Source organism: Delphinapterus leucas, chromosome 9 (genome assembly GCF_059928025.1).
Source record: "Delphinapterus leucas isolate spDelLeu-1000000601 "Yukka" chromosome 9, BTC_Dleu_Yukka2, whole genome shotgun sequence".
In the NCBI taxonomy this organism is placed as follows: domain Eukaryota; kingdom Metazoa; phylum Chordata; class Mammalia; order Artiodactyla; family Monodontidae; genus Delphinapterus; species Delphinapterus leucas.
Window position 1 is genome coordinate 99,154,255 of NC_143137.1, and position 114,200 is coordinate 99,268,454.

Consider the following 114,200-nt stretch of genomic DNA (forward strand, 5'->3'; position numbering starts at 1 on the left):
AGAAGATTACAAGGCTCAAGACCTCATAGTCCCTTGCACTAATCCTTGTAACACCCCCATTTTACTGGCAAGAAAATCTAAGGACCATGGGTGGAGGTCTGTCCAGGACCCCCAAGCAATAAACAACTTAAAAAAATTTATTTATATTTGGCTGTGTTGGGTCTTTGTTGCTGCACGCGGGCTTTCTCTAGTTGCCGCGAGCAGGGGCTACTCTTCCTTGCGGTGCACAGGCTTCTCATTGCGGTGGCTCCTCTTATTGTGGAGCATGGGCTCTAGGCGTGGGGGCTTCAGTAGTTGTGGCACGTGGGCTCAGTAGTTGTGGCTCATGGGCTCTAGAGCGCAGGCTCAGTAGTTGTGGCGAACGGGCTTAGTTAGTCTGTGGCACGTGGGATCTTCCCCGACCAGGGCTCGGTTCCCTATCCCCTGCGTCGGCAAGCGGATTCTTAACCACTGCGCCACCAGGGAAGCCCTAAACAACTTATTTTTTAACACCTTGTTGTTCCTAATCCTCAGATGTTACTAACATCCATTCCCACCAGAAGCCAATTCTTTACTGTAATTGGTTTATGCTGTGCATTCTTTACAAGCTGATCATCTACCCTGCGACCCCACCCCTACCCCCTCTTGGCCTTTAAAAATGCTTTGCCGAAACCCTTCGGGGAGCTCAAGGCTTTTCAGGGAATGAGTCACCTCATCTCCTTTCATGGCCTTGCAATAAACCTTTCCCTGTTCCAAACTCCGACGTTTTAGTTTGTTTGGCCTCACTGTGCTTTGGGCACACAAACTTGTGTTAAGGATCCCAAATAAACCCATCTTTGCCGTAGAAATAACTGGCCGTCTTATTTGTTTCAGGTCAACAACCCATTAATGAGGGAACCAGAGGATGACAAGGCTGCTTCAAAGGAGAATGCAGGCAACTGACTATGTGTACATAGCCAGTGAAAAAGAGGAGAAAAGGAAACTCTTGGGATGAGATCCATAAATCAAGCAGAAACCTGGTTAATGTTCTGAGCTGGCAGAGGTCATTTGCATTTTTACCAGATAAAATCATTTACATCACCACTGGAGGAAAAAATTTGCATCTCTATTACACAACAAAGCTTGTGTTTGGTTTTCTACAAGTTAACTTCTACCCTTAAAAGAGTAATAAAATGCCCTCATTTAAAATAGTAAGTCAGGGCTTCCCTGGTGGCGCAGTGGTTGAGAGTCCGCCTGTCGATGCAGGGGACACGGGTTCGTGCCCCGGTCCGGGAGGGTCCCACATGCCGCGGAACGGCTGGGCCATGGCCGCTGAGCCTGCGCGTCCGGGGCCTGTGCTCTGAAACAGGAGAAGCCACAACAGTGAGAGGCCCGCGTACCGCAAAAAAATATATAAATAAATAAATAAAATAAAATAGTAAGTCAAAGTTACTAAAATCCCAGGCAGGACCCTTGGTGGTCTTGTCTGATACTGTATTACCATGACAATGAAGGCCACCAAGCATCTTTTCTGCTTGACTTGCAAGTTCTGGTTCCAACAGGTGTGGTCTGGTGGTGCATGTTTTAGAGTCATCAGATGAGTAAATATGTTGAAGTCTGGAAAGCGTTTGGGACATGCGTTAGGTAACATCTATTTCCCTGACCCCTCCCTTCACCTCCAGTCACCGGTAGGTTCATGTCCTTTATTATCCTGTACCTCCTGGTGTGTGCACCCAGCACTTTGCATCCTATTCGTGTAAGTGACTATCTCTCCCTTTAGACACCAGGCAGAGTTTTCTTGCCCCCCTCTATGTACTGGCTCTCCAGCTCAGGGTCTGGTACAACTTACAAGTTCAATAAATGCTTGTTGAATAACTGTATAAATGAGATGGAATCTGAGCCATGTTGTGAAAAAACCATGGTATGTACGAGGTAGTGGGGGGAAGAAAGTCAGTTCAGCAGAGGCAAGGACATCGCAAACTTACTAGCGGGAGGGTGGGCTTCAATGTGGGCCAATTGTGTGGGGAGTACAGGCAGGGCCAGCACAGGAGGATGCGGGCATGAAAGCACCACATCTAAGCGAGAGGTGAAGCGCAGGGATTCTTCCATTCTCCGTCTGCCTCATCCTTTGGCCGTCCTTGCCGTCACACGTCGGGAGGGTGCACCGCCCCACGGTGTGCAGGGATGGGAGGGACGGTGTAGAACCTGGAGGCACACAACGGGTTCATGTATCTCACTCTGGAACGAACCTCACTCCGCGGAGACTTTGCTTCTTTTTAAAACCTTAACCAGGTCTATTCAGGGGTGACTGGGCGGTCTCCTAGGAGGGAGGAAACAGCTGGCCCCTCCCCTCCCATTCGCCAGCCTCCGCGACTCATCTCCCAGCTCCTGGCGCGCGCACTCCGGCGGGGCTGACCCTGACACCCTGTAGCTGAGCCGGGGGCGCGCGAGCCGGGGGCGCGCGCGACGAGGGCTTCGCGGCTCAGCCCGGCTCCTCGCCCGCCAGCCCGAGCCCCTGTGACTCCGGGCCAGGATCCCGCCCGCCAGCCGGCTGGCCCCCTCGTAGGGGACGTGCTGCTGACCCGCGCCTGCGACCAGGAGGACGCGCAGCCATGGGCCGCCTGGCCGGGAGTGCGGCGGCGCTGCTGCTCGGGCTGCTCGTGGAGGTAGGGCCGGGCCGGGCGGGGCTGAGCGGGAGCGGCACCGAGGCGCCCGGGAGACCGTGTGCGGGAGCCCTGAAGGCTGAGGGCCGAGAGCCACGGCCTCACGGACCCGCACGAGCCCCCGTACGGAAGGCGTCCTCGCCCTGGTGACGGGGTCGTCCCAGCCCTCCTCGCTCCTCCGACGGCCCTCAGTCCCCCCGCCCCGCGTTACCGATTCTCGCGCGTGGGGAGGACCCGGGAGAACCCTTTGCGCGCTGTGCGCCCGACCCCTCCCCTCCCCCGGGGGCCCGGGTCTGGTGGGGCTGGCGGGCGGGTGGTCCCTGAAGCGGCGCAGGCGCAGAGTCAGGGCGACCAGCGGTTTGGGGCTGGGGAGGGGGCGCCGCCGGGTCGGGGCGCGACCGCGCGGAGACGTGGATGAGGGAGGTGTCACGGGTCCCCGAGTGAGATGGCGGGACTGAGCAGGAGGAAATGTCCCCGCCGGTGAGGATGAAGCGCCGTCTTCCGAAGCGAGAGAAAACCCCCGAAGAGCCGGGGTGGGTGTGGTCTTTTGGAGCCGAGACAGGGGACTTGTTGAAGCGACGGCGGAGGAATTGCTGGTGACCGCAACCTCGTGGGGACCTCGGCTGCCCCCGGCCGGAAAGTTGCGCCCTCGGATGGCGGCCACCCCCTTCTTGCTAAAGCGGGTTCTTTAAAATGGGAGCTAGTGGGGCCCTAGGGTGCAGCCTGGATTAAGGTTTGTTCTATTCCCTGCTCACTTCCATTATTTTGAATGAAATTTTATTAAAGTAATGAAGTCAAAGTAAATGAGTGATGAGGTTCTTACGTTTTCTCTTTTAGGTAGTAGAACTCTGGAAACGACTCCTTGGTTTTCTTCATGTATAAGGAAATCAATGTTACAAAATGGGAGGGAGAGCCTGAGCTCTCCTGAAAAGAAGGTTGATGGAAAAGTTTCTTGGCCCCGGCCCCGCCATAGCAAAGACTTACTCTTTTTGTTCTTCTGTCTCCCTGGCTGAGTGGTTTATGTTTTTGTGGAGTGCCCTCCACTTGCGTCCTTTTTGTTGATTCATAATTTTATGACCTTAGGTATCACATCTCCTGGGTGATCACCAGACAGATAATGGAGAAGTGAATCTGAGGCCACTATTCACATAAAAACGCATGCATCTGTACCTACACATGCGATCCCCCCACTTTTAAATCAGCACTTGGTGAAATTATCTAGCATTTCGTTGGTTCTGCCTCCTGCACGTCTTTAGTGTGTGTGGTGCTGTGCCCTGTATGTAGCCTAGACTGCTTCAAGGACTCAGTTCTTTTCAAAATACTTAAGCCTGGGACCCAGCCTCTCAGATCACTCGGAGGGACTGCCCTGAAGGGTTAAGGGAGGAGCCAGGATACAGAGGAGGTTTTTTTTAATATAAAATTATTTATTTATTTTTGGCTGCGTTGGGTCTTTGTTGCTGCCCGTGGGGTTTCTCTAGTTGTGGTGAGTGGGGGCTGCTCTTCGTTGCGGTGCACGGCTTCTCATTGCAGTGGTTTCTCTTGTTGCGGAGCATGGGCTCTAGGCACACGGGCTTCAGTAGTTATGGTGCGCAGGCTCAGTAGTTGTGGCTCGCGGGCTCTAGAGCTCAGGCTCAGTAGTTGTGGCTCGCGGGCTCTAGAGCTCAGGCTCAGTAGTTGTGGCGCACGGGCTTAGTAGTTCCGCAGCATGTGGAATCTTCCCAGACCAGGGCTCGAACTTGTGTTCCCTGCGTTGGCAGGGGAATTCTTAACCACTGTGCCACCAGGGAAGCCCCCTACAGAGGAGTTTTTGCCAAACAAAAACCAAAACCAAACAAAAAAACCCCAGGTAGTTGGAACATCAAAAGATTACTATTAAAGAAAACCAGACATCTCAGGTTAATGAATTTAGCACTTTTCTATGTATGGGAAGTTGCAAGAGTTTGAGCATATTGAAATCATTCCTTTGATATGTACCTCAGCTATCTGGGGCCAGTATCCTGTTTTTCTTCATCCTGAATCCCCTCTGGGTGCACAGTCTGGGAGACGCGACGTTCTTCAGGAATTTATCATCTTAAGAGAGAGTTCAAATCAGGCCTGAAAGGTTCAAATGATATTAAGCAGAACTGTGACAACACTAAAATTTTTTTTTTTTTTTTTTTTGGTACACGGGCCTCTCACTGCTGTGGCCTCTCCCGTTGCGGAGCACAGGCTCCAGACGCGCAGGCTCAGCGGCCATGGCTCACGGGCCCAGCCGCTCCGCGGCATGTGGGATCCTCCCGGACCGGGGCACGAACCCGTGTCCCCTGCATCGGCAGGCGGACTCCCAACCACTGTGCCGCCAGGGAAGCCCAGACACTAAAATTTAAAGGAGTAAATTGATGCTTTCACAAAGTCAGATATCTAGATGATTGGTAATTTTTGTTTTCATGGGATGGTGTGGTGTAGCCCACTTTTGCACGACTGTCCCAAGCACCTATTCTGTTTGTAGTAGAGAGGTGTCTCTCTGAGGAATTAAGGAGATTTCTTTCTAATGTATCACATGGAATCTTACACGTGAGTTATATATCTGAGATCTTTTCATCTTGAGTGGGTTGCTCTGAATTTCATCTAATATTGGTTGTTATCAGTACGCCTCTGATGCTTTTGAGGTCCTGAATCACATACATAAATGTGCTATTTCCGTTGCCGAGTATGTGATGAGGCAAAGAGCTCTCTTCAATTTGAGGGCCTAAGACAACTGGGGGAGATGTTTGAAGGCTTCTGACAGCCAGCTGCAACCTGGAATACTTGTCTTTGTTCTGCTCGAGCTGGTTTCACTGTGGCTGTCGTGTAGTTGACCATAAACCACCTGGCAGCCTTTATGCCGCCCTGGCCCTCTGGCATCCTGTTCCTAGGCAGCACCGCTCAGGGTTGTGCAGGGCGGGCTTGGGGTGGGCGCGGTGTGCTCGGGAGAAGTCCTTGAGCATGGAGGGTGTCTAAAAGTTGTTTAAGAAGGGCTTTCCTCCCCTGCCTCACATCCTCCTATAGAAGTTCACCTACCTGTTAGACAGCTAGACTGCGTATTGGTTTTTCACTTAGCGGACAGAGTGCTTCCCCTATGTCCTAAGCACTTTACAAATATTAACTCGTTAACCTTCTTAGCAATCACTTTTAGTCCCATTTTTGTGTCAAATGGGGATGTTAAAGAGCTTGTCCACAGTCTCACTGCTGTGACGTGTGAGGGCCTGAGATGCTAACCCAGGCAGAGGGGCTCTGACCGCCGCGTCCTGTGCTTCAGCCTCTCCCGCTGCTGGACACAGAGACATGGAGAGAATCTGTACCCGGTCTGTCCCGAGGCCAGTGGTAGACCTGGACGGGTATGGTCCCACGAAACCCAGCAAAATTCCCTCTAGGAACTCAGCTCCATTTAGGGGACCATATAATTTAGCATGCAAACTATGACACTGGAGAGTGACGCTGGGGACTGTTAACAGTCGTGCCCGCACAGCACGCATCAGTAGGACTGTCCTGGAAGCCCCGGCGTGTGCTCACCCCAAAGCCCAGGCAGAGCTGTAAGTAGGAACAGGCTGGGGGGCAGCATTATCCCTTCCCCAGGGAGGCTTCTGGGGAGCTCATCACTGAAGTGACCTTTCCTTTCTGTTAACCTGGACTTGCCTGTGAATCGCATCGGAAGCCGGCGAGGACCCTTATTTCATCTTCCCTCCTCCCCAGTCGCTCCGTGCCAGCTGGGTAGATATCCCAGGCACGTGGGCCATGGGGTGGCCACAGAATAGGGGAATCCCGCGGCTCTTCTTGGGTCATGAAATTCTAAAGTTGTGTGTTGTCCTCCTGTCCACTGGTCTGTGTGAGGCCCTGTGAACAGTGGCTGCAGGAACAGTGACGGTGCTGAGCCGTCTCCCAGTACCCCGGTGAACTAGTCTGCTAGTGCGCTGGGTGGCAGCCGCAGCATAGAAACTGAAGAAGAAAAGCGGTTCCAAGCCTGAGTATGGCTTAGTACAACCTGGGGAGCCATTAGGTGCTGAGCATATGCGCCCCCCGTGGGCTTTTGTCAGAATACGTGGCTTTCTGGATATTGTCACAGCGGTCTCTTTCTAGAGGTCAGGTTGTTGACACTTCTGTAATATACTGAGCAGTATTTGTTACGCGTTCTGTCCTTACTGAAATGAGCCCAGAAATGTGTAGTGTACTATTTAAATTCCCCCTGTGCCAGGGTTGGGGGTTCTGCTGCATCCATCCGTGGGGGAAAGAACTCTACTAGTTTATTTTATTCAAGAGACCAGCATCAGTATCTTTCTGTTCCTCCCCTGGAACCCAAAGCTGGAAACCTTTAAGTGAGGCCGCCATGTGTTTCAAACTTATTCCGGCCAAAGAACATCCCTTCTTGGGCTAGAAAAAGGAGTGGTCTTCTCTTCGAGAGAGAGGGTTGGAAAGGGAACATTGTCTTTTGAAACTAGGGAAATTCACAGGATTACTGAGTATTTTTCTAAAGTCCTTTGTATTTTGATGCCCAGGAGTCTTGAAATTAGAACCAAGTCATGTTTAAGGGTGTTTTTTGTCTCATGCCAAATGTTTTTTGTACCCTGGAATTGCGATGAATGTGGCAGCCCTTGGACGCCAATTTTCTGAAATAAACTACTGCCACCTTCCCACTCTTTAGAGTTTTTAGAATCTGAGCAACATGCAGTTTGAGTGAAAGAGAAGACTGTGGGGGAGTTTGTTATCTATGGAAGCTCCACGGAGGCTGGGTGCTGAGGACGAGGGGTGGCAGTGATACGTGAGCCTGGTGGCGAGGGCTCCACTCTGAACTGGGGGAAACTGGCTCCGGGTGTGTGAGGAGGGCCTGGGGCTCTGGGCCCTGACTTGGGGCCCTCCTTGGCCCTTGCTTTCCTGTGGCTTGTGCAAACCTATAAAGACCAACGAGGGGGCCGTGACTCTAGAAGCACATGGATTAGGCTATTGGCCACTGGATTATCTAGCCATGGGATGGCAAGTCCTTTTCTTAGAACGTACATTTATCCGCTCAGTGAGGCCTCACATGTCACCCTTTTGATGAGGCCTACCTTGACCACCCTATATAAAATTCCAACCCAATTCTCCTCCCAGCACTCTGGCTCTGACCAATTCTCTCCTTTCTCTGTATCTCTTACCTTCAAAACATGATGGAATTTACCTTCCACAATCTACACATTGTCGGAGCAAAGGTTTTGATCCATTTTGTTAACTGAAATATCCCCAGCTCCTGGAACAGTGCCTGGCACACAGTAAGGACTCAGTAAATATTTGAATGAGTACAAAGAACCGTGGTAATGACCCTGCGGGAGGGAGCTGACTAGGTCTACAGTAGGAGAGGGGAAGGTAGCTAATTAGCTGTGACTCTGAAGGGGGCCTTGTGTGTTAGGACTTAGAGCTAATCATTATTTGAACGCCCGTAGTGATGGAAACTCACTATCTCAAAGCAAGGCATCAACTTTTTGGACAATTTTAGTTGTTAAAGTTTTCTGTTACACTGAGTAGAAATGTCTGCATTGTTTCTACCTGGTTCTACTTTTGTACCCCTTGGGCTTTTCAGAATAAATATGATCACAGTGACAGTCCCTCAGTTGAACACAGCTGTGCTGGTCTCCGTGCACCCCCTGTTCCCCGCCCCGTGTTCTTCTCCAGGCATCATTTCCTTCTGTTATTTCTCTCACAAGATGTGGTTTTGAATCATCTCACCGTCCTCACAGCTGCCCTCTGAAAACTGCCAAACTGGGTGAACAGTGGTCAGGAAATGATCACTGTCTGAGAAAAATGGTCCTAGAAAAAGGCCGTTCAAAGTGAATCCACTTAAAACAGGGGTCAAAATTTCATAGTTAATAGTGAGGAAAACGTTTCAGCTTCATTTGGAAAAACAAAGCCCAGATAATAAAACTAAGATAATTCCATCCCAAGTACCCATTTTTAGATTGAATCGGTTTGGGCGGGGGGGGGGGGGAGATTAATTTCTCTGATAAAAGTCTGTGGTGCATAATAGCATAGCCTTCACTTGACCTTGAAAGTTAGTGGCATGATCATAGTAAGGGACTTCTCTTTTTTTCCCAGAATTATTTGCTCGAGTGATCAGACCCCGCCGTACGTCCACCTCTAGCTTCTCTTGGTCTTTTTTATTCATATCATTCTGTTTTGGGCATCTGTTGGGTCATTATTAACGGGTACCTGCCAGAGCCTTTTGCCTCTTCCATAGACTTCACGTATCTTTGCGAGATCTGCAGGGTCACTTTGCTGTCCATCTGTGTGGTATTCGTGTTGTGCTTGCCTGTGATCCTGACACCGGAGGCTGATTGTGGAGCTGCTTGTGTTAAGTGGGCTGTGGTGTTGGTACGCTGTTTTAGAAGGAATGAGTTCAGTGTTGGGTGCATTTTGTCATGCAGCCTTTGGCTTGCCTCCCATCTCTTCCCCATTGGGACTTGTTTGAACAATAAGGACACTCTGTTCTGTAGATGTGGCCTCACTGGTACTGTCACAGCCCTTGTTTGGACCTTTGCATTATGCAGATAAGCCAAGAGATTTACACTCGGTTTGCAGTGACACAAATGTTTTTACCATCTATTGGTGGTAACCCACGAATCCTCATAACAGTTATAGAGCGTTGAGCATAATGTATAAAACCTAAACTGAGGACTATATATTAATTCTATTTGACATTACTTCCTTCATCTCACCTTCTTAAGCCTGTCAACCTCTGTGTGAATACCATATTTTAAAATCCAGTACCCTTTATGGTTTTGTGCCATATACAGATTTGGTTATCGTACCATTGTCGGCTTTGCCCAATGGAGTAAAAAAAAAAAAGTTAAATCGAGCCAAGTCAAAGATGGAGACTTACATCTGGGTTGAAGTAGATTTTTTTTAAGTTAATTAATTAATTAATCTTTGGCTGCGTTCGGTCTTCGTTGCTGTGCACAGGCTTTCTCTAGTTGCGGCAAGCGGGGGCTACTCTTCATTGTGGTACGCGGGCTTCTCCTTGCGGCGGCTTCTCTTTGTTGTGGAGCATGCCCTCTAGGCGCACGGGCTCAGTAGTTGTGGCTTGCGGGCTCAGTAGTTGTGGCTCACAGGCTCTAGAGCGCAGGTTCAGTAGTTGTGGCTCACAGGCTTAGCTGCTCCGTGGCGCGTGGGATCTTCCCAGACAAGGGCTCGACCCCGTGTCCCCTGCATTGGCAGATGGATTCTTAACCACCGTGCCACCAGGAAGGTCCCTGATTGAGATTTTGACTTGGAGAATACTGATGTCCTTAATTTTAAAAAGTCAGAATTTAGCTTTAAACGTGCAGTGTTTTGAAGTGTTTGATCATCTGCCCTCTGTGAGGAAAGATCCATCAAGAGTCTAGCAAGATGTCTAAATTTGGGAGTTATCTGCGCTCATGCTGCAGAGCAGTTGAGAGCCTTATGCAAGGCCATTGTGTTTGGTGAGTAGGACACAGTGACCTTTGCTGGTTGGGGTTAAGGAGCCAAGTGGTCAGCGAATACAGGGAGGCAATGAATATGAATATATATATTTTCACGAAGTGTAGCTGCATACTTCGAAGCTCTTGATTAGAGCCCAACATCCTCAGACCAGAACAAAGAAGTAGTATCTTATAAATCAGGTTTGAAATCGATCGATTGTGTACTTGAGGCACAGAAGACCCGTGATGGTAGTTAAGTTTCTTGTTTAGATAGTGTCTTAGTGCATTTGAGCTGTTATAACAAAATACAAAATACTACCTACCGGGTAGTTTATAAACAGCAAAATTTCTGGAGGCTGGGAGGTCAGTCAAGGCACCAGCAAGCTCGCGTTCGGTGAGGGCCCTCTTCCTGGTTCAAAGCTGGCACCTCTGGCTGTGTCTTCACATGGTGGAAGGGTAAGCAGTCTCTGTGGGGCCTCTTTTATAAAAGCATCTATCCCGCTTGCGAGGGCTCCACCCTTGCGATCTAATCACACCCTAAGTGCCCCTACTTCTTAATCCCACCGCATTGGCGTTAGCATTTCAGCGTGAATTTTGAGGGGACATGAACATTCAGACCATAGCAGATGGCAACATAGCGATGTTTTGTGGAATCTCAGCCCTTTGTGTATTGGCTGGGAGTCTTTTGGGTAAATTACTTAGGCTCTCATTGACTCAACTGAGTTACCTGTAAGAAGAGAAGTGCCCCAGGGTAGAGGGAAGCTCTGGGAAAATCCACCACTTGGAATTTAGCTCTGCACAGTTTGGACCAACAGATTGTGAACATTGTCAGTTGTTTCTAAGCAAGGTGCCTTGCCCAGGTTCCCTGCCAAAATGGAGAGAGGGCTCCAAAAATACCTTTTTATTTAAAAATTGTGCTTTCTTCCCTTTTTAGTATATCTGTGACTAGATTGAAAAGAAACTTGGTCATTAGTGTCCAAAACAAGGGGAAGGAAGATTGTGATCACTACCATCTTTGGCTCTCAATTTTTGCTCTGGGTAAAGCAATAAAAGGGTTCAAACTAGAATGCTCTTCCCCTTTGATGCTTTTTGGATGGCGGAGCAGAAGGCAGCATCCACAAAGGTAACACCTTGACTTTTAACTAACTGGGAGTAAAGTTGAGTGAAACCCTTTGGCTCTGTGGCTGGTCTCCGTCTCTTGGTATCTTGTGATTTATGCCCGTGTTGTCCAAAGAATCAAACTATGGCTTCCTGGAGAGAGTGGGGACAGATCTTAAACTCTTATGGGCCTGGGGGGTGGGCAGGGAGTGTGGGAGTTAGTTTGCTTGTGAGAGTTTGTGAAAGTTCCTAGTTGTGGTACTTTGTTTCCTTAGTTGTATAGAAAACAAACGGATGAGAAGGGGGTGGGGTGTGTGAGGCAAGTCCCACAGCCTCAGGGCATCGTTCTCACACTGCTGCAGGGTCTCTCCACTTGGTTAAAATCTGCAACCTCAGCTGCTCTCTACTGACTTCAAGGTACATTCCAAGCAGTTCAGGATTCTTTTTCCGGAACCCTGGCTTCTTTCTTTTGTTCTTTTTTACTTATTTCTTGTCACTTTCCTCCTGACCGTTTTTCTCTAGCTCAGAGAGTGTCAAACCTTTTGTTTGTATGCTCTCTTAAGGAATTTTCAAAAACTGTATACCCCTGTACATATTTTTTGAGTTGACTTGCAATCTTTTTTATTACAGATTTTAAATGACGAATGAATTGGATCCAGTGAGATTATTGGATTTGATCTCTTGTGTATTGTGAAAATTAACTATTTAAAATTGAACTAGAAGAGCACTCAGTGTATACAGTGGAATTTAAATACCAGGAGCAATTTGATACTGATTATTGTAGAGGAAGGATGTCACCGGCCACATCAGTAAACAAAGGTTGTTGCGGCCATCAAGCCCTCAGCCACTGCAGCCTCCTGAGACTGTGCACGCTGAGGGGATTCAGGACAGAAAAAAACAGGTTACTGGCCGTAAGTAGTTAAGACGCAGATCAAAGGAACGATTTCAAAGAGCCTAGACTCTTTGCATCTTCCCATACATAGAAAAGTGCTAAATTCATTAACTTGAGATGCCTGGTTTTCTTTAACAGTAATCTTTTGATATTCCAACTACCTGGGAGGTTTTTGTTGTTGTTTTTAGAGAAAGAGAGAGATACAGATACCTCTCTCTCTATATATATGTATCTCTTCGCTCCTCCCCGACCTCTTCAGAATAGTCCCTTAGAGCTACCTGAGAGCCTGTCTCCAGGCTTAAGTCCTCAGTGTATCTCCTGAATAAAACATAATTCTCAACTTTTAGGCTGTGCATTATCATTCCTTTAAAAATATGCAAACAAGCTCATCTTTAACAGTTGGAAATTTTACATCACCTCCTTTGCTCTTTGATCTGCTTCCATTCTGCTTCCCACACAGAACTTTAATGAAATCTACGCTTGAAAGTCTGTTTTTGCCATCCTTTTTTTGGTCACAAAAATATATATCGAGTTAATTTTTAAAACGTTTCCTCAGATAAAGGATTAAAAGATTAAAAATTTACTAACAGTTATCACAGTTATTACACATTCGATGGAAACACTGTAAATATATTACCAACTGAATATTAGTAAACAGAAAAGTTTACTGGCAATAATTTTCTGAGTGGGGTGGGGGAGGATTTTATTTTTTCAGTTGGATCATGTATCACTGGTAGAAATGGAAGAAGTTTCATATTGAACTTCTTCTGAGTCATGGGCCCAAACCTCACAGTAAACTATGATCAGGTCATTTTTCAATTCAATTTAAAGCAAAGAATTTGAGAGCGCCTGAGGTGTAAAGTATGTGTTGACAAAGGTAGTCTCCTTGACGGAACTTCAGTGAGGTTCCTCTGTGCTGTCTTCTTGACTGGGCCTCTCCCTGGCCTTCTTCGTCTGTCTGCACTGACCCACGTTTAGCAAGAATCTTGCTAAATTATCCCCTTATCCTTGATATGCGATTACTTTGACCTGCCTTCAGCAAGAATTCTGTTAAATCAACTTAGCAAGAATGCCCCTCCCCTTGATATGTCCTCTTAGTGATTTTCCGTCCCTTGATTCCTTCACTCTGTTCCTTGGCTGTAAATCCCCACTTGTCCTTTTTGAGTTTGGGATTGAGCTCATCACACTCTCCCCTGGTGCCATAGTCTTTTTTTTCTTTTGCGGTACGCGGGCCTCTCACTGTTGGGGCCCCTCCCGTTGCGGAGCACAGGCTCCAGACGCGCAGGCTCAGCGGCCATGGCTCATGGGCCCAGCCGCTCCGCGGCACGTGGCATCTTCCCGGACGGGGGCACGAACCCGTGTCCCCTGCATTGGCAGGCGGACTCCCAACCACTGCGCCACCAGGGAAGCCCTGGTGCCATAGTCTTGAATAAAGTCTTCCTTACCATTTTAACAAGCGGCAGAGTAACGTCTCTTTGACAGAGTTGATACCAGTATTTGCAATGGCCTTAGAAAGATACCCTGAACAGTTTTCAGTTCTAGACCAGCACATCCTGTAAGAGTAGGAATGGGTGGGAGGTGAACCTTGTTTTGTAGAGAGATGAGGGGTGGTTGTGAAAGGGGAACTAGCATGGCCACTTGACCAGCATCTTCACCAGAGCCTGTGTTCCCAGGCAGGTCAGTTTTAGGAAAGAGGGCCTGTGGGGGTTAAGGTCTAGAAATTGCATTTTTAACAGTATGTGGAATTGAGACCACAGGTTACTTGATGTACTTGGTGCTTTTACCACTTTCTTGCAGGAAAGGAACTGGTGTTCAAAATCATGACACCTGGGCTTTGGTCAGCTGAGCTGGGTGTGAGAGGCCATCACTGTGGCAGCTGGTCCGGCTGCCATGTGGTCAGCTCTGTGGGCAGTGGCTGTTCTTGGAGACCTCCTCCTGGACAGGAGTCATACTTCTCCCATAAGACTAGAGGGGTCAGCCTCTTCATTAGGCCTCCATCTGGTCCCTTTCCAAGTGTCAGCATGACCTGGTGGTGACGTATTTCGTACAGATGCCAAGAGTAGAGGTAGGTTTTAGTGATGATTGTCACAACTAGAATTGAGACCTTTTCTGGATCCCTCCCTTGTGATCAGAATTGGTTGTGTGTCTAGTTCTTCTTTTGGTAGTTGACTCAGGATCTCATTGAAATCATCATCTCAGAGAGGTGAGGGAACCAGAATAAAGGAAACCTTTACTGTCCACCTAACACCTGACATCCACCTGACCTAAGTTGTCCATGTACTTTGAGCACAGATATAATTAATACAGGTAAGTCTTCAGAAGGAAACTTAAAGTGATTTAAAGCTTTTCAGTGAAGCTAGCTCCTCTCTGACCTTGAACTCTGACCTTCCCTTTGCTTTCTCCTCTGGTTTTTAGCAAGTCTGCATTATTATTGCTGAAAAGGTCTGAGGACGCTGAAATAGCTCTTCTTTGATGGTCAGCTTCACCTGTGATGCCAGGGTCTGGTGTTGTCCCTTTAGCCTGGTGTGTTTTAGGCCGTGGTCTGAAGTCCTTACTCTGTGGGGTCTTTGGCTATCACGCTACCTCTGTACAGGGAGATCACGGCTCCTGGGAGAGCCGTCTCCTGAGCAGAGATGGTTGGAATTGGTATCAGCAGAGCATTTATAGGGTGGCAGAGTCCCCCCACTGATGAAAGCGGTATCTTCCATGCAGTTGTGCACATGTAAACAAGTCAGCAGGTGGGAAACATTCACATTGTTGTATGAGTTTACGTTTATTTCTCTGGGGAAAAGTTTAAAGTAAACATGTGAAAAAATAGAAGGATTTTCTTGTGTGCCTCTAATTATGGAGTACTCATGAGGCTGTGTATCCACTAGAAGGCTTTCCACCCTCAGTAACAGGATTCTGTCCTTGTGGTTGCATTGGGGGGCGCGACAATCCTTCATGATGTGCAAGTAAATCAACCTCCACAGCATCTCTGTTAGGACATAGATGTGTTTGTTCTGTCCTGGCCTAGCAGTATGACTTGGTTCCCCTCGCTCCGACTCAATATTTCCCAATGGGAAACTCGTTTTGGAGGAGGATGGTGTTAGATGGGTCCTCAAGGACCAGCATTTTCGAATAAAAAATCAATCCAGTGTTTCAGATATAAACACGTATAGAGACCTTCTTGCTAGTATGTGGCGTTAATTACTTTTTTTTTTTTTTTTTTGCGGTACGCGGGCCTCTCTCTGTTGTGGCCTCTCCCGTTGCGGAGCACAGGCTCCGGACGCGCAGGCTCAGCGGCCATGGCTCACGGGCCCAGCCGCTCCGCGGCACGTGGGATCTTCCCGGACCGGGGCACAAACCCGTGTCCCCTGCATCGGCAGGCGGACTCTCAACCACTGCGCCATCAGGGAAGCCCAATTACTTTTTTGAAACATCTTAGAGTATTTTTAAAACTCTCCAACATTATTTACTTTCTCTGATTTATAAGAGATGATGGTGATGATGTGATAACTAGCACTTACTGTGTGTTTACTATGTGCCAAAGACTATTTTTTTTTGATACTTTCAAATTTTCTTTTTCTCTTTTTTCCAGCTTTACTGAGGTATACTTGACAAATTAAAATTATATATATTTAAGGAGTATAATGTGCTGGTTTGATATGTGTATATATTGTGAAATGATCACCCCATTCAAGCTCATTAATACTTCACACCTCACGTCACCTTGTGTATGTGTGGTAAGAACACTTAAGATCAATTCTCTCAGAAAACTTCAAGTACAGTTTTATTAATTACAGTCACCACGCTGTACCTTAAATCTCCAGAACTTATTCATCCCACATAACTGAATCTCTGTACCCTTTGACCAACACCTTTTCATTTCCCCATCCTCTCAACTCTTGGCAACTGCCATTCTACCCTCTGCTTCTATGAGTTTAACTCTTTTACATTCCACATATAAGTAAGATTATGCAGTATTTGTGAGTTGTCTTATTTCACTTAGCAAAATGTCCTCCAGGTTCATCTATGTTGTTAAATGGCAGGGTGTTCTTTTTTTCTAAGATTTTTTTTTTTTGATGTGGATCATTTTTAAAGTCTTTATTGAATTTGTTACAATATTGCTTCTGTTTTACGTTTTGTTTTTTTTTGGCTGCGAGGCATGTGGGATCTTAGCTCCCTGACCAGAGATCGAACCTGCACCCCCGCATTGGAAGGTGAAGTCTTAACCACTGGACCGCCAGGGAAGTCCCTATTGACAGATTTAAAGGCATCTGATATGTTCTACCAGACTGACTTTCAGAAAGTTTACTTTTTAAGCCAAATTTATACTCCCTCCCGCAGTGTATATGACTACAGGGTCAAATATTATGTGTTTGCTTATTTGAATAAAAATATTTTTTCCCCATGTTACAAGACGCAGAGGTTTAAGACACTAGCACGTGTGTGTGTTCACTGGGTGTTGGCTGGTGTCCTCTCGGAGGCGGACCAAGAGTCCACCCTCTTGTCCCGCTCTCACGCCAGGTAGATTGGCCTCTCGGCTGGTGTTGGGTTGGACTGAGTTACGCAGTGATAGGAAGTGGAATTCTGCCGGGAGTTCTTGGACTGATGCCGTGCCCTCTCCCAAGCACCGTGTTCTCCGGTGTCCTCCTTCATTCTGCTCTGCTGTTCTGGCCCTTTGACCCCCGCCCTGTGGTCCTCAGGGACCTGGGCTCTGGGAGCATCCTGGAAAGCAGCCCAGTCTGGATGTGGATGACCCAGGGGCTGTTTTCCTGGTCAGGGCAGTCAGTCCCTGCAGTCACCCTGATGGGAGTGGGTGAAAATGAGCCTTTTCCTGATTTGAGAGCACCATCTTTTCCTTCAGAAAGGATGGAAGTAGAAGCTTTTAAATATATGGGATTTCTATACGCGGGCCCCTCACTGCCGCGGCCTCTTCCACCGTGGAGCACAGGCCCCGGACGCACAGACTCAGCGGCCATGGCTCACGGGCCCAGCCGCTCCACGGCATGCGGGATCCCCCAGGACCGGGGCACGAACCCGTGTCCCCTGCATCGGCAGGCGGACTCTCAACCACTGCGCCACCAGGGAAGCCCGGGGGATTTCTTTGAGAATAGTTCCACATTCTCTTGTCTGGAAAGCAGGCAGAGTCTTCTTCATATAGTTGGGTATGTGTCTGTCTAGAATGTAGCGTTTGGGGTAAAGGAAGTCGATAAAGCCTTGCACGCGTCAGCATATGCTTCCTCTCTTTGTTTTGTCTTCAGGGTAAGTGTTCAGTGCAGAGTGTCCGCCCGTGCAGCCCTGACTCTACCAGTCCCCCTGGGGAGGATGTGAAGGTAGAGCAGAGTGTTTTGAAGGGTGGGAAAAGTGAGAAGGTCTCTAAGAACATGGGGCTCTGGTTCTGTCCCAGTTGCAAAAATGATGTTTGAGGGTCACTGCCTTTCTCAGCTTTTGTCCAGATGAGTCACAGATTTGGGGGTTTTGGTAGAAATTAAGCCATATCACCAAGGCTCCTGTTTCGTGGATTGTGGATGCCTGACCTGGGGGCCACTTGCCCTGAGGGAAAGGCAGATGGTAAAAGACTTGGGCCCCTTGCTAACCTTCTTGTCCCCTGATGTCTATAGAAATGGGCCTTTGCTTTAAGAGCCTGGGTGTTTGTAATGCTTGGGAATGGTTTATGATGAGTTAGTCCTGTCTCCTTTATCAAGCCTTTAGGTAATTTCGGGTCCATTTGGAATACCTGGTCTCCCGCTGCCTGGACTGTCCGTTGTCAGCTGGGAAACCTGTCAGATGTGCCTTCTCCCTGCCACGCAGGACCTCACATGACCCTCCTCCAGTGCTGACACCAGGCCCTGTATGTGACCAGCCCCACTGTCGTCACTCCAGGCTGTTCCGAGACATAAATGGTGATAAAACAAGACGCCCCTCTCTCCCTCCTAAGATTGTAGATCTTGTTGGTTATTGGGAGACGCTGTTTTTTCATTATCCTGTAGTACCTGTTGCAGAACCCATAACGTTTGCCAGCTTTTCCTCATATTTCCTTTACTCCTAGCTTCATCTCATCCCAAGTAATGGGAAGGAAGGTGGTGATCCAGAGCAGTCTCATCACGTGAAAGGCATGTCGGCGGGGGGGCAGGGGGAGGGAGACGGTAGGTACCACTCAAGGTCTAGGTGATTGACGGGGCCTTGGATTTGTCACAAAAAGCTGAAAATCTAGCTTTTTCTGTAAAGTTTCCTTATCTTAAAACTGCTGTGCACCAAACAAAACGCATCTGTGGGTGGCTAGCTGGAGATGACCATTCCGAGCTCAGCTTCCGGTAAGGGCTTGAATGATTGGTGCATTTAGTTCTGGGTGTTCAGAGGTCTCTGTAAAGGAATTTTCCTGCTGTTTCTCGAGTTTACATGGTTCTGTAACTCCCAAGAAGCTGGCAAGATTTATTGGTATGCAGAGACCTAAGTATAAGTTATGGATCCCTGCACTTAAATGTCGCAGAACAGGAGTTCACTATAAGCTCAGCCAACATGCCCGCCTCAGTACTCCACGTGGTATGACAGTTAGGAGGAGCCTCAGAGGTCACTTGGGCGCCCCTCGTCCTCTTCGGGCCTCCAGGGGACGGGGTGACCGTCCTCCTGCGGGATTCTATTTGTGAAATCCCTGGAGTCTCTTGTGTCTTGTTCCGCAGCCTCAGAGCGGGGGGCAGGGTTTGACAGGAATGTTAGCAGGCATGAGCTGAGAGGATTGGAAAAATATCTAGCGCACCAACATCCCGCTCTGCTTCCTAGAGCCGTGCCAGCTGCCCCCATGTCCTTACCACTGACCTGGGGCTGCTGAAATCCAGGTCACAGGGAGTATGAAGGGCCCAGCCTTCTGCCACGCTGGACACTTGGCATCCTGTGGGTCAGGAGAGCTGACTCGCCGAGCTCACGTGCGGGTTCACTCATCTGTACCCCGAGGGCTGCCCATCAGCCCGTGTCCCAGAGGCTTCCCCTCACGCTCAGGATGAAGCCTCAGGGCGAGGCTTGAGGGACGGTCACCCCGAGCAGTCCTTCCCCATCCCGCCTGCCTCTGCTCTTTGCACTTGAAAGCCAGGAGCCTTACTTCAGGTTTGGTTGACGTTGTTGTTGTCTATTTGTTTTTTGGCACAATATGTATATTTTTAGTCAGCTTTGAACTTTGAAAAGAGTTTAGATTTATAGAAAAGTTGCAAAGCTAATGTAGAGTTCCTGTATACCTCTTACCCATTTTCCGCTAATTTAACATCCGATATTGCCACACTATATTTGCTTAAAAAAAAACAAACCTACATTGATAATGTTACGATTAATTAAACTTCTGGCTTTATTTGAATTTCGCTAGTTTTCCCACTTGTGTCTTTTCCTGTTGCAGGATTCCATGTTGAATTTAGGCTTAGCTCAGTGTTACCCTGGCTTCCTGCCTCCCTTTCCCTTTTCTTTCCAGGTTCTCTCTGTGTAACCATTCTCAACCTGGGGCACTCCTGGGAAGGGGTACAGCTAACACAAACTCACGTGGGGGCTTCTCAGGGGCCTTGGAAGCAGAATAGGGGCACAGCCACGCCGAGCTCTGTCGGATGTGTAACCGGTGCGGCCCACAAGCTGGGACTCCAGCTGCAGTCATGTCTGTTTTATTTTTCCAGTCACACCAGGGTGTCATCATACCTGCATTTCTCTCTGGGTAAAGTCAGCTATGCCCACCTGGCCAGAAGGTGGGAGCAGGAAAGGACACAGTGTGGACCGCACCCATGCGCGTCGGCCGTGCTGGGGCTGGCGGGAGGCCCCGGCCAGGCGCCGGCAGGTGGGCGAGCTCCTCCACCACAGCACCGGGGCTCCTCACCTGGTCTCACCTGGTACCTTCTTTGCTAGAAGCCATGTTCACAGCTTATGCTGACTATAAATGATGTTTGCTGTATGTAGCTGGTTTATTTTTATTTTATTATTATTATTATTTTTTTGCAGTACGCGGGCCTCTCACTGTTGTGGCCTCTCCCGTTGAGGAGCACAGGCTCCGGACGCGCAGGCTCAGCGGCCATGGCTCACGGGCCCAGCCACTCCGTGGCATGTGGGATCTTCCCGGACCGGGGCACGAACCCGCGTCCCCTGCATCGGCAGGCGGACTCCTAACCACTGCGCCACCAGGGAAGCCCTATTATTTTTTATTTTTAAGAAAGTGACATATGCATATCAGTGGAAACGCTGAATAGTGCCAGAGCTTAAAACTAAGAAGAGTAGCCCCCTTATGCCTCTGCTATGGTGGTCTGCTTCTGAAAGGCAACGACGTTCAACTTTTTTAGCTGGTTCATTTACTATTTGCCTCCAGATTTAAAAATAATACACATATACTTCTAGCTGTAGACTCAGCGGTGTTGGACATTATCTATTCAGTCTCTCTCCCTCTGTCCTCTCAGTGTATTCGGTTATAGCAATACACATACGACACAGTTTGTATACAACATTTGGCTAAATCCCTACCCAGATCCTCATTATTATGACTGTTTAAACTTTGCTGACTGTTGAGCCATGTAGAACACTAACATTTTACCTCTTTTATTGTACAAGTTTTTTGTTTTTCCTTGAGTTCAAAGAGGCCTCATGTTTTCATTAACTTAGCTTATTTAGAATGTGTGGCTGAGCTCCCAAGGTCTCCACCAGCTCTGTAGAAATCCTCAACAGCATTTTCCAGAGTTTAACATCAGATGACATTTGTCAGTTGCAGTTGCCCTCTGGGGAGGCCCTCCCTGGAACCCTGAACTCTCTTTCATGCCAATCACACTGTGTTCTCCTTGGGAAGAACATTCCGATATCAGAAAGATGACTGATCCTCTTTGAATTTTTTCCCATCTGATGGATCATGGGATGTTCCGGCTGATCACGTTTCTGTCTGCCTTGGCCTCTGGAAGCTGGGCACCCACCTCCACCAGCCATACTGCCCCAGATCACCAACGTTGTGTTATTTCGTGTATGTAGTTCATTCCAGTTTCATCATATTGATATTTTCCTCTTCTTGTTTCCATTTTGCTCAGCTGTCATTAAAAAAAAAATGTATCTTAGAAATTAACACAAACGAATACATGCTGGGTGCTCTTATATTTTTTTTAAAGCAGTTTAATTGAGATATAATTCACATACCATACACTTTGCCCGCTTAAATTGTACAGTTCAATATATTCTAGTATATTCACAGGGTTATGCAACCATCACCATGATCTAATTTTAGAATATGTTTTACCTCCTGAAAGAAACCCTATGCGCATTAGCAGTCACTCCCCATTCTGCCCCACCCCGTGCCCAGCCCTAAGCAACTGTTGATCTACTTTCTGTCTCTCTAAATTTACTCGTTACGGACATGTTACGTAAATGGAGCGTACAATATGTGGTCTTCTGTGACTGGCTTCTTCCCTGTTATAGCACGTATTAGTACTTCATTCCTTTTTTATTGCCCAGGAATAGGCCAAAGTATTTATTCATCCGTTGATGTACTTTTTGAGTTGTTTCCACTTTTTTTTTTTTTATGAATAATGCTGCTCTGGGCATTTGTGTACAAGTTTTTATATGGATGTATGTTTTAATCTCTGTTGAGTGCATACCTGGGCATGAAATTGCTGGGTCATATGCTAACTGTTTAGCCTTTTGAAAATCAGCCAGACTGTTTCTCAAAGCGGCTGCACCATTTTATACTCTCAGAATCAATGTACGAGGGCTCCAGTTTCTCACATCCTTGTCAACACTTTTAATTGTGTCTTTTTTATCATAGCCATCCTAGTGAGTGTGGTGTCTCATTGTGATTTTGACTTGCATTTTCTTAATGACTAATGATGTTGAGCATCTTTTTATGTGCTTAATGGCCATCTGTATTTCTTCCTTGGAGAAATATCTATTCAAATAATTGCCCATTTAAAGAAGAACAATTTTATTGAGTTATAATCCACATACATGAATTTCACCATTTAAAGTGTGCAAGTCAGTGGTTTTCAACACTCACAGAGTTGTGCAAATGTATTACCACAGTCATTCCTTTGTCCTTTTTTCATGGGTTGTCTTTTTATTGATGAGTTTTAAGACTTCTTTTTAGAAGTTGCTTATCAGCTGTAGGACTGGCAAATATTTTCTCCCATTCTATGGGTTGCCTTTTTACTTTCTTGATGGTGTCGTTTGCAGCATAACAGTTTTTTTTGGTTTGTTTTTTTTGGCTGCGTTGTGTCTTCATTGCCGTGCACGGGCTTTCTCTAGTTGAGGCGAGTGGGGGCTACTCTTTGTTGTGGTGCGCGGGCTTCTCATTGCAGTGGCTTCTCTTGTTGTGGAGCATGGGCTCTAGGCACGCGGGCTTCAGTAGTTGTGGCTCACGGGCTCAGTAGTTGTGGCTTGTGGGCTCTAGAGCACAGGCTCAGTAGTTGTGGCGCACGGGCTTAGTTGCTCCGCGGCATGTGGAATCTTCCCAGACCAGAGACTGAACCCATGTCCCCTGCGTTGGCAGGTGGACTCTCAACCACTGCGCCACCAGGGAAGTCCCAGCATAACAGTTTTAAATTTTGCTGTAGTCCCGTTTATTTATCTATTTTTTCTTTCAATACATTTGCCTTTGGTGTTTTTGCCTCGTGGTTTTTTTTTTGTTTTGTTTTGTTTTTTTTCTGTACACGGGCCTCTCACTGCTGTGGCCTCTCCCGCTGTGGAGCACAGGCTCCGGACGTGCAGGCTCAGCGGCCATGGCTCACGGGCCCAGCCGCTCCGCGGCATGTGGGATCCTCCCGGGCCGGGGCACGAACCCGTGTCCCCTGCACTGGCAGGCAGACTCTCAACCACTGCGCCACCAGGAAAGCCCATGCCTTGTGTTTTTAATTGGTATTTATTTCTATAGTCTCCTCAGACCTTTTTTGAGATCAAAGTCAGACATAAAAATAAATAAGACAAAAGCTGTGTGGCAACGGCATGGACTCTGTCCAAATGCATCTTGGCAGGGAAATCAGTAATGAGTTTTCAATATCGAAGCCTCATTGGAGGCAAGGACCTTTCCAGTGTCTGGAGGGATCCGTTGCCTTCAGCCGGGCGTCCCTAAACCTTTCTTTTTCAGCCTCTGCCTCAGGCTGGTGTGGGGCAGCAAGTGGGACCTGGAAGAGAGTTAGTCCTCGAGGCTGATCAACCTCCAGTGCTGTAGCCAGTGCGGGGGTGCTTCACTCCTGCAGGGAGGCGGGCTGAGGAAGCACGGACGGGGGTCCCCAGCAGACAGTTCTGAGCCAATCACAATGACAGAGGGGGGTTCATTTATTTCATGAGCTAAGAAGAAATTCGTTGGCTAGCCAGGAAGTTTAGCCACATGTATACCATTATTTCTGTGAGAAAATGGGTCCTAAATTCTAAGCCATTAGTTTAGAAATAGACTTTTGGGGGCTTCCCTGGTGGCGCAGTGGTTGAGACTCCGCCTGCCGATGCTATGGGACGCGGGTTCGTGCCCCGGTCCGGGAAGATCCCACATGCCGTGGAGCGGCTAGGCCTGTGAGCCATGGCCGCTGAGCCTGCGTATCCGGAGCCTGTGCTCCACAACGGGAGAGGCCACAACAGTGAGAGGCCCGCGTACCGCAAAAAAAGAAATAGGCTTTTGAGATGCGATCTCTTTCTAAGTTGGGCTGTACCTGTGCTCATTCATCAGTGTTCTTTTCAGTAGCTGTTCCACCACAGGGGCTGTGTGTGTGTGCAGCTTCATGTGCATTTATTGAGCCTGCCTATGAGCATCACTGTCCCAGGACCAAGGCGGCGTGCCCGGGGCGGCCGTCCTCCTTCAGACCCCGCAGTCTGTTAGGGAGAACGTGAGCTGTGCCCAAGGCTGGTCTGAGTGGGCTGTGGCCCTTGCTCATGAAGAGCTGATGACTATCCAGATGTGAATTCGAGCCTTTCAGACTCACATTTGGCCGTTTCATGGCTCATTAGTTTTAAGGACGGGCAGAGAGAGATGAATAGGGAAAAAGTGAATTCAGTTTGGAGCTTTTTAAAAAGTGGTGGATATGAACTGAAATGGCATTCTTAAATGATCTGGGGATTTCATCTATGTTGATCCTGTTCTATAGTTTCATAGATAACTGATTTGATGGGTTTTTTTAAACAAAATGAATGCACGTATATGGTTAAAAAGGGGTATGAAACGGAACGCGAGGGCCTCTCTCCCTCCCCAGTTCCTCCCCAACTCTAGCCTCTCTGCAGAGGTAGCTACTGTTAAGTTTCTTTTGCTGCTGTCTGAACTTTTAAAAAATGTATATACTAGATACCTTGTTAAAGGGACGCAGATGGGATCATATTACACACAGTGGTCTGCATCTTGTTTCTCCTTTTTTCATAAGGGATATTGCTTGGAACCATTTCCACGTTGGCATGCACCGACCTACTGCATTCCCCTTAGAACTGCAGAATGTTCCTTTATATGAATGACATGACTGTCTTCATCTGCTCTCTTTTCATGGACATTTAGAGTTTCTAGCTTTTCGTTATTACAGTGCCCCATGAAACTCTTGGGCAAGTGTCTGTCTTTTGCTCTTCTGCAAGTTTACATTAATGGATTGTTATGTTTGCCCTTAAACCACGAAAGGTCCTGGTTTACAGTGATTCCCAGCTGGGCCGTGGAATCATGAGGCTTTGGATTGTAGGCTGATTTGTTGTATATGGTTTGGGTGCAGCCTGGTAGGAGACACTTGTATTCAGATTTTGTTTTTGAGAAGATACTGGAGCATTAAGTTAGAAAAGGACCCAAACATATTGTCTATTTTGGGGTGCTGAACTTGCACTTTGCATCTTTGTAATACTTTGGAGGCTGCAAGGACCCTTGGCTAAATCTTTGCCTGGATTTGCAGACGGGCTGGAGGAAGTGGCTTGGTTAGAGAATACAGGCCCAAGCAGGACACAGGCAGCTGTCCCGAGTGCGGAGAGCATGGGGGCAGAATGGGTGATGAGCACCTACTCTTTCTGGTCTACAGTAATAGACTTCGCAACGTTTCCTGTTCTAGAAGCACTTTCACAGTTAGATGGAGGTATAGTCTGCAGAGTGGATCAGCGGTAAAAGTTCTCTGCCATGTCAGCTGGTGAGGACAGGTGTCTTGAAGCCCAGGGTACGGGAATGTGGGGATGTGGCAGGAGGTAGCTTGGCCTGACTGAGCTGGACAGGGGTTGGGCGATTGCGTCTGGCTGTGCGAGCCTCCCTGCAGTTTTCCAAGCAGAGATCTCGACCTCCTCGTTGGCTTGTGAAGAGCTAGCAAAAGAAACGAAGGGTGTAGACAGGAGATGGCCCTGGTCCATCTAACCCCTGCCCCCCCCCCCCCCAGTACCTGGCGTGGCAGTCAGCACTTACTAGCACTTACTAAGTGGGTTTTGGGAGGATGAACTTTTGTGGATAGTTTGGGAGTTGGAGTTTCATGAAATGGTTTGGAGCAGTTGGAGTGGGAAGACCTGGAAGATACAGGAAGGTTGGTTGTTTCTTGATGGCCAGGGAAAGGGTGGCAGTCCCATTTTCTTGCTTTTACACATATTAGCTCATAGAGTCTTTATAACACCCTCAGTGAGGGAGATGTTATCTGCATTTAATGGGTGAGGATATGAGCAGAGTCAGCGTTTTATTTATGGTCGATCTGTAATGGGTTTCGTTCGTGTGGCCTGTCGATGGCAGGTAACTGTGGGCCAGCCACTGACTGTGCTTCTTTGCTCTGTGTCTTTCCTGGCACCCAGCGTGATGCTGAACTGAACACAGGATATCCTTATCCATTCAGGTGGTCGTAGGGCGGATGGCTGAGTTTGCCGAAGCCTGGCGCAAAGTTGGGGCGTCTCTTCTCAGAAAGAAGAGTGTTGTTCGGACATTGTACCTTATCTTCCCCAAAGCTCGAACGTAAGGTTACTTTGTCTGACGTACAGTATGCCTCTACTTGCTCAAAAGCGGATGGCCTGATCGCTGTTCCCTGCTGGGTGTGGTTCATGTCGATTTTCTTTCTTTTTAAATATTTATTTATTTGGCTGTATCGGGTCTTAGTTGCGGCACGCGGGATCTTCGTTCCCGCACGTGGGATCTTTAGTTGCGGCATGCTAACTAACTCTTAGTTGCAGCATGTAGGATCTAGTTCCCTGACCAGGGATCGAACCCAGGCCCGCTGCATTGGGAGCGCCGAGTCTTAGCCACTGGACCACCAGGGAAGTCCCTCGATTTTCTCATAATGAAAGCATCCTCAGGAATGATGTGCGAGCGAAAGTGCTAGCTGCCTCACCTTAGAGAGGCTTGCAAGAGGTGCGTGGCTCGTCTTTCATGGCTTTGCTGAGCACTGTGGGTGCTCAGGGCACACAGATGGACTATGGGGGAACAGCCTTTCTCCCCACAGGTCCAGCTGGCTCCAGAAGAGGGTCCTGACAGCCCTTCCCAGTTAGGGAATTACACAGGGTTAGGTGGAAAGGTCTTTGACTCACCATCGACGTTCGGTCGGCTGTCAGAAAATGGCCAGTCCCCTCCCTCCACAAGTTTCTGACTACTTGGAGTTTCTACTAAGCCCTCCAAACTTCTTAGACACAACTCTAAATCCAGTTCTGCCGCCAGTTCTTCTGCCTCCGTCCGCAGTTCGGCTGCAAGAGCTATGGATTTCACACTGTACGATCTATTCTGTTTACGTTCTGTGAAAGTTCTGGGGAGTTAGTGCATTTCCCATCTTGCGGGGAGCAGCGCGGCGTGCCTGCATTGACCCGGGACGGGGGGTGGGGGGAAGCGTGCCTTTCCTGCTGCTGACGCCCTGCCCCAACAGTCGTCAGAGCTGCTGCCCTGTCGTCACTCTCCCCAGCACCCCTGCCGGTGTCCTCCACCAGCGGTGTTTTGTTTTCAGATCAGCCTTACTGTTCAATCCTGCGCATGTCACATGCTTTCCCATCACTCTCGCCCTTCTTTTGGAGACGCGCCGGGATCTTGTCCCTCTTTGTTCCCTCAGCAGCCCTCACAGCACGCTGGGCTTTCAAGTTGTCTGTCCTCGCTGCGCGGAGTGTCTCCTCGGTGTTAACTGGAAAGTGAGCAGGGCCGGGGTCCAAACTGCAGTGTGTTTAGTCAAATCAAATTAAAACTTTTTTTTTTTTTTTTTTTTTTGCGGTACGCGGGCCTCTCACTGTTGTGGCCTCTCCCGTTGCAAAGCACAGGCTCCGGACGCGCAGGCTCAGCGGCCATGGCTCACGGGACCAGCCGCTCCGCGGCACGCAGGATCCTCCCGGACCTGGGCACAAACCCGCGTCCCCTGCATCGTCAGGCGGACTCTCAACCACTGCGCCACCAGGGAAGCCCTCAAATTAAAACTTTTGAGCAGGCACAAGAGGAGGAGGATACGTGAGCATTTCCACAAAAGCGTTTCCTGAACCCCTGCCCTGGGCCAGACACTGGCGGTCACAGGGCGGATGTGACAGGACCCCTAAACTCCCGAGGCGCCTGGTCTGCGGGAGGAGAGCACCCCAGCAGTGGGTGGGCAGGGGTGTGAAAGAGTGAGCCTGACGGGGAAAGCACACAGGCACTTGGAGACAGCCTCATACCAGCTGCCGGGTGGGCGCGATGCGTTCCCTGATGTAAGAGGGACGGTCCCCCCTGATCACAGCATGGGACGGCCCACCCCACGCTAAGCATGCTTCCAGCCTCAGCAGCCTGCCCATTCATACAACACTTTTAGGACCAAATAAGATAATGCAAATGAAGCTTTTTGTGCTAATGATTTTAGTAAAATTTAGAGCCCCAAGGAGAAAACTAACATCTCCTTTTCTGAAAGTTCAGGAAATTTTCATCCACGCGACACTGAGCCGGGCCCCAAACCATGGGAGCTCCAGGGAAGAGCATTGCAGGTGGAGATAAAGAAGACCTAGACTTGCCTTCAGGAGCTCGCCCTCTAGAGGCGGTGGATGGCAGGGGATGGAAGGTGGCTGTGGAGTGGCAGAGACTGGAGCTCTAGCGGGCTGGGGGCCGTGGCCAGGACCTTCCCTGGTTGTCTGGATTTTAATCTGTCAGTGAGGCATTTTCAGGGTTTCTGGGGAAACCGGTACAGGCCAGGCTCTCTGAGCCCCACCACTTTTGCTTGTTCCGTATGTATGAGGTCCTGTCTAGGCTCAAATTATGTTCAGAAGGAAGGCTTTTGTGATCTCCAGGAAAGAAGAAAAGAGAAACGTGCAATGAATGGGGATCCACTGGAGAACTGCAAGCAAGGAGTGGGTGTGCTTGCTCTGCTTCCCTCTGGGCTGTCGTCTGCAGAGCCCTGTGTAGCCACCTGAGCCTTGTAAAGTCTCGTGAGAAGGGAGGGAGGCAGGTGCAGTGCCAGCAGCGCCCCGAGCCTGGCGTCCCGGGGTGCAGGAGGTCATGCGGGCTGTTGAGGATGCAGGAGCGGCCCTGGGCTCTCCTGTCCCCACTGGTCTCCACCTGCCTCTCCTCGTCTTCCGCATCCCCTCCTTTACCACGGGCAAGCCCACACGCGCTCGCTCTTCATCTCCCGGCCCCGGACCAGGCTCGCTGACCAGGTGTGTGGGGAGGAGCTGGCCCTGGCGGGCTGGAATGCTGTCTTGGGTGGCACTGCTGCTACCAGCTAGGAGCCTGAGGGGCCAGAGGCGGTGGAGGCTCTCTGCTGGGATGCCAGCGTGAGGTTCCAGCAGGCACGGGGTCACGGTGCCAGGCGGCAGGTGGAGAGAGGTCCCCGGCTCAGTAGAGAACCCCGCACAGCGTCGCATTCTGGCATGTGTTGTGCTCAGGACACCCGCAAGAGGGCCACAATGGAGACACGTGGGGGACTTGAGGTCAGACTTGGGGAAACTGCAGAGCAAACTCAGAAGCAGAAAGCCAGTGGGGGCAATACTGAACATCGGGCTCTGAATGACAGACGGAGGCAGAGATGCAGCGTGAGGCTGTGGGCAGCCCCAGCTTCCCAAACAGCTGCCCGCCCTGGGAGTAGGATCGGCACGTGCTGCAGGTAACTGTTGCAGGACCTTGTCCTTGCCAGGACTGCACAGGAGAAAACTGCATGAGAATTGAAGCTGAGCCCACCAATGGAATTTGTCATCTGCTTGCATTTGCTTTTTTACCACCAGACGGTCTTCCTCTTCTCTCTCCACCCCCCGTTCCCTTAAGGACAAAAAAGCCATACAAAACAATCTCCGTCACAGATTTTCATAAGCAGGACACAGTGACAGCTATTAGAAATGATAGCTGACAAGCTAGGAGACAGGGCTATAAAAAGCTTGCTGACATTCTTCCAGAAATGTGCTGCATTGGGCGGAAAGCCATGGCTGTCTACGATACTTAAAGAATTGCTTTCCTTTTTGACCCGAGTTCTGCTGTCCTCCTCCCTGTGGGTGTTTTCCCCCAGCCCACCCCAGCCCGCTTCCTCAGTAGGAGAAAAGGTGAGGCGGCACCCAAAACAGAGCATCAAGACGGTGATGTCCCCGTGAGATCAGTCGAGTGTAGCCGCTGTCAGATGTGGGCCAGCAGGTCATTCAGACTACGTGCCCTGGACTGTTTCAGGGCATATTTCCTTTCACTTTTTAAACTCAGATATTATGCACCGTGTACCTGCAAGGGCCAAGTGTGAGGTCATGCCGATGTGTCCCTGCCCTCCCGTTTAGGAGGGGCAAGGGTGCTGACAGCAGGTAACGCCAAGCACTGCGCTCGCTGTGCATTTCCTGGAGAGACGAGAGTCCAGGAGATGCACGCATGGGGCTCAGACGGCACCGGGGTGGTCAGTTCAGCAGAGTCCTCCCGGGTGGATTCAGATCTAGGAGGAACTTCATGTTTAAGCTGAGACCTGAAGGAGGAGTGGCGGCTGCCGTGGAGTCGGCACGGGGATGCCCCTGGTAAGTCGAAGCTGCAGGATGGGACTTGCGGGGCACAAGCAAAGGGCTGCAGGTTCCTGCCCCAGGGTGAGGGGTAGGTCACGTCGCCTCTGACCACGGGGAGCCACGTCAAACCTCAGCTCTTGTCACTCTCTTGTCCTCTTTACAGTTAGAATCCAGACTTTTAGAAACCTATCTGTCATCACACAATCTGACACACATTCCTTCCAAAACATAAATCGAATAGGGAGGGAGGGCAGTACACAACCTAAGTTAGGGAATCCTTACCTACTCTTTGGCATTTTTGCTCTCAAAGCTGCTGCTGTTACTAATCAATCTTTCTAGGCATTCCTCTCCACACAAGCTGAGAAGTTGCTATTTTCTCCTCTGTCTGGTGGTTAAGTTTTGGGCCTGCTGGTAAAGACTTAGGCCCAGTATATATCTGTTATCCCATTTGGGGGGACTGTGTGATGTGGTTGGAAACAACGTATCTTTCTCACATTCTCACTCACTCCCCATGAGGTCATTAAAGCAGCGTGTCCCCTGGCCCCCGGCCTGCGGTTGCAGAGCTGCTCTGTTGGCCTCTTCACGTTGCAGCTCTTGAGCTCCAGGCAGTGCCGTTGAAAGGGGTGCCTTTCCTGGATTAGGCCCTTAGGGAGAGTATTGAAGGTCTGGTCTTTCTGTAGTGCTTCTGTTGGAATTGAGCCCATAACCAAGGTTGATTATATTCGTTTGTTGCCAGCAGATAACAGTGGCACTGCTATTTCCATCTGTTATCACTGCTTTCAGATCATTCTAATTAAATCTCCTAGTCGTCAGTTTCTGAATGAATTATGTTTTGGGGCATTTGGAAAATTTGTCACATAAACCCTTTGGGCTGCAGCCCGTGCATTCATTTCATGTTGTTTTGTGCCTCAAAGTTGCACCTCTGAATATTTTTAGTAGCTAAGAACTCTCTTCTAAGGGCACGAGGGGTTGTTTTGCGGTTTGCCTCTAAGACGGGCTTCGGGCCCCCTTGGTTTGTGGTTGTTCATGGCAGGTCAGCCATTCTGAGTACCTTTGTTTTGATTTTGCTCTCAGAGATGCAGTAATTGGTAGTTGACATAGCTGAAGTATAATCCCTAATAACCCGTAAAAGGAGATGGAGGTGGGCTCTTCCATGTGGTTTCAATTGTCATTTTAGTTTTCTTCTAGACAGTGAAATGATGCCTAAAATAAATCTCTTTCTCACTCCTTGTGAGAGATGTGTCAGACATCCCAAAGAATGAGATTGTGCATTATTGTGGCACAGGAAACGGCAACATCTATATACTGCCAGAGAAAGTGCACCGACGTTAGAAACCGACTGACCTCATTCAAACCCAACTTTCTGCTTGCTTCTTGTGTTAACCTTGGCCAAGTTAATTCACCTCTCCCATACTTAGTTTACCCATCTCTAAGTACATAAGCTGCCTAATTCCCAGGGTTGTTAGGCTGTTGAATGAGATTTCATATGAGAAGCCCCTGGAGGATAATAGGTTCTCCATAAATGGTAGCTGCTATTTTTACCTTACAACTGATCCGGCGTGAAAAGATGCTCTACCTCGTTATTAGGGAAATGCCAGTTAAAACCACAGTGGGATACCAGTACAGTACCAGATGATTAATGTGGAGAAACTGGAACCTCATACATTGCTGGTGGGAATGTAAAATAGTGCGGCTGCTTGGAAAACAGGAGGTTCCTCAAAAAGTTAAATGTAGAGTTGCCACCTGACCCAACAATTCCACTCCCAGGTGTCTACCCAAGAAAGGAAGACACAGGTCCACACAAAGACCTGCATGTAAATGTTCATAGCAGCCTTATTCATAGTAGCCAAAACGAGGAAACAACCCAAATGAATGGATAAACAAATTGTGGTGTATCCATTCAAGAGAATACTATTTAGCACTGAAAAGGAGTGAACTGCTGATAAATGCAAGGTTGATGGACATATGCAGACATAAAAGACTATAAGTTGTATGATTCTTATTTAATTGAACCTTGTAGAAAAGGCAGAGCTATAGAGATGGAGAATTGGGTAGTGTTGCCTGGGCTGCAGTGGGAGCTGGACTTGACTGCAGAAGGAAATGAGAGAAATTTTACGGGGGATGGAAATGTTCTAAAACTTGATTGTGGTGTTGAATGCACAGCTGCGTAAATTTCTAAAACTCAGCAAGCTGTGCATTGAAAATGGGTGACTTTTAGGAACTCCCTGGTGGTCCAGTGGCTAGTACTCCATGCTTTCACTGCCGAGGGCCTGGGTTCAATCCCTGGTCAGGGAACTAAGATCCCACAAGCTGTGCAGCTCGAGCCCCCCACAAGAAAGAAAAGAAAGAAAATGAGTGACTTTTATGGTTGTGATTTTGTGACTTATAGTGAGAAATATATACCCCTGTAAAGGTGTCTGTTGTTAGGTTAAGGGAGTGACTTTTGGAAAGCCCGTAGGTAGTCTAAGGATGGGGGCTGCTTCCAGGGGAACCAGCCATGTGATTAGAGGATTGGAACTTTCAGTCCACCCCCAGATCTCCAGAGGAACGGACAAGAGCGGGAGATTGAATCTGTTTACCAATGGCCAATGATTTCATCATGCCTGTGTAATGAAGCCTCCATAAAAACCCGAAAGGATGGGGTTCACAGGCTTCCAGGGTGACCACGTGGAGATTCGGGAAGAGCGGTACACAGAGAGCATGGAGACTGTGCCCTGCCCTTCCCGCAGACCTTGCCCTATACATTGCTTCCACCTGGCTGCTCCTGAGTTATATCCCTTTACAATAAACCAGTGATCTAGTGAGTAAAATGTTTCCATGAGTTCTGTGAGCTGCTCTAGCAAATTAACGGAACCCAAGGAGGGGGTCTTGGGAACCTCCAATCTATAGCTGGTTGGTCAGAAGCACAGGTGACAACCTGGACTTGCGATTGACGTCTGAGAGGGGAGGGGAGTAGGGCAGCCATGGAGGACTGAGCCCTTGACCTGTGGGCTCTGACGCTGTCTCCAGGTAGTGTCAGATGGAGTTGAATTGTAGGACCCCCAGCTGGTGTCGGAGCATTGCTTGGTGAGGGGGAAGCCCACGCACATCGGGCATCAGATGTGTTGTGAGTGTGGTCGTTGTGAGTGTGGTCGTTGTGAGTGTGGTCGTTGTGCGTGTGGTCGTTGTGAGTGTGGTCGTTGTGAGTGTGGTCGTTGTGAGTGTGTGAGGGAAGCACAGGAGGAGTGTGGCCTTTCCAACGCAGTGGTGTGTAAATTAAACCTCACGTTGAGCTAGAACCTGGATGACATGACAGTCTCATAAATTACGCTTTCTATTGATAATTATGTTAACAGAATAACGTGGTTTTCAGAACTCTTGTGTTCAGGTGAACAGGAGCGCTGCACGCCTGTTTCGAGTGCTTCAGGGGATCCTGTCTTTTGCGCTAATTTAGGGTTATGTGCCTGTTGTTACCACAACATCTTCTGATTATTGGTAGAGGAACTTAAGACTCAACAGAGAGATGTTTGTAAAGTAACCCAAAAGAAATCACACTGTCCAAAAAATAACACTATAAAGTTAAGCTTATATATAGTCCCATTCTTTTTCCTATGAATATACATTAATATTTATTTTTATATTGTTAAAATCAAGTATATGTAACGTGTTTAAGATTGACTGCATAAAATGAGCATTTTCCATGATGTTAAAATTTTTATAAATACGGTTTTAATTACTGACTACGTGAGTATTTGTTTCAGTAACCCCCTCTGGCCTTGTATATTCTTTTTAACAAACTTTGCTTATCTGTTACTTCTTATTTAATTCCTACCTGAATAATGTTTACTTTTGTCAATCAATTATATTTCCTTAATTTCAATATCTCTTTATATCCACTCTCGAATTCTGTATTGGACCGCAAATGATCTGCTTTTTAAAGTGACATTTATCATCAGTATTTTGAAATATATCTTTTCATATTATTTTCTCTCTCCTATGATTTATAACAAAAATATACTATCTTAGATATACTATTTTACTGACTTTATTTTTCTAAGCAAAATATTCCCATGCTATTGTATGCTTCTCTACAATGTCTTTTGGATGTGTTATAATATTGTTAGCCAAACCCATATTCTGAAAATTTTGGTTAGTTCCAATTTTTATTAATAACATTTTTTCATAGTTGTTCATATTATTTCCTTGGGATAAATTTTTTTTTTACATCTTTATTGGAGTATAATTGCTTTACAATTGTGTGTTAGTTTCTGCTGTATAACAAAGTGAATCAGCTATACATATACATATATCCCCACATCTCTTCCCTCTTGCATCTCCCTCCCTCCCACCCTCCCTATCCCACCCCTCTAGGTGGTCACAAAGCACAGAGCTGATCTCCCTGTGCTATGCGGCTGCTTCCCACTAGCTATCTACCTTACGTTTGGTAGTGTATATATGTCCATGACTCTCTCGCTTTGTCACAGCTTACCCTTCCCCCTCCCCATATCCTCAAGTCCATTCTCTAGTACGTCTGTGTCTTTATTCCTGTCTTACCCTTAGGTTCTTCATGACATTTTTTTCCCTTAAATTCCATATATATGTGTTAGCATACGGTATTTGTCTTTCTCTTTCTGACTTACTTCACTCTGTATGACAGACTCTAGGTCTATCCACCTCATTACAAATAGCTCAATTTCGTTTCTTTTTATGGCTGAGTAATATTCCATTGTATATATGTGCCACATCTTCTTTATCCATTCATCCGGTGATGGACAAGGGATAAATGTTAATAACCCTGTTTAAGTTATGTACATTTCAAAGGTTCTTTGACATATATTGAAAAATTGTCCTCCTGAGACATTACATTTATACTCCCAACAGTATCATGTGATATGTATCTTCCTTCATGCCCTCATCAACTGTAGATACTAGGTCTTTTTCTTTTTCATTAAATAATTTGATATATAAATCCATACTATTATAATTTACATTTATTTGATTAATAATGAACTGCATCTTTTGAAATAGGTTTATTGACCTTTTGCTTTTCTTCTTTGAAGAATTCTCATTTCTATTACTTTTATATTTTTCCTATTGGGATTTTTACCTTTTCTTATTGAATTATATAAGCTCTTTATTCTTTAAGGGCATTAATCTTATTCTATTTGAATGCTTTCCTCTATTTTCCTATTAATTTTGGTGATCTAATTGAACTTGAGGAAATCTGCTCTCCTACCATTCTTTTATGAAAAACCAAAGCAGATAAAGCAAAGAGACTTTATTTAGAGTACGTTATGGGAGTTCACAGAATTTTCCCAGGGATATGCAGCTGGGACTACTTATGTCTTATAGTCTCCATGACCCTAAGATCTTCAGGATATTAGTAGATAGTGCTACATCTCTGTTGGTTATTTGCTGGCCATATATGAGGTGGTTTCTTCTGTAAGACACTGGAAGATTTTTTATTTCTGTTTTCTTGAGTTTCTCTGCTTTTATTCCCTTTAATAAATGATGTTTAGGAGCAGCCTCATACTCTTATTTCTAAAAACAGCGGCAACAACAAAACAAAAACAAACACAAAAAAACCAAGGTTCCTTGGAAATGTGCTCCTGAAAAAAAAAAATGAGTGTCCAGAAGCCCAAGGATTAAGTAATAAACACTTAGGGAACTGATTTAAATTCCAGTACAGGAATTTAAAGCATGATCATTCCTATTTATTATTTGAAATTCAGAGACCTTGAGATAACTAACGGTCACTCCCTCCATAAATTCTTGATCAGACTTCAAGGCCTCTCCACGCCTCGTGCCTCTGTCCCTGGTCCTGAGCACAAAACCCGCCAGCGTCCGGGAGGCTCCCTCCTTCAGACTGCAGAGTGTGGAGCCCATGCTAACTGGGCTGAACTGAGCGCGGCCGGATCTCAAGGCGCATCTGAGTTCAGCTTTTGATGAATGTGAAACCAGCACCTTGTCCCAGCACAGCGCGGAGAGAGTCGTCGGGCTGATTTCTCTTGGGGCACAGCAGATTGTGGGCTTATTGGCCCACGGACAGACTGGCTAAAGTTATTACCACAATAAGTAAAATAAGGATCCTTACTTTCCAGATGTGGGTGGGATTAGTTCTGTTGGTGAAGCCCTCGTTTGTCAGTTTGCTATTCATTTAAAGATCCCACCTAAACCGCCACTGAACAGAAGGAAGAGGGGTAGGATTTAGATAAAATCCTCAGTGCTTTGAATCCCTTCGACTTTGCTCTTGACTGCCACGTGTCCCAAAGTCACAGGTGGATTCACTTCTCTCAGAGTCGATCAGAATTGTGGTACAGCTATTCTTTGAGCTTGGAATAGAAAAAGGATGTACTATTTTATTAAATGGTGACATCCTGGTTCTTCCTATAGGCAGTAGAGATAGACGTAGAATAATTTATGTCAACGTGAGGATTATTATTTGGGATTAGCAAGGATTTGTTCTTTGGGGCTTATTTAGGTCTTGGCTAACTATGGATAACTATATTTAGGAGGGTTTAACTACATTTATAGATATCCTAGTCCTTCAATAACAGACCACTGGGATTCTTTCCTGAGTACAGATGTCTTACAAGCCTTTCCAGTTTAAAGCTTACACTCCCTCACTTAGATTTCTCCTGACACTAGATGTTCTCTCACAGTTCCACAGATTCTGCTTTGTTAATAGTTTATAAATTGTATGTCGCTACTCTTTACACTCTCTTCAGGAAATAGATGGTTGTGCTATCAGTGCTTCCACTAGACACATCGTGAGCTCTTTGAAGGCCTGCCGTTTGCCCGGAACCTGGTAGAGCATCCTGGCTATTGTGGGCGCCCAGTCAGTGACAGAAAGTAGCCGACCTGACCTCTCCTAACAAGTGTATTTTCTGTTTCAGTAGATGGTCAGTTTTTGAGAAATCACGGTAGTATCTTTGCAGAATGCATAGAGCTACTTTTAGGGGTAGACGTAAAACCCTGAGATTGATTTTTTTTCCCCCGTATTTACTTTTCAAAGTCTTTTTGGAGAAAGGTTTATTGTTTTTAGGGAGATTTTGGAAAACTGCATACCACAGAGTTTTCCAAAATGTAAGGTATTACATATTTGGAATCTTGGTTCTCGAGAGGTTCGGAAGCCTGGCTTCTGCTTCAATGATAGATGACTGCGGGAAGAATGAGCCTTGGAAGTCATTTGTTCTAGAGAATGGAGAAAGCTGGCTTCAGGGTGCGCATTTCGGGATAGAGTTGCTAACGGTGGCTGTGGCATTTAGTCAGCTACACCCCGGTCTGGCATTTAGATATGTGCGGTCTCAGTTACCTCATAAAGCCGTCTTATACATTCAGCAGGGAGGAGAGTCTGTCCTGTTTTATTTATTTTTTATTTTTTTATAACATCTTTATTGGAGTATAATTGCTTTACAGTGGTGTGTTAGTTTCTGCTTTATAACAAAGTGAATCAGCTGTACATATACATATATCCCCATATCTCCTCCCTCTTGCGTCTCCTTCCCACCCGCCCTATCCCACCCCTCTAGGTGGTCACAAAGCACCGATCTGTCCTGTTTTAGAAGTAAGGAAGCTGAGATCCGGACTAACTGGCGACATGGCTGGTGAGTGGCAGTCAGGATTGGAACCCAGTTTTCTAGGCTTTAACCCATCCTTCCTCTATCGGGTGGATTCATCTGGGCCCCTGTGCCGTGGAACCTGGCACAGTGCTTCTGTCTGCTTTTCCCCATGCTGCCATCTGCCTGCCTGTGGGGTTGCCTCTGACAGCCCAGCATTGTTGGGCAGTATTCTGGAAAGCCCCGCCTCACTCATCCTTTACAAACTCCCATTTTGACCACATCTGCAAAGTTCCAGCTGTCTGGCTCCGCCCTGAATCCTGGTGTTTATGCTGATTTGGAAATTGCAATCGGTAGGCTAACTGTGGCTCTGCTGGTGGACTTTCACTTGGCAGGAACTGGCTCTTCATCCTGGGTGGTTTCCAGCAGGAATCTCCCTGTGCACTTCCTACCTGTGGAACCTCATCTCCATTTTTAGCACGAGGCCTCTCGGATGCTGTGCAAACCGACTTTGACACCGGTGTGCAGTTAACCAGAGTTTACTGGAGGAGAGGCTCAGCAATGGAAAGGATCAGAGCTCCCCAGTCCTCATTCACTGTTTTTCAGTTGATTCATGAAATGTGACTTGCGTTCTTCCTATTCTCCAGCTCTAAAATGATATAATAATGTGTTAACTTTTGTGAGGTACCATATATACGTGTTGCTACGGTATCGACATTCCTTACAGGAAAGCTGTTGTAAAAAGTCCAGCGTCCAAAAGTAGTGAAGACGTTGCCTGGATATTAGCAAATTTCAAGAACTTAACTTCTAGGCAGCTCAGTTTAAAAGGGATTTTTCTCTTCTCAGGAAATATGGCCGCAACATTTTCTTAAGAGAATCTCTAATAAAGGAACAAACGGGGTTCATACTTTAAAAACTGGTCTTACTTGAGTGGCTTAGTGAAAAATGGTGAAAGGTTATCAGCAAAAAACTGAGAAAGAGTAACAAACAAGCACCAGTGGAGTTACTGGATACCCCAGCAAACGCTGGGAAGAGACTGGGAGGTCTGAGCGCGAGTGGGTGGAGCTAGTGGCATCTGAGGGCCCAGGAGGAGAGGGTGTTCTTGTAAGTTTCATGTGAGCATTAATCCCAGCTCCCTCCATGTGGTCACTCCTGGCAAAGGGGTGGCCTGTGTAGGAGCTCCGTGATGGCACTTAGGGAATCTCTTTGGGCCGGGGAGAGTGGATTTAAAAAAAAATCTTGGTCCATTACCCTGAGTCTCCATTGAGATGCCTTTTGGGGTGGCCAGGGCAGCAGGAAGGGAGGTTTTGTTTTTTTTTTTAATTTTATTTATTTACTTTTGGCTGCGTTGGGTCTTCCTTGCGGTGCGCGGGCTTCTCACTGCGGTGGCTTCTCTTGTTGCAGAGCACGGGCACTAGGCACATGGGCTCTAGAGCGCAGGTTCAGAAGTTGTGGTGCACGGGCTTAGTTGTTCCGCGGCATGTGGGATCTTCCCGGACCAGGGCTCAGAACCCGTGTCCCCTGCATTGGCAGGCGGATTCTTAACCACTGTGCCACCAGGGAAGTCCAACACATAATATTTGAACTCACCTCTCCCTTGGCATTCTGCAACAGATTTGGGGTCTGTTTCTGAACTTCTACAGCTGTCAGGCAGACTGAGGCAGGAGGGCATCACCATACTCCCGCAGGGGTAGGCGCTGGACGAGACAGTTCGTCCCTGCCTTGCCCAAAGAAAGCTTTGTTTTCACTGTGCCTTTTCCTGCTGGTAGGGACTGATGAACGTGGATCATGGAGGTAGGAAGTTGTGTATTTTTAAAGTGATGGCATGAGTGGATTAATTTTAGAAGAGCCTTTCTCAGCTAGGTCAGAGCGTTTCTGCTTGGAGCGCTCACAGTTGGTGCAACTGGCTTCCTCTTACTTGTCAGGTGTTTGAGATACTGAAGCCTCCAGGGTGGCATCGCACCTGCTCTGCCCTGCCGTCCCCTCCAGAAAGTTCAGCATCAACTTCCTTGGAAAACACAGGGAAGTCTCTCCTTGTCCCCCTCTTCCGTCTTTCTCCTCCCTGGGAATGATCAAGGGCAGGGCCCCCGCGGATGCGTCAGGTCAGTTCTGCCTCACGGAGTCTGGCAGACATGGGTGCCCACTGGGGAATCAACGACTTGAATATGGCTTTTGGAAGACAGTGGACCCTTGAACAACGTAGGTTTGAACTGCATGGATCCACTTATACCTGAATTGTTTTCCGTGGTAAATACGACAGCACTACACCAGTGGGGACGGAGGGCTGACCAGAGTTCTACGCGAATTTTCAACTGTGTGGACAGTGGGTGTCCCGAACGTCCGCGCTGTTCGAGGGTCAGCTGTATTCTGAAATATAAAGGTCTAGAAATGTTAAGACTCTGGGAAATGTCTTTCAAAACCAAAAATTGGGGGAAATCTTTGTAATAATTTACTTCTATCATTCTTTAGATATTTGAAGTATCATACCATGTGAATTTTTAAGAATGGATTGTTTTTAATCTGCATTTTTAATGAATTATTCATCCCAATTTATTTATTTATTTATTTGGCTGGGCTGGGTCTTAGCTGTGGCACACAGGATCTTCGTTGCAGCCTGCTGGGTTTTTAGTTGCGATATGCGAACTCTTACTTGCGGCATGTGGGATCTAGTTCCCCGACCAGGGATCGAACCCAGGACCCGTGCATTGGGAGCACAGAATCTTAGCCACTGGACCACCAGGGAAGTCCCCCCACCCCTTGTATTTAGAGCTATGAAAAGCTAGCACAATTATAGGGAAATAGATGTTTCCCTCTCTTTTAAAAAATTTGAAGAAATAACAAGTCATGTTGGGGGTGGATCTCCCTCTAGTTCATCGTCCCCCCAACCCCTGCTTCTCACACTTTAAGCTGCATTCACTCATCCTTCCTTGTTTCTTTTCATGGGATCTTCTCAACAATATGCAAACTACTTTTCACTGACAAAGCTTTTCTTCTATTTCCAGTGCACAGAGGCCAAAAAGCATTGCTGGTATTTTGAAGGACTCTATCCAACCTATTATATGTAAGTATTTGCACTTATCTGTTGGTTTGATTCTGTGGTCACATCTTTCTCTGGGAATTATTTCTTTCATAGGTCACAGGACTGGTTATGGGATGGGGCATGCCCAGCCTCACGAGGCCTCCACCCCTGGTTTCACCTGCCTCCACCCCACAGTGAGCAGGCGACCTCCCTAAGGATAATCTCCCTGCCCAGACCAGCTGCTCTGAGGACAGCTTGGAATTCTGGGTGCTCTGTTCTGTGAGGCATGTTAGCTTGTACATGATTGGTCACAAAGGGCAAAATGTCTGAACAAGGCCAGAGTTATGCTGGTTTATACAAATCTTCCTAGGCAAAGGGAGCAAAGGTAGTGGGAAAGAATTTTGAACTTGAGCAGGACAGGACAAAGTACTTAGCTCAGCTGCTGTGACTGTGTGTGTGAGAGAGAGAGAGAGAGAGAGAGAGAGAGAGGGAGAGAGAGAGACGACAGTGATCACAAGGGTCACCCAGCCTGGCCCCTCCCCAGGCAGGTGCAGTCAGCCTTGTATGGTTCTTGGTTCGGGGCAGGTTATGCCTCTTCCTGTGCCCTCAGCACCTGCCAATATTACTCTTATTAAAGCATTGCCATATTTTCTCCCTATTGTTTTTCTGTATTTTTAATATCTGCTGTGTTAGCCACTAGCTCTGCTGAGCCACCTGCCTAGGTGGCCAGATTAACTCTCTAGATTATTAATTATTATTTTTGATAGTGTTTTGAAGTTCTGTGAGTTTTGAGTGGAATGAGCCAAATTAATTTTTCCCAGAAACTCTTGTATTGAATTTTGTGAAACATGAGAAATTTCAGTAATGCATATAATTGTGTTATAGAAGAAACACTCTCTTTTCTAGTATATAGGGAGATTGGACAGGAAATACTACACAAAGAGGATTAGTTCTTAATTGGCCAAGATGTATGTTTTTCTTACCTGGCATTCTTGGGGAGTTTTTAATCTCAGAGAGACCAGTGTAGGTGGGGAAGGTTGCTGGGCTGTGAATGGGGACGAAGCACAGGGAAATGGGCAGTTTTCCAGCCTTGGCTTCATATCAACAAGCAGGAGTCCTTACTGCCCTACATGGTGGGAGTCCTGGCAGAAATCCTCTGCAACTGCAAAAAGACAAAATCCACTTGGAAGGTAAAGCAGCAGCAAAAGGGCTTCGGTTCTAATTACAGAGTTGTCAGGTTGAAGAAAAATGGTTGTGGGATAACAGAGAGATGAAAAACTTGGTTCTTAGTACAATGGGTTTTCCCTGGGAAGCTTTAGTTCTTGATTCAACTTCCTACGCAGGTGTGGCAGGTGTGAATCAACCGTGTCTTCTTTTGCGCTCTTTCTCCAGCTGTAGATCAGCTGATGAACCATTTCCTGGTTTTTCAGAGGTTGGTAGTCAGAGGTCCTTGCTGTTCTTGTACTTACTTGCTCGTTTGTTCCTTTATACGTTTATTGATTCACTACATATTTTGAAAGTGTTTTTGCATCGACAGAAAATACAGAGACAAACCCTGTTTTGTCACTCAGACCTGCTGGTTTGGATTCCTTTCACCTCTCTTCTCTGCTGATGGTGAGGGGAAGGGTCCTAAAAATTAAAAAGTAAAGTCACTCTGCTTTTAGAGTACTGAAGCTCAGTATAAAAGTAACAACAGGTGACATTCATTGAGCACTTAGTGTAGGCTAGGCAGTTTTACGTCCCTTACATGAATTTATGTCACTTAATCCCCTAGCCATTCCTCTCCTCTCTGTTCCCACTGCCTCCACCTGAGTCCATGCCTCTGTCAGTGTTACTGAGCTATAATTGGCATATAACGTTGTATAGGTTTAAGGTATATAACGTGATGATTTGATACACTTATATATTACAAAATGATTACCACAATAGCGTTAGCTAACACCTACATCACATCACATAATTACATTCTTTTGGTGATGAGAACATTTAACATGTACTCTTTTAGTAACTTTAAAGTATATAATAAAGTATTATTAACTATAATCACCATGCTGTACATTCGAGCCCCAGAACTACTTATTTATCTTATAACTGGAAGTTTGTACTCCTTAACACGTCTCCTCATTCCACGCCCCCTGCCCCAGTCCCTGGTAACCACCATTCTACCCTCTTTTTCTTTTTAATAAATTTATTTTAAGCCCGGCAGGTGGATTCTTAACCACTGTGCCACCAGGGAAGTCCTACCCTCTTTTTCTAAGAGTTCTGTTTTTTAGATTCCACATGTAAGTGAGATCATAACGATTTATCTTTCTCTGTCTTACTTCGCTTAGCATAATGCCCTCAAAGTCCATCTATGTTGTTGCAAATGGCAGGATTTCCCTCCTTCTCAGGACTGAATAAAATTCCATTGTGCATATATGTACCAGATCGTCTTTATACATTCATCCATCGACAGACAGGTTGTTTCCATGTCTTGGCTATTGTGAATGATGCTAAAATGACCCATAGGATTGCACATACCTCTTTGAGATCTTGTTTCCATTTCCTTTGCATATACACCCAGAAGTAGAATTGGCAGCTCTATTTTTAATTTTTTACTGTTCTCCATAGTGGCTGTACCAATTTACATTCCTACCAACGTGCACAGGGTTCACATTTTTTCCACACCGACACTTATCTTGTCTTTTTGATGATAGCCATTCTAACAGGTGTGAGGTGATACCTCTGTGTGGTTTTGGTTTGCATTTCCCTGTTGATTCATGATGATTGAGCACATTTTCATGTACCTGTTGGCTATCTCTGTGTCTTCTTTGGAAAATGATCTGTTCAGTTCCTCTGCCCATTTTTTAATTGGATTATTTGGTTTTTTTGCTGTTGAATTTTATGGGTTCCTTGTATGTTTTAGATATTAACCCCTTATCTTATATATGGTTTGCAAATATTTTCTTCCATTCAGTAGACTGCCTTTTCATTTTGTTGAGTGTTTCTTCTGCTGAACAGAAGTTTTTTAGTTTGATGTAGTCCCTTTTGTTTTTTGTGTTTTTATTGTTTGTGCTTTTGGTGTCATGTCCAAAGTCATTGCCAAGACCAGTGTTGAGCAGTTTCTTCCCTACAGTTTCTTCTAGGAGTTTTAGATCCATTTCAAGTTAATTTTTGTGAGTGGTGTAAGATAAGGGTTCAATTTCATTTTTCTGCATGTGTTTCTTCAGTTTTCCCAGTGCTATTTGTCAAAGAGACTATCTTTCCCCATTGGATGCTTTTGGCTCTCGTGTTAAATATTAGTTGACCATTTATGCTAGGGTTTATTTCTGGGCTTTTTATTCTGTTCCATTGGTTAGTGTGTCTATATTCATGTCAGTACCAAACTGTTTTATTACTGTAGCTTTGTTGTATAATCTGAAGTCAGGGAGTGTGATACCTCCAGCTTAGTTCTTTTCAGGGTTGCTTTGGCTATTCAAGGTCTTTTGTGATTCCATACAAATTTTAGGATTGTTTTTTCTATTTCTGTAAAAATGCCATTGGAATTTTGATAGGAATTCCAGTGATGCTCTAGATGACTTTATAATGGATCTCCTTTCATTCTCTTCTCCCATCAAGTTCTCACTTCTTTCTAAATTACTGAAAATTTTGTGTCACTCTCTTACTTAAAAACATCAGGAACAAAGTTCAAATCCTTAGCCAACTGTAAACAGGTTTCCATGATACGTGGCTGGTTTTATCTTCTTTATTGTGAGTCCCATGAAGGCAAGGCCCACAGCTTTAGTTTAAAAATTTTCTTATTTGTCTTTTTTTTTAAATTGAAGTAAAGTTTATTTACAATGTTGTGTTAGTTTCAGGTGTACAGCAAAGTGACTCAGTTATATATATATATATATATATATATATATATATATATATAAAGAATATATATTCTTATCAGATTCTTTTCCATTATAGGTTATTACAAGGTATTGAATATAGTTCCCTGTACAACAGTAGGTCCTTGCTGTTTATCTATTTTATCTAGTAGTTGTGCCTGTTAATCCCAAACTCCTAATTTATCCTTCCCCCCTTCCCCCTTTGGTAGCCATAAGTTTGTTCTCTATGTCTGTGAGTATATTTCTGTTTTGTATTAATGAGCTTATGTAAGTTCATTTGTATCATTTTTTAGATTCCACATATAAGTGATGTCATGTGATATTTGTCTTTCTCTGTCTGGTTTACTTCACTTAGTATGATCATCTCTAGGTCCATCCATGTTGCTGCAAATGGCATTATTTCATTCTTTTAAAAAAATTTTTGTTGAAGTATAGCTGATTTACAATGTTGTGTTAATTTCTGCTATACAGCAAAGTGATTCAGTTATACATATATATATTCCTTTTCATATTCTTTTCCATTATGGTTTATCACAAGATACTGAATGTAGTTCCCTGTGCTATATGGTAGGACCTTGTTGTTTACCTATCCTGTATATTATAGCATGTGCTAATCCCAAACTCCCAACCCTTCCCTCCCCCACCCCTCCCCTTAGCAACCACAAGTCTGTTCTCTATGTCTGTTTCTGTTTTGTAGATATGTTCATTTGTGTTGTGTTTTAGATTCCACACATAAATGATATATGGTATTTGTCTTTTTCTGTCTGACTTACTTCACTTAGTATGATAATCTCCAGGTCCATTCATGTTGCTGCAAATGGCATTATTTCATTCTTTTTTATGGCTGAGTAATAATTCATTGTATATATGCACCACATCTTCCTTATCCATTCATCTGGTGATAGACATTTAGGTTGCTTCCATGTCTTAGCTACTGTACATACTGCTGCACTGAACACTGGGGTGCATGTTTGAATTAGAGCTTTTGTCTTTTCCAGATACATGCCCAGGAGTGGGATTGCAGGATCATATGGTAGCTCTATTTTTAGATTTTTAAGGAACCTCCACACTGTTCTCCATAGTGGCTGCACCAGTTTACATTTCCACCAACAGTGGAGGAGGGTTCCCTTTTCTCCACAACCTCTCCAGCATTTGTTGTTTGTACACTTTCTGATGATGGCCATCTTGACTGGTGTGAGTTGGCACTTCATTGTAGTTTTAATTTGCATTTCTCTAATAATTAGCAATGTTGAGCTTCTTTTCATGTCCCTATTAGGGCCCACAACTTTTAAATGAACTCTCAATGCCTAGGACAGTGCCTGGCACACAGGGGACATCCCTGAATGTTAAGTGGATTTGAGTGGATGCTTTTCCATCCAGTCACCACCACTGGTCAGCATTGGCTCTGCTGGTTCCTCTCAGGCATTTCCTTGTTCTCTGCCGGGCAGGGTCCTAAGTTCCTCCTTCCTAGTTGGCTCTGATATAGCATCTTAGAGAGTTTTCACACAGCGTTGTGTGTCCATTGAGGGCTTCTGAGATTGGGCCTTGATGTGTGCATCTGTTTGGCCTCAGTGTGTGGCATAGTACATGGCACAGTGTATGGCACTCGATGCTTGTCTTCACGTTTGCAGTTTGTTTACTACCAGCTTGTTTTGCCCTGATTTCATTTCCCATATTCTGGAACCTTGTACTTAAATAGATTTTTAAGTTTTCTGGGGTCCAGAAGATCAGGGGTCAAATATTTGCTCTATTACTTTTTTACAAAACTGAGATGAAACGTACCACAAAAAAAGAAAATTACAGGCCAATATCACTGATGAACATAGGTGCAAAAATCCTTGACAAAATACAAGCATACTTAATCCAACAGTACATTAAAAGGATCATACACTGGGTTCAAGATGGCGGAGTAAAAGGACGTGCTCGCACTCCCTCTTGTAGCAACACCAGAATTACAACTAACTGCTGAACAGTCATCGACAGGAAGACACTGGAACTCAGCAAAAAGGATACCCCACATCCAAAAACAAAGGAGTAGCCACAATGAGACACCAGTAGGAGGGGCGCAATCACAATAAAATCAAATCCCATAACTGCTGGGTGGGTGACTCACAAACTGGAGAACACTTATACCACAGAAGTCCACCCACTGGAGTGAAGGTTCTGAGCCCCACGTCAGGCTTCCCAACCTCGGGGCCTGGCAATGGGAGGAGGAATTCCTAGAGAATCAGACTTTGAAGGCTAGTGGGATTTGATTGCAAGATTTCGACAGGACTGGGGGAAACAGAGACTCCACTCTTGGAGGGCACACACAAAGTAGTGTGCGCCTCGGGACCCAGGGGAAGGAGCAGTGACCCCATAGGAGACTGAACCAGACCTACCTGCTAGTGTTGGAGGGTCTCCTGCAGAGGCGGGGTATGGCTGTGTGTCACCCTGAGGACAAGGACACTGGCAGCAGAAGTTCTGGGAAGTACTCCTTGGCGTGAGCCCTCCCAGATTCCACCATTAGCCCCACCAAAGAGCCCAGGTAGGCTCCAGTGTTGGGTTGCCTCAGGCCAAAAAACCAACAGGGAGGGAACTCAGCCCCACCCATCAGCAGACAAGTGGATTAAAGTTTTACTTAGCTCTGCCCACCAAAGCAACAGCCAGCTCTACCCACCACCAGTCCCTCCCATCAGGTAACTTGCGCAAGCCTCTTAGATAGCCTCATCCACCACAGGGCAGACAGCAGAAGCAAGAAGAACTACAATCCTGCAGCCTGTGGAACAAAAACCACATTCACAGAAAGATAGACAAGATGAAAAGTCAGAGGGCTATGTACCAGATGAAGGAACAAGATAAAACCCCAGAAAAACAATGAAATGAAGTGAAGATAGGCAACCTTCCAGAAAAAGAATTCAGAATAATGATAGTGAAGGTGATCCAGGACCTCGGAAAAAGAATGGAGGCAAAGATCGAGAAGATGGAAGAAATGTTTAACAAAGACCTAGAAGAATTAAAGAACAAACAAACAGAGATGAACAACACAATAACTGAAATGAAAACTACACTAGAAGGAATCAATAGCAGAATAACTGAGGCAGAAGAACGGATAAGTGCCCTGGAAGACAGAATAGTGGAATTCACTGCTGCAGAGCAGAATAAAGAAAAAAGAATGAAAAGAAATAAAGACAGCCTAAGAGACCTCTGGGACAACATTAAACGCAACAACATTCACATTATAGGGGTCCCAAAAGGAGAAGAGAGAGAGAGAAAGGACCCGAGAAAATATTTGAAGAGATTATAGTCGAAAACTTCCCTAACATGGGAAAGGAAATAGCCACCCAAGTCCAGGAAGTACAGAGTCCCATACAGGATGAACCCAGGGAGAAACACGCTGAGACACGTAGTAATCAAATTGGCAAAAATTAAAGACAAAGAAAAATTATTGAAAGCAACAAGGGAAAAATGACAAATAACATACAAGGGAACTCCCATAAGGTTAACAGCTGATTACTCAGCAGAAACTCTACAAGCCAGAAGGGAGGGGCATGATATATTTAAAGTGATGAAAGGAAAGAACCTACAACCAAGATTACTCTACCCAGCAAGGATATCATTCAGATTCGATGGAGAAATCAAAAGCTTTACAGACAAGCAAAAGCTGAGAGAATTCAGCACCACCAAACCAGCTCTACAACAAATGCTAAAGGAACTTCTCTAAGTGGGAAACACAAGAGAAGAAAAGGACCTACAAAAACAAACCCACAACAATTAAGAAAATCGTAATAGGAACAAACATATTGATAATTATTTTAAATGTGAATGGATTAAATGCTCCAACCAAAAGACACAGGCTTGCTGAATGGATACAAAAACAAGACCCATATATATGCTGTCTACAGGAGACCCACTTCAGAGCTAGGGACACATTCAGACTGAAAGTGAGGAGATGGAAAAAGATATTCCATGCAAATGGATATCAAAAGAAAGCTGGAGTAGCAATACTTATATCAGATAAAATAGACTTTAAAATAAAGAATGTTACAAGAGACAAGGAAGGACACTACATAATGATCAAGGGATCACTCCAAGAAGAAGATATAACAATTATAAATATATATACACCCAACATAGGAGCACCTCAATATATAAGGCAACTGCTAACAGCTCTAAAAGAGGAAATTGACAGTAACACAATAATAGTGGGGGACTTTAACACCTCACTTACACCAAAGGACAGATCATCCAAACAGAAAATTAATAAGGAAACACAAGCTTTAAATGACACAATAAACCAGACGGATTTAGTTGATATTTATAGGACATTCCATCCAAAAACCGCAGATTACACTTTCTTCTCAAGTGCACATGGAACATTCTCCAGGATAGATCACATCTTGGGTCACAAATCAAGCCTCAGTAAATTTAAGAAAATTGAAATCATATCAAGCATCTTTTGTGACCACAACGCTATGAGATTAGAAATCAGTTACAGGGAAAAAAACGTAAAAAGCACAAACACATGGAGGCTAAACAATACGTTACTAAATAACCAAGAGATCACTGAAGAAATCAAAGAGGAAATCAAAAAATACCTAGAGACAAATGACAATGAAAACACAACGATCCAAAACCTATGGGATGCAGCAAAAGCAGTTCTAAGAGGGAAGTTTGTAGCTATACAAACCTACCTCAAGAAACAAGAAAAATCTCAAATAAACAATCTAACATTACACCTAAAGGAACTAGAGAAAGAAGAACAAACAAAACCCAAAGTTAGTAGAAGGAAAAAAATCATAAAGATCAGAGCAGAAATAAATGAATTAGAAACAAAGAAAACAATGGCAAAGATCAATAAAACTAAAAGCTGGTTCTTTGAGAAGATAAACAAAATTGATAAACCGTTAGCCAGACTCATCAAGAGGGAGAGGACTCAAATCAATAAAATTACAAATGAAAAAGGAGAAATCACAACTGACACTGCATAAATACAAAGGATTATAAGAGATTACTACAAACAACTCTATGCCAATAAAATGGACAACCTGGAAGAAATGGACAAATTCTTAGAAAGGTATAACCTTCCAAGACTGAACCAGGAAGAAATAGAAAATATGAACAGACCAATCACAAGTAATGAAATTCAAACTGTGATTAAAAATCTTCCAACAAACTAAAGTCCAGGACCAGATGGCTTCACAGGTGAATTCTATCAAACATTTAGAGAAGAGCTAACACCCATCCTTCTCAAGCTCTTCCAAAAAATTGCAGAGGAAGGAAAACTCCCAAACTCATTCTATGAGGCCATCACCACCCTAAAACCAAAACCAGACCAAGATACTACTAAAAAAGAAAATTACAGACCAATATCACTGATGAATATAGATGCAAAAATCCTCAACATAATATTAGCAAACGAAATCCAACAACACATTAAAAGGATCATACACCATGATGAAGTGGGATTAATCCCAGGGATGCAAGGATTCTTCAATATATGCAAATCAATCAATGTGATACACCATATTAACAAATTGAAGAAGAAAAACCATATGATCATCTCAATAGATGCAGAAAAAGCTTTTGACAAAATTCAACACCCATTTATGATAAAAACTCTCCAGAAAGTGGGCATAGAGGGAACCTACCTCAACATAATAAAAGCCCTGTATGACAAACCCATAGCAAACATCATTCTCAATGGTGAAAAACTGAAAGCATTTCCTCTAAGATCAGGAACAAGACAAGGATGTCCACTCTCGCCACTATTATTCAACATAGTTTTGGAAGTCCTAGTCACAGCAATCAGAGAAGAAAAAGAAATAAAAGGAATCCAAATTGGAAAAGAAGAAGTAAAACTGTCACTGTTTGCAGATGACATGATACTATACATAGAGAATCCTAAAGATGCCACCAGAAAATTACTAGAGCTAATCAATGAATTTGGTAAAGTTGCAGGATACAAAATTAATGCACAGAAATCTTTTGCATTCCTAAACACTAATGATGAAAAATCTAAAAGAGAAATTAAGGAAACACTCCCATTTACCATTGCAACAAAAAGAATAAAATACCTAGGAATAAACCTACCTAGGAAGACAAAAGACCTATATGCAGAAAACTATAAGACACTGTTGAAAGAAATTAAAGATGATACCAACAGATGGCGAGATATTCCATGTTCTTGGATTGGAAGAATCAACATTGTTAAAATGACTCTACTACCCAAAGCAATCTACAGATTCAATGCAATCCCTATCAAATTACCAATGGCATTTTTTTTTTATAGAACTAGAACAAAAAAATCTTAAAATTTGTATGGAGACACAAAAAACCCCGAATAGCCAAATCAGTCTTGAGGGGAAAAAATGGAGTTGGAGGAATCAGACTCCCTGACTTCAGACTATACTACAAAGCTACAGCAATCAAGACAATATGGTACTGGCACAGAAACAGAAATATAGATCAATGGAACAGGATAGAAAGCCCAGAGATAAACCCACACACCTATGGTCAACTAATCTATTCAAAGGAGGCAAGGATATACAATGGAGAAAAGACAGTCTCTTCAATAAGTGGTGCTGGGAAAACTGGACAGCTACGTGTAAAAGAATGAAATTAGAATACTCCCCAACACCATTCACAAAAATAAACTCAAAATGGATTAGAGACCTAAATGTAAGACTGGACACTATGAAACTCTTAGAGGAAAACATAGGAAGAACACTCTTCGACATAAATCATAGCAGGATCTTTTTTGATCCACCTCCTAGAGTAATGGAAATAAAAACAAAAATAAACAAATGGGACCTAATGAAACTTTAAAAGCTTTTGCAAAGCAAAGGAAACTACAAGGAAGACGAAAAGATAACCCTCAGAATGGGAAAAAATATTTGCAAATAAATCAACGGACAAAGGATTAATCTCCAAAATATATAAACAGCTCATGATGCTCAATATTAAAAAAACAAACAACCCAATCAAAACATGGGCAGAAGACCTAAATAGGCATTTCTCCAAAGAGGACATACAGATGGCCAAGAAGCACATGAAAAGCTGCTCAACATCACTAATTATTAGAGAAATGCAAATCAAAACTACAATGAAGTATCACCTCACACCAGTTAGAATGGGCATCATCAGAAAATCTACAAACAACAAATGCTAGACAGGGTGTGGAGAAAAGGGAGCCCTCCCACACTGTTGCTGGGAATGTAAATTGGTGCAGCCACTGTGGAGAACAGTATGGAGGTTCTTTAAAAACTAAAAATAAAACTACAACATTATCCTGCAACCCTACGTCTGGGCATATACCCAGAAAAGATGACAACTCTAATTTAAAAGATACATGCACCCCAATGTTCGTTGCAGCATTACTTACAATAGCTAAGACATGGAACCAACCTAAATGACCATCAACAGAGGAATGGATAAAGGAGATGTGGCATATATATACACACACCACATATATAATGGAATATTACTCAGCCATAAAAAAGAATGAAATTATGCTATTTGTGGCAACATGGATGGACCTGGAGATTATCATACTAAGTGAAGTAAGCCAGACAGAGAAAGACAAGTATCATATGATATCACTTATATGTGGAATCTAAAAAAAAGATACACCTGAACTTATATACAAAACAGAAATAGACCCACAGACTTAGAAAACAAACTTATGGTTACCAAAAGGGGAAGGTAGGGGGAGGGATAAATTAGGAGTTTGGGACTATCATACACACACTGCTATATATAAACTAGATAAACAACAGGGACCTACTTTATAGCACAGGCAACTCTACTCAATATTTTACAATAACCTATAAGGGAAAAGAATCTGAAAAAGAATATATATCTATTTATATATGTGTGTGTATATATATGTGTGTGTGTATGTGTATATATATATATATATATACACATACACACACACATATATGCATAACAATTACTTTGCTGTCCACCTGAAACACAACATTGTAAATCAACTATACTTCAATTAAAAAAAAAACAGGTGAAATTTACATCACAGAATTAACCATTTTGAAGTGAACAGCGCGGTGGCATATAGTATAGTCATAGTGTTGTGAGGTCACTACCTTTGTCCAGTTCCAGACGTTTCCATCACTGCTCCATCATTTCCTAGCCCTTTGACCTTCCTCAGTTAGCTTCCTCGTGAACTGTGAACATGAGTGTTGGCCTTCTGGGTTGTAGTCCAGGGCCTGTGCATGGTCAGCACGGAAATCATATGCAGATGTATACACACCCAAGCGTAGCTTGCATCTGTGCTGTGTATGCACACAAGGTTGGTTCTTACACAAACCGACCTTGCCACCTGCCTCCACCCTTGAGGCGTGTTGGTGTCCTGACACACCCACGGGCTCAGTGTGCTGCTGGCAGAAGAGCTGCTTTTTACCATCCGCTCCATTTAGCATGTGAAAACTCGTCTCCCTGCTTTCCATCAAGCTGGGGCAATGGAGTGCTTATATCCAAGGGGAGTCAGGAGCAGTGAGTTAGATGTATTCTACTCTGTCCCAGCTTTCGTTGCTCAAGGATCGATTTGCTGCAGGCTAGATACCAGCCGCAGACCGATCACAACCTAGGCTAGAAGCACTTGCGCCTGTGTGTCGTTCCCGGAAGCCAACCCCATCGTGGTTTCTGTGGACGTGGCACAGATGGTGGTGCAGGTAAAGGAGACTCGCTTACAGCCCAAGCTTGCCCTTGCTGGGGGCCCGGGCATCAAGGTCCAGCACTGTGGTCTGCATGGCACACCAGACCTGCCTCTGGACACACGTCCGGTGCCACGTGCTTACTGCTCGAGGAGCCGGATGCTACACCTCCTTCATTCAATCCCCCAATGCCTGTTGAGTGTCTGCCACATGCCGGCTGTTGGGGTCCGGTGGTGCAGGTCAGGGGTGGTGCTGTGCCCCAGGGAGCTGGGACACAATAATGTGTGACCGACCAGTTAATATTTTGAAGCACCTTTAACATTAAATTGAAAAATCATGAGTTATGACAGATCTCATTTAACAAATATATTCCTGGTATATTCTACCTTCAATTTCTTCTGGGCAAAGTGCTTTGTGTAAGATTCTCCTAGATAGATAATTCCTGAAAGATATGTTGACTCAAGATGGTATTTTTATTCTGTTTGAGGGTTTCCCCCTGTGGAAAAACATGTTACAAACAACACCTCTGTTTTGTGCTTATAACTTACCATGGAGCACACTGGGGAGAGAACATGCAGGTCACACACTTGTTTTACAGATTTTACTCTTGCTTTTGAAATCTAATTTCATTTGACTCACCAAAAGTCCCAGAAGTAGACACTCCTTCTGCTTCCTTTGTCTGTCTTCATGTTCCTGAATTTCATTCTAGCATTGTAGTCATCAAGCTACTAGAGGCTAATTTTTTAAAAAAGATAATTAGGTTTCCACTGTAGCTACCTGGACGTGTAAAATGACTCTCCCCTGATTGGTTTGTTGATCCAAACTGTATCTCTGTCTGCCCTCTCCCTTCATCAAGGTTTTTGATTTCTTTAATTTGTTCATTTATGGAATATGTATATGTACAAGCAAAATGTATTTTCATTTTTGAAGAAAAAGTCCCTTTGGAATCTGAACAGAGAAGCAACACATATTTCAACCCTCTTTCCTATGATTTTTTTCTTTCCATCTGTCCTTCACTACCTTTCTTTCCTATCTACAGGCTGAGCTTTCAAAAGTTTTTTTTTTTTTTTTTGCGGTACGCGGGCCTCTCACTGTTGTGGCCTCTCCCGTTGCGGAGCACAGGCTCCAGACACGCAGGCTCAGCGGCCATGGCTCACGGGCCCAGCCGCTCTGCGGCATGTGGGACCCTCCCGGACCGGGGCATGAACCCGTGTCCCCTGCATCGGCAGGCGGACTCTCAACCACTGCGCCACCAAGGAAGCCCTCAAAAGCTTTTAATTAAAATGTACCTTTTTTTGTTTTTTGGTTGTGTTGGGTCTTCATTGCTGTGCACGGGCTTTCTCTAGTTGCGGCGAGTGGAGGCTACTCTTCCTTGCGGTGCGTGGGCTTCTCATTGCAGTGGCTTCTCTTGTTGCAGAGCACAGGCTCTAGGCGTGCAGGCTTCAGTAGTTGCAGCATGGGGGCTCAGTAGTTTTGGCTTATGGGCTCAGTAGTTGTGGCTCGCAGGCTGTAGAGTGCAGGCTTCAGTAGTTGTGGCTCGTGGGCTCAGTAGTTGTGGCTCATGGGTTCCAGAGTGCAGGCTTCAGTAGCTGTGGCTTGCAGGCTGTAGAGTGCAGGCTTCAGTAGTTGTGGCATGCGGGCTCAGTAGTTGCGGCTCGTGGGCTCTAGAGCACAGGCTCAGTAGTTGTGGCGCACAGGCTTAGTTGTTCCACAGCATGTGGGATCTTCCCGGACCAGGGCTCAAACCCGTGTCCCCTGCATTGGCAGGCAGATTCCCTGCACCACCAGGGAAGTCCTAAAATGTACGTTTTTTGTGCGTTCGTTCTGGGCTTACTGGATACGTCCTCTTAGCAACAGTGTGATTTAAAAATAGCAGGGGGGTCACGTGGCCTCACCAGTCCCGTCCCTTTGCTTTCATTCTCGACTTGAGTTGTTCTTGGGCCAAGGACTTGCTCATTCAGCCCCTCTGTCTGCTGCAGGGGCGGGCGAGGTGAGCAGATGGGGACGGGCCTGCTGAGGAGTCCTTGCCGCTGGCCGCGCAGGGCTACACACGTCTGTAGGGCCTGGCTTCCTTCCTGTGTGTTCAGAGTCCAGAGGGCACTGCAGACCAAGGTGGCAGTTGTCAGGGAAGAGTCCCAGTGCAGTGTCACATCCTGGGGCACTTCGATGCCCTGGTGGCTGGCGGGAGCGCCTGTCCTGCTGGGAGGTGCACCCAGGGCTCCGCTCCTGCGTGTGCAGGCACGGGGCACGGGGCTGGCTGTGCTTCAGCTGCTCTCGCCAGCAGACCCCTTGGCCTCTACGCCTTGGTTCTTGGGGTCCCGTGGCTGTGGTCATGGTCACTACCACATTCAGTTTCTGAGAGGGTAGATACTGCCCTGCGCGTCCCTAGCATCTATAATTATCACTGATCTTTGCAGTTTCCTGGTGGCTTGGAGAGGGTCAGTGGGTCTGTGTCCAGAGGTGACCAGATGGGACCCCTGACTTTAGATGTGGGCACTGCTGCCCCAGAGAGAGGCAGGAGGGCTGGGCGAACCCGTCTCACTGTGGGGTACGCTCCTGGTGATTCTGGGAGGGCCCTTCCGCTTGTCTCCAGTGTCCAGAGGGGCCCTGGTGGACCACCACGGCCACAGTCAACCCCCTTGTGGGCAGAGGGGGCCTCTCAGATCAGGAGCAGTGTCTCTCTGTCGATGAGAAATGTCACACTTTCTGCTGAGATCTGTAGCCCCGAGGCTCGCTTGCCCACAGCCGCCGTCCACGGAAGGATGTGAGTGTCCAAGGGCAGAGGTGGGAGGCAGAACCAGGTGGAAGGTGGAGGGTGCTGAGTCTGTGTCGGCCGCTTGGACTCGTGTGAGTCTCCAAGTATGGGGCCCAGGGACCTCAGGGCCTTCTCCGAAGTTCACGGTGGTGGAAGGACGTCAGTGCCCTGGCGCACCCGCCAGCACTCACTGGGAGCCACCCATGCTTCCGTGTCTCCCTCAGACCAAGACAGAGCAGAGCGTGTCCCTGAGTTTTCCCAGACTGTAGCTGAGGTGGAGCCCTCCACGGCGGCGAGGAAATTGTCCGGGAATTAATCGTAATACAAAGACTAAGAATAACAACAGCTGACATTCATTGAGTGCTTATGGCACGCAGTGGACTTTTCTGAGCACGCTACGTGTATACTCTTCCGAGAGCTTTTGAGGGTGGCCCCTCTCTCCTCCCCTTCCTTCTTTTCCCTCCGTTTCAGCTGAGGGACCTGTGTCCTTCTCGTCCTTTGGTACCACGCTCCATCCTCGGACTTACTGTTGCTGAAATAAAACATCCATTGTTTCCTCCCTAGACTGGGGGTTCGTTGAGGGCACGAGTTCTATCTTCTGTGCTGACACACTGTCAGGCACATGGAAAGCACTCGGTACTCATTTAGTAACTCACACGTGGTGGCCTGGAGCAGGGTCGGGGAAGGAAAGAGTGACTCACTGTCATTCTTCAGTGATGGAAATTGTTTTAGGGACCTAATGTCAAGAGACCTCTAGCCCTGCTCTGCCATTAGGTTGCTCTGTGATCTCGATGAAATCTCCTAACCTTTCTGGGCCCCAACTTCCTGGGCTATATAATCTCCAAGGTCTTACACTGCTTAATTCTATGACATCCTCTGGCTGGCTGTGCAGAATAATTTAGAGCATAGAGAACAAACAGTGAACGACCAAGCAGGCTTATGTGTTGTAGCAGAGACAAGGGTACAGATAAGAGATGGATTTTAGCGCATTAAGGGTCCAACCTTGCTTGCCAAGTACAAAGCAATCACCTAACATTTCCTTTCTAAGCAGTGAGTCATCTTTCTTCTGCAGGCCTTAGTATTGACACAACAGTGGGGAGGAGATGTTAATCACACAGTCAGATGGTGGAATGGATCTGGGAGCCTGTGACCACTCCCTGCTCCAGACTGTGAGGTTCCTGAGACGTCTTATTAGGTGCTGAACTGGGCCTTCGTGGCAGTCAGGTACATGGATGCTTACTTAAACCATGACTGTTTTCATTTGATTTTAAACAAGCCAGAGAAAGCTGGTGATTTAGATGTGCCTGTTTCCTGTTCGTTATGAATGGAATTGGATCTGGTAATTCCTTCCAGAAAATTGAGGGTAAGTTAGAAATGGGTTGGGTCTTCTTAACTAGACACCAGTGATTTAAAAACAAGATGAACCAGTGGCTCTCTGTAGAGCTGACCAGTGGGAAAGGACCCAAAGGGGGTCCTTGATTTACCTATATTCTCCTGGAATGCTAAGGAAACCTTAAGACCCTCCCTACCTAGTTTTACAAATGAAGTAATTGACCGCAGGAGATGCTAAGCACCCACCTGGGCCCACAGTGTCTTCAGGGGTCTTATTGTCTGACTGGGTCACACCTCTGGCCGCCACGTGGATGGAACAGAGCTGCAGGGCATTTGGGTCCTGGGTGTTGTGTTTGCACACTTATTCTAGTTTCTGGTTCAGCTCTAAGTACCACTGAAGGAGAGAATGTGGGGACGCTTGTCTTAATCATCTCCACTGAGACTTGAGGGAATCCCCAACTGCCCAGCTCAAGGGAGAGAGTGAAAGGGAACAGATGGTTGGAAAGCACTTTGGTCAGACATATAAAAGGAAGATAGGATGCATGAAACAGTGAGGACACACATCAGGGTCATGCACTGATGACCCTGGTGTGTGCTTTGTTGAGTACCTGTTACGTGCACAGCACCGCTACGGGGGAGGGAGGGAGCGTGTACCAACCCTGGGAGTAGAGACACAGAGGCAGGCCTCAGGCCCACCTCCTGCAGCTCTAGGAAGGGCTGTTCCTTCCAGCACTGCCCTCCTCTGGCTATCGGTTTCGACCAGGCCATTCTCAGGCCCTGTGCCCAAGTTTCCCATTGGAGTGTTGGAGCTTCTTTCAAAGTACTCCCATTACCCTGGTTTATCGTGTCTTTCTTTCTGGGTTCATTTCTCGGCTGTGAATAATTAATGGTGTGAATGGGTGAAGTGTTTGCAGGTGTCAGATCAAGATCCCAGATTCAGGCTTTGCAGAGCCCGCATCCAGCTAGGAGGTCGGTGCCAAGGTCAGTTCAGGGGCCCTGCGACACAAGGTCCCCCCGAGCAGTAGCAGGCTGTGTTGTGACCTGGGCCCGGTGCCCTGCGCCCTCTGTGCCCAGCTCCCCAGCAGCTTGGGGAGCCTGAGGTGTGTGCAGGGTGGGGCAGGGGAGGGGGGGCTTCAGCTGGTGAAGCAGCTGAGCACAGCCTTTGGAAGCAGCCTGGGGAGGGGGAGGTGTCTGGTCTGGGGACAGATACTCTAAAGAAGAATTTTTCTCCTCCCTCACTCCTTGTTGTTGGGCTTCTCATTGAAGACTGCTGGTGTAAGTTGGGGGCGTTTTCGTGTCCTTAGAACAGGGAGAAAGGTTTCACCGTCATCCCCCTTTCAGATCACTAGACCCCTGTTGTGGTCTGAATATTTGTGTCCCGCCCAAATTCACATGTGGAGTCCTAACCCCCAAAGGTGATAGTATTAGGAAGTAAGGACTTTGGGAGGAGCTGAGGTCCTGAGGGTGGAGCCTTTGTAAATGGGATTCGTGCTCTTGTAAAAGAGCCTCCAGAGGGCTCCCTTGCGCCATCCACCATGTGAGGACACAGGCTGTGAACCGGAAGGGGGCCCTCACCAAAACACGACCATGAACTTGATCTTGGACCTCCCAGCCCCCAGAACTGTGAGAAGTTTGTAAGCCACCCAGTCGGTGGTATTTTGTTATAGCAGCCGGAACAGACTAAGACAGCCTCTAAAATGTCATGTTTCTCTATATATTCTGTAACTGGATTTTTTTCCCTTAACTATAGATTATAAATCTTCTTCTAAATCAGTATACAAAGCAACCTCATTGTTTTTCTTAATGACAGAGTGTTCCCTGGGGAGGTACCATAGTTCATTTACACATTCCATTATAATCATTGTACGTTCAGGTAGTGCCACTTTTGTTTTGTTTTTACTACTGGAGGTCTGCATATCCTTACCTGTTATTCCAGAATTTGAGACAGTGATCATAAACAAATTCTTTAATAATTGGTAGCAGGAATGGATTTGGACAACCCGAGGCTTTTAAAATTCTTTTTAGAATTCCATTTAGTAGGATGTGCTGAAATATAAACTGAGGCATATTAAAGTTTTCAAGAGTTTATCTGAGGAAACATCAGCTCACATCGGGCAGTGATGAGCGTTCCACCGCCAGAAGCCAGGGGCGAGGTGTTTATAGAGAATCGAACAAGGAAGTGATTTGCTTGGCTACAGTTTAAGAGATTGCCTAGTCTGGGAAAGTCCTGTTGGCTGTCGGTCATTGGTTTCCTTCCCAACGTGAGGCATTCACAGGAATCCACTCTGCCTTAGGTTTCAGTTTGCTTCCAAAGGCAACACAACTGTCAGAGCCCCCTCAGGCTAACGGCCTTCTTGTTTGAGAACTTTAACAGATGTTTTGTGTATTGCAGTGCAGGTTTCTGCTGGTAATGTTATATAGCACGTGGTTACATATCTTATAATTCATGAATCCAGACAGTTCTCAGTCTCCACATATCTGGTCTCCGGAGCTTGGAGAAAGGATTCTGATACGTCCCCGTAGTCACTAAACACCTTCCTACACGTACTAGAACTCATCTTGTTGTGAGATGGATTTGCAGAAATAGAATTGCTGAAGCAAAGGTTATGCTTGTTTCGTATTTTAATAAATGCTGTTAGGTTCCCAAACGTTGTCATGATATAATCGGCCATCAGGGTGTGAGAGCGGCTGCTTTCGACCGTCCTCAGCACCACCGGGTGTAACACCGTGATCAGAGGACACTTTGTACTCTGGGCTCTTGTTAGTTATGTGTTGTCTCATCCTAGGGAGTCTCCTCCTGCTGCGACATCCCTTCCGCTGAAGGCAAACACATATGATGTGCTGGGAACCATGGTAGGCACCTGGGCTATACATAGAGGAATGAGATAGGATTGCTCTTGAGCTCATGGTCTGGTGGCGGATCTATAGATGCCTTTAACGGTGAACAAATATTGTACGTGGTCAGAGCTGGAGACCCAGCAAAGGGAGGATCCTGGCCTGGCGGGGAGGACGAGGGGATGGTGCTGAGAAAGACCTCACGGAGCTGATCTGTGACGGCTGACGAGCAGTTTCAGAGGCTCTAGTGAGAGTGTATTTGGGGCAGCACAAGGCTGGAGTGTAGGCTGCCCTGCCTACGGCAGGGGCTGAGATGAATAAGGAGGGGGAGGGGCCTTGAATGTCCTTCTGAGGAGCTGAGACTTCCTTCCGCACAAAGCAAGGCAAGAGCACCAGCTTGGCCTCTCAGAAGGCTGCTGGCACAGCACTGGGCTGGGAGGTGGAGACTGGAGCTAAGGAGGTTGCTGTGTAGTAAGGGCACAGTGTGGAGGGTCTCTTTCAGTGAAGATGGGCTGAGAGACCAGTCGGTGGGCTCCAGTGTATCTCAGAAGCATCAGTGTGGGGCTGAAGAGTGATCTCTGCTTGGCACAGTGAGAGAGTGTGCAGAGGACGGGTTCAGCGAGGGGTTTCGCAGAACGGGGAGAGGGGGGTGGTGAGTTGAAGTTCCTGCAGAGCATCCAGGCAGTGGGGCTTTGCTTCTGCAGCTCAGGAGGGTCCACGGACAGAATGTAGATTTGAGAGTTCTGAGCAGGTAAGGAAAGTTAAACCAACTCAAGTAAAAGTCAAGCTGAGAAAGTCAGCCGGGTGTCAGCCTGAATCCAGGTTTCTAGATTTTTGAGCTAATGGGGACTGGAGTCTGTCTGCTTTCCAGAGCTCATGGCCACACTCATCATGCCATTTATATTTGCCTTGCTTGTGTTATTTCAGTGAAATGCAACCTAGTATCAGGTTTCAATTCTATAAGATCACAGGAGGACTTCTGTTTTTCATGTTCAGTATTACCTCACTGACCAGCGTTTATTTTTTAACTTGAGGGTTAATCAAACCCAAGCTATAGAAGGATAAGTTTCTTGTTTTCCAGGTTAGAGTTGAATAGAACCGATATTAAATGATCAGCAGTTTACTGAAAGGAGGAAGGGGAGAAACCTCTACCCCAGAAACACAAGGGCAGAGTTTCAAAATCTGGAGCCAGCGAAGGTCAGCAGTCATGGGAAAGCGTCTAGGCCATCTTTCCTCGTCCGCTCACTCAGCTCCGGGGGCAGCTGGGCTTGGAGGCAGCAGCTGTTCAAGGGTTAAAATGGCAAGGAAATGAGCACTTTCTAACCCATTTGGTCTGTTAATTTTAGGGCTTATAATAAGCACTTATAATACTTTCTCCGTGGAAGAAGTAGAGTGGAATTTCCCTATGTAAATCCCATAAGCCACCCTAAGTACGAGCAATTTTGGTTTATTCCAGTTTGAGATGTTTTCTGGTAAAAGATGTGTCTCTGGAGGAATGACTCCCAGGGCACCTGTCCTCCCAACCCCCAAAGGCTCAAGATCAGGTCTCATCAGAGCCACTGTGGTCCTCTCTTTAGAGCACATAGATATGTGACTTTGCCATGGAGTGTTAAAAGGTCATCAAACTCTAACCATCTGTTTCCACAGACGGGCACATCCCCGCCTGTTAGGGAAATCAAGTCAGACTGGAAGGAAAATATTCAGACCTATGAATTGTCAGCTGAGATTGACAGAAAGAACCGTCAGTTCATCCTCAGATCTGTGAAGTTTTTGACTTGACAGCCAGACACGTATAAGGTCTAAAACCTGTGATTGGAGAGATGAAAGTTCTTTTTTTTTAAATTTTATTTATTTAATATATTTATTTTTGGCTACGTTGGGTCTTTGTTGCTGCGCACGGGCTTTCTCTAGTTGCGGTGAGCGGGGGCTACTCACTTTCTCTAGTTGCGGTGAGCGGTGAGTGGGCTTCTCATTGCAGTGGCTTCTCTTGTTGCGGAGCATGGGCTCTAGGCGCATGGCCTTCAGTAGTTGTGGCACGTGGGCTCAGTAGTTGTGGCTCACTGGCTCTAGAGTGCAGGCTCGGTAGTTGTGGCGTATGGGCCTAGTTGCTCCGTGGCACGTGGGATCTTCCCGGACAGGGCTCGAACCCGTGTCCCCTGCATTGGCAGGCGGATTCTTAACCACTGCGCCACCAGGGAAGCCCGAAAGTTCTTTTGAAATGACTTTTTCTCACAGATATTCAATATTGAAACTTATGAGAATATGTCTATTACCTCTTGTGTGATGATGGTGTCACGGGTTTGTGTGGGTCCAAACTCAACATATTGTACCTATTAAATATGTAGAGTTGTTTGTATATCAGTTATACTTCAGTAGAACTGTTTTTTAAAAAAACCGATCAGGAAAGCCAAAACAGCGTCTCCTCCCCTGCTATGTTCCCGCCCGGTGCCCCGAGAGGAAACACCGACAAGCGGGTGGTTCTCTTTCCCGGCTGTGTCCTAGACTCACCTGAGGAGCGATTACCAACCCACAGGCAGAGGCGTGTCTTAAAACTGCCCAGTAATTGGGATGTGAGCCAGGGTCGAGAACCACTGCTTTCCAGAGTGCTCGTCACAGAGTGACCACCTGAAGCTGCAGAGGTTCCTCCCGGGCTGCCTCCTTTCCTGTTATACGCCCACAGGTGGAGGGTTCTGCTACTTCGTTCAAATGGAGAACTTTCCCATGGCAGGTTTGGGCCCTTAAGGAAAGGCTGGAGAGATGGTCTGCCATGTTAGGCCGTAATAAGGCTAAAAATAAATAAATATTGAAACATTAAATAATATTTTAAAAGCTTGTTATAGGAAGGTAGAATTGGTGGTGAGAAGTATATTTTAGGATGATAGACTCAATATTGGGAAAGAGATGGCCGTGGCACATTGATATCCATCTGAACGGGAAGAGTGCTTCGGGGAATTAGCGGGAAACCCGAAATGTCATGAAGATCACAGAGACCTAGTTTAAGGAGGGAAGAGGCGGGAATTCCCAGGATGTCAGTATGCTAAGGAAGCAAGCAGCCGACTGGGGTGAGATTTTAACAGCGCACGTGCGAAAGATGAAAAGTGGGCTCATCACCCAGTGCAGAGTGGTAGGGAACCTACGTGAAGGCTTCGGGAGAATCATCTAAGAGAGATTATTGAAGGGGCCTTTTGTGATCACTTGGAACTAATTTGGGTTTCCTGTTAATGTCCTGTGAGGTTGGGCTCATTTTTTCGATGGGACCGTGAGACGGGGAGATCTGTGACTTGACAGTGTGCCCGAGTTGCATGAAGACATTTAATAGCAACTCACTCCGTATTTCAGCTGATAGGATAGAAAGTCTGGTCTAAACAAACAGGCCAGTTAGGTAGATTTGTGGCTGATGTAATAACTGTACCTATAAAAGTACGATTAGTAAAATACCACCATGGAAGGAAGGTCTTTAATGGAATTGACCATTGGCTCCATCATCACTATTTTATAATTGATTTGAATGAAAATATGGAAGGCATGCTGTAGCAGTCACATTCTCAGGTTGTAGGGAGAGGGGTATCGCATCCAGCTCTTTCTTTTTTAAAGTTTTTTTAAAATTTTATTTATTTAATTTATTTATTTTCGGCTGCATTGGGTCTTCGTTGCTGTGCACGGGCTCTCTCTAGTTGTGGCGAGCGGGGGCTGCTCTTCGTTGCGGTGCGTGGCTTCTCTTGTTGCGGAGCACGGGCTCCAGGCGCGCGGGCTCTAGAGCGCAGGTTCAGTAGTTGTGGCGCGTGGGCTTAGTTGCTCCGCGGCATGTGGGATCTTCCTGGACCAGGGCTCGAACCTGTGTCCCCTGAATTGGCAGACAGATTCTTAACCACTGCGCCACCAGAGAAGCCCTCCATCTCTTTTCTTTTTCTTTTCCTTTCCTTTCCTTCTTTCTCCCTCTCCCTCCCTCCTTTCCTTCCTTCCTCATTTTTTTTTTTTTTTTTTTTTTTTTTGCGGTACGCGGGCCTCTCACTGTTGTGGCCTCTCCCATTGCGGAGCACAGGCTCCGGACACGCAGGCTCAGCGGCCATGGCTCACGGGCCCAGCCGCTCCACGGCATGTGGGATCTTCCCGGACCGGGTCATGAACCCGTGTCCCCTTCATCGGCAGGCGGACTCTCAACCACTGCGCCACCAGGGAAGCCCCTTCCTTCCTCTTTTAAAATTAATATATAATTCAAATACCATAAAATTCACTTCTGCTTTCTTTATATCCAGGCAGTGAACTGATCTGTCTGAGATAGCTGATCAGAGGGCACCTGGTGGTGTTTGGACCACGTGCCTGGGTGCATGTCCCCCCTCTCCTGCTGCAGGGCCCTCCCTTTCTGCCTACACCGCTGGCTGTCTCCTCTCTGAATTGCCATGCAGCTAGGCCAGGACTCTCTATGTGGAGTGACCTCTCATTCTCTTCCATTGATTTGCTTACTCCAGGCAGCCTGTCAGACTTTGGGAAGATCTCGGATTCCGGATTATGGTTCAGGATGTGAAAAGATTCCACTTTCTGTTCAGGCCCAAGCCTCATTCTGCATCTGACCTTACCGTGGGGCTATCTGTGGACATTGCCGTGCTAAGTCATCGCCATGTGATCATTGCAGAGAGGAGCAATAGAATTGGCTGGATGTGTTCAGCACTCCTGGGTCCCAACAAAGCTTGATTCTTCATTTAAGTGACAGAAAGCTAGGAGTGCCTTGAGTGACAGAATGAGGCTCCCATTCTGACTGGCTAAAATAATGAGCCAGATTCCATACGTTTAAATGTTATAATGGATAACTGTAAGATCCTGTATTTAGATCCCTAAGCCCTGTACCAGTACAGGATGGGAAGATAGAACTTACTGGCTCAGAAAAGCTTGGAAGTTTAGTTGACAGAAAGTTCCTTCTGACTCAGCTGTGTTATGGTTGCTAAAAATGTTAATACTGTCTAAGACTGCAGTCGTGAGAGTAAATGGGCATTTTTCCTGAGCATGGGGAACCAAGATTTTACCCGAACTGGGCATGATTTCCTGGAGGAGAGAAGGTTCCAGAAACATGAGAACCACTTCCGATGTTGAAGGGCTGGCTCTTGCTGGAACGGCCATGGGAGGTGTGGGCAGCCTCTGGTGGGGTGGTCAAGAGGGAAGGTGAGTCAAGGATGTGCTGGGGGTGAGTTCCTCCCTATAAGGAAGGAGGGGCAGAGCTCTTCAGGCTCTTAGGGGACGCCTGCCAAGGGTGTTGTATGGCTGAGGGACTGGCCAACCTCGGCGCTGCCCCTGAGTTTCACTTACCTTTTGGAGTTTTCTCTGACCTTGTGGGGCTGTGTTTAGTTTTTTCAAGGAGCCCAGTTTCTCACAGGTTAATTGGAAATCTCTGATAACCTTGAATATACTCCCTGATTCTAACTCAGGAAGCCTTCTTTAAGCACCTGCCTTGGAAAAGGCAGATGACAATAAAAGCAGCGTAAGAAGCAGGTCCAGGTATCAAGATCCATACGGTATATAATTGAGGAGACCAGACCAACCATCAAGCTAAGAAACTGGGGATTGGACAGGAAAAAAAAATGTCCTGGCTGATACATAGAAGGGAGAGCATGGTCTGCTGAGACTTAACCCGGAAGGTGCGGGAAGGATTGGCCTCGTGCCTGAGATGGGGTTGATGGGAATTTACTTAGAACCCTGAAGTTTTCTGTTTCAGCCATGTCCCGTTCTTTAACACCAAAAAAAAAAAAAAAAAAATTCCATCCCCATAAACTCCATCTCTAGGCTTCCACCCTGAAGACTCGACTCATAGTTTAGTTGCTCTACTAGATGCTGAGTTGATTTTCCATGAATCAGTTTAAATATAAATGACCATTTTACGCCACATGAAAAACTCTACTTAGCAACAGTTGGCCATTTTTTTTAAGAGAGTTTGTAACTTTATTAACATTGGACGCTCCCTGACTTGATGTGCTGTCTTTCTCTATTCCTGAGACTTATGTGACTCGAAGGCTAAGAATGGATGTGTCTGGTGGGCAGACCGCTCCCCTCCTGGGCAGTGCCGAGACGGCATGTGCTTACTTCTTAGGCTCCGCAAACTGCCAAAGGGGCCATCCTGTTATATTTGCATTTAATCTCTAACTTGTGGCAGATATACTTCTAGACATAAGCATCGTCAGAACCACATCACCTTTCATATCCTGGGGGGGAAAGGCTACACACCCTGATTTTACCCGTGTGATGTACCCAATTACAAATTCACACCTGCTCAGAGTGGACCGTTCGTTTTCTTACCTTATCAGAAGTGTGTGTTTGGATCCTGGGATACGGTGGAGAATACTTGCTTAACAGGAAGCAACTCCAGGGACCCATTTCTGCTAATGTACATGCTCTTTTCACTCTTCTAAAGCAGGCGTGTGTGTTTCAGACTCCTAGACCTATAATTAGATATGTCCGGGAGTAGATTTAGTAGTTAAAAGCAATGTCCTTTCTACTGCAGGTTTGAGGGTCTGGCACACAGAGTAGAACGAGAAGGAAAATTCAGTTCTGTTGTCTCCATCCTGATTTGTTCTGCATGCAGCACAGTGAAGGTCACGGGCTTAGTCAGTCTTCAGCCGTCCTTTGGAACACCAGTGCCACCTCAAGGCTTGGGCACTGGGAGCAATAGACCTGGTGTGTTGGATGATGACTTATTTAGTAGCTAGACTGCCTGCTAATTTTGGCTACTTTTAACATTCTTTTCAGAATTACAGCTGTTTGGAATGTCAGCAGGTGTGTGCTTAGGGCCCCAATTTACCAACAGGTTCATTGGAAGAAAGCAGCAGAGAGAAGGGGGGTGACAGTGTCACCCCACGGGTAACTGCGTGCCCCTTCGAGTGGTTGGCACTCCCCGGCATCCACATCGGGGGCCAGGCCAGGACTGCACATGAGCCACAAGTGTGCTTAGGGTGCATGGGTCTTCAGCTAAACAAGAGAGCGTAAAGGACACTCTGTTTTGAGAAAAGAAAGCGGATAACCAGTTGACAATGCACGTTTCTGCTGGTGTTCCAAATTTGGATCCAGAAAAGTGAGAGGTAGAGCACTTAGATGTTGAATCTTGCCTGCAGGAAGTAATTTGAATTAGGAACTCAAAATCGATATACTTTCTTAAATGTTTTTATTTTTTTCATTTTTTTATTGAAGTGTAGTTGATTTACAATGTGTGAGTTTCAGCAAAGTGATTCAGTTATACATATACATACTCTTTTTCATATTCCTTTCCATTGTGGTTTATTACAGGATATTGAATATAGTTCCCTGTGCTGTATGGTAGGACCTTGTTGTTTACATTTTGTACATAGTAGTTTGTATCTGCTAACCCCAAACTCCTATTGTGTCCCTCCCTCACCCCCTTTCCCCTTCGGTAACCGTAAGTTTGTCTTCTATGTCTGTGAGTCTGTTTCTATTTCATAAGTAAGTTCATCTGTGTCATATTTTAGATTCCACATATAAGTGATATCATATGATTTTTGTCTTTCTCTGTCTGACTTAATTCACTTAGTATGATCACCTCTAGGTCCATCCATGTTGCTGCAAATGGTATTATTTCATTCTTTCTTAGGGCTGAGTGTATTCCATTGTATAAAAATCAGCATACTTATAATCTTCGTTCTTAGGCTGAGGTGCGTGTGTGTGTGTGTGTGTGTGTGTGTAATTCGAGACAGGAGGCTCTACATGCGTTTAAAAGCTTGTGGAGATCCTTGTGCTGTGTGCTTCTTCTAACATGGGAACACTGTAGTATACTGCAGGGGCTTAGGTTTCAAAGCAGCAAATGTTTCCTTATGAATATAACTCTGAAGGGACGTGTTTTAACAAATTAGGGTCCCACCCTTATGGCCTCATTTAGCCTTATTTACCTCTTTAAAGGTCCCATCTTTAAATACAGTCACACTGAGGGTAAGGGCTTCAACACGGGCATTTTGAGGAGACACAGTTCAGTCATGACAACATCCCTCTGCATCACCAGTGTCTCCCATCACCTCCCAAAGCTTCTGAGCGTGGTCTCCAGAGTTTCCCACATACAAAAAAGGAAAGAAAACCTCACTAAATGTTTATCCCTGTTTCTGCTTTCCTGTTTTATACCAAGTTCACAGTTGCCAGGCTGGAATGGACTCCAGGTGCCCTTCAGCCCTCACTGTACCCAGAGCTGGGCAGCTCTAATCATAGTCAGGGTCTGGGAAACATCTTGGTAGTAAAAGTGGTACAACAATGGGAGAGAAATGGTTCTGAGTTGGGAAGATCACAGTCTCTCTGCTCCTAAGCTGCAGATGTCTGCCATCTGCGTTCTCCATCCCCTGCAGCCACCTCCCGCCCTCATTGAGAGCTGTTGATAGTAGGCAGACGAGTGGGGGCATTCCCACTGGAGAGGGAACGAGAGTTGCATCTTCTAGAATTTGATCACTGCAGGTCATCTAGTAGAATTAGGAGCAAAAATGCAACAGCCGTCTGACCCAGTGTCACCCAGGCAGAAGTCATGGGGGACCAGAAAGAACCCTTAGCCCAGCACCACTGACAGCAGGAAGTGATCTGCTAGTCAGGGGACTTGGACCTGCAGCTGCCCAGAACCTACCAGGAGGATGAAAGAAGCCCATCTAGATACAACAGAAATTTGAGCCTGTCTGCTTTTGACCTGGGGCCTCCACAGCAGTAGCTTTGAAGGAATATGTATATCTGTGTGGCTGTATGTGTGACCAAAACGTACTTTTCACAGAGCACTTCTTTTGTGGGATTGCCCTCTGATTTTTTAAAAAAGATCTTTACCTTTGTAAAATACATGTCACAGCCCAATAACTTGATTTCATAATCATATCGTGACTAGTGGGTCACGATAGTTGAAAACACTGTTCTGTTGTATCATATTGTGGGAACTTCGGTAGTGCTTCCCAAATCAACACCATACTTTTACCCGATGTCACGTCTTACTAAGTTAGTTCTGTCTTTATGATTACGTTATCATCTACTAATTGTAGAGAGTTCTTGGCATGGAATGGTGTAGGTGATTTGGCCAATATGCAGTTCCAAGTTAAAGCAAGAACCCCTTCAGGCATTATTAAAGAGTGGTTGCTGGGGCTTCCCTGGTGGCGCAGTGGTTGAGAGTCCGCCTGCCGATGCGGGGGACACGGGTGCGTGCCCCGGTCCGGGAGGATCCCACGTGCCGCGGAGCGGCTGGGCCCGTGAGCCATGGCCGCTGAGCCTGCGCGTCTGGAGCCTGTGCTCTGCAACGGGAGAGGCCACAACAGTGAGAGGCCCGCGTACCGCAAAAGAAAAAAGTTGCTGAATTTCTGTCTGTGGCTCCATCCCAAGGACCTCCTGCCATTTACCCAAGGATTCTATGCTTCCTTCACATTGTCTGTTACCATGGTCTTGCCGAATTTCCACCTTTCCCTCCTGTTTCTTCTGGGCTTGGTTTGCTTTCTGGGAAACTTTAAATTCTGCCACATTAAACATCACCTTCCCCTCTACACCTTCTCACCCCCTTTCACTTTCTTAGGCATCCCTCCACTGCCCTTCTTAGTCCTCTCCAGTTGGTTTGTTCGCATGAGCTAAATGGTTGTGGAGTCTTACACGGTCACTGTTCGTGAGCACAGTCACGACACACCCTCGTGCTGATGTCCACAGCAGCTTGTTAAGCAGAGCCCTGGAAGAATAGGAATATCAAGTGGGATCTGAGAAAGTGGCCCTTTGGTGACAGAAGACTCAGTGTCACTGAAGAGGCAGTGTCTATGCAAAATGCCTTCCTGAAATACTGACCAGATCCTTTCTTGGCTTCAGCAGACAGTGACCTGGGCTGAGAGGAGGCGTGACATCCCTAGCGCCTTGTTTTCTGAGCTTATTTCAAACATGGGGTTGATAATGTTTACCTTGTGTGTTAAATAAGACAGTTGTGAAGCACTGACCTGCCATCTAGAATGTAGGATGTGACCAAAGCCTATAACCTTCGTTCTCATTTGTATGAGTTCTCCATGGCTGAGTAATAGATCACTAGAGACTAAGCTGATTGAAGCCACATGTATTTATTATCTTACAAGTCCTACAGATAACAAGTCTGGGCACAGCACTGTTGGGTCCCTTGCTCCAGGTATCACAGAGCTGAAACCAAGAGGTGGTTTGTAAATTCGTTCAGGTTGATGGCAGAATTCCTGTCCTTGAGGTTGTAGGACTGAAGTCCCAGTTTCCTTGCTGACTGGCTGGGGGTTGCACCCAACTCTTGGAGATCACCCTTAGTCCTAGCTCTCTTCTTCAAGCCAGCAGGAGAGCCCCCGGTCTGCTACAGCCGTCTTACACAACATATCACCTTATGTAATGTTCCATAATCATGGGAGTGGCCATCCCATCATATTCACAGGACCCTCCACATTTAAGGGCAGGAGATCATGCAGGCCATGTACTCTGGGGGGGGCAGGAATCTGGGGCCCCTCTCTGAATTCTCTCTACCACATTATCACATTTATCATGAATCTAACATAACCCTCTCAGTGAATCATCCCCGACACCTGGTCTTAAACTGTATCATCCGCCACTCCCTCCCCCGAGCTATTGATCCGCCGGCTTCTGCTTTATTTTTCACCGCAGTGGAACTTACTGCCATCTAACCCAGTTCATGTTTTTCTTGCTTGTTGTTTGTCTCCCTCTTCTAGAAAGAAAGCTCCTCCATGGCAGGGACTTCTGTCTGGGTTTTCATTGCTCCACCCCCAGGACCCAGCACAGACCGAGTTCAGAGTGGCACTTCAGTGACTTTTTGTTAGATGCATGGGTTGTGGGAACCAGTAGTGTTTTGAAGCGCACACTTCAGTGCTCTGCTAGATCTTGGTTGGTTAAGTCAAGTTAAGCAGATTAGCTTGTGTCACCAGCTTATTGGAGCATCTCGTCAAAATCATGAGATATTCATGGACTGTGGGAGGAATGGGCGGGAAACTTCTGATCATGTGGAGAAGCGTGTGTGTGTGTGTGCGTATGTGTGATGGCAGTGGTTCAGTGGGGGTCTCTCAGCTCAATTTGTCCTTGAAATGATAGAGGATTTAGCAGTGATTGGGTGCTGGGTGTTTAAAAACCTAGAGGTAAAGCCCTAGGAGCCAAAGAAGGAAAAGCAGCGCTGGAGCTCAGGTGTACTGAGTTCCATTGTAACTCATAACTCTCCATCTTAACTAATGTTTTTGTTTGTTTGTTTGTTTTGTTTTGTTTTTGTTTTGCGGTACGCGGGCCTCTCACGGTTGTGGCCTCTCCCATTGTGGAGCACAGGCTCTGGACGTGCGGGCTCAGCGGCCACGGCTCACGGGCCCAGCCGCTCTGCGGCATGTGGGGTCTTCCCGGACTGGGGCACGAACCCGTGTCCCCTGCATTAGCAGGCGGACTCTCAACCACTGCGCCACCAGGGAAACCCTTAACTAATGTTTTATAGGGAGCTATTTTCTACATATTTTTCTACATAAAACAAGTCAATTTGTACTGGAATTACCTACAAATTGTGTCCAAGGTCTTGGATCAAATTGTGCATTTCTCCCAACTACTTCTTTGTTTTTAAAAGAAAAAAATTGCCAGGAACCTAGATCACAATTCTGTGATCATTTAATATGATTGAGAAACAGCCTTGTCCACCCTCGCACACACCCAGTCCACTGCCACTTGGATTGAAATTGCTTTAGTGAAAGTGTCTCTGTGAAAACCAAAGTGCAGACGTTTTCACAGCTCCTCTCTTTTCATAAAGAAGGCGGGGCTGGAGAAGAGTGGGAATATTGAAGGAGGCCAAAATAACCGCTTGGAGCCTGGACCCTGCTCTGGACCTGCCCTCGGAGGGAGGGCGAGGGCCTTTCTCAGGGATCTTCTGGGGGAGGGAGGGTGCTGAGCGCTGTGAGTGTCAGCATCGCGGGGGCAGGACAGGTGTGAGGAGCCCTGGCCCTTGTCAGCACTTCACACGAGGATGCTGGCCTTCAGACTTAAAACAGTGCTGTAAGGAGCTCCTGCCCACCCACCCCTTTTGCTTATGGGGAAACTGAGGCTCACAGCGGTTGAATAACTTGCTAGAAGTCCTGCAGCTGGCAAGTGGCAAGACCAGGACTAAACCACCTGACTTGTCTGACTTCGTAACCTCTGCCCTTGACCTCGCTGGCCTTGTTGGTACAGATTCCCATCTTCTGACGGGGGTCAGCGCTGAGCAGGGTCTACAGCGCTCTGATGCTCCCCTCTGGTTTCATGCAGGTGTTTGGTCATCCAGTTACAGGGCCTCCCCGGAAGGAAACCACTGTGATTCTGCCCACAGGATATGTAGCAGACAGGTGCTTTGCATGACACTGTCCCTCTCAGCGCCTTCCGTTTGGGCCACCCGTTTGGACTACCGCAGCTCCGCTAGTTTCCTAAAATGCAGTGGTGGCAGTTCTGTCCTTTGCACTGAAGTCTGCCTGGACCTCCCGACTGGTCTGGCCCTTCTTCCGCAGGATGCTGACGGCCTGTGCCCTCTCTCCCACAGATGCCGCCCTTATGAGGACTGCTGTGGCTCCAGGTGCTGTGTGCGTGCCCTCTCCATACAGAGGCTCTGGTATTTTTGGTAGGTCACGACTCTTCCTGGTCTCATATGCTCCCCCTGCCCTCCCCCAGGGCTCTGCCCGGTCAGTTTGTCACAGCCAAGGTGACATCACCTCCCCCTGAGGCACCGTGGTCTCTGGGTGGCCTCAAGAAAGCAGGTACGTTGGGGCTGGCTTCATGTCAAGCACTTCTGCTCACGGAGTTTGGAGAAAGCTCGTCCCCATTTCCACAGACTTGTGGCTCGGAAAGAAGACTTACTCTTTTGGAAGCTGGACTGTACAGAAGCCTGGTTCTTCAGCGGCTCCTCCACCGATTTCTGAAATGGAGCTGAGGCCAGTTGTGTTAATCAGAGAATCAGCCCATCTCGTTATAAAGTTTCCACTGCCTGGAAATCTTCCGTATTCGCATTGTGTCAGCTGAGTCCTGACTTTCCAGACAGACAGCCCGCATCCTTGCCCATCTTCCAGCTCTACTGGGGGAAGTTGGAAAAGCTGTCTGGAGTCTGTAAGATTGGACCTCGGGAGAGAATGAGGGAGTAAAGCTGACAGAGTCCTAAAAGGATAGGATGCAGAGTTTCCACTAAGGAGAGGAACCTCCCGTGAGTGGCCACCCTCAGAGGATGCCTGTTTAGAGGTTTGTCTGAAGATTCATTTGACTCTGTAGATAAGAGATAGGCTTCAGATGACAGAGATGGCAGAGTACGTGTGGGAAAGGATTTGCCTAAAACCAAAAGGGCATTTCCTGTGCCTGCCACGCTCTCCTCTGCACCACTGCGGAGGTACAGTCTTCGAGGCAAACCCCGTGAGGGATTAGGACCCAGCTTTAAGGTTTAAGCTTCTTCATGGGTTTCAGATTCTGACATTCCTGACGTCTAAAGACTTTAAGGCCTTTCCTGAGCATGTGGTGGCAGACACTTGAATTTCTGGTGAGATTTTTGCCTTTGCCCCCTGACAGCTGTTCCTAATGTTTGATTAGGGAAGCCAGCAGGAAGTGGGTACTCCACCTGCCCCGTTTTCTTTTAATAGGAGACCCTCTTTTCGTTCTCACCATCACCACCGCCTTGATGGGGCTTTGGCCATTTGGGGGCTGGACTCACCTGTCACATCGGGCCCTGAACAGTGCCACGCTGGTGTTGGCTTCTCCCCACCTCCTAGTTGCTAGTGCCTCAAACTCTGTAATAGAAGGAGAACTTTTTTACCCTGAGATTTTCCACATGTTAACACCTCTGTGTACCTATCAAGGTGGAAGGGACTGGTACCAAAGCTGGGGTGAGGAGGGCCGGGGGAGGGGGCATTTCAGAGCTTTGCCTGGCTTTACACACGCGCCGCCTCAGAACTTGCCTCCCCGGGGCCTTGTGGTCGAGGGTCCCGAAAGGGATCAGCCGTGCTTCAGGTTGGCCTGAAACACCAGACGAGTGATGATGAGATTGTGGAAATGCTCCTAAAAAACGAGAAAACGTGTCAAAGTTTAGACATCACGTGATTAGAAAGAAGGAAAAATGGAAAGTCCAGGAGAGCTCTGAGGGCCTGGCTGCTAGAGCAGCTTCTGTCGACCTTCCCTGGAAGCGTTCGTTCCCTGAGCTGGTAGCCGGTGCTTCTGAGCTGTTGGCCAGCGTCACTTGTCAGGGTCAGGGCACCTCAGCGAGCCAGTGGGTCCCTACACAGAGGCATCTCATGAGAGCTGTGGAAGGAGGGCAGGTCTCCAAGGTCGGGGTGCCAGATACCAGAAGGTTTGGTTGAGTTCTTTGAGTTGAGATTCTGATACCAGATAGCAGCTTCTAAACTGGGGATACAGCCAGACAGCACCTTGAGATGCAAGTCTGAGGTGCCCCAGCTGCAGTCAGAGGACACTTGGTTTCCGCTCCATGGGTTCCTTCTCTCAGTTATGTGTCTGGTATGGAGAAGGCCCCACGGCAGCCGGGCTCCTGAAACAGACAGATGTCTAGACACATGGAGAGTTTTAGACCAGTGTTCTGGAAACAAGGCGTGCAACCTCTGATGCCACAGACGTTGGGGAAAAAGCTGCACAGCTTCTGACCGGGCCTCAGAGAGGGCCTTCCCTGCGAAGTGCCCAGCACATCGCACTCAGAGAGGGCCTTCCCTGCGAAGGGCCCGGCACACTGCACTCAGAGAGGGCCTTCCCTGCGAAGGGCCCAGCACATCGCACTCAGAGAGGGCCTTCCCTGCGAAGGGCCCAGCACATCGCACTCAGAGAGGGCCTTCCCTGCGAAGGGCCCAGCACATCGCACTCAGAGAGGGCCTTCCCTGCGAAGGGCCCAGCACATCGCACTCAGAGAGGGCCTTCCCTGCGAAGGGCCCAGCACATCGCACTCAGAGAGGGCCTTCCCTGCGAAGGGCCCAGCACATCGCACTCAGAGAGGGCCTTCCCTGCGAAGGGCCCAGCACATCGCACTCAGAGAGGGCCTTCCCTGCGAAGGGCCCAGCACATCGCACTCAGAGAGGGCCTTCCCTGCGAAGGGCCCAGCACATCGCACTCAGAGAGGGCCTTCCCTGCGAAGGGCCCAGCACATCGCACTCAGAGAGGGCCTTCCCTGCGAAGGGCCCAGCACATCGCACTCAGAGAGGGCCTTCCCTGCGAAGGGCCCAGCACATCGCACTCAAAGAGGGCCTTCCCTGCGAAGGGCCCAGCACATCGCACTCAGAGAGGGCCTTCCCTGCGAAGGGCCCAGCACATCGCACTCAGAGAGGGCCTTCCCTGCGAAGGGCCCAGCACACTGCACTCAGAGAGGGCCTTCCCTGCGAAGGGCCCAGCACATCGCACTCAAAGAGGGCCTTCCCTGCGAAGGGCCCAGCACATCGCACTCAGAGAGGGCCTTCCCTGCGAAGGGCCCAGCACATCGCACTCAGAGAGGGCCTTCCCTGCGAAGGGCCCAGCACATCGCACTCAGAGAGGGCCTTCCCTGCGAAGGGCCCAGCACATCGCACTCAGAGAGGGCCTTCCCTGCGAAGGGCCCAGCACATCGCACTCAGAGAGGGCCTTCCCTGCGAAGGGCCCAGCACATCGCACTCAGAGAGGGCCTTCCCTGCGAAGGGCCCAGCACATCGCACTCAGAGAGGGCCTTCCCTGCGAAGGGCCCAGCACATCGCACTCAGAGAGGGCCTTCCCTGCGAAGGGCCCAGCACATCGCACTCAGAGAGGGCCTTCCCTGCGAAGGGCCCAGCACATTGCACTCAGAGAGGGCCTTCCCTGCGAAGGGCCCAGCACATTGCACGGGCAGGGACGTAGGCATGCCCCTGGTGAGGGGGTGATGGGGAGCTGGTGTGGGGGCAGGTTTGCAGGGTGGGCAGGAGGTTGGCAGGATGGAGCTGGGCATCACGCTGAAGGAGGGCGGCTCTCCAAGCTGGTCCCACTTGACTCTGGAGGAATCTGGGCTCCTTACCATAACACAAGAGGTTTTGGAGGAGAATGCTTTCAGAAGTCCCTGCCAGCTCTAAAATCTTAAGTAATCTTTAACCAGGATAGTCTAATGAAATCCCCAGGATCAGAAAAGGTGTAGAGTTGGAGAGCACACTGCAACAGAGTGCAGCCTGGCAGGTGAGTGCAGCCCTGCTGCCAGGGCTCCCGCGGGGCTGGGGGCTGGGGCAGGTCGGCCCTGGATCTGCAGGGGCTCTGCTGCTGCCTGGGGCCTGCATTGGGAGCTGAGAACTGCTGTTCCAAGTGCTGCGGCGGGGAGGCAGGAAGGGACTGGAAAAACAAATTGAATTGAAGAAACCGGATTACTTTTGATGACAGAAAAGGCACAAACTTCCTCTCTTGATCCCAGGGAAGCTCCCCAGACCCGCTCAGCAGTGGAAGAGAATGTCTAGGAAACAATCGTCCTGTAACTCACAGCACTTCCAAGAGCTGCTTTCTTACCGTGGCACGCCCTCACCGACACCCTGCTTCCTCTCGCTGTTACCAGAAGCCCATTCCCCTGCACCCTTGTTAGTTTCTCTCACACTACTGCTTCAGTGAGGAATGAGCCTGATAATTGCCCCCTAAGCCGGGAGCTGGTCTCCTGCCATGTGACTTTGTTCTTATTTGCTTGCACCTGTGTGCTCTCCAGCAGTCCACGGTGTGAGGTGTGTATCACTTTTATTTGTCTAGGAAGAAGTATGTACTCCATTTGACGGTGTAACCAACATTTTGGCTTGTCTCATGGAAGAGACCAAGATCTCGTATGGCTTCTGCATTTCTAATCCAGAGAGCCTGGTCCCTTGGGAGTGAGCAGTAGTGTTACTGAGAAGGGAAACCCTCATGTGCATTTAGCCTCCCTGTGCTTTACCTTTCCGCTCAGGTGTTTAGAGTTGGACCCAGGGTTGAACGTTAAGATTATCATGGAGTCCAAATGAAGCTGTCCCCTTTGGATTCCAGCATCTGACTTCGGAGAGGGCCTTGTTTTGCACACCTTGGATTCCTCTAGCTCCCCAAGACTGCGCCCCTCTGACCCCCCTCCCCATCTGCAGCTCACAGCTGTCCTCTCCGGGTCTGTCACCCACCCAGCTTTTCCTGTGGGAGCACCTGTGCTGTTCTTTCCACCCAGAAAGAAAGCTCCTTCCCTTCCCTTCAATTTGTCTCTTTCTTTCCATCACTCAGGCTCAGCTCAGATGTTGCTTTGAAGGAAAAGAAGCTCCCTCACTCTGGCAGATGCCCTTGTTAACCCGCTGCTTGCGTGAACTGTACCCTTGAAATGATGAACACAGCTGTGCGTTATGTATATTTTACCCGCCACTCCCACCCCGAACCTATGTTGCATCCTTGCTTTTCTTAGCACTGTCAGAGTTGTAAATAAACACTTTTGTTAATTTGTTGTTTACTGTCCCCCTCCCCTATGAGAACTCAAGTTCAGTGAGGGGGAGACCCCACCTGTCTTACGCCCTGGAATGCACAGACTGGTGCTGGGATCATGGCAGGTGCTTAAAATTTTTGTTGGATGAATAATGAATTAGACGAGAGATCAGAAAGCCACAATTTCAGTCCTTTTCCTGAATCATTTCCTGTCTGGTGCCCCTGATCTTTGTTCGTGTTCAGCGTTCCAAGGTTGTCTGGTAAACGCTTACTGACTGACTAATGGACTTAATTTAACCCTTAACATTATGTTAATTATTCTTGAAGGCTTTATTGTCTCCTCTTAAATTTCATTTGTGTGTGGACAGGTGCCTTTAGACCATGACATGGCCAGCTCTGCTGTGTGTGCATCCTTTACAAGAGTGTGTGTGCGTGTTGAGTGAGGTTCTGGAAGGTTCTGTGAGTCCCATCGTCGTATCAGTTTAGAGATGGGCAAGTTTCTCAGTTATGTCTGTGTGGAACAGACAACTCGGCCCTTCTCAGAATGACGCCCCCTGTTTCTAGAAAAACAGGTATAGTGCAAATGTGAGGTGGGAAGAGTCATTCATTCGTTCATTATTTATTGAATGCCAGTGATACATCTGAGAATTCTTAGATGATTTGGACAAAGGTCTGATCCTTAGCCGTCCGCTCTGTGTCCGTTAGACTGTAGGGTCATGGTAGAAGGTTCAGCCATACTTAGAACCTAGAGATTTAAAAACAGCCTGTTTATTGATTGTGAGCGTTTTCTCTATTCCTATAGTTTCTCTGTAATTAAGAAGTACTCTAGGAAGGGCACTTAAAAAAATATTTTTTATGGATGTTCATATAATAATGGAGAGAAAACTGCTAGAAAGGATCACGTGCTTACTCTTCTTGCTTTGACAGTAAAGAAAAATGGGGGAAACAGACAGTGAAGACCAGCAGTAGTGTTCAAACTGGATTGAAAAGGCATCTCCCGTTTTGACTAAAATATCGAGTTGAGGTCAGGAAGGTAATTGCACCAGCCCTGTGAAGCCAACAGCCATTTGGAGCTTTTGAAGCAGAAAGCTCACTTCGAGAGCTTCTCAGCATGAGTGGCCTCCATCCAGGGCCACCTAGAGCTCTGCAAGCCAGCTGTCTCCCTGGTGTGCTCCACCGGGCCCGTCCCGGGGGAAGGTGGTTGGGGAGGACCAGCCAGGGAGCCCTGCCGTCTGCCCGGGCCTCTGCCTGGGGCCTCACCTTGTGCTCTCGCCCAGGTTCCTCCTGATGATGGGCGTGCTTTTCTGCTGTGGAGCCGGCTTCTTCATCCGGAGGCGCATGTACCCCCCGCCGCTGATCGAGGAGCCGGCGTTCAACGTGTCCTACACCAGGCAGCCCCCGAACCCCACTCCAGGTCAGCCAAGCCCTCTGTCCTTGTCTCTCCTCCTTTCAGTTTACATGTTCTCTGTAAGCATGTTCTCTGCCACGGAATATGCTGGAAGAAAAAATTCAGGCCGTGTTTATTCATTTAAGTTCTGATGCTCAACCTTACTGTGCATTTGTGCTGATAATAAGTGCAATGTCTGCTGTGTTGTATGTCTGTCACCTCTTATTCTTACCTAATTATTGGTGCATCTTTTATGCATGTTTATGCAGCACATTATTTGCTCTTTTTTTCCTAAAAATTATTTCATGTGTAAATTTTTATGTAGAAACTGTACTGTCCGTGACATTCTTAATGCTTCTGGGCTAAATATTAATCGTGTTACTAAATGGTGACTTGCTTAGATAGTCTGTCCTTGCTGATCATTTGTTTTCTTTTGTTTTGCTTTTCATTCGTTCATTCAATAAGCGTTTGCTGTGCGTTTATGAGTATTGTGAGTACTTATTAATTGTGCTGCTATAGACATGTCTGCACAAGTTACATTTGGCCTATTTAGGGAACATTACCCAGAGTGGTGCCCCAGGGTCAAAAAGAATTCGTGATTTCCTAATTCTTATAAAACACTGCTTTAACTACCTGAACCTCAGACATACTGTGGTGAGTGAATTCAAGTTTCCCTCGGGACACGGGCCCGTTCCTTGTTTTGAAATTACATGTGAGATGTTTCCCTTCCCTTTGGGGGCAGGGGGCGCCAGGGACTCTGCAGGGCTGGGGAGGCACTGCTCCTTGAGCTCCTGTCTTTGGGCCCGTGTGGTGGGCCAGTGGCTGCGTGGCTCCCTGCGTGCCACCTGCCCCGTCAGGCTTCCCACCTCCAGAGTGTGGGCGGGCTCCCTCTATTCATCACACGCCATAGGGAGACAGTCGGACATCTAGAGTTCTGTTCCAGTTTTTACAGAGTTCCGGTTCTGTAAGATAAGTCCTAAGATCTGCTGTACAGCATGGGACCTATAGTTAGTAATACTGTGTCGTATACACACGCCTTTGCTGAGTGGAGGTCTTATGTTGTGTCATCACAAATTCAGAGGGCAGCAGGAAATGCTTGGAGGTGATGGATAGGTTTATGGCATATATTGTGGTGATGGCTTCACGGTGTATATGGATTTCTAAACTCATCAAGTTGTAGACGTTACATATGTTCACCTTTTTGTATGTCGATCACACCTCAAAGAAAAAAGAAAGAAGTTGGGGGACTGAGCGTGGGAAGAGCTCTCTCTCATCTGCCCTTTAGACACAGAGATGCTGAGATGGGCATTTGCTGGTCTGTGTTTTATAGTTTTATTCCACCAAACACTCCACCGGGTTTTCTTTTATTATTTTTTAAGACGTTGCTAAAAATCAGAATATGTGTTTTCCATAACAGTTCCGAGGTTGCTGTAGCTTAAACTTTCTCTCAGGGTTAGTACCACTTTTCATGCATAAGTGGATTTTTATTCTTTCATATTTGGAAAGATTTGAAAAGCTTCAAATCTATGCTCCAGCATAGGGCAAAGTGAAAATTTTCAGTTAAAATGGGAGGCCAAACCTAGATTTTATCTGGCTTAGTCTGAGTTGTCAGTCCTTTGATTTTTTTTTTTTCAAGAAGCAGACAGTAGATCAGAGAAATGGGTAAAAGACTAATGAATTTCCTTTTCCTTCTGTCTTCATGACATGGATTTTTAGTGTCCCGTGTGGCCACAGATGCAAGATGCCACGTGTGCTTGGCCCACAGCGTCAGGCGTGGGCTGGGGCCTGGGAGCTGAGCTGCCTGCACACAGCAGCCTCTTTTCTTTCTTTCTTTTTTCTTTTTTTTTTTTTTGCGGTACGCGGGCCTCTCACTGTTGTGGCCTCTCCCGTTGCGGAGCACAGGCTTCGGACGCGCAGGCTCAGTGAATGACGTATCAATGAAAAATTAATACAAAAACATATGCAATGTAAGTGAACTGACATTTAAAGGTAAATTCATAGCCTTATTCTTTGTTACAAGCTTAAAATAAGAAAGTGAATTAGCTGACCTCTCCTTGAAAGAGGCTCAGAAATTAATAAACTCACAGAAAGCAGTAAGAAGTACATAATAAAAAATAAAAATTAATTATAGGAAAAAGAAAAATTGATTTGCAGATCTAAAAGTTAGTGCTTGGTGAAAGGCAATACAAGTAAATGATATTGCTAATATAGATCCAGAAAAAACTATAATTGGAAAAGATACATGCACCCCTATGTTCACAGCAGCAGTATTTGCAATAGCCAAGACATGGAAGCAACCTAAATGCCCATTGACAGATAAATGGCTAAGGAAGATGTGGTATATATACACAATGGAATATTACTCAGTCATAAAAAGAATGAAATGATGCCATTTGCAGCAACATGGATGGACTTATCATATTAAGTGAAGTAAGTCAGAAAGAGAAAGACAAATACCATATGATATCACTTATATGTAGACTCTAAAATATGACACAAGTGAACTTCTCTACAAAACAGAAACAGGCTCACAGCCATAAAGAACAGACTTGTGGTTTCCAAGGGGGAAAGGGGTGGGAGAGGGATGGAGTGGGCGTTCGGGATTTCCAGATGCAAACTATTATGTATAGAATGGATAAACAACAAGATCCTACTGTATAGCACAGAGAACTATATTCAATATCCTGTAATAAACCATAATGGAAAAGAATATAAAAAAGAATATATATATATATATATATATATGTCACTTTGCTGTACAGCAGAAATTAACACAACGTTGTAAATCAACTGTACTTCAATAAAGTAAATTTTAAATAAAGTAAATGACATTGCCAGTCCCATCCCTGATAAATCTAATTAGTAAAGCTGGATAAAGAAAAACTAAAATCATAAATTGAAACATTACATATCCAGAGGAGATTAAAAATTACAAAGAAGTACTTCTGAAATGGAAAATTTTGGTAAGATAGGAAAGTGTACATTACCAAAGATTCATTAGAATATTGAAAATTTCAGTGGTCCACAAAGCAAGCAAGAGTTTGAGGATGTTTTCAAAGAGTTAGCTCTCAGAATGGCTCCAAATTCATATGGTATCTTTGAAACTTTTAAGAAACAGTTCATGTCAATGCTTACGAATTACTACAAGTATAGAAAGTTATGGAAATTACCTAATTTGTTTTGTAAAGCTAGTGTAACTTGTAAAACTCGTGTAACCAAAATAAAATTATATTGGATCATGTTTAATGATCATAAATACAAAAATCTTGGGAAACTGAATTAAACAATGTGTCAAAGAAGTAAACTACCATGTCCAAGCATCGATCTTCCTAAGAGAGCAAGCTGTTAACATTGCAAGTTATATCAAAAAGCAATGATTGGCAGCAAATTCTGGGAAGAAGGTGGAGTCAGAAGCACCAGGATTCTTTCCCCTCACCTAGACAAAAACTGTCCTGGCAGAATCTATCTGATGTAACTACTTTGGAACTCTGAAATCTGTTGAAGGCTTGCACCTTCCAGGGGAAAGCTTGGAGGGTAAATTGCAGCTAATTTTGGTCAGTATCAGCTCTTGACACAGTAGCAGCTAACTATCCCTCACCCTAGGCCGCATGGCAGGCAGCTGTGCACAGGATTCTGGGGCAGCCTGCAGCAGACAGGCGGCAGAAAGGACCCTGTCCTCCAGATATTGGGGATCTGTGCTCTGATTGCTGTTTACTGCTTCTGAGGAAAGAGGAGGCAGCCACTGTTGTTGCACCTCCCCTTCCAGCTGAAGTGACCTCCAGGGGATTTAAATGTCTGGTGCCCTTCCCCATACCCCTTTATTTTTCACTTTTTCCCCTCTTGGGAGCCAGGCATTAAATACTAGAACATTCAAAACAACTGTGTATACAGGAAAAATTAGTAAGTGACTGCACATCCCCAGTGAAAGGCTCAGAAAAGACTTGAGAAGACAAGTTTACACCTCAGGCTTTTCCTCTGCACAGAGTCAGCCTACAATAACAGCAACAAAAACCCAAAACAATAAGCAAAAACAAAATCAAAAAACAGCAAACACGGGGGAAGGGAGAGAATCTGATTTCCAGGGTTATCACATTATTCGATTCAAATGTCCAGTGATCAAAAAAGCATAGAAAGAAACAGGAAAATATGGTTCATCCAAAGGAAAAAAAATCAAATCAACAGACTGTCCCTGAAAAAGACCTACAGCACATCTGCTAGGCAAATCTTTTTTTTTAAATTAATTAATTTATTTTTGGCTGCGTTGGGTCCCTGTTTCTGCGCATGGGCCCTCTCCAGTTGCAGCGAGCAGGGGCCACTCCTCATCGCGGTGCACAGGCCTCTCACTATCGCGGCCTCTCTTGTTGCGGAGCACAGGCTCCAGACGCGCAGGCTCAGCAGCCATGGCTCACGGGCCCAGCTGCTCCGCAGCATGTGGGATCTTCCCGGACCGGGGCACGAACCTGCGTCCCCTGCATCGGCAGGCGGACTCCCAACCACTGCACCACCAGGGAAGCCTTAGACAAATCTTTTGAAGCAAGTGTCTTAAAGATGCTCAGAGAACAAAAGTAAGATGTGGAGAGAATCAAAACAAAAACAAAAAAATGTGTCTACAAAATAGAAATATCAATAAAAAGAAACCCTAAAAAGATATGAACAAAAAATTCTGAAGCTGAAAAGTACAATAACCAAAATGAAAAATTCACTACAGGATTCAAAGGCAGATTTGAGTAGACAGAAGAAAGGATCAACAAACTTGAAGATATGACAATGGAAATTATGTAGTCTGAGGAACAGAAAGAAACAAGATTGAAGAAAAGTGAACAGAGCCTCAGACCTGTGGGACTTCATCAAGCAGATCAGCATAGGCATCGTGGGGTGGGAGTCTCAGAAGGAGAAAAGAGATAAAAGGAGCATTATTTAAAGAAATAATGGCCAAAAACTTCCAAAATTTGATGGAAGACATGAATATAAACAACCACTCCAAGTAAGAGGAACTCAGAGACCCACACCAAGACACATAATCAACTTTCAAAAGCCAAGCACAAAGAGAAAATCTTGAAAGTAGCAGGAAGAAGCAAGTCATCACAAACAAGGGATCCTTGATATGATTATGAGCAGATTTCTCATCAGAAATTATGGAGGCCAGAAGGCTGTGGGACAATACATTCAAATAAAAGAATAAAAACTGTCAACCAAGAATCCTATATCTGGCAAAAGTGTCCTTCAAAATTGAGGGAGGACTTAAGACTTTCCCAGATAAATCAAAGCAAGGGAGTTCATGACCACTAGAACTTGCCCTTCAAGAAATGCTCAAGGGAGACCTGCAAGTGAAATGAAAGGGCACTAGACAGTTATTTGAAGCTGTATGGAGAAATGAAGATCTCAATAAAGGTAAATACCTGGGCAATTATAAAGCCAGTATTATTGTAGCAGTGGTTTGTACTTTACTTTTTGTTTTCTACATGATTTAATAGACTATTATGTTTAAAGAAAAAAATAGTTATTAGGACAAAAGCTAGTATTGCTATAATGTTGATTGTAACTCCAAATCTTCTTTTCTACATAATTTAAGAGATTAATACATTTAAAAGAATTATTAGTTTATGTTTTAGAGAGCACACAACATATGAAGATGTGATTTTGTGACAGCAACCACTGAAAAGGGTGGGGACAGAACGGAAAATGAGCAGTTTTTGTATGTTATTGATGTTAAGCTGGTATAAATTCAAATTACAGTGAGCCCTCTGTATCCACGGGTTCTGCATACATGGATTCAACCAACGGTCGATCAAAAATATTTTTTAACAATTTCAGAACGTTCCAAAATGCAAAACTTGAATTTGACACATGCTGGCAACTATTTACATAGCAGTTACATGGTGTTAGGTATTATAAGTAATCTAGAGATGACTTAAAGTAAACAGGAGGATGTGCATAGGTTATATGCAAATACTATATAATTTTCTATAAAGGACTTTGAGCATCCACAGACGTTCATGTCTTCAGGGGGTCCTGGAACTGATGGATGACTGAACAGTGTCTAACAGTAGGATGTTAACCACAAAGAAACAGCTATAGAATACACAAAAAGAAATGAGAAAGGAATTAAACATTGCTTTCAAAAGCTCCACTAAACATAAAACATTGCACTTCAAAAACGCCACTAAAAACATAAGAAGTCAATAATGCAGAAAATGAGGGCCAAAAAAGCTATAAAGCATATAGAAAACAAATAGCACAATGACAGAAGTAAATCCCTCCTTACTGGTAAATACTTCAAATGTAAATGGATTAAACTCTCCAGTCAAAAGACAGAGATTGGCAGAATGGATAAACACGTGATCCAAACACAGATCTTCCTCGGCTTGTGATAGGGTCCTGGAAACCCATCTTATTGTTTTTGTTTTATTTATTTATTTATTTACTTATTTATTTATTTATATCGTTGGCCGCGTTGGGTCTTTGTTGCTGCGCGTGGGCTTTCTCTAGTTGCAATGAGCGGGGGCTACTCTTTGTTGTGGTGCACGGGCTTCTCACTGCGGTGGTTTCTCTTGTTGCAGAGCAGGGACTAGGTGCTCGGGCTTTAGTAGTTGTGGTGCATGGGCTCAGTAGTTGTGACTCGCAGGCTCTGTAGTTGTGGCGCACAGGCTTAGTTGCTCCGCGACATGTGGGATCTTCCTGGACCAAGGCTCAAACCTATGTCCCCTGCATTGGCAGGCAGATTCTTAACCACTGCACCACCAGGGATTTCCCCCAGAAACCCATCTTAAATTGAAAATATAATAAGTTGAAAATGCATTTAATACACTTAACCTATTGAACATCATAGCTTAGCCTAGTTATCTTAAATGTGCTCAGAAAACTTACACTACCCTACAGTTGGGCAAAGTCATCTAACACAAAGCCTATTTAATAATAAAGTGTGAATATCTCATGTAATTTATTGAATACTGTACAGAAAGTGAGAAACAGAATGGTTGTCTGGGTACAGAATGGTTGTGAGTGAACCGGCTCTTTACCCTTGTGATCACATGGCTGACTGGGAGCTGTGGTTAGCTGCCACTGTCCAGAATCATGAGACAGGATCTTATCACATATCACTAGCCCAGGAAAAGATCAAAATTCAAAGTATGGTTTCTACTGAATTTGTATCACTTTCACTGCATCGTACATTTCAGACCCCAAAACACAAACAGGTTGAAAATGAAAGGAAGGAAAATATATTCCTTATCTTTAAATAGTAACCAAAAGAGAGCTGGGTAGCTATATATATATATATATATATTTTTTTTTTTTCCTTAGGAAGAAAAATACAAGGCATAAACTACTAGAATCAGAAATGAAAGTAGGACATTACTACCAATTCTACAGAAATAAAAATGATTATACGAGAGAACAATTGTACAGCAAAAAAATGGGTTAACTAGATAGGACAAATTTCTAGAAACATAAAACCTACTAAAACTAAATCATGAAGAAATCGAAAATCTGAATAGACCTATAACTAGTAAGGAGACTGAATCAGTCATCAGAAAACTCCAAACAAAGTAAAGCCTTGGACCTAATGGCTTCAGTGGTGAATTTTACCAAATATTTGAAGAACTAGTATCAATCCTTCTCACACTTTCCCCCCAAATTGAAGAGGTAGGAACATTTCTTAACTCATTCTGTGAGGCCAGCATTATCCTGACACCAAAGCCAGACAAAGACACTACAAAAAAAAAAATTACAATGATCAACATTCATGTAAAAATCCTCAACAAAATAGTAGCAAACATTTCCTGTAATGTAAGAATGGTTCAACATATAAAAATTGGTTGGAGTAATACATCCTGTCAACATAATGAAGGAAAGAAATGATTTTATCAATTGATGCAGAAAAAATGACAAAATGGAACACCCTTTCATGATCAAAACACTCAATAAACTAGGAATAGAAACTACCTCATAAAATCCATATATGAAAAACTCACATCAAGACTGAAAATTTTTTCTCAGAGATCAGGAACAAGGCAAGGGATACCTGCTTTTACCATTTCTCTTTAACATAGTGCTGGAAATTCTTGCCAAAGGAATAAAGCAAGAAAAATAAAGACATCAAAACTAGAGAGAAAGAAGTCAAATTGTCTCTCTTTTCAGCTAATATGATCTTGTGTGTAGTAAAACGTAAGGATTCTAGAAAACAAAACTGTTAGAAATGATAAATGAATTCAGCAAAGTAGCAGGACACAAAGTCAACACACAAGAATCAGTTAAGTTTCTATACATGAACAACATGAGAAGGAAATTACCCAAAAAATCCATTAGTAATAACATCAAGGAGAAGAAAATAATTAGGAATTAATTAACCAAGAAGGTGAAAGTCTTGTACAATGAAAACTATAAAACATTGCCTGAAGAAATTTTAAAAGATGTAAATAAATGGAAACAGATTTTGTGTTCATTGATTGGAAGACAGTATTGTTAAAATGTCAGTACCACCCGATATGAAATACAGATTCAATGCAAATCCAATTAAAATCCCAGTGATTTTTTTCCAGGTAGAAAAACCCATCCTAAAATTAATATGGAATCTCAGAGGACCCCAAATAGCCAAAACAGTCTTGAAAAAGAAGAAAAAATTGGAGGACTCACACTTCCTGATTTCAAAATTTACTACATAGCTACATTAATCAAAACAGTCTGGTGAGGGCATAAAGGCAGACATATAGACCAACAGAGTAGAATGGAGAACCCAACAGTAAACCCTCATGTGTATGGTCAAATGTTTTTTGACAAGGGTACCAAGACCACTCCATGGGGAAAGGACAGTATTTTCAACAAATGGTGCTGGGAAAACTGAATATCCACATGCAAAAGAATCAAGTTGGACCCTTACCTAACACCACATACAAAAGTTAACTCAAAGTGGATCAAGGACCTAAATGTAAGACTTAAAACAATAAAACTCTTAGAAGAAAACAAGGACAAAGTGTCTGAACATTAGAGTCAGCAGTGATTTCTTGGACATGATACCAAAGGTGTGGGTAATAAAATAAAAAAACAGGCAAATTGGACTTCATGAAAAATTTTTAAAATTGTGCATTAAAGGACACTATGAATAGAGTTAAAAGGCTACCTCCACAATAGGAGAAAATATTTGCAAATCATATATTTGATAAGCAATTAATATCCAGATTAAATATAGAACTCCTAAAATTCAACAATGAAAAAATAAAACAACCCTATTCAAAAATGGGCAAAGGAATTGAATGCTCATTTCTCCAGAGAAGATATGAATGGCTAGCAAGTACATGAAAAGATGCTCACTAATCATTAGGGAAATACAAATCAAAACTACAAGATAGGGACTTCCCTGGTGGGGCAGTGGTTAAGAATCCTCCTGCCGATGCCGGGGACATGTGCTCGAGCCCTGGTCCAGGAGGATCCCACGTGCCGCGGAGCAACTAAGCCCGTGCACCACAACTACTGAGGCTGCGCTCTGGAGCCTGCGAGCCACAACTACGGAAGGCCACATGCCTGGAGCCCACCCTTCACAAGAGAAGCCACCACAATGAGAAGCCCACGCACCATGGCGAAGAGTATCCCCTGCTCGCCACAGCTAGAGAAAGCCCATGCGCAGCAACGAAGACCCAAACGCAGCCAAAAAAAAAAACTATAAGATACCACCTCACACCCATTAAGATAGCTACTATCAAAAAACAGAAAACAAGTGTTGGCAAGGATGTGGAGAAATTGGAACCTTTTGCACTGCTGGTGGGAATGTAAAATAGTACAGCCATTGTGGAAACAGTATGGAGGTTCCTCAAAAAATTAAAAATAGAATTACCATACAATCCAGCAATTCCACTTCTGGGTACATACCCAGAAAAATTGAAAGCAGAATCTCGAAGAATCTTGTACACCCATGTTCATAGCAGCATTATTCCCAATTACTAAACTGTGGAAGCACCCAAGTGTCCATCAACTGATGAATGGATAAGTAAATACACACAATGGAATATTATTCAGCCTTAAAAGGGAGGGAATTCTGATATGCTACAACATGGATGAATTTTGAAGATATTATTCTAAGTGCAATAAGCCAGTTACAAGACTAATACTGTATGATTCCACTTATATGTGGTACTTAGAGTAGTCAGAATCATAAAGGCAGAAAATGTAGTGGTGGTTGACTAGGGCTTGAGGGAGTGGATTTGGGGGAAGTTACTATTTAATGGATGTAGATTTTCAGTTTTACAAGATGAAGAGAGTTATGGGGATGTATCATGGTGATGGTTGCACAACAATGTGAGTGTATTTAATGCCACTGAACTGTATACTTAAAAATGGTTAAGATGGTAAATTTTATGTTATGTGTATTTTACAATAACAAAAAGGCAACGAAAAATGCAACAAGTACCTCAGTGGATGCTGAAAAGACTGTCGATAAAATTTAATATACATTCCTCACCAAAACTCTTTCAAAACTAATAAGGTAGTTTTAACTAGTAATGTAAGTAGCAATGTAAGTCTTTTTCTTAATATAATAAAGACTTAGAGTATGTGTTCCTTGAGCATTCTTGAAGGCAAGGATCAAGTCCTCAATGATATACTAATAAACTATCAGAAAGAGAAATTAAGAAAACAGCCCCATTTATGATTGCCTCAAAAAAGAATAAAATACCTTGGAATAAATTTAACCAAGGAAGTGAAAGACCTATACACTACAAGCTATAAGATGCTGATGAAAGAAATTGAAGGAGACACAAATAAAGGGAACAATACTCCATGTTTATGTACTGGAAGAATTAATGTTGTTAAAATGTCCATACTACCCAAAGCAATCTACAGGTTCATTGCAGTCCCTATCAAAATTCCAATGGCATTTTTTCACAGAACTAGAACAAATAATTCTAAAATTTGTATAGAAACACAAAAGATCCCAAATAGCCAAAACAATCTTGAGAAAGAAGAAAAAAGCTGGACATATCACGTGCCCTGGTTTTAAACTATACTACAAAGCTACAGTAGTCAAAACAGACACATAGGTGAATGGAACAGAGTAGAGAGCCCAGAAATATACCCACACATATATGCACAATTAAATTATGACAAAGAACATACAATTGAGAAAGGATAATCTTTTGCAATAAATGCAGTTGGGAAAACTGGACAGCCACATGCAAAAGACCCCTGTTTTACACCATATACAAAAATTAGCTCAAATTTTATTAAAGACTTGAATATAAGAGGAAACCATAAAACTCCTAGAAGAAAACATAGGTGGTAACCTCATTGACATCTATCTTAGTGATGTTTTTGTGGATCTAAATTCAAAGGCAAGAGAAACAAAATAAAAAATCAACAAATGGGACAACATCAAACTAAAAAGCTTCTGCACAGTGAAGGAAACTATCATCAAAACAAAAAGACAGCCTGCTGAAAGGGAGAAGGTATTTGCAAATCATATATCCAATATGGGGTTAATATCCAAAATATACAAAGAACTCATACACCCAACAACAAAAAACAAATCTGATTAAAAGTTGACAGATCTCAACAGACATTTTTCCAAAGAAGACATACAGATGGCCAATAGGCACATGAAAAAATGTTAGCGGGGGCTTCCCTGGTGGGCGCAATGGTTGGGAGTCCGCCTGCCGATGCAGGGGACGTGGGTTCGTGCCCCGGTCCGGGAGGATCCCACATGCCGCAGAGCGGCTGGGCCCGTGAGCCATGGCCACTGGGCCTGCGCATCTGGAGCCTGTGCTCCGCAACGGGAGAGGCCACAGCGGTGAGGGCCCCGCGTACCGCAAAAAAAAAAAAAAACGTTAGCCATCATTAATTATTAGGGAAATGCAAATCAAAACCACAATGAGATATCACCTTACACCTGTTACAGTGGCTATTATTGAAAAGACAAAAAATAACTAATGTTGGAGAGGATGGGGAGAAAAGGGAGCCCTCGTACACTGTTGATCGGAATGTAAATTGGTGCAGCGACTATTGAAAACGGTATGGAGATTTCGCAAAAAGTTAATAATAGAACTATCAAATGACCCAGCTATTTCACCTCTGGGTTTTTATCCAAAGAACATGAAAACCCTAGATCAAAAAGATTATGCACCCCTATGTTCACTGCAGCATTATTTACAATAGCCAAGACATGGACACAACCTAAGTGCCCATCGGTGGATGAATGAATAAAGATGTGGTATATATACACAATGAAATACAACTCAGCCATAAAAATAGAATTAAATCCTGCCATTCGTAACAACATAGGAAGACCTTGAAGATATTATGCTTTTTGAAATAAGTCAGATGAAGAAAGACAAAAACTGTATGATTTCACTCATATGTAAAATCTAATAAAACAAATGAACGAACAAAACAAAAGCCAAATCATAGATACAGAGAACAGATTAGTGGTTACCAGAGGGGAAGCAGTGTGGGCAAAATGGGTGAAGGGGCCAACTGTATGGTGATGGATGGAAACGACTTATGGTGAGTGCTTTGTGGTGTAGAAAACATGGAGCGGTGAAAGTGCTGTTTTGCTTGAACCTAAAATGTCCATCAACTGATCTCAGGTTTGAGTGATTTGTTTATAACCAATAAACATTCTCTAGGTTTGTTTTAATTTTTGAAAAGATCAGTGAGTATCTCAGTAGATGCTGAAAAGGCTGTTGACAAAGTTCAATATACATTTCTTATCAAAACTCAAAAGTAGTAATGTAAACTGTAGTACATCTAGAAACGTAAGGCTCTTTCTTAATATAACAGAGACTTAGAGTGTATGTTTGGGGTCCTTGGAGGTGAGGACCAAGTCCTCAATGATACACGCTAAGCCCAGTGTTACCAGCAATGACGTTATTTTAATGTATATTTTTAAAATTATTTATTTATTTATTTGGCTGTGCTGGGTCTTAGTTGCAGCATGCATGACCTTTAGTTGCTGCGTGTGGGATTTAGCTCCCTGACCAAGGATCAAACCCAGGCCCCCTGCATTGGGAGCACGGAGTCTTAGCCCATGGACCACCAAGGAAGTCCCAATGGGAATGTTTAGTAATTGTCTAATGAATTCACTTTGTACTGTAGAACTGCTGCCAACAACATACTTAGGGTAACAGTAAAAGTAATAAAATTAGGATATTTAGTATCAATATTTAACACTGTTCTAGAAATTCTTGGCTTAAGTATTAACATGAAAATATTTAATCATTAGGAAGGAGAAACAAAACTCTCTTTGTAAACAGTGTATCATTATATACCTAAAAAAAATTCCTGGAGGATGAACTGAAAAAGTATTTTTGGTAGCTGAGACAATTTAGCAACATGAATAGATGCAACATAAAACAAAATTAAACCAGAAGGCTTAGAGGAAAGGGGGAAAGTTATGAAGGGGGGACACTTGTCTATTGGTCATGAGAATGTGCTCTGCAAGAATTAGCTCAGGTGTTTTGGCTGCAAGTAACACACACCCTAATTCAGCCAGCCTAAAATTATTTTTAAGAGTAATCTCTTGTGACAAAAAATCACAAAGACGGAGGCTCCTGGTTTACCTTCATGCTTAGCAGCATGCTGGAGCTCAGGTCGGTCCCCCCGCTGCCATCTGTCCTCACTGCCGCCTCTACACATCCTGGGATGCAGGACGGACCCTTCGGGGCTTACAGATCCGGCAGTGTCCAGTGGGAGAAGATCCCTGGGCAAGTTACATAATATCTTTGGCCATCAGCTTTTGAATCTATAAATTGGGAATAAATAATATATACCTCATAGTATTACTATAGGGCTTAAATACAGGTTTCCTTTCTCACTTTCTACAGTGTGGTACTGTGTCAGTCAGGCCATCTGAATGCTCTCCCCAAAGCCCAGTCAGTTCTGACTTATCTCGGAGTTTCATTTTCTCTCACTCATGTTTCAATCTCTGTTTCAGTTTTGCAAATCATTCGCTTTGACAGAGAATAAGATTGGAGGTCTTTCTCTTGCCCATTTGCTTTGTTTCTGAATCTTCTTTAACCCCCCATGCATATACTTAAAAGGTTCTTTGGTTCAGAGTCTGTACCAAGCTTCAGCTCTGTTGGGCTTTATTTTACCTGATTCCATTCTGCGTTTGTTTCTGAGGATATTCCCACTTTCAATTTTGTTGTGTAGGATCAGTCACATTGGCTTGGTTTGGGACCTTTTTTTTTTTTTGTGGTACGCGGGCCTCTCACTGTTGTGGCCTCCCCCGTTGCGGAGCACAGGCTCCGGACACGCAGGCCCAGTGGCCATGGCTCACAGGCCCAGCCACTCCGCGGCACGTGGGATCTTCCTGGACCGGGGTACGAACCCATGTCCCCTGCATCGGCAGGCGGACTCTCAACCACTGCGCCACCAGGGAAGCCCTGGGACCTTAGAAATTTTTCTTATCACCCTGCTTATTTGCGATTATGGAGTTGAAATAATAATTTTATTATTTTAAAAAAATTTTTATTGGCGTATAGTTGATTTACAATGTTGTGTTAGTTTCAAGTGTACAGTAAAGTTAATCAGTTATACATATACATATATCCACCTGTTTTAGGTTCTTTTCCCATATAGGCCATTACAGAGTATTCAGTAGAGTTCCCTGTGCTATACAGTAGGTCCTTATCAGTTATCTATTTTATATATAGTAGTGTGTACCTGTCAATCCCAATCTCCCAATTTATCCCTCCCACCCTCACCCCCTGGTAACCATAAGTTGGTTTTCTCCATCTGTGACTCTACTTCTATTTTGTACATAAGCCCATTTGTGCCCTTTTTCAGATTCCACATGTAAGCGATATCATATGATATTTGCCTTTCTCTGTCTGAATTACTTCACTCAGTATGGCAGTCCCTGGGCCCATCCATGTTGCTACAAATGGCATTATTTCATTCTTTTTTTATGGTTGAGTAATATTCCATCGTATACATGTACCACTGCTTCTTTATCCATTCCTCTGTTGATGGACATTTAGGTTGCTTCCATATCCTGGCTGTTGTAAACAGTGCTGCAGTGAACATTGGGGTGCATGTGTCTTTTCGAATTATGGTTTTCTCTGGGTACATGCCCAGGAGTGGGATTGCTGGGTCATAATGGTAGTTTTATTTTTAGTTTTTTAAGGAACCTTCGTACTGTTCTCCATAGTGGCTGCACCAATTTACATTCCCACCAACAGTGTAGGAGGGTTCCCTTTTCTCCACACCCTCTCCAGCATTTCTTGTTTGTAGATTTTTTGATGATGGTCATTCTGACTCGTGTGAGGTAATACCTCATTGTAGTTTTGATTTGCATTTTTCTAATAATTAGTGATGTTGAGCATCTTTTCATGTGCTTTTTGGTCACCTGTATATCTTCTTTGGAGAAATGTCTATTTAGATCTTCCACCCATTTTTTGATTGAGTTGTTGGTTTTTTTGATATTGAGCTGCATGAGCTGTTTGTATATTTTAGAGGTCAATCCCTTGTCGGTTGCTTCGTTTGCAAATATTTTCTCCCATTCTGAAGGTTATCTTTTCATTTTGATTATGATTTCCTTTGCTGTGCAAGAGCTTTTAAGTTTAATTAGATCCCATTTGTTTATTTTTGTTTTTATTTTCATTACTCTAGGAGGTGGATTGAAAAAGATCTTGCTTTGATTTATGTCAAAGAGTGTTCTGCCTATGTTTTCCTCTAAGAGTTGTATCGTATCCAGCCTTACATTTAGGTCTTTCATCCACTTGGAGTTTATTTTTGTGTATGGTGTGAAAGTATGTTTTAATTTCATTCTCTTACATGTAGCTGTCCAGTTTTCCCAGAACCACTTATTGAAGAGACTGTCTTCTCTCCATTGTATATCCTTGCCTCCTTTGTCGTAGATTAATTGACCATAGGTGTGTGGGTTTATTTCTGGACTTTCTATCCTGTTCCATTGATTGATTGTGATTTTAAAATGCTTTGGACTCCAGAGTCATTTGCCATTCAATCATGGTAGATCTGGGGGGACATTTTTGAAATGATCTCTCTCAAGTCTGTGGCACATACCTGTTCTTGCCTGGCCTCCCCTGTCTGTGGTTTTCACACATACGATTATGTCTTCTTCCCTCCACCTCCCTGAGTGAGTCAGAACTGAGTCTGTCTCCTCTCCGTTTCCCTTCTCTGTGGGAGCTTGAATGCTCAGCCAGGTCAGTGTCTTGTCAAGGGTTCTGCTTTAGCCAAATGAGCAAGCGTATTGAATGTCTGGGACCCCCTCGTCCTCTGTGCCAGCTGGTGCCCCATCTAGCCCGGGTAACCGTCACACTCACCACGAGGGTACAGGCTCCATTCCTATTGCCTGTGCCCTCAACCAGTCTTTCTAGCAAGTTCCATCCCTGTGTTTGTTCACCTCAGGGTCTATGTTCTTGACAAGTACCTAATTTATCCACCTCCCATCTGTTCTATTTCTTTAATATTCTAAGGTGCTCAGATGTTTTGATCCCATCCTTCCAGTTCCCAGCAATATCCATGAGTTGTGACCGTTAACATAAAAATAACAATTAAATTGGACCCATTTGCCACTGTTTCTCGTTATCCTCTGGTGTGAGTGACCACGCTGCATGAATATTCCAGACACGCCTGCAGCACACCTCTGGTACAAAGATCACAGCCCCAGACCCCCCATCACTTGTGATAGGGAGTTGGGGGTCATCCCTTCAAATGCTTCTGTCCTCAAGGGCGACGGGTGGAGTTGGTGCAGGCTTGCTGGGCTGGGGCAGCCAGTTCTTCGCGTCACATCAGGAAGAGGCCTGTCTCAGGAAGCCGCCATGTGTGTCCAGCATGGTGTGGCAGAGGCAAAGTCCAGACCAGAATCACTATTCGTCCCTTCTTCCATTGCGCATCTCACATATGGATTCAATGTCTGCTGCAATGCCAGGGGCTGCTCTGGGCTCTGAGGGTTCCCAGGTGAGTGGAATCCTCTCCTCAAGTGCAGAGACTCAAAGTATTCTACCGCACTGTGGTGCCGATATGCAGATTTTGGTCTGGGTGCCAAGAGGACAGGGTACCTAATCCAGCTAGGATGGGGGTGAGAGTCAGTGAGCTGTGATTCTGATTTGAGACTTGAAAGATAAATGGGAATTGACCCGATGAGAGGCCGGGGAGCACTGGTGTGAAGATGGGGAAGGACTTCCCAGGAGGAGTGGTCTGCACGTTGGATGCCCAGGAGCTGCTCTCTGACGAGGGTGAGGGAGAGGTGGGCAGGGTGCAAGCAATTGGGTTGTTGTTGGGAGGTAAAGAATGAGGCAGGATGGTGAGAAATGAGACTTCGAAACAGGTAAGAACCTGATGACGGAGGGCTTTTTATCTCTCGTAAGGGAACTCGGCTTACTGTCCTGTGAGTGAATTGGTGGCTGTGGTGACATGGAGGGGAACGAATACAGGACATTCGAGTCACAGGTGGAGGGGTGAGCTCTGTGTCTGCTGGAATGTGTTTGAGAAACCTGCCTGAACCTTGAGAAGCAGCCTGGCTGGAGGAGGTGGGTGTAGCGCCTGGGCTCTGGTTAAACCGTGAGAACACAGGCAGCGTGTGGGGGAAGAGAGCACTGGAGCCAGCTCTGAGCTGGGCTGATTGTAAAGGCGCGGGGAATGGATGGAGTCAGACAGCAGGGCCCTGGGACCCAGCGGACCCACTGCTGGCAGGCCACTTGGTCTTTCTCAGGTGGCCATCGGCTCTCCTGCGTTCCTACTCCGTTCTCTGCGGCCAGCCAGGTTCTCCTGCATCCCAAGAAAAGGTTGGCTTAGCTTATCTCCTCATGACTTACTGGCCGGTGAGCTTGGCCGAGTGGTGGCAGGGTCGTCGTTAAGAAAGCTTGGCGGCCAGGCCCTCCTTTGGCAGATGGTATCTTTGAAACTTTGAAGAAACAGTTCATGTCAATGCTTATGAATTACTACAAGTATAGAAAATTATGGAAATCTACCTAATTTGTTTTGTAAAGCTAGTATAACTTGTAAACCTAGTGTAACCAAAGTAAAGTTATATTGGATCATGTTTAATGATCATAAATACAAAAATCTTGGGAAACTGAATTAAACAGTGTGTCCGCTCAGGTAGGGCGCTCGTCAGTCGATGCATCTCTGCTGAATCTAGGGCTCCCTCTCAAATCGCACAGAGACTCTCAAGGAGGAAGAGACGATGGCTGCGAGGGGTGGAATAACTTCAAGTCTCTGGAGAAGCAGGCTGTGTCCGGCTTAAGAGCGCAGCCCGGGGCGGGTGGTGGAGCCCGGGGAGGCTGGGCCGTGACAGCCCTCAGCCAAGCCCTTAGTCCTGGGGTGGCGCCCAGAATGTAGGTCCCTCACGTCACCAGCCTTCTCTGGTTTTGCCCGTCCCTCTTTAGCCGGAACTTCTTCCCCCATTTCCTCACCCCGTTGTGAGACACACATCACAGTGGAAAGAGCCTGGGCTTGCCAGTACACTACTGGGTGCAAATTCCAATGCCTCCATATAGCAGCTGTGTGACCTTGGCAAGTTTTGTCTCGCTGAGCCTCCGTGTCTTCAGGAAAGTGGATGCAATGCCGATACCCTTGCTGTCCCCACCGCGCCCTCTGCATAGGGTAGAGATGCAATGCAGGTGAGGGAACAGCGGGGCAGCGGTGTGGCTGCAGCTGTTTTGCCCACTTCTCCTGGTCCTTTCCTCTCTATCTCCTGGAGAAACAGTCTTCCTCTAACTCCAGCTTCTTCACAGACACTCTGTCTTTTCTTTCTCTAACTAAACCATCTACCGTAAGCCTTCAGAATTGAAGGGCAAGTTCTCTTCTCCCACATTCCGCCCCCGCTAAGTCAGGGAGATGGTGCTGGTGTCCCCTTGTCTCCTGGCCATCACTTCTGTACCCTTACAGTCCCGGCTACTTTGAATCCCATGCCAGTTGGCTGTGCCGCTCTTTGTCACCATTTTGCTACTGTCTGTGAGCATCTCTTCTTTGAGGACTTTGGAATGTGTCTGCTCAAATCACCGACCCACAGTGGCACGCAGTACAGAGGCTGCCTGTGTGAGCGCCGGGTCCTTCTTCCCACGCACGGAACTGTGGGTCCCTGTGTGCTGCTTCCCTCTGCCCAATTGATAGGACGTGTTGGGTGCCCTCCTGTGTACCAGGCTCTTTGCTAGACAGTGGCGTTCAAATGTTGAACCAGGCTTATAAGGTCCCTGCCATCATTGAGCTTATATTCTCTGTAGAAATCCTCTCTCTTTCCTGTATTTCTGCCCCTACCTCTATAAACGCACTCAAGCATTTCCCATCCTTAAAAATACTTCTGCCGTAAGAATATACAGTGGGGAAAACACAGTCTCTTCAGTAAGTGGTGCTGGGAAAACTAGACAGCTACATGTAAAAGAATGAAATTAGAATATTTTCTCATACCATATACAAAAATAAACTCAAAATGGATTAAAGACCTAAACATAAGCCCTGAAACATAAAACTCCTAGGAGACAACATAAAGCAGAACACTCTTTGACATAAGTCATAGCAATATTTTTTTTGGATCTGTCTCCTAAGGCAAAGGAAACAAAAGCAAAAATAAACAAATGGGACTACATCAAACTAAAAAGCTTTTAACAGGGAAGGAAACCATCGTCAAAACAAAAAGGGAACCTTCTGAATGGGAGAAAAGATTTGCAAATCATATATAAGGGGTTAATATCCAAAATATATAAAGAACTCATGCAACTCAACAACAAAAAACCCAACAACCTGATTAAAAAATGGGCAGAAGACCTGAATAGACATATTTCCAGAGAAGATATCCAGATGGCCAATAGGCACGTGAAAGGACGCTCAGCATCACTGATCACCGGGGAAATGCAAATCAGAGTCACACCGAGATATCACCTCACACCTGTCAGAATGGCTAACATCAACAAGTTAGCAAGGATGTGGAGAAAAGGGAACCCTGTGCACTGTTGGTGGGAATGTAAGTTGGTGCAGCCACTATGGAAAACAGCATGGAGGCTCCTCAGAAAACTAAAAATAGAACTAATAGAAATAAAATGATCCTGCAGTTCTACTCCTGGGTAAAACATCCAAAGAAAATGAAAACACTGATTTGAAAAGTACATGCCACCCAGTATTCTTAGCAGCTCTATGTACAGTAGCCAAAATATGGAAGTAAACTAAGTGTCCATCAACAGATGAATGGATAAGAAGACCTGGTGTATATGTGTGTGTATATATATATATATACTGCATCACACACACACACACACACACACACACACACACACACAATGGACTGTTACTCAGCCATAAAAAAGAATAAAATTTTGCCATGTATAACAATGTGGACGGACCTGGAGGGTATTATGCTAAGTGAAGTAAGTCAGACAGAGAAAGACAGATACTGTCTGTTATCACTTATATGTGGGATCTAAAAAATACAACGAATGAATATAACAACACAGAAGCAGACTCACAGACATAGGGAGCAAACTCATGGTTACCAGTGGGGAGAGGGAAGGATGGAGGGGCAAGATAGGGGTAGGAGGTTAAGAGGTACAAACTGCTATGTCTAAAATAATAAACAAGGATATATTGTACAGCCCAGGGAAATATAGCCATTATTTTGTAATAACTTTAAATGGAGTGTAATCTATAAAAATTTAGAATCACTGTGTTGTACACCTGAAACTAATATAATCTTGTAAATCAACTGTACCTTAATTTAAAGCAGTTTTTTTCTGTTTTGTTTTGTTTTGGCTGTGTTGGGTCTTTGTTGCTGCATGTGGGCTTTCTCTAGTTGTGGTGAGCCGGGGCTACTCTTCGTTGCGGTGCGCGGGCTTCTCATTGCGGTGGCTTCTCTTGTGGAGTGCAGGCTCTAGGCACGTGCGCTTCAGTAGTTGTGGCACGCGGGCTCAGTCGTTGTGGCTCACGGGCTCTAGAGTGCAGGCTCAGTAGTTGTGGCTCACGAGCTCTAGAGCGCAGGCTCAGTAGTTGTGGCTCGCGAGCTCTAGAGGGCAGGCTCAGTAGTTGTGGCTCGCGAGCTCTAGAGGGCAGGCTCAGTAGTTGTGGCGCACAGGCTTAGTTGCTCTGCGGCATGTGGGATCCTCCTGGACCAGGGATTGAACCCGTGTCTCCTGCATTGGCAGGCGGATTCTTAACTACTGCGCCACCAGGGAAGTCCCTTAAAGCAGTTTTTAAAAGAATAAAAAAAAAAAACCAAAAACACGTCTGCCCTTGTCGTGCATCCCTTTAGCCACCACCTCTCCCCTCTGGTCTTCACCCCTTACCCTGGAGCAGCTGTTTGCCCCGGCAGTTGGGCTTCTGTGCCAGCCATGGTGCTGAAACTGTTGGCCAGAAATCCCAAATGTCCTGTGGGCTGAGAAGGCGCGGTGCTGCCCTGTCCCCTCCCGAACCCCGCTCGGTGACACAGCTCCCGCCTCACTGCTTCACTCTTTGCTCGCATTCTCCTTTCAGTCTTCGCCGCCGCCTACGCCTCCTGTGTTTCTCCTCGTTTGAGTGCTGGCCTTGTCTGCGCTGCTCTCCCCAGCCGTCCTCTGTCCCTTCTACACACTCCTCCTGGGAGGTTTCGGCCAAGGCCTCGTCTGTGCTGCCACTTCCACAAAGAAGGCCCCCAGAGCTGCCTGGGCTCCCGCGGGCCCTGCCCTTTTCCTCTGTCCCCTCTCTCGCCTGGTGAGCCCCTTATCAACGCCAGAAGCCGGGCGTTTCCGACGCAGGCCTCTCCTCCTCCCAACACGCTCCACACTGAGCTCGTCCCGGGTCCTTGGATACACCTCCAGAGCCCCTCTCTCATTCTCTCCTCCCCATTTCTTCTCTCATATTCAGAAGCTTCCATTGTGTCTTTCCCGGACTATTACATTAGCCTCTTTTTATTCATCTTTAACTTTTTATTTGTATAAAATATAAAGGGATTCAGAGATAAATAAAATATAATCTCTGCCCTTGAGAAGCACACGGTCCTGGCTGGTCACGGGCTTGTATACAAACATGTCTTGTAAACGAGCGCGTCTCCTGGCAGCAGGCAAGATGCACCAGTAGAAGCAGGTGCCGTCTGTTGGGCCACACAGGTGTGAGACGAGGCAGGAGCCAATTAAGGTGCCCCCCGTGGCTGACTGCTGTCCTCCCGACACCCTTGAGTGCATCTCTGGCCAGGTGTTTCTGTCCTGTACGCTCTCCTTCAGCACACTTGTAGATTTCCAAGACATCCTGCACACCTTGGTGGGCATCTTTCCGGGAATCTGACCTTTATTCAGTTAAACTGTGGCAGAGGAAGGTTTGCACAAAAAAAGACCCTAAACGATACACACACAGAGACGACCTCTCTGTGCCCGAGTGTCTCCTGGGTTGAATGAGGCCTAGCCCAGCCCACATAAAACCCGGAGCCCACAGTTTCTCTTCTCGATTCTTTAATTGTTTAGTCAGTATCCTGTCATGTTGTCAACATGATCAGAAAAAGCAGATCAAAGGAATAGGCTCCAAAGCAGCAGCTCAGGTATTTCTACTGTTAAAATAGAAAAAGAGAGGGCTTCCCTGGTGGCACAGTGGTTGAGAGTCCGCCTGCCGATGCAGGGGACGCAGGTTCGTGCCCCGGTCCGGGAAGATCCCACATGCCGCGGAGCGGCTGGGCCCATGAGCCATGGCCGCTGAGCCTGCGCGTCCGGAGCCTGTGCTCCGCAACGGGAGAGGCCACAGCAGTGAGAGGCCTGCGTACCGCAAAAAAAAAAAAAGAAAAAGAGAGTTAGGGCTAGATTTTGGGCAGGGTGACCAGTATATTCCCTCTTGTCACCGTCTATGCTCTCTGGACCCCCGTGCCCTGCACCCTGGCCCGCAGCAGGGCTCAGCCTGCATCCTACAGCCTCTCCCTGAGACAAGAGCATCCTTCTCCTGCAGCATCCAGGGCAGGGAGAGAGTCCACAGACATGTCAGCCCACCCTGCTGGCATCCGCCCCGTAGGTCGTCGCCTTATCTGGGAATTGGGTTCACCTGGATGACAGGTAATCTGCCCTGATTAAACGTTAATCCAGCAGGTGGGAGTGGAGCTGATACTTCAGCAAACTGTTCTCAAAAAGTGCGTGGAGGTGCCGGTGATGATTCTGGCCGAGATTCGGGAACACAGGGTCCTCTTTTTAGTTCTCTCTGAGTTGACTTACCTTTCTACGCCCAGGCTTTTTAGGCTCTAAGGGACACTCGGCCCTCTCTGTTGGTAATTTTTTGGTGCACCTCCCCAAGGTCTTGGCAGAGCTGCCCTGGTGTGTCACTCGGCTGCGGCTTGGTCCCTGCCACACCTGATCCCGCTAATGTCCCTCCATCACTTAGACACCCTCTTGGGTTGTGGTGCTTTCTGGCTGTCTGCATCCAGTAGAGGAGACGCTCCAGGAGGCGGGGGCTGGCATGTCCCCTTTGCTCGTCACCTGATCCCAGGTGCCCTGGCTGTGATGTGCTGTGGGTTTTTTCTGCTGTGCTCACATCTGCTTGCCTGTCTTTCAGGAGCCCAGCAGCTGGGGCTGCCGTTTTACACCGACCCCGGAGGACCAGGGATGAATCCTGCTGGGAACCCTGTGGCGATGGCTTTCCAGGTCCAACCCAACTCACCCCAGGGAAGCATGGCCTACCCACCACCCCCTTCCTACTGCAACACGCCACCGCCCCCATATGAGCAGGTGGTGAAGGCCAAGTAGCCGGGGGAGGCTGTCACCCGCCCTCCCTGGCGCCCCATCACTGTTCACCTCCAGGAATGGTCTTCTGAGCCACTAAGGGCAAATTCCTTTCTGATATCTTCAAAGCAAGCACAGCTTCCTTTCAAGTTTTCCTTGGAGGACCAGTATTTGAATTCACCCCGTGTCTCCTCTGTTGCTTCTGTTTCCAATGTCATCTGTGCTCTGGCCGAGTGGAGAGTCCCGAGGGTTGACCCCCAAGGGTGGTGCATCCAGACCCTCAGGGGAGAGACCCCGGCAGAAGGTGAGGCAGGGCGCGCGCAGGTGAGTACGCGTGAACGCGAGGAGGGGCCCAGGGCGCCCGGAAGGCCCCACACACGGCAGGTGGCCCGTCTGAAATGAGGCACCACGGGGCCAGCTGTGTGAGCCCCTTGCCCATCAGTCTTCCTCTTCCAAAGGCTCTCAGAGAAACAGGCGTTGGTGGCGCAGCCTCGGAGCCCTCTCTTCTCCATCCCCTTCCTGAAGACCAGAGCTGCCCTCTGCACAGCCAGGGCTGGGAGAGCCCTGGGCACGGCTTGCACCTCAAGGAGATGGGGATCTAGAATCAGGCCAAGTTGCTGTCTATAGTTACCTGAAAGTCACTAAGGAACGTTATTTAAATTCATGGGAAATTGCCCCCTGCCTCCAACCGGACATTGCATTTGACGAGCTCTTGGTCTGACTTGGGGAAAAGAGTGTTCGAGCCCTTTTCAGTGTGTCCTGTGGAAGATGGCGTGGAGTCCTGTCCTGAGGTCAGACTCGGAGTCTTTCCTGGACATCGGCAGCTCTCTGGCCTGTGATCACGGCCAGACAGCTCTGCGCCGTCCCCTGAGGTAGCTCTGACGGTGCGTTGTGATGGACACTTTCAAAGCAGACGGGCGCATCCGGCTGGGAAGCCACGTCAGCCTCTGGAGAGAGGTGTCCCAGCAGGGCGCAGTCAGTGGCTCGAGCCTGGGTTGGGCAGGCCTGGGCCCGGGCTGGTTGGCCTCAGCAGGTGTGCGCCGGGCTCCGAACAGGAGGAGCTTGAAGAAAGAGACGGGAACGCAGACCCCAGGACTGCAGAGCGATCGCTTCAGAAAGGACTGCACAGACCTCACTGATGATGAGCTCATCAGAATTAGAATAAAGAAGATCTGGTTGGAAACGCAAAGCCTGGCTCAGAAACCTCTCTGGCCCTGGGATCACAGGCAGTCCTGGGGTTGTCAGCGGGCCGGGGTCCTGTTCTTCTGCATAGTGAGTAATGCCCACGGTCGCGTATTTAAACCCAGAGTGAGACCTGACAGGTCACGTATAGGAAGGGCAAAGCCGCATAGCCGAGACATGTAGATCCCTGTATATGTAGTGGTGGGGTGGAGTGCATTTTTTTTTGTTTTTTTTTTGCGGTACGCGGGCCTCTCACTGCTGTGGCCTCTCCCGTTCCGGAGCACAGGCTCCGGACACGCAGGCTCAGCGGCCATGGCTCACGGGCCCAGCCGGTCCGCGGCATGTGGGATCTTCCCGGACCGGGGCACGAACCCATGTCCCCTGCATCGGCAGGCGGACTCTCAACCATTGCGCCACCAGGGAAGCCCAGAGTGCTTATTTTTGAAATGAACTCAACAGAGCCTCCTGAGGAGTCGTCACTCATTGAACCTGAGCGTCAGGACATCTCACCGAGTGGATACTGAGGGTTTTCATTCCCTAGCCCTAGTCTCCATGTCCCTGCTCTACTGGGACACGTCTGTGGCGTAGGAGTGAGGAATCAGGATGGGGCCACAGTGACTTACCTTTTCTAAGGGTGGGGAATCTGGGAGCCTCTCCGGGAATTCCACAGGACGCTCTTGGAGCCAGATGAACCCCTTGGAAACAGTCTGTGAACACGGATGCTGCTGCCGGTGTCTTTGACCACCGAGTGTGACCTCCGAACTCCTGTGCCCAACTTCAGTACCTCCCCGCACTCAAGTCCTTGATTCGAATGAGACAACAAAGCGCAACATTTGCTGTTTACAACCCAGGACAACTACATGGGTCCAGAAGGTCCTCTTCCTCCAGGTCATTCGTTTTGCATTTTCAGGTCCAGTTTCTCCTTTTACTGTTCTGATGAGGAAGCGCGCCGAGAGCTGCCCCTGGAGTTGGATTGGGTGCAGCTGAGTAGCCACCCAAATGTCCGTGACGAAATTTTGTTTATCTTTTTGATAGCAAATGATCTTGAGACAATGATTTAGGTAGCACTCAACAATTTTATATTCATGTTTGTGTGAGATAAATTTTGTTTTCCCTTGAACCAGGGTGAGAACCCACTACTGTGGGCACTGACACTGTGGAAATTCCACTCGCAGTGACATTTCCTGCCCATTCTGTTTCCCCCCGTGCTGTCGGTGGACAGTGCCCACCGCTTGGAGCCGGTCCAGCTCCTGGTGTGTGAAGTTCCACAGAGTTCCGTAGCAGGTGTGGCCAGGAGGAGCTGGGAGCAGATCTGTGCGTGCTTTTTCTCTTGTAACACTTGGCTTATTTCTCTTTTCTGTTCTTTTGATAGGGTCATGTTTCCTATGTATGCAAAATAAAAATAAATTTGGGTGTGTGCTTTGACTCTTTTGCTGGGGAGTGGGAAAGAGGGGAGAGACGAAGTTTCTAAAGAAGGATGCACAGTGGGCTCTCAGTTCAGCTGGGTGGGGTGGAGTGCGTGAGGAATGCACCCAGTCTCAGGAGAACTGGAAATTAGATGCTATCCAAGAAGATAAGGAACTTTTGTTTCACCAACACATTTAAAATATCTAGCTAAGGAAAAAAATTATCGGAATAGGAAGACAGAAGCATTAATTATGTGGACTCACAGCTAATACTGATATTAATTATCTGGGGGCCTGAGTGTGCTTTGCATAGGTAGGGGAGCCTTGATTTTAAAATCCAACTCTAGGGCTTCCCTGGTGGCTCAGTGGTTAAGAATCCGCCTGCCAACGCAGGGTACACGGGTTTGAGCCCTGGTCCGGGAAGATCCCACATGCCGCAGAGCTACTAAGCCCGTGTGCCACAACTACTGAGCCCACGTGCTGCAACTACTGAAGCCTGTGCACCTAGAGCCCATGCTTCACAACAAAGAGAAGCCACTGCAATGAGAAGCCTGCGCACCACACCCCGCTCGCCACAACTAGAGAAAGCCCGCGTGCAACAACGAAGACCCAATGCAGCTAAAAATAAATAAATTTATTTAAAAAAAGAAAGAATCCAACTCTATTTGGTCAGAAACGGTATTTCTCTCACAGATCTATAGCTGCTACAGTTAGGCTGTATTTTAGATGAATCACCAACTGAGATAATGTTTATCAAGAAGTGTCTTATAATTTACTATATTAAAACAGGACAGGAAATAAGTAGAAGAGGCCAGCCTGCCTGCTGGTGGGGAACGCAGAGCTGATTTAGACGCCTCACTGGACAACCCACTGGTCCTCAGCTTCCCCCAGTGAAACGGGAGCAGGTCATTTACACATCAAAGGTCATGACTGGAGATGGCAAACAGTACTCACTCTTGTCTGTCCCTCCCAAATTTCACTGAACCCCAAAAAGTCCATAATAGTTATCAAGGCAAAAAAGTGCAAGATCAGAAATTGTAATTTCTGAAATAGAAGGTGAGTTGCTCTCAAGCAAGGGTAGGGAGGGAAAGGCGGTAGTTGGCTTCTTCACGCCTGTCATGGTCAGGAGGAAGTTAGCAGCGTGCCCGGCGCAGAAGAGATGCGGATACGGATGGCAGAAGTCGTGTCCTCTCGCCAGAGCCCCATCCCCCCAAAAACCACTCGTGCCCTTGAATGAGTTTCTCCCCTCAGAGGTGACGAGGTTGCACTCACAGGCAGCTAGGACCTTTCTCACCTGAGTCTAGGACTGGGCCCTAGGAATCCGCAGGTACAGGAGTTGGATGGGTGGAGGGGTGAGGGGGGGCAGAAAGAAGGTGACAGGATCCACCGAGGGCAGAGTCTGGGGGGCGGGAGGCCTCCTGTCTCCAGGTCCCCGGGCAGGCAGTCCCGCTCTCCACGCCCCTTCTCTGCGCTCCCCTGGGGAGATGCGAAGCCCGGTCCCTCCCTCCAGGCGGCGGAGCGGGGAGGGTCTGTGTGTCTCGTCCTCAAGTACCCAAAGGCCCTAGTGCCCGGCACGTGTAGTTCGGTTCTGGGGAGCCCTGGGAAGGCACGTCCGCGCCTAGCTCAGGCCGGTGCCCGGCCAGCCGAGTCCCCCAGAGCCTGGGGAGGACGCTCTGGGCGCGCTGACCTTGGAGACCGGCTCCCTCTGCCCACCTTCTGCGCTTGCTCTCGCCGGCCGTCCTCGTCGCCCTGTGTTGTGGTGAGGGCCCTGGCTTAGCGCTCGCGGTGGAGCCGGGTGGGCACAGAGGGACCATACGCGCACATGGACGGGCGTTCCGGACGCCCTGCCTCGGAGTCGCCCTGACGACTGGGGCCACGGGACGTCCTGGTGTCCCCGTTTCCCCATCTGGAAAGTGGGGCTACGGAGGCGCCCAGGGTGTGGTGCGAGTTGGACAGCCAGCGACGCACGCGCCACCCCGCGATGAGCCCGGGACCGGGGACCGCGGCCTCCGCGTCCAGATCACCCGCCGGGAGAAGGAACCGGAGACTGGGCCCCGCCCCCGCCCCGCCCCGCGCCAGGTTGGGGCGCGGCACCTGCGCGAAGAGGGTGGGGCGGCCCCGGGAGGCTCCAGGAGGGGACCCTGCTTAGCCCTTCTTGGCAAAGTCCCTGCTGATATTTTTTTACTCAAAACCCAACCCATGCCTTTATTTTTAATCTAAAATGTAGACCGTACAGGAAAGCACAAAGCAAAAGGTAAACAGAAATCACCTGCGACCCCAGTATCCCGAGACTGCGGCTGGGCGTGTTTCCGTCGCTTTCTAGGTCCCTCGCTCTGACGACACAGGTGCACCGCGGGATCCTTCGTAGCCCGCTTTCCTCTAGCATTTTTCCTGGCATTTAAATAGTCTCCTGCTTCTTCCCTGCAATGATTAAACAGCGCCCCACCGCACGGCCGCGCCGCAGGTGATTTAACCCACACACTCCCATCTAATTTTGGGGTCGCTCCATTTTATTTTTCATTTTTAAACAGCAAAGTATTCTACACACCCAGAATAATGAGTGTAACTTTTGCCTAAGGCGTATGGTGGATGCAGGCCGGATGCTCGAGAGCGAGCGGCGAGGGGCCGGGCCGGTGGTGGGTGAGGACGCAGGGGACCCGAGTCGCCCTGAACTCCCGCCGGGCCCCGAGGCGCTCCCTCCCGCGCCAGCCCGGACCCCGAGCCATGGACGCCTAGTCCCGGATGACTGTGCGGGCCGAGATCGCCTACAAACCCCCAGGACGGTGGCTGCCGTGGAAAACCAGGCTTTCTTGTGACGCCTCTCAGTTTGCTGGCGTAACTGCGGATGCTGCAGAGCAGATGTACTCACGTGAACACGCAAGCCACTCAGGACACAGGACGGAGGCGCCCCGCGCAGCTGCTCCATTGCGCCGCCTACCACCGCCTGCATTTTACGTTTACCACCCCCTGCTTTTCTTCCTAATTTTACCACATATATGTTTTGTTTCACTTTTCGGTATTAATGTATTTCTCCAACTTGCTCTTTTTGCAAAAATTGTTGCTAATTTTTCCCTATTATGGACAATGCTGTGCTGAGCGAGCTTGTGACCATTTTAAATGTTCATCCACATTTATTTCCTCAGAATAAAACCTTAGACTTGAATTGCTGGCTCGAAGCATCTGTACATTTTTTCGGGCTTTCGGCAAATATTCCCATTAGGAAGATTGTACTGACGTGTCCCACCAGGCTTGGCAGGCACTGCGTATGAGCTACGGTCCATGCATAGCTGCCAACTTGAGGAGGGGCCGGAAGCCCCATTTTTGTTCAATTTGTATCATTTATTACATGCATCTCTCACCAACTGTGAGAAGCACCTTCTCGAAAGGTGTGTGGTTGGCAAGACCAAGGCTGGAAAGACCAAGTTCTCATGGAAAAGAGAAGGTTGGGGAGAAAACATGAAATATAGCATATATTAAATAAATATATTTATGAAATATTTATGATATAGAAACATAGCACTGAATATATATGGCATTAAGTATATAGATACATGAAATGTAGCTTTAAATATATATTACGAGTGGAGTAAGTAAAACTTCTGTAAGCTGTCCACCCCCAAATACCTACGGCACTCTTCTCCTGAATGTCCTTCCTCAGTTTATTATTCGGGTGGCAGCATCACGGTCTGGGGCAGCCTCTCCCCTGTTCTTTGAGGACACACACATCCTACCTCTTGAAGTGTTTGATCCAGCCCAGACCTGGCAACCCGAGTCCTCATTTTCATTCTTCAGTGAGCACACTGCACTCACCATGGGCTCTGGAGTCGAAGCATCTCTGCCGCTTAAACTCACTTGTGAGCCCCCAGTGAGGGATTCTGCACTCTGAGCATTAGCTTCCTCAACTGAACCGTGAGGACAGGAACACCTCCATGTGGTTTGGTTTAATCCAACCCCCATTCCCTTCCCTGTTTCTTCTGTAGAAGCCAGAAGAGCCACACATTTTCTTTGCAACGGGCACAGTCTTGGCCAATGATAGATACTACAGAAGTCTACTCTGGGCCTCTGGGAAAGATTTCACTTTTGTCACGAATGAGACTGGAGTTGCTGGCACTGCCACATGCAGGTTCACCCTGCTTTCAACACTGATGTGATATCTGGAGCTGCAGCAGCTACCTTGTGACCATGATGGAAAGGCCAAGATGATCACAGAGATACCAGCTTTCATAGGGTTGAACCAATTCTAGGTTTATTACCTGAAAAAATAAATTCCTGTTAATCAGAGATTTTCTGTAAGTAACCTTCCTTGTGGGGTGGTTGTGAGAAGTAATTTTTTTAAGGACTAAATACAGTACCTAACACTGATACTCAATAAAAGGTATTTTGTGATTTTTTTAGTAGTGTGATCTCAGTTGCCACAGGGTATTTTCAACTCTGATATATGAATGGCCAGGAGTAAGAAGATGCTTGTCGAAGGTGATTCTCTGCTTCCAATTAGCATCAGTGACCTTGGGCAAGTCTTGAACCTCTATGGGCCTCAGTTTCCTCAGCTGCTTATAAAATAATCAAACTTCCCTCTCAGCTCTAAAATTCTTTGATTTTATTTTCTTTTCCCTAGAAATCTTTCCATCACAGGATGTAGCATCCCGACTGACGACCAGAGAAGGATGTGGAGGGCGTGTGATATTCCTAGTGCAGTTTACAAGTCCCTCAGGACACCCTGGGACTCCCAACCAGGCCTCTGCATGTGATGCAGTACGGAGTACAAAATACCACCTAAGAAACAGTCTTGCCAAAAATGTCCAACCAGGATATAACCACATCTGGAGCAGTGTTATCTGACAGACATTTTTATGATGATGGAAATACTTGCACTGTCCAGTACAGTAGCCACGGGCTAAATGTGGATACTGGGCACTTGAAATGAGGCTAGGATACATATAGTTGATTCACCTTGTTATACAGCAGAAACTAACACAACATTGTAAAGCAATTATAGTCCAACAAAGATGTTAAAAAAAAAAAAAAAGAAATGAGGCTAGGGAGATGCAGGAACTGGATTTTAAAATTTAACTTAATCTTCATGAAACTAATTTACATTCAGATACTCATCGGTGGCTAGTGGTTACCATACTGGACAGTGTAGCTCCAGAGTCCAAACTGAACCTCCAAGTTTCAGGAAGTGGGGAGATGGCAGGACAAGTTTCCGTGGGGAAAGAATCAGACAAACTCATGGGGGAGATTTATAAGACAACAGTCCTGGTGTCTTCAGAAAGTTGATGTCGTTAAAAACAAAACAAAAAAGCAGGTGAGTGTCCTAGGTTATGAAAAGATTAACAAAATATGAAGCAGGAACCTAGATTGGATGCTGACGGAAAACAACAACAATACAGACTTAAAGCACTCCTGACTCGGTTGGGGCACCGGACGTGGCCTGGATGCAGCGTGTTACAGGATCATTGTTAGTTTTCTCAGGTGTGACACTGGTATTGTGATTATGCAGCACATTATTATAATAATAATTTATTTTATTTTTGGCTGCGTTGGGTCTTCATTGCTGCGCGTGGGCTTTTCTCTGATTGCGGCGAGCGGGGGCTGCTCATTGTTGCAGCGCGCGGGCTTCTCATGGCGGTGGCCTCTCTTGTTGCGGCGCACAGGCCCTAGAGCACAGAGGTTTCAGTGGTTGCAGCACGCGGGCTCAGTAGTTGTGGCTCACGGGCTGTAGAGTGCGGGCTAAGTAGTTGTGGCACACGGGCTTAGTTGCTCTGCAGCGTGTGGGATCTTCCCGGACCAGGGATTGAACCTGTGTCCCCTGCATTGGCAGGCAGATTCTTAACCACTGAGCCGCCAGGGAAGTCCCTACATCATGTCTTTTAAAAGCTCCCATTGGATCACATTGGTTTACAAACATGCTGTTATTTAAAAAAAAAAAAAAAAAAGTTTTTTCTTGATCTTATTTCTCTTACCAACTATGGCCCCATTTCTTTCCTCTTTTGCAACCAAACTCCTTTTAGCGTTGTCTGTTCTGCTCACCAATTCACCAAGGACCTCCAGGCTGCTGGATGCAATGGCCGACTCCTAGCATTTCTCTCACTTATCAGGATCGGCTGAAACAGCTGGTCACTCCTCTGCACACGTAAAATTTCCTCACTGGCCTCCAGGAAAACAGACCTCTACCCAATGAGGTAGAGGTCTTCTTCTCATCCTCCTTTGCTGGGGCAAACTCCTCCCGATTCTTGGTGTTATGTGGCCAAGGCTCTGCCTTAGCTCCTTCCTTCCCTATGCCTTTCCCCTCACTTTCTGGGTGAGCTCTCTCAGCTCATAGCTGTAAATAATCAATATGCAAATCACTCCAAAGTGACAGTTCCCTCCCAGATTTCTCTCCAAACTCCAGCCGTCCCGGTCACCTCAGACTCCACATGCCCTGACCCCCGACTGGCCTCTTCCACATCTCAGCTGCTGGCGACGCCCCTTCCAAGGCTAACTCTGCTCTCTCGTGCTCTGCACTGGCCGTCAGGAATCCTACTGGCTCTAGGACACAGCAAGAGGCCGACCATTCTCGCCAAGCCCACATCATTTCTCTCCTGGACCAGCCTTCTGGTTTCCCTATATCCACCAGGCATTCTCTCAGGATGTCCCCTTCGACGCATAAATCAGATAACGTCCTTCCTTTGCTCAAACCCTCCAGTGGCTCTGTACTTCACCCAGAGCAAAAGCCAAACTCCTCCGAATGGCCTTCCAGGCCCGGGCCTTCCTTCCTCCCCGCCCCCTCCCCCGTGTGGTCATTCACTCCACTCTTGAACAGGGCACGGCCTTTGTCAGGTGCTCTTTCCACAGATACTCATCTGGCCAACTCCTTTAATTTCTTCAAGTCTTGGCTCAAATGTCACCGTCTCTAGTCTTACTCTGACCATCCTGTTTAAAACAGTAATTTGTGTTCTCTCCACCATCAGTCCCTCTTATTTTGTTTTATTCTATCTTTTTTTCCATATTATTTATTACCTTATAACATAGGAGAAAATCTGTCTATTTAGCCTTATTGCTTGTCTCTCGCTGCTACACAAACTCTACAAGATAAAACTTTTTGACTGTTTTGATCACTGATGGATTCCAAGTGCCCAGAATAATGTGTGGCATTGAATAAGCCCTTCATGACTATGTGTTGAATAAATTAACATCCTCAAAGAGATAAAATATTGCAACAAGAAGAGGATATACACAAAAGATACCCTGAGAACAAGAAAAACTCCTGGAACTAAACACACAATGGAAGGATTTGAAAACAAAGTTGAAATCTCTTGGAAAGGAAAGCAAAAAGGTGGAGGGGGAAAAAAACATTAAGAAATAATTCAAGAAAATTTCCTAGAATTGAAACACACGAGTTCCCAGATTGGAAGGGCCTACCAAGAACCCAGGACTACATCGACAGATGAATGGATAAAGAAGATGTGGCACATAGATACAGTGGAATCTTACTCAGCCATAAAAAGAAACGAAATTGAGTTATTTGTGGTGAGGTGGATGGACCCAGAGTCTGTCATACAGAGTGAAGTAAGTCAGAAAGAGAAAAGCAAATACCATATTCTAACACATATGTATGGAATCTTAAAAAAAAGTTCTGAAGAACCTAGGGGCAGGACAGGAATAAAGATGCAGACAGAGAGAATGGACTTGAGGACACGGGAAGCGGGAAGGGTAAGCTGGGATGAAGTGAGAGAGTGGCATGGACATATATACACTACCAAATGTAAAATAGATAGCTAGCGGGAAGCAGCCGCATGGCACAGGGAGATCAGCTCGGTGCTCTGTGACCACCTAGAGGGGTGGGATAGGGAGGGTGGGAGGGAGACACAGGAGGGAGGGGATATGGGGATACATGTATATGTAGAGCTGATTCACTTTGTTATAAAGCAGAAACTAACACACCATTGTAAAAGCAATTATACCGCAATAAAGATGTTAAAAAAAAAACAAAAAAACCCAGGACTAGGTTCATCATCGTGACAGAGAAAAAACTGTACAATTTGCAAAGTGCTCACATCAAAACACAACATCTGAGCACAAGGAAACAAGAATCACTGCGGCTCTGAGGCTCCCGGTGGTAACACTGGAAGCTAGAAGTCAGTATGATGCCTCGAAATTTCAGGAGGAAAGTGGCTTCCAGTGCAGAATTCTCTAAACAATCTCTGATTCAAGTGTCAGGGCAGAACAATGACACCCTTCAGGCAGGCAAGTTCTCAGAACTTTCAGTTCAGCTGCAGGGAGCATGGCCCTTCCTGCTACCGGAGAGCCTCTGGAGGCAGCACCGTCCTGTTCATTACCCCCCCTTTTAGTTCCCAGCAGCCAAGCATAAAGCGCTGGATAACCCTGTGGCCTCTCTGACGAAATGGTTTGAAAAGCTGGCTTCCTCAGTTCTTGGGAGCGTGGGAGACATTTGTATGATTATGGGTGGATATGTGATTATGCTGCTTGCTACATGTTTTATTCTCTCACGAACAATACTTTAAGGAGGGCGTAAGGTCCCTGTTAACATGTGACCAGCACTGCCCCTGATGATGATCTTATGAAAGCCACAAGGATCTACCTGGTACAGAAGCGGGAAGACCTCCAGGGGCATTAAACAAAGATCAGGCTGGAGGACGGAGAACACAGCCTCTCTGAACTTTTAGATTTTGTGTAAGCCTGAAACTGTGGCTTGGTTCCTCCTTGCCCCCGTGGCAGACTCTTCCCCTTGAAGGACCCTGGTGCGGCTGGGCACACACACGCCCATGCCCACGATGGCCGAAAGCTCGGGGATGCTAGGCAGAGCAGTGGTGCGCGATGGTGGCGTGGCTTGGGATTTTGGAGCTGGACAGACCTGGGTTTTCATTTCATTACTCAGGAGAGTGAGCCCGTTTCTTCACACACAAGCACTACACGCACACCTTCAACTCCCCCATCACAGAGCACTTCCACGTGCTAGATGCTTTCTCCATTTGTTACTCCGTTTTAATTCTCCCACTAACCAAATAAGGTTGGTTAGTCCAAATAAGGTCCTGATTACACAGAGAGACTCTGTAGGAAACGGCTGATCCAAATTCACACAGGCTGCTCCAGCCTCTGCGCTGGATGCCCACTCCACAGGCTCCTTGACGACAGGGGCCAGCCGCAGCCTCACGCCAGAGGTCACGGCGCCGCAAGGCTGAACCGGTCACACTTCGCCGCGGTGCCCTCCTGCCATTGGCAGAAGTGCACGCCCGGAGGCCCGCCGCCGCGCCCGCGCTGCGGAGGAGCTGTCCGAGGTGCTGACACAGGCGGGCCGGCCCTGAGCCTGAGCGGGGCTGCGCCCTTCCGCAGGCGTCCGTCGCGGGGCCGGGCGAGCTGCAGGAGGGTGGCTGTCGCCGTCACCCTCAGCACAGAGCGCAAGGCCTGGCGTGCTGGGTGGAGGACTCGAGCAAACTGGAGAGGGAAATGGG

General features: G+C 46.5%; 1 protein-coding gene and 1 long non-coding RNA gene across 7 annotated transcripts; one reads left to right on the forward strand and one right to left on the reverse strand.

Annotated features, from left to right (window-relative positions):
- The first annotated feature begins 1,639 nt into the window (after positions 1-1,639).
- On the forward strand, positions 1,640-104,757 carry VOPP1 (VOPP1 WW domain binding protein). Of its 5 annotated transcripts, none has more exons than XM_089917900.1 (5): positions 1,640-1,714; positions 40,378-40,436; positions 72,321-72,398; positions 78,442-78,578; positions 101,994-104,757. In XM_089917900.1, the coding sequence occupies exons 1-5, from the start codon at positions 1,655-1,657 to the stop codon at positions 102,182-102,184; spliced, it is 525 nt and encodes a 174-aa protein (XP_089774026.1). In that variant the 5' UTR covers positions 1,640-1,654; the 3' UTR covers positions 102,185-104,757. The 5 variants fall into 5 exon arrangements, with proteins under 5 accessions (XP_089774026.1, XP_089774027.1, XP_089774028.1 ...); XM_022593167.3 differs by lacking the exon at positions 1,640-1,714 and adding an exon at positions 2,176-2,624; XM_089917901.1 differs by lacking the exon at positions 72,321-72,398.
- On the reverse strand, positions 37,840-52,728 carry LOC149748469 (uncharacterized). 2 transcript variants are annotated; one of them, XR_016394432.1, is made up of 3 exons: positions 52,336-52,728; positions 41,378-41,556; positions 37,840-39,742 (listed from the first exon to the last, which is right to left on the reverse strand). It is a non-coding gene; the product is annotated as an uncharacterized LOC149748469 (long non-coding RNA). The 2 variants fall into 2 exon arrangements; XR_016394431.1 differs by lacking the exon at positions 52,336-52,728 and having other exon boundaries at positions 41,378-49,887.
- Positions 104,758-114,200: the final 9,443 nt, after the last annotated feature.

Bases quoted from the DNA above. Each gene is read 5' to 3' on its own strand.
- VOPP1 (XM_089917900.1), top strand. From the start codon at position 1,655: ATGTCCTTTATTATCCTGTACCTCCTGGTGTGTGCACCCAGCACTTTG. The intron at 72,399-78,441 runs GTAGGTCACGAC...GCTCTCGCCCAG, and splicing joins CAGAGGCTCTGGTATTTTTG to GTTCCTCCTGATGATGGGCG. The intron at 78,579-101,993 runs GTCAGCCAAGCC...CCTGTCTTTCAG, and splicing joins GCCCCCGAACCCCACTCCAG to GAGCCCAGCAGCTGGGGCTG.